We start from the raw sequence: 144,179 nt of genomic DNA on the forward strand, positions 1-144,179 counted from the left end.
TGCAAATATGTATCAAAACATATAATATGATGTGAAAGATGAGTGAAGAAAGATTAAGGCGTGCCTTTGAGTATTTTACGCATGAAAAACAACCCTTGACGTGAGGGGCGTTGGCGGAGAGACGAGGGGAGAATCCTTGCTGAAATTTCCTTCAAATCCACGTGAAGGTGCTGTTGTGTGGCCATGTGTAGTGCTCGTGGAGAGAGTCCTAGTGTTAGGTGTGAGTTTATGTGTTGTTTTAGGATTTGGAAACTCTAATTTTGATATAAAATACATGGTACAAGTTTTACGCTCATTAAAAAGTAATTAAAATAATTCGAGTCTACCAATACTTTATTTTACTCCATAAATAATAAAAATCAATTAATTTTTTATGTCAAAAATATAGTTTGAAGTTAATATTAAGTGGTCTTTGATGATGATATTTGTGAAGTAAAAATGTGATACATTGAGCCTATAAATACTTGATTTTATCCTTTAAAAACTCAAATTTGATTATTTGATGATGAAAAAAATATAGTTTGAAGTTAATATTTTCTATGGTGTCATTCGTGAAGTAAAAATGTGATATATAAATTGGTTCAAGAAAAACCTAATTCGAGTTACAAATAGTTGATTTTACCCCATAAATACCCATATCCGATTATTTGGGGATGTCAAATTAAAAAATTTTAATGTCACATTTTTTAGGTATCACATTTATAATTCACAGATGTCATTATCAAATAAATAGTATGTCATATTTTTAGGTATCACATTTTGACTTCAGAATATAAAAAGAATATAGTTTGAAGTTAATAGTTTTTGTTGGTACCATTATCAAATGTCACTCGATAATATCCATGGAGTCGAATTAAGTACTATTATTATTAAATTATGTATCACATTTTTACTTCATGAATATCATTATCAAATGTCAATCAATAATAACTTCAAACTATATATTTTGACATCCCCAAATAATTGGATATGATTATTTAGGGGGTAAAATCAACTATTTGTAACTCGAATTAAATTTTCTTTGTACCAATTCAGATATCACATTTTTACTTCATGAATGACACAATAAAAAATATTAACTTCAAACTATATTTTTTGACATCATCAAATAATCAAATTTGAGTCTTTAAAGGGTAAAATCAAGTATTTTTAGACTCAAATTATGTATTATTTATTTAAATTTAGATATCATGTTTTTACTTCAAGAATGCTATCATCAAAAGCCACTCAATAGTACCTTCAAATTATATATTTTGACATAAAAAATCAATTGAATTTTAGTATTTAGGGAATAAAATCAATTATTTATAGATTCGAATTAGATACTTTTTATATCAATTAAGATATCACATTTTAACTTCACAAATGACGCATCAAAATTCAATCAGTATTACTTGAAACTATATTTTTTATATCACAAAATAATCAAAATTGTGTCGTAAAAGGGTAAAATCAAGTATATATGAGATCAAATTAAGTACTATTTGTGTCAATTTAGGTACCATATTTTTCATTCACAAATCTCATCATCAAATTTCACTCATTATTAACTTCAAATTATATATTTTTACATCCTCAAATAACCGAATTTGAATATTTAAAGGGTAAAAGCAAGTATTTGTGGACTCGAATTACGTATTATTTGTATTAATTTATGTATGACATTTTTACTTCACGAAGGTCATCGTCAGTGTCACTCAATGTTCTTCAAGTTATATTTTGGCATCCCCAAATAATTGGATATAAGTATTTAGAGGATAAAATCATGTATTTGTAGACTTTAATTAGATACTCTTTGTACCAATTTAGGTAACACATTTTAACTTCATAAATGACACCATCAAAAGTCACTTAATATTACTTGAAACTCAAGTATTTTATTACACATTTGGTGTATTCAAATAGCCTAAATCAAAAATTTAAAACCGTAAAATAGGTACTTTATCGGTCAAAATAAGAACTTTTACTAATTCTATGATGAATGAAAAACTGTGTTTTTTTTCAAAATTTAGATGACATGAATAAGTTATCTGAACATATTTTCAATGAAAATACCAATAGTTATTGAATTTATGGTGATAGCTCGAAGATCCAGTATTTTCTTACATATTTGGAGTGTTCAAATAGCCAAATCAAGCATCTGGAACTTCAAAATAGGTACTTTGTAGGTAAAAATAAATAGTTAATATTATTTTATGATGAGTGATGGTTGACCAATGTTTTTTTCAATAAAATGACATGAATAAGTCATCCAAATGCATTTTTCATGAAAAGATCAACAATGACTAAATTTATGGTGATTGATTGAAAATATAGTATTTCTTATTTGGAGGATTCAAATAGCGAAATCAAGTATCTGAAACCCCATAATAGGCATTTTGTATGTCAAAATAAGTATTTACTCTTATTCCATGATAATTGAGAAACGATATTTTTTTTAAAATTATATTTTAGATGGAGAATGCACATGTAATTTTTGTGGATAAAATAATATGTTTATTTAAATAACAAAATGGCAAAAATGTAAATTTGGGTTTGTAGCAAGTTAAAACTAAAAGCAGCATTGTCAGATACTGATTCCTAAAAAATTGTGGTTAGGTACTGAATCTTAATTCAAACATTAACAGAGACATTTTTCTCAAATGTACCGTTAATTTATCAATCCATGAAATCTAAATATGATAACTACCAATTCTGGAACTTTTCCACACTATTTTAATAGTCGTAATATTCATAATGTTTTAGAAGTCGTACACTTTTATCTCTATGTTTTTCAAATTGATATGTTCATAAACTATTTTAAAAGTTTAAACGTTTGATTATGACAAAACTCCTATTATCAAATTTAACTAATTGAATTTTAATTTCTCAACGAGAATCGAGAAACGAATACTTGTGTTCCACTAAATAATTTAGGGAGACCACTAATTATAGGTTCACAACTCATTGTGATTCTGAATAATATTTGTTCTTTATGCGGGCTTATCTTATGAGCTCCATTCTATTCATCAATTCTTTGATCACAATAATGTCCAAAATACTCCTGATTGGACTTATCGAATAATGGTAAGAGCGTCTAGTAGCATTACACTATGATTATATAGGTATCACTGATAGTCTTTGCAAGAACCAATCAATTATTGTTTGCGTACAATAAGATCATTCATCACATATATCCCGATCGAATCTACAATCATTTGTACATCGAGAGTTGTATATGAATTTGATAATCATGTGAAACATATTTGAGTATTCATAGTTGCCTCGCATGATGAACTATGAAATCTTTTTTTTCCTAAATACACATTTCTATTATGGCCAAAGATTTCATACACTCTTATCTCATTATAAAACATATGATACCCACGTTCATGTGCGAGCAATGAATCTGCAATGCGTTGGCTGATAGATGTGTCGCACTACGCTCATTCTCGTCACTTGACTTCCATGGAGTCCGTAAATGAGTCAAAATATAACACTAACATGTAAAAGTTTCGGTGTTGTCTCGGGTCATATGAGTTAATAAATAATGTACAATCATAACCTCTATCTTATCAACTCGATAAATGGTAATCACTTGTAAAGTCCGAAAGAGGTAGTTCGATGAACTCATCGTGTGAACACCAGTCTGTATATTTTAACTTCTCTATGTCATTACTAATGAAACATGATATACATCATCAAGATATTAGTCTCAAGCTCGAACTACTCTTATTATTCTTTTGGACTGCTCAGTTAACTAAGAACATGTTTAGAATATACAATAATTAAATTACATGTTTAATTATAATCATCATATGTACAATATCATCTTTCGTTTATTGTGATATATTCAATATCTTTATCTATGTTACATGAATGAGTATTCGTAGACAAAAATTTTTTTTGCCAAAATAATCTAAATTATATTAAAATAAATGATATTTTACAAGAAGTCTATAAAAATCTCAGCCGATTGTTGGCTTGCAAGCGTACATTCTCTAAAAAACTAGCCAATTTCAACCCATGACATCTCAACCCACCTGTTTTATATATTAGACATAACTTATTTTGATATTTCTGCATGACATATATAAAACTAAAATTGACATATCCCAATAAATACATGACTAGATATGATATTTTTTCTTTAATTCGATTTATTCTTAATTATTTATAGAACAATTTTAGATATCCAAACTCATTGATTTTATTTCAATACAAAAAATATATAAATTTATGGTAAATAACTGTTATATATTTATAAAGTTTGCATTCATTCAGTCGTTGAAATATTTATAATCAGCAAGTTTTTGTTGACATAAAATTAAATTTTCAATCTAAGAATCTGGATCAAATTTTAATTGAAGCCACACATGTAGGAAGTCGACACGAGTCAATCAAGGTCAAAAGATACGAGGACCAATGGATCAATTTAAATCTACAACAAATCAAGTACGTAAATCAATTTTATGAGACATATATTTTATTTGGGTCATCTATTAAAAAAATTAATTTTTATGTCAAAAGTATTATTGTAAATATTAGCAAGATTGATACGTCTTATGAATAAAGATTCGTAAGATCGTCTCATAACAGACCTACTCATTACATATATCTTAAATCATTTACCAATTTAGATAGAACTGTTAGTGTATCATTTTCTCGCACCCAAACCGCATCATAAATTCAAAAATTTAAGTTTTGACGTTTATATGATCGTCTAATCAGGTCCACGATTGAAGACATTGATTAATGCTAATAAATTAATCAATTCTAGACCCTCTAGAATATTCAATGAGCATCATGTATGTATAGTAGTCATCATCACTGACATTATTATTTAATTATTAGATTTTTAATTTATTAAATAAATAATTGTGAACTCATTATAACCACGATCGACGATTAGACAGTGTCGACGTACAAATGATATAAATCTTGTTCATATAATGAAAAATGAAAATTTCGAAAATCAAAATTTTCAGTGATTTATTTTTGGTAGCTGTCATTATTGTAAACTCCTTCAGAAAAACAGGCAGTTCCACTCTCATCGCTTAATTAGCAGGTAAACTTACACAACTTCCAATCCATGGAATCCACTTATAAATTCATTCATAGGCAATCTGTTTGATCTCAATGCTTGTGTGACCCTCAATGGTTTAAGGATACAACTAGTCGTGGGTTCACAAGTTCATCTGATTCAAAACAACTTTTATTCTTATTCGGGTTTACACTAATTATTCTCATTCTTTTCATCAACACCTTGATCAAGAATAGTCATAACTGAAGTTTGATTGCACAAAGCCGGATCGTAGTAAGAGTGTCTAGTAGCATTACCCTATTATCCCCTAGGTATCACTGATAGTGCATGCAAGAATATTAAGTTATGGTTAGCATACAATACAACCTCTTTAACTCATATATCCAATCGAATCTGCAACCATTGGCATATCGAGAATTCCAAATTAATTTGATAACGATGTGATATATATATTTGGGTAATAATAGTGACATCATATGAGCAACTAGGAAAACACATTTATCTAAATTACATGTCTTGATCTGGCCAAAGACTCTTTGTAATATTAACTCATCAGATCACATAAGATATCTTCACTCGTAAGCAAACAATAAATATCCAACTACAATGCATTTGCTCTTATGTATTTCGAAACTACACTCAATGTCACGCCCCGAAACTCGGGATTTGACACCGGCGTCGTTTAACAATCACACAATTGAAACAACCAGCCTCGTAGCATAGTATAAACCGAAATACCAGTTTATTAATCATAATCTCAAAAACCAAAGTCTTTACAACTGAAATAACTAATGAAATAAATGCGGAAACGTTTTTACATAAAACTTGAGTACCAAAATTCAGAAACCTCTTTACTAGCAACTCTCGAGATTAAAACAATTCACCAGCCCCAAAATTGTTCCGATTCTTCTTCTTCAATCTGCTCTTCGGATTTATCTGGGAAGATTGTAAGGGGTGAGTATTTTGGGAAATACTCAGCAAGTGGGGGCAGTTCGAGTACAACAAAACAACATGCAATTTCGAAATATGCATACCGTGCAAAAATAATTCTTATCACGTGCGCATCATTAACCCGACACTGAGATTCATCTACTTTCAATGGTTTACTGATATCAGTCCCTAATTTTTACTCCTCTAAGGGGACGCGGCCGTATAGCGGTTATCTCCCCCAACGCGTAAGGGTACGTATGGTTGGGATTCCCACCCATATCAAGTTGAATTCTCACAGTGTCAAAACATTTATTCATGCAAAATATCGTAACCAGAAGGGTGTAGAAGAAGAATTGTACTCGCCCGAATTTTTATAAAACCGAAAATATATGCATCGAAATTCAATAATTTAAAACAAGCCCACTTACCTTAAATTCTTGATGAAAAACGTAAAAAGGCTAGGGTTCTTCGAAATTCCTACTTCACTGGTTGGACGGCGGCAGGGCTTCGCTGCGCTCGAAAATTCCTAAGGAGACTAGAGCACAAATTTTCGAAAATTTGTTGTGATATGTGGTGTGATTTTCGAGTCTACAGGGCCCTCCTATTTATAGGGGTTGACTGCTATCGTGATCGAGTGATATCGCGTTTGAATCTGAATCAAATCTTTATCGAGAATCGTGATCTATCCGTGATATAAATTCGAACTCTAAATCTTTTATCTCTCAATTTTCGAAATTCTCAAATATATACACTGTAAATTTCGAATTCTAGGGATTTTATTATCCTTTGCCTGATTTTTATCCCGGTATCTCCATATCAACTCAAATCTTAGGCATTTATCTGCGAAATTTCAAATAATAATATACACGATATTATTATTCACTCAATCTTGGTAAAATCTTACAAATCTCACGTCCTCAAATGAGATAAATTCTGGTATCCAAAATATACTATCGTGATAAAACTTAAATGATAAAACTTAAAATTCTTGGATTTTACACTCAACCTCGCCACCTGATGACCCTCAATGGAGTGGATAAACGGATCAAAATACATGCTAGTACGTAGAGTCTTTATGTTGTCTCGGGTAGAAGGACTAATGTTATACAATCATAACCACAGACTATCATACAAGATAAGTGATAACTACTTGAACAATCCAAAGGAGGGTTGTTTGGTGCATTATCAAATGATCACATATCTGCATGAATTGACATCTACATGTTCTTACTAATGAAACATGCCGTTTATTTAACAGATGTCAGTCTCAAGCTCAAGTGACTTTTATCCCGATCATATGCAATTGACTCGACTAGAAACTTGTTTAGAATATACGATACACTTTCTAATGATTTTCAAGATCTTACGTTGAGAGTCAGAACTCATAGTACCTTTTGCATATTCAAAGATTTACCTATACAATTTGCATATGTATAAATATAAAATACATGTCATAATTGAATAAAATCATAAAATATTATTAAAATAAAAATTATTTTTACATAGAAATCAATAAAGTCCAAGCTACAAATTGGATAGTGTGACAACTACTCTGATAAAAATTATTTACAAATATTTATATATAATGCAAAGTTCAATGGATTTGACAAAGAAAAATGCTCATAATCAATAATCTAGAGGCCACAAAGATGCAACCACCGCCCCTTCTATAACAGGGAGAGTGGATAATGGCGTGTTAAATAAAATTGTAGAGACAAATCAAGAAATCTTTTTGATCTTTTGTTGTATCCTTATGTTTTTAAAACTGTCGCTGTTTCTCATCAGCCAAAACCTTTCGATCTCCTCTGGTTTCCGGTCCGGTACTCTTCCGGCGATCAAATCCCACCTGAAATTTTTTCAAGTTAAAGTCTCCACTCGTAGGACTCAAGATTACGAAGAAAAGTGCCAAAAAAAAAAAAATAGAGAAAAGGTAAAACAATTAACAAGTAGCCGCGGAGTCAAAGAACTCCCGTGATAAACGGACAAAGTTTCTTTCTTGGATTTTTCATGTTTGCTTCCTGCTGATGAACAATGAAAATCACCTCAGATGATAAGAACAGTTGCAGCGCAAGTTCAAAAACAACGAAAGATTAAGAAAATATGGAATACTTATTTCAGACCAAACAGCTGATCGATCTCCCATTATGAGTTCATAAATCCCGGGAATAAGTCGGACTTCCACTGTTCTTACCTCTCTCCCACGAGCCGATACATTCTTGAAATGATGTCTTCTTCTTGCTCAGTCATGTCTATGAATTCCCACTCAATACTGCTCACCTCTGTGTACACACACACACACACACACACGCGCACACATATGCCAATCAGCATCGTGTATAAATAGAGAATTACATTACAAAAAAGAAGAAAAAAAGAGTTGGAAATTTTTGAAAAGTGTGTGAAGAAGAACCTTCAGAAGATTTGAGCCTACAATTTTGAATCTTGGGTTGCTTTTGTTTATACTTATCCATGATAGTCAGGATATTATAGAAAAATGGGAATTCTTGGAGCTGGGATCTTTTAAGGTAAATTTTCTGCATATGGCAAGAATTACTAACTATATAATGAAATGGATATGTATAATTCATCAGATAAAATTATTATTATTTTAAAAAAAATATTGGATTAGGGAACGTAACGGATGGTCCTACCAAACAAATTGCATGCTATGTTTGACTTATAATTATATGTTGTCCACTCAAATGGATATGATATTTATTACAATACAATCATGTCGATTACAAACGTTGTGTGCGTTTCTAGTCGATATCTTTATATATAATTGTTTTACAAATAAGTACATCAAGATAAAGTTGTCTGTATAACTCAAATATAAATATATTTATTTCTTTACTACATTATAAATTTTTAATAGCTCAACACTTTATAATATAATCTTTGAGATCGTGATATAATTTAAAATTGCATAAAATACCCTTTAATATAGTATATGATCAGGTGTCCCGTTAATTTCTTAAATGACAAATGTTTTTTCATTCATGAAATTAATATTTTGATTTTAAAATGAAAATATTTCGATATAAATAAAATTTAACATTGATACTCACGGAGAATTTAGGGTCCGATCTCAGCAAGTGTCACTAGTCCAGACGCAGGTTTCGAAATTACACTGAGCCTGAAATCACGAATAAGACCGTTAGAAGGGGGTCAGGAGGGTGTCCTGGCGTAGTCCCCTCCGACGCTTAAGTCAGAGACTGAGGATATATGAGGGAGCAGCTAAGAGCGATGCTGAAAATAATATAGTGAATGAATTAACCGTACGCTCAAACATGATATTTATAGGAGAATACACCACCCAAATGTGGTCTGGACCTCTAAATGTAATCCGGGCCCCTGGGCCCATGGGGTATCAAACATTAAAGTGAAAATGCAAAAACGTTATACTTGTACAATTTTGTTACAAAACATACGTGTGTCTCGATGACTAGTATAATATATAAAATATACATACGCGTTATATTCATTTTGATTTGATGATCATATTTATCTCCAAATTGTTACAAATTATTTGATCTATTTCATTATCATTTATATTATTAATTCAATATATCAGTGTAGGATTTTTTTTTTGTTAATAGATCAAATTAATTTTATTAGATTTGAAAAATATTGTATATCGAAACAGATCCAAATTCTATGTTTGTCTATAAGTAATCAAAAGAAGCGACACCAAGGATATTTTCGATGATATTGCGACACAACAGATTTGGATCCATTTGTTGTAGGGATTACACACAGTACCATGTGTCGTTTATATTTTACCCAAGATCATCGATTAATTATCTCAAGTGTTCCGTAAGATCGTCTGTAAAATATGCACAAACACTATGTTTTATAATTAAGTCCACGACAGATCATCCAAATCTCAACTCGACATCGGCATCAAAATCTTGATTGGTGAACCAAAATGTTCGCCATGACCAATGTATTGATTGATCAACAAATTCTCGACTTCTTATTAGTAGACGAAAATAATTAAAATCGGATTTTTTTCATCGATGATAATACCCAAAAGTTGTTGAATTGAATTTCTGAGCTTGACAGAGCAGAGTAAATTAAGTGGCATGAAACGGAGTTTGTCCGCTTGATGAACGTACTACGCGACTACTTAAATTATGAAATGGAAAATTCGATCGAGGATTAATAATTTTAAGATGAAAATATTTAGATCGAACATGACGAACACAACATCCAAATACAATGATTCAAAATGTGTCGATAGATAATTGGTTCTTGAACAGATAAGCGAGGAAAGAACAAGTGATTGCGAGAACGTAATGTTTCGGACTCCTGGAGCCAACGGGATTTTAAAGATTATCATGAATTTTCTAGCAGAAAACGACGTTGATGATGGAGTTTCTCATTTAAAATATCTGAAACTTTAATCCCATCACATCTCATCAATTATCCATGACCACAAAGGTGTGATGTATGGATGAGATTGGATAAAAAGACTCCAGAATAAACAATAATTTACCTGCATTGCGCCCCAACAGGAAGTAGTCAATCAGTACGATAAATCTCATCTATATTTATTTGTAATAAAAAATAATATTTTGACATAAAAATTAATATATTTTTATGTGTCGGATCATATCCGAGTTCTGTCTAACAAAATCAACTCATGAGACGATCCAATAAAAATTTTGTTGATTAGCTAATCACCATGTTATCTAATCCGAGTGATTATATGGTATCGTATGTGAAGGATCGATTTTGACACCCTTGAAGGTGCTTCAAACAAAATATTTTCCATAAGCTGCAATAGCTTGTGTTATAAGAATGAATACACCGATAAATTAAATCGGGTTTGATTTTTAAACCAAGCGGAAGACACTCGAAATAATCATTCGTTAAGAAAATTGAACAGTTTAAAGCTTTTAACTTGTGTAAACTGAATAACTGAAATAAAAGGATCAGTTATGGCTTGTATCAGTCCAGTTATGAGAAGAACTGAATTGATCAAATCAGTTTTAAGACGATAGTTAAACAATTAAAGATACAATATATGTTAATGGATGTTCGGAGACTTTAACTGCTCTTACATTACTCTTCTACTACCTTGGGTAGGATCCACTAGAAGACTTTGATTTATACAGCACCTTGTACAAACACACTCCAGAAGGGTAGCATCCAACTAAAACTCCTAGTACTCAAGATTGCAGGCAGCACCTGATAATCCGCATAATGTTTAACGTCTCTTATGCCAAGACTACAAACATAATTTTTAATGTATTTGTATGAAGACTCACTTAGCTAAACAATAAGCTCAACTCTCTGTATATACGAGTGATTGTGCGTGAATGTATGAAAATTGATCTAATCAATACAACATGTGCGTGAATGTATGAGAATTGATCTAATCAATACAACACGAGGGTGTTTCCACACAATTGGGCTAACTGCTTCTAATAAGCTGATATGAAATGAGCGTGCCCTCTGTTTTTTTCACACACTAGTATTTTGTTGTAGTTCCGCTTGCTTTTCAATGGTCTTGATCTGGTATTTATAGTCGCTTAGCTGACCATACATGAAGACTCGATAACAATGTCCGTTGTATTTGCATGTGCTTCCTTATGATATGTCTCTGCATTTTGACAACTGTTCTGGAAGCTTTTCTCTTTTAGTTCTGCTACAACGTCCATTATTGTACATTCTTCTATGAAGTAGCTTGTAGCTTGTACCTTGTATATTCGTGCTTAGCTGGATTCCATTTGATAGTCCTGTCGTGATATGTGAATTGATCAGTTACAACTGATGCTTTGAACTGGTCTGTGGTAAACTCAGTTTGGACTGGTTCAGTTTTGGAAATCAGTTGGTGTCTTTGATAGCTTCAGTTTTGGCTCGAGAAATGATCAGTTCGACACACTACATAAGCTTGTTAGAAACAAAATAACAAATTTTGTTAACATCAAAATTAAGATTATAAACATAAAATGTTCCAACATTATGATTGATATATAGGTTTTTCTGACTAGCTAGCTAGGGAAATTCTCATCCAATTACTTGGGCGAAGAACACATATCTTGAATCAGTATGGATTTGGTGGGGAAAAGTAGAAAGGTGTCAGTAGGGTGTGATTTCTTTATCTTTATAATTTCTCTTTTAAATCAAAAAACTATTCTAAACTAAAAATAATTTCGTGTTAACTGTTTAATATTATTTGATCAAATTGAAAATAATAATACCACATATAATATATCTGGATATTTTACTAGCTTTAATCCTGCAAATCCGATCCACCAAACAAGTGTGAGGCGAGGAGCAATGGTTTTTTGCAGTTGGTTAGGGCACCCACCCTTCAACGACACAGAGCCAACTACTTCTGTCTGAACAACAATAATTGAACGGTGGGGAAAAAAGAAAAGTGTCAGATATTTGGCTAAGGATAAATTCGCTAGAGAACAATAATTGGACGTGGCAAAGTGTTGGAAATTTGGATAAGGAAAGAAGGTTGGTGTACCCCACTTTAATAGAGATTCCCCCATATTTCGACTAAAATAATCTCTGTTACCAATAAGTTAGTGTAGTGCTACAAACCCGTGTGAAAGGGGACGAGAAATTAGTGTAAAAAAATAAGGTGTTTTTAACAGAAAAGACAGATGGGAAAGGACACATGACGTCGGAAAATAAGGTAAAACTAGCCGATCTTAATTTATAATCTATTATTTAAACTAATTATTTAGTTTTAAAAACCATTGAGTCAAAAAATGTCATATGACAAAATTGACTGAATAATACATCACGAATGAAGTGGAATCTGCCAGACATCGAAGTGGCGACCGGTCCGTATCCAAGCAAGAGCCTACTTTCATCGGTGAACTCCGAATCAACTTTTTTATTTTGATTTAGTTTCTTTGCGATTTCTCGTAAATGTCATGAACACACAATCCTATTCTCAGACAGTGCTTGCCTATGCTCAAAAGAAAAAGTTATCAGTTACAAAGTTTTGTAAATTTGTGAATGAAAAGTCCATGATAATTCTTTTTTAATCATTTACAAATACTTTCTTTGTACATGCATGTTGCTTAGGACTCAGGAGTCTGTTCATCCTTTTTATTTTTTTGAAAAATGCATTAATAAAAGTAAAGGATTGGTGAAAAATATAATATTTTCCCAGAAAAATACTTGTGTACGACAGAGACAATACTCTGTCCGCAGTCCCCACATTAGGTGAATGTATCTTAAATAATAGCCGTGCCAACAGACCAGCACTCGGTCCCCACACACATGCCTAACAAACAAAACATATATTCCAAATATGTGATGAATTACAGAAGGATATAACACAAATAATTTGTGTCAAATATTTAAGATGTATGTGTCAAAAAAAGAATTCAAGTTATATACATTTTAATTTAAAAAAATTTCAAGGTTCAGTGTATAATTGTTCACGATCAAAGTGCAGAAAGGAATCGAATGAACAAGAATCACAGAATCAGAACCACACGAGTTTTACGTGGTTAAATCCAAGTGCATAACCAGAAATTTAGAAACTGGCTGGCAAACTGTCTCAAAGGACATATGTAAACATAGAAAAGCAATATGAAACATATTCCAGAACCAAAATACACAATTCAAGTATATATAAACATAGAAAACTATGTTTGGAACTTCAAATGTATAAACTTATAATTCAATTAATCCCTTGTAAAAGGAAGAAAAAACTTTTGGTAATAATCATCACATCATTATAAAATACCAGTCTTCTCCAATAATAAAATTTTACCGCAAACGAAAATGTTGGGCTGGAGGCATAGTAGGATATGCCCCTGGTTCGATCGATTGATCTTCATCCACAGGCTGACCGATGTTATTTAATAGGAAAGTTTTCAATACAACACAATACAATCAGATTCACTCTTGTTTTTCTGATCTAGTGTACAGGAGTGTGGAGTGGACATATGCTATTGTATAGTTGCATCCTGATTGCAACAATACTTTTTATAGCTTCCATACAATTCATGGACTTTTTCGATTCAGACGTGGATGCACAAACACAGTTAGCGACGTAAACTAACCAAATTGCTTGCGAGCTATTCGGAGCATGACTCAGTAAAAAACTCGTTGATATTGTTTGTTAATCTTATCGAGTCGTCTCGAGCTCGACAATTTTATCGAGCCGAGCTCCAACTTAAAGAAATTCGACTTGTGAGCATGCGAACATGCTCGTTTATAGACTCGGGGACATGTTGCGAGCTCTGCTCGTTTACTGTTTGTGAACATGTTCATTTATATGGCTCGTTTATGTTTTCTTAATTGTTAGATTTGTCGTTTTTTATAATTTATGAATGAATTTACGCTTTTTTTGTCTTAGTTTAGCATTTTTTTTATACATATATAAATACATTTTATTGTATGTTCGAGCTCGCTTCTATCTTTAACAAACTCGAATTCGAGCTCTGTTGTATGCTTAACGAGCTAAAAACGAGCTCGAAATTGAGTATGCATAACAAGTCGAACAGAGCCAGACTCGTTAAAAATGATATACGAACACTATTAACGAATCGAGTTTGAGCTATTCACGAGTTTAATAATTTTAAAACGAGACGAGCTTGAATTGTGCTCGAGTCGAGCTTGTATATATCTTAAACGAATTAAGCTCGAGCCTCTTAATGTTCTGCTCGGTTTGGTTCGTTTACATCCCTAGACACATTGACTCCTATGATTCTGCTTGCTCCTAGACTTCGCTGATAATATTTTGGCATCCTACACGACGGCCGATGAATTTGCTCAATCTTCAGTGTTGGCGTAAATTTTTTTTTACCATCTAGAAATTTCAGTGTTAGCTTTCTGCTGCTACTCTAGTTTTTATGGTTTTATGTTACTATTTGTATAATCTTTAGAGGAGATTTTGATATAGTCTCACTTATCCTTCAGGTGTTATGTCCATATGCACTTATTTATATGTATACATGTAGAAATATGTCAAACCCCCTTCCACAATTTGGCGGTGTTTCTTAAAAAAAAAAAAGAAAAAGAAAAAGCAATACATACTCTTGAATCTTTTTGTCTATTGCCTTCAAAAGTGGAGATCAATGAACTTCCCAAATCATCTCCCATTCTTGTGTACTGTGTCTCTTACGAGCTGTGCTAACTCTCTTTTATACCAGGTAACCTTGAGAACCAACTGCTAGCTCCCTTGACCACCAGTGAGGAATCCAACAAACCGACCGTTGATCCACTACATCGACCCTACATGAGTTGAGTGACCTTATTAACAAAATATTTTATTGACAGTCAATTTGTAACGTAAACATGCAAACCGTGGATTCGAAAAGACGTGGCCTAGACTACTAGGTCACCTGTTTGCTGGAAAAAAGGCAGAACCAGCAGAGGCACTCAATCTCTCCATTCCTGATCACGTGATCATTCATTTGTGATAATTCGAGCGCTTGAACTTGCTGCCTCTACATTCTTTACCAGTAAACTTCAGACAAATGATCTTTACGCAAACTAGAATTTTGTAAAAGAGATGAATTTATGAAAAAATTGCAGCGACTTGGGAGATGTGTCATATAACAAATTATAAATATTACCAATCTATTGCTGGGATTAGACTCATTGGCCTCCTGGCAGCCAAATCTCAGCTTTGTATCTAATCCTGGGATGACATTCTCCAAAACCCATAAAAGAAGAACTCAAATTATGTGCTAGTTCATAGAGAAAATATGAAGCCATGAAATGAATGTATTACAAGCTCAAGATAAAACAGCATCTAAACCATACATAAGATAAAGAAAAGTTTTGATCGCGAGCCACTTATTAGGGGATAGTGTACTAGTGTTGCTTCAGCAATCCACTTGATTCTGCTACAAGAAAGAAACTTAAGTCATCTGCACTTCTTCCAGTGGTCGCCTTCGGATCATCATTATCTTCTGTAGCCGACAAAATCCTCGACGAACTATGTGTAAAATCCAAGAATTTTAAGTTTTATCATTTAAGGTTTTATCACGATAGTATATTTTGGATACCAGGATTTATCTCATTTGAGGACGTGAGATTTGTAAGATTTTACCTAGATTGAGTGAATAATAATATCGTGTATATTATTATTTGAAATTTCGCAGATAAATGCCTAAGATTTGAGTTGATATGGAGATACCGGGATAAAAATCAGGCAAAGGATAATAAAATCCCTAGAATTCGAAATCTACAGTGTATATATTTGAGAATTTCGAAAATTGAGAGATAAAAGATTTAGAGTTCGAATTTATATCACGGATAGATCACGATTCTCGATAAAGATTTGATTCAGATTCAAACGCGATATCACTCGATCACGATAGCAGCCAACCCCTATAAATAGGAGGGCCCCCTGTAGACTCGAAAATCACACCACATATCACACCAAATTTTCGAAAATTTGTGCTCTAGTCTCCTTAGGAGTTTTCGAGCGCAGCGAAGCTCTGCCGCCGTCCAACCAGTGAAGTAGGAATTTCGAAGAACCCTAGCCTTTTTACGTTTTTCATCAAGAATTTAAGGTAAGTGGGCTTGTTTTAAATTATTGAATTTCGATGCATATATTTTCGGTTTTATAAAAATTCGGGCGAGTACAATTCTTCTTCTACACCCTTCTGGTTACGATATTTTGCATGAATAAATGTTTTGACACTGTGAGAATTCAACTTGATATGGGTGGGAATCCCAACCATACGTACCCTTACGCGGTGGGGGAGATAACCGCTATACGGCTTCGTCCCCTTAGAGGAGTAAAAATTAGGGACTGATATCAGTAAACCATTGAAAGTAGATGAATCTCAGTGTCGGGTTAATGATGCGCACGTGATAAGAATTATGTTTGCATGGTATGTATATTTCGAAAATTGCATGTTGTTTTGTTGTACTCGAACAGCCCCCACTTGCTGAGTATTTCCCAAAATACTCACCCCTTACAACCTTCCCAGATAAATCCGAAGAGCAGATTGAAGAAGAAGAATCGGAATAATTTTGGGGCTGATGAATTGTTTTAATCTCGAGAGTTGCTGGTAAAGAGGTTTCTGAATTTTGGTACTCAAGTTTTATGTAAAAACGTTTCCGCATTTATTTCATTAGTTATTTCAGTTGTAAAGACTTTGGTTTTTGAGATTATGATTAATAAACTGGTATTTCGGTTTATACTATGCTACGAGGTTGGTTGTTTCAATTGTGTGATTGTTAAACGACGCCGGTGTCAAATCTCGAGTTTCGGGGCGTGGCATTTTAGTGGTATCAGAGCCACCAGGTTCATAATCCGAGTGGGAAAAATCGAGTTTCAAAAAAAAAAAAATCAAATTTCGAAAAAAAAAAAATTCGGCCAAACAGCCCCTACGTGCGCCGCCGCGTTTTTCGCCGATTCCGGCCGCTTCCGGTAGTGTTTCTTTGATCAGAGACCAGATATAGAACTGTCTCTATGAGACGAACAAAAGCCCTCAAACAATTTCATATTTTGCGTTCGGATGAAACGGGAATTTCAGATCTACGAATTTGGCGTATGAACCCTAACCCGAAAATTATTTTGTCCAATTACCCTACCAATCCTACTCCGATTTTCAATTCCTTATAACCAACCAATCTATGATCCATGGGTAACTTTTACCAACAATCAATTTTGAGTTCGGATCACCCAATCGGAAACGCCCAATTTCATTGAGTTAACCGAGTTGCGCGAGTTCCCCGCCAAATTAGGTAGTTTTCCTACCGATTCCTGCCGTGCCACCACCGGTTCTGTGATCCTGACCCCTTCGCCGTCATAAGCAGTTGCTCCGACCATACTCCGGCGAGTCAACCCGGCGAGTCAACCCGGCCGAGTCAGCGAGTCAACCCGCCAGCATACGTCCTTCGATTTTTTTTGTAGGAAACTCCGAATTCGGTTCTGTCAACTGTTCTGAAACCCTCTCGACGAATTCTTTCAATCCATATGTTTATCTCTAGACTTTCCATTTTTGGAAAATATCTCGAAAAATCTCGTTAAACGCGTTTCTTGTCGTGTTTATCTGATTTTTATGGAATTTTATTAAGGAAACAATTAATATTGACCTATATTGTTGGGATTGTACTTATCTGAGATAAGTTGACTTAAGCTTATGATTTAAGGTGAAATATTTGATTTGGGGACAATAAATTATTTATGGGAAGAGAAAAAAAAAACTAGTATGTGAAAATATGATATAAGAGTTATAATAAGTTTTGGATATTCAATATGGAAGTTGATTTTGGGCAATAGTTAAATGTGTAAACATTAATTTGGGTTCTTAAAGAATGCTAAGCGTTAACTTTAAATATGTATAATTTTGGGTTACCTTGTCTAAAAGGAAGTTGGCAAACAATATCTTAAGGTTTAAGTAATTTATATTATTTTGGGATAACTCGTAGATTACGATCTTATATGAATAAAATAAGTTATGAGATTATTGCTGGATATTGAGGAAAGTAAGGTTTAGTGCAAGTAAGATTTAACAAAAGCATTAATTGATGATTAATTTCATTTATACAAGGTTGAATAAGATTTTATTTTCTGACGACTGAGTTATAATTTTTGGGATTTAAATCAATAGGGTATAGATTGATATTGAATTAAGTTCCAAGATTTTATATAGGTTTTTAGTTTTGAGATAGTAATCGTGATAATTTCAAGATAGAATAAAATCATCATCTATTTGTATATATTCAGTGCCGACTTGATTCAAAGCACTTTGGTAAGATTTCGACGTCATCATATGGATGGATTGATTATCTAAGGGCAGTGCAATAGCAGATTGCCGGAGTAAAAAAAAAAAAAAAATTCAAACTCCGAAACGCGAACCAAGAAGAAATAAGATATCCTGGCAATGCCAAGAGACAGAAATACATTTTTTCTGCTTCCCAGACTTGGAAAGCCATTAAATCAGGCAAAAAAAAAAAAGTTTACCTAGCAATGGTGAACGAAGTGCAGGAAAAAATTGAGCTCAAGCTGGAAGATACCCTAATAATGCGAGAATTTCCGAATGTTTTTCTAGAAGAACTCCCAGGGATAGTCCCGGACCGCGAAGTTGAGTTCGAAATTAATCTGGTCCCTGGTGCAGCACCAATTTCGGAAGCACCTTACCGAATGACGCCAACTGAACTCCAAGAGCCAAAGGAACAACTCCAAGAATTGCCAGACAAGAAGCAATTTCAACTAGGTACGTCTCCATAAGGAACTCCAGTACTGATTGTGAATAAGGAAGACAGAAGTATGAGATTGTGTATAGATTATAGAGAACTCAATAAGATCACAATCGAGAATAAATATCTTCTTTCAATGATAGACGATTCTTTTCGATCAACTTAAAGAAGTTACAACATTTTCCAAGCTTGACCTGAGAAGATGCTACTACCAATGGAAGGTCAGGGCTGAAGATATTCTCAAAACAGCTTTTCGGACAAGATATGGGCATTATGAGTTCATAGTGATGCCTTTTGGACTGACCAACGCGCCTCCAGCCTTCATGGACCTAATAAACAGAGTTTTCAAGCCATTCCTGGATCAGTTCATAGTAGTATTTATTGACGACATCCTCGTCTATTCTTCCAACGAACATGATCACGAAGAGCATCTCCGCATTGCACTTCAGACCTTGAGAGAGAAGGAACTCTACGCTAAGTTTAAGAAATGTGAGTTCTGGTTAAAGAGTGTATCCTTTTTAGGACACGTAATCTCTGAAGCAGGAGTATCAGTGGATCCCAAGAAAGTCGAGGCAATTACAGAGTGGCCAAAACCTAAGAACGCCACAGACATCAGGAGCTTTCTTGGACTGGCAGGTTATTACAGAAAGTTTGTCGAAGGTTTTTCCTCAATCGCCATACCACTGACTAAACTCATTCAGAAGAATTCCAAGTTCGTCTGGGACGAAGGTTGCTAGAAAAGTTTTCAGACGTTAAAAGAAAAGCTCGCATCCACGCCAGTACTAATCTTACCCACTGAAGATAAGGAATTCACCATCTACAGCGACACATCTAAGGAAGGTTTGGGATGCGTACTCATGCAAGAGGGAAGAGTAATAGCCTACGCATCAAGGCAGTTGAAACCGCACGAGCAGAACTACCCTACGCATGATCTGGAGCTAGCAGTAGTTGTATTTGCCTTAAAAATTTGGAGGCACTATCTCTATGGCGCCAAGTGCGAAATTTTCACAGATCACCAGAGCCTCAAATACCTGTTCACCCAAAAGGAACTTAATATGAGGCAAAGACGGTGGATCGAACTCCTGAAGGATTACGACCTGACAATCAGTTACCACCCGGGTAAAGCGAACAAGGTGGCCGATGCTCTGAGTCGGAAAAATGAGAGCAAAATTACTCTGGCTTCACTCTCCGCGAGACCATGTCTGCAAGAGACCGTCAAGTTAAACCAGGATCGAGACCCTGAGCTAAAGAAACTTAGGGGACAAGTCGAAAGCGTGAAGTCTCAAGATCTACAAACTGATGACAAAGGAGTCATGTGGATGAAAGGGCGACTATTTGTACCAGAATGCGATAACCTTCGCCAAGAAATACTGTCAGAAGCACACAAATCCAAGTTTTCAGTCCATCCAGGGTGTACGAAGATGTACAGAGATCTTAAAAGAAATTTTTGGTGGAATGGAATGAAAAGAGACGTGGCAGAATTTGTCTCTAAATGCCAAGTGTGTCAACAGGTCAAAGCAGAGCAACAACAACCTGGAGGATTATTGCAACCGTTGGAGATACTTGAGTGGAAGTGGGAACACATCTCCATGGACTTTGTGGTGGGGTTACCAAAGTCGAGGCAAGGTCAAGACGGAATATGGGTAATTGTAGATAGACTTACAAAATCTGCACACTTCCTACCCGTCCGTATGAACTATAATCTGGACAAGTTGGCTACACTGTATATGGATAATATTGTGCGAATTCATGGAGTACCAGTGAGCATCCTGTCTGACAGAGACCCAAGATTCGTCTCACGTTTTTGGAAGAGCTTTCAGGGGGCCATGGGAACTAAAGTGACTCTTAGTACGGCCTATCACCCACAAACCGATGGCCAAACCGAGAGAACAATTCAAACCCTGGAAGACATGCTGCGAGCCTGCGCTCTAGAATTCAGTAGCAATTGGAGCAATCATCTACCATTGATCGAGTTTGCTTATAATAACAGCTATCACAGCAGTATTGGGATGGCTCCATACGAAGCCCTGTATGGGAGAAAATGCCGATCACCCTTATATTGGGATGAAGTGGGAGAAAAAGCTATAGTAGGACCCGAACTCGTACAGATAACAATAGGCAAGGTTACAGTAGTCCGAGAGAAACTCAAGGCAGCTCAAGATCGACAAAAGAGTTGGGCAGATCTGAAAAGAAGGCCAGTGGAATTCAATATCGGCGAGAAGGCCTACGTAAAAGTCTTGCCTATGAAAGGAGTGGTCCGATTCAGTAAAGCCGGGAAGCTGAACCCTCGTTATGTGGGACCCTTTGAGATTTTTGAAAAAGTGGGCACATTAGCATACAGATTGGCGCTGCCACCAAACATGCCTAGAATTCACAACGTTTTCCACGTGTCCCAACTACGGAAATACATCTCGGACCCAAGCCACGTGTTGGAAGCAGAACCGCTCATGATCGAAAGTAACTTGGGAGAAGAGCTGAAGTACGAAGAAGTTCCCATCAGAATTGTGGACACCAAGGACCAAGTACTAAGGCGACGTATCATTCCCTACGTCAAGGTACAATGGTCTAACCACACGAAAAGAGAAGCCACGTAGGAGCTAGAAGAAAGGATGAGGGACCAATACCCGTATCTCTTCGGAGACCAAGCCAACCCAAGTTTCGAGGACGAAACTTTCCATAAGAAGGGAGGGATGTAAAATCCAAGAATTTTAAGTTTTATCATTTATGTTTTTATCACGATAGTATATTTTGGATACCAGGATTTATCTCATTTGAGGATGTGAGATTTGTAAGATTTTACCAAGACTGAGTGAATAATAATATCGTGTATATTATCATTTGAAATTTCGCAGATAAATGCCTAAAATTTGAGTTGATATGGAGATACCGGGATAAAAATCAGGCAAAAGGATAATAAAATCCCTAGAATTCGAAATTTACAGTGTATATATTTGAGAATTTCGAAAATTGAGAGATAAAAGATTTAGAGTTCGAATTTATATCACGGATAGATCACGATTCTCGATAAAGATTTGATTCAGATTCAAACGCGATATCACTCGATCACGATAGCAGCCAACCCCTATAAATAGGAGGGCCCTGTAGACTCGAAAATCACACCACATATCACACCAAATTTTCGAAAATTTGTGCTCTAGTCTCCTTAGGAGTTTTCGAGCGCAGCGAAGCTCTGTCGCCGTCCAACCAGTGAAGTAGGAATTTCGAAGAACCCTAGCCTTTTTACGTTTTTTATCAAGAATTTAAGGTAAGTGGGCTTGTTTTAAATTATTGAATTTCGATGCATATATTTTCGGTTTTATAAAAATTCGGGCGAGTACAATTCTTCTTCTACACCCTTCTGGTTACGATATTTTGCATGAATAAATGTTTTGACACTGTGAGAATTCAACTTGATATGGGTGAGAATCCCAACCATACGTACTCTTACGCGGTGGGGGAGATAACCGCTATACGGCCGCGTCCCCTTAGAGGAGTAAAAATTAGGGACTGATATCAGTAAATCATTGAAAGTAGATGAATCTCAGTGTCGAGTTAATGATGCGCACGTGATAAGAATTATGTTTGCATGGTATGTATATTTCGAAAATTGCATGTTGTTTTGTTGTACTCGAACAGCCCCCACTTGCTGAGTATTTCCCAAAATACTCACCCTTACAACCTTCCCAGATAAATCCGAAGAGCAGATTGAAGAAGAAGAATCGGAATAATTTTGGGGCTGATGAATTGTTTTAATCTCGAGAGTTGCTGGTAAAGAGGTTTCTGAATTTTGGTACTCAAGTTTTATGTAAAAACGTTTCCGCATTTATTTCATTAGTTATTTCAGTTGTAAAGACTTTGGTTTTTGAGATTATGATTAATAAACTGGTATTTCGGTTTATACCATGCTACGAGACTGGTTGTTTCAATTGTGTGATTGTTAAACGACGCCGGTGTCAAATCTCGAGTTTCGGGGCGTGACATTATGTCTGAATGAGAACCACGGGCATTGACAGAGACTTTCTCATGCAATTCTCCCAGACTTATTTTTACAACTATTCAATCTTTTAAGGAACGGAACGAAGTTAAAAGACAACAACCACAGCTGGTAGTCCAGAAAGCAAGAAAGGTACCAACCATGGCTGCCTGACCTAAAAATAATCACAAGTATGGAGTTGTATATGTTATACGGGTGACAGACCATAAGTTACTAAAAGGAAATGACGATCATTTGAGGGTCTTTATAGTTGATTGCATATGTATAGGCTCTGATGGTGATATGGAAAATTCATTTTTTCATCTTGTAAATAAAATCAAACATTCTACAGCAAAAAAATGTACAACTGTTAACAACAGCAATGCCGATTAATTTTCATCACAAGTCATGATAATATACTTGATTTGTTTAAAACAAGCACCACATTCATAATGAATATACTAACAATGAACATAACACCCGTCCATAAAAGCAACAAAGATAAATGATAGATTAATTTCCAACCAATAGATAACATAAAAATGATAAGCTCCTGTTTCGACCATAGTTTCTGAACTAAACTGGTTCTACACATCATCCCAACAGATTTACCTCCAAAACAGACTCCACATCCCCATTCATTTCTACTACTGCATTCATTCTTACAGGATAGTTTACTAAATGGGTTAGAAACTGAGAACATATTAATGTGCGTATTAGAACTGGGAACGTGTTATAGAAAGAGATTCTCCCAAACATAATATGTGCATTAGCAATACGTAATACAAGCCCTCTCTCATGAAATGAGATTTTATGATTCAGATTAGACCATCATTTCTTCTCAGCGGACATTCTTTTGAGTATCTCAAAGGCGGTATTGAATATGCCATTTGTTGGCTGGGTTGCACACGAAGCATTTCTTATTTCTTGCATGATGCTGTGAATCAAAGAAAAAACATCTTAATTAGAAAGATCCATATTCAATATGCTAGCGCCTAGCAGATTGTATTATCTAAGTCAACCACCCATCCACCTGGGTACACCAGAGGGGTTGTTAAAGGGAAGAAATGGCATAATAGATTGAACTAGGTGAACACACATTCTGAAGGGTCCAAGATCAGTTGTGAACAAGGTGAATAGAAATTTCTAAAGGGTTCAAGATCAGTGACACATTGCACCAAGGAGAAAAGTCACATGCTGATTTGGGTTTTAGGAAGTACGAAAATCACAGATGCAAATGGAAATCGAAAATTGCAGACAGTTAATATCAACCAATTGACATAAGCAGAGATTTAGTGGCATGGATGCTACCCCACAACGATGCATAATTTTCAACTCCATAAAAATTTCAGGAAATTAGCAAAAATAGCGCAAGTGAAATAACAGTACCTTCAAAGCACAATGCTCGCAAAAATAATGCTTGCACTTTGTCATAACAGGATCTACAAAAGGTTCTCTGCAAATGAAACATGCAAAAGGTAGCGAATTTTCATCTTCTTCATCACTTATCTCTGGACCCCTCTCATCATCTTCATCATCCTTCAGTCCCATGGTCATTTTTTTGGCCCTTGCCTTCTCCTTTTCATCCCACTCCTTCTCAAGCTGCCAACCTGACTTGTAATCACCTCGATCATGCATAAACTTACATGGATCCCCATACCCACAAAAACCAGTCTCTCTTTACGATCCTTGCAAATGTCCGGTTGGTAGTCAAACCTCGCAGAAACTCTTATGTGGGCGGACGCTCTCAGAGGTCCATGAGATCCACCAGCTTTCTCACTGGCTACCGTTTGCTCCCTCCGGAACCCAGCCTTATAATCTGTGTACCCATGTGTGCCTTTATATAACTTTTCACCACTATCACTCTTGTTATTCCCTTTCAAAGCCTCTGCAGCTTGCTTCAAAACCCTCTTTCTGATTGCCCGAGCATCTCTCGAGAATTCGGTCTCTGTTTCCAAGGTGGATGTTGCTCTACTATCATTATGAATCTGTATTTCATTCGAGGACTCAAATTCAAAAACTGTTGTTTTTTTCTTTTCAACCTCATCCTCTGAGGTTAAAGATCGCTTGGTGGGTCCACTGGAGAAGTGTAGCTTGTTGTCGGACACAATTTGCTTCTTCTTATTGAAAAGCACCGACTTGTCGATTCTAGAATCTTCATCTCCCTCCTCTCCCTCTTCCACAGTAGTTCTTTTCCTACTGTTCTTCCCCTTTGATGTCTTCCTAACGAAATTGCAGACTGCAGAATGTGTTCCAAATTTAACTAATGGAATAACAAAGGTGCATGGATAAATATTAGAAACCTCAAATCATGACAAAAATACATTGAAGAGTATTAGCAACAAATGATATGGAATGCATAAGCCCAAATTCAGAAACTCAAATCAAGGAAACCACAAAACTTGCAAACATGACGAAAGGTTAAGTAAAAGGGGGAAAACGGATCGTCACGTTAGCAAAAGAATGACAAATTTAAGCTGAAAATTGCTGATTACTCAACAGTGGACAGAATTCTTAAAAAACTCAGACGGAAGCTCTGTAGAAAATAAGTTACACCAGCACAAAAACTAATTATAGTTTCCATCAAAAAACTAATCATAGCAAATGAATTCATCATAGACAGACCAAGAATCAAGTACACAAACGAAACGTATTTGCGTACACTAACAGTCTTTTAGATCATCATCATCATCCTCGCTAGTTAGCGAGGTCAGCTATATAGATATTAGTTCTCCAAACTAACAGATTTTTTTACATGTCATAATTTAAACCAAGATATAAGATATACTTCTTAACGACATTTATCTAAGTTTTCAATGATATGCTCCTCTTACTACTCCTTCCATCAACCTGTCAATCTAAGATATGTCAGATTGAGGTCGTGTTTGGTTTCATCTTCACATGACCAAATCATGTTAGATATCTCTGTCTAATCTTATCATCTATAGATGCTACAACTAAATAGCTCATAATCCTTTCAATCCTAATTTTATCCTTGCGCGTTTTGCTATATACATCTTAACAACGCATCTTTGCTACCCCATGTTATGCATATGTAGTCCTGTAGTGACCCAACACGCCGAATAGTCTTATAATATTTTCCTTCTAATCTCGCATGCATCCTTCTATCGCATAAGATTCCTGATATCATCCTTCACCCATCATGCTTTAACACCCATCATGCTTTAATCCTCTGGTCTATATTATCTCTAATGTCCCCAGTCTTTTGGATAATATGTCAAAAAATAACGAAAAGCTTCACACTATGGGACTTCTCGACTTTCAATCTCAATTGGGCTATCCATTCGTCTAGATTCAGGACCAAAGTTATAAGCTAAATTCCACTTTTGAGCGACTAATTCTAAAACTTTTATTCTCAAGAGCTTAACTCCATCAATCTAATTTTTTATTTACACCTTATTTAGTTTCGTCTCTCAAAACAATATCATCTAGAAACAACATACATCAAGATAACTCATCCTTAATATGTCCCGTCAGCTCATCCATAACCAGAGCAAATTGGAGTTTTGCCAACTGGACCCTAATCAGTTTTTACGTTAATTGGATTGGATTTCTTAAGATCTAAATATCACCTATTAGAACCTCTCAATTTTAAATAAATTTATTAATAATTAATTCATATAAAAATATTATAAAATAATTAATCGATTTATTCCTTATTAATATTCATAATTTAATCGATTTGTTCATAATCCGTATAAATTAATAATATTGTTTTAAAATAATAAAGGTTCATATATTTTGTTAATAATAATTAAAAAATTATAATTTAAGATTTTTTTAAAAATAAAAACATTAAAAGGACCCGGCCCCTTTGGCTTGATCGATCCGATATTTGACATACTCAAGTCGCGCTTGTTCGCTTGCATCCAAGTCAAGCATTTTTCAGTGCACAATTGGTATCTGATTTGTCATTCGACGCATTCAGGTCGCGCTCGTACCGCTTGCATACAAGACAAGCCTTTTCCAATGGCAAATCAGGACATTGATTTGCATCACTGTGTATACGCACGAGAGAACTTTTTGACCAATCATTTTACATCTTTACAAATTGTAACTCAATATAAACTCACACATGAGATTATTTTTTAATGTGAGACATTCTTCATTCCACGTTGATCATCATCTTATCAAAAACATAATATGCTTATAAAATTTCCATTCATATTGGAAAATGCTCAATAGACAAAGTACGAATTCCGATATTATATCATCTACTTAAATAAGAAAATATATTTGTACACCATTTTTCTGAAAAGAAGAATAGAAACGTATCCGCAACAGAGTTCTTGAATCCCCAGTCAAGTAAAGCAAGCTTAAGATAACCTGAACCAGGCGCGAAAAGGCCGGCTTTAGACTATATAAAGCCTTATGAACATGATGCACATAGGTTGGCTTGCTAGGATCTTCAAATCTTGGAGGTTGTTGCATAAACACCCTTTCAGAAATACGACCATTTAAAAAAGCATTGTGCACATCAAGTTGATGAATGAGCCTCTTGTTTGTCATAACAAGAGCTGAGCATAATTTTGATTGTAGCTGGCTTGATTACTAGACTAAATGTGTCAGTGAAATCAATGTCGGGTATTTGAGAATATCCTTTCGCCACAAGGCGTGCCTTGCACCTTTGAAATGTCCCATTATATTGGCATTATATGTAAGTCGAAAAACCCATTTACAGCCAATTATTTTCATGTTTGATGATGCAGGAACCAATGATCAAGTTCTATTTTGGCCGGTGACGTGTATGTAATTCTTCTTGCATAACATGTTTCCAAAGCAGATTTGTCACTGCGTCAGTTAAGGAGTTTGCCTCAATAGAGGGAGGTCCAGTGGCAGTGAAGGTGAAAATATTTGGTTAAAAACCCCGAGCTTGGATCTAGTGGCCACCATTTGGTGTCGTGAGGCTTGAGGAGGAGAAAGAGCGGAAGCAAGTAAAGGTGATGGTGCTGAAGGAGAGGCAACAAAACCAGATTGTGATGGTGAAGTGGGTGTTTCAATGGGTTGATCCTGTGAGATGGTGAACGAAGGCAAAAAATGAGTGAGAAGAGCTTACAGGAGAAGCATGTAAAACAGGTTGAACCATAGCTGATGTGCAAGGAGAATAATTCAGTACCTGCAAAGGAATTGAAGTAGGAAAAGAATATACAAAATCGACATATTCACATGAACAAAATGTTGATCAGATTTGAAAGGAAATTCAGTTTCATTGAAAACAACTTTACGAGAAACATATATTCGTCCTGAAGTAGAGAGACATTTGTAACCTTTTATGATGAAGACTGTAACCAAGAAAAATGCATTTTTTTAGTATGAAAATCAAACTTGTGACGTTGAAAATAATGGAGGTTAGGAAAACATGCACAATCAAACACTCTTAAGAAGGAGTAATCAAGCAGGATATTGAATGATTTGAAAAATGGGGATTGATTTTGAAGAACAGGAGATCAGATACACACCAGTTTGAAAGGCTTCCCACAAAAACTTTAGAAGCAAATTTGCTTGAGCAAGTAAAGTAAGGCCAGTTTCGACGATATGCCTATATTTCCATTCGGCTCCACCATTTTGTTCAGGAATGGTTGAACAAGGATGCCGAAAATGTATAAAACGATGAGATAAAGACGAGCGAAATCGCGAAATTCTCCTCCCCCGTGATGAGATAAAAATGAGATCATGAGTTATGTGGTTTGTGGCACCTATTTCGATCAAGACGAGTTTCTGAATAAGTGCAAGATATGGTGGGGAACAAGAGTGCTGAATTTTATGTGAAGGAGCACGCCATCATTTAAATTTTAAAATTTTTAGTCTTCGATTCTTAATGTATTGCATTGGTGATTTATTTTCAGAAATGATCTAAATCAGTTTAAAGATAGATCTTATTTTGTATTTGACAAATGTTTTTCGCGCTTAGGCTTGTGTTGTTACTTCTAAGTGCTCATGCGTCGATTATGATGATTTTACTGATAAGATCATGTATCCAGCGAGTCAAATTGTGGTTTGAACTTTATGTACTCTAATTAAAAAACAATTTTTATTTTTACTAATATTTTCCTATGATCCTATAGCAGATCCTCCCCTGCTTTGATGTAGGGTTTGGTTGTGCTACGATGATGGGTAATGGTTTTTTATGAAGAAAAAGAAAAACATAATTTACGGAAAGGATAATTTTCCAATTATCTCATCAAATTCCAAATATTACTTAATATATATGTTTCTAAAAACATCTCGGGACGAATCAAATTATTTATCATAGCAATTTTTTTATTTTTTATTTTGTGTGTTGGTATGATATCATACCATGTGTGGGAGTAGTTTGCACATGGATTCAAAATGATCAAATTTGTAATCATTAAAATCTCCAATCATTGAAAGTAGAAAGAGACCAAACACCAAAAGAAAAAAAAGAGAGTAATCTAACATACATATAAATATACCACTTTCATTTGTGAATTTCCTTATATGTCCTTGTTCATTTATTTAATTTAAGTTAGCAAATAAATTAATAGGTTATCTTAAATGTTTTTTTTAATTCATTGTCCATCTTAAATGAACTTGGACATTAATACATATTCCTATTTCTTTCCTAACTTTTATGCCAAAAAATTATTTATCTAAATTTTCTTGTTAATTTAAGTTAGCAAATTAAATTAATAGGTTTTTTAAGAGTTTTTTGTAATTCATTGTCCATCTTGAATTGATTTGGACATTAATATACATTTATATTTTTTTTAAAATTTTATGTCAGAAAAATTATTTATTTACATTTCTTAGTAAATTTTTTAACAAGTTTAATTTTAAATATGAACTAATAAAATCATATATTATATAGATATTGAAATATGACAAAGATTAGAAATTTTTAGTCTAACATCTTACATACATATATGTCACTTTCAATTGTGTTTTCCCCTATGTACTCTTATATTTCTAGATTTTGCAATTTGGCTTCATGGAGGATTAATTTTTTCGCTGCTTACTACCATTTGATAGATATATAAGCCCATTTATTTCCTTCTCATTTATTTTCTTCCTACGTTTCTTTCTTTCCTATTACTACTTCACCATGGTCATTACTGTTGATGGGTTATTTCATCCACCTTCTAGTGAACTCACCGATTTCTATCGCCTGCAATTTGTTTATGTCGCTGTGATCCTCAATTTCTCTATGTTATTTTGGTTTTACTTCTTCCACTTTTCATGGCGCAGGGTAAACGACCGGCTGCCATCTCGGGATTTGTCTCAGGGTATGTAGTTTCGCTCTCTTCATTTCTCTCCTGCTTGCTTTGTTGCGGCCCCTTTGCATCTTCCGAGTTCCTGTATTTTCTATGTGTTCTCCTAACGTTATTTTCCCTCTTAGCTATGTGTGTTATCTTAAAGAGTTTCATGTAATCATTTTAATTTGGCAGTGGCGCTGCTCAATCTCTGCGTGTTGGTGGCGCCGGTTTATCTACTTCCAACGTTAGCTGCTCTGTTATTTTCACCATGTTTATTTGCATCTATTGGATTATTTTTCCCCCTTTGATCTGTTTATATTTTTTTATCGCATGTGCTGCTGTCGTTCAATGATATAATTCCATCATACAACACATATTGTGTCCGTTCCTCTGGCGTGTTCTCCTATTTGTAAGTAATCTGTTGTTGTTTTCATCGTGCCTTTATTTTACTTGGATTTTTTTGCTCGGTTTTCCTATGTTCATTTTTTCGCACCTGAAATATGTGGGTTTTTTCCCCAATTGCATTTCTTTTTAAAATTCAGACAATGAAGGAGATATTGCTGGTATCAGTGTCTTGCCAATGGTTCCTTCATGTCAATTTTGTGGCCACATAGATTCCCTTGTGAAGCTCCATCTTTTTGTTGCGCCTGTGGTAAGATTAGATTGGCATCTCCTATTACTCAGATTGCCTTGCTGGAATTATTCAAGGACCCATCATCTCCCTTAGCTATTTTATTCCGCCGTCAAGTACGATTGTACAACAATGTTTTCTCTTTCACTTCATTTGGGGTTAGGCTTGACAAGAAATTGGCTTATCTTCAACGTGGAGTATACACATTTCGTGCGCCTGGCCAGATTTTCCATTCATTGCCACCACTTATACCTAATTCGGATGGTCCAAGGTATTTCCAACTTTATTTTTGGGACAACGATAATGAGTTGGAAAATAGGATGTCCGTTTTCCCGGACGCTTATGTTGACATAGAACTCATGGTTTTGCTGATGGATATAATGAAAGTAAACCCTTATGCACAACTTCTAAAGAGGATAAATCAGTATTCTTCAATCAGAAACTTAAGATTGCATATTTCCAAAAATGTTTATGTTGACCAGAAATGTTATAACAGCCCATCCGCTGATCAAGTTGCGGCTATTTGGGTCGAAGGCAATGATGATGCTAACATTCCACATAACAGGGACATAGTTGCTTGTGATCGTGATGGTCAAACCCATCAAATACAACATTATTATGGTTATTATGATTCCTTGCAATATCCGTTTTTTTTCCCATATGGTTACAATGGGTGGCAGCAGAATATTCTGAAGGTAAAAAATGGGTATGCCCATGTTGACGTGCATGAGAGTGTGCTACCACTTGCAGATGTTAATTCCTTCGATCGTATTATTGCTGGTGAAAGTCGTGGTGCGTTTTTAATCTTTTACCCCATACTCAATTTTAGTAATTATTTCTTGCATTTTCCCCCAAACAAACAAGATACTGGTCGGCTGCATATATTTATATATTTGTCTTGCAACTAATTTGTGTGTATTTTATTTGTTTCATGCAGTTGTTCGTGGACAAAATGATAGGATGGTTTCTTGTAGGGAGTACTATTGTTACAGGTTGCAAATTCATGGCAGCAACACTTCGTTAATATTGTATGGTGGTCTATTATTGCAGCAATTTGTTGTCGATATGTCCATTAAACTAGAAACAACGAGATTAGATTACTACAGAAAGCACCAAAGTGAGAGAAGGTCGGAATTGTACTAGGGTGTGGTTGACAGTGTAGCCAATGGTGAATCACGTGGGAGTGAGGTCGGGCAACATGTTGTTTTACCAGCATCTTTCATAGGAGGTCCAAGAGATATGCGACATCGATATTGGTTCAGAAATTTGGAAAACATGACTTGTTTATTATGATGACTTGCAATCCGGATTGGAAAGAGATTCGAGAAAATTTATTTGAAGGTCAGCTTGCTCATGATAGTCCAGATTTGGTCTCTCGAGTGTTTCGTGCAAAATTACTTGATCTTAAGGACCAGATTCTTAAAAAGTCTATATTTGGCCCTGTTGTTGCTTATGTTTATGTTATCGAGTTCCAGAAACGAGGTCTACCTTATTGTCATATGATTATTATCCTGCAATCTAATTATAAGATTAACTCGCCTGAAAGGTTCGACTCTTACGTTGTTGCTGAGCTTCCAGATAAAGATGTTTTCCTCGATTGTTTGGTTTGGTCTCACGACATATGATGCATGGACCTTGTGGCACGTTAAATTTATAATGCCCATGTATGGTTAATGAAAAATGCAAAAACCATTATCCTCGCCCTTTTTTAGAACATTCTGTTCACGATCTAATGGTTACCCTATATATGTACAGGAGGAGAAACGATGGTCGCTCTGTTGAGGTTCGGAATTGTACATTGAATTCTCAATGGGTTGTTCCTTATAATCCTTATCTACTCTATCGCTATGATTGTCATATCAATGTTGAAATTTGTTCTGGGCTAACGGCTGTAAAATATTTAACAAATATATTTACAAGGGCCATGACAAAATAAGTGCTCATTTATCACCTCATAGTTCTAACTCATTTGTAGATGAAATACAAGCATTTCATGATGCTCGCTGGGTGTTTGCTCCAGAATCAGTGTGGCTCATTTTTGAATTTGATCTGAATGAAATCTCTCATGCAGTTATCAATTTGCCTCTACATTTACTGGACAAGCACATGATCACCTTCTCAAATTACCAGAACTTGGGCAATGTGTTGGCATCCGAATGTGTCTCCAAAACTATGTTGACTGAATTTTTTAAGACTTGTTCGCACATTGTGGAAGCAACAAAGTTCTTATATTCTGAATTCCCAGAGCATTTTGTTTGGGATCGACCAACTAGAACTTGGAAACCAAGGAAACAAAGACAAGTTATCGGACGTGTTAACTCGGCAAATCCGGTAGAAGGTGAGAGGTATTATCATCGTTTATTACTTCTTCATGTTCGAGGCCCTAAGTCCTACTCTGATTTGCTCACTGTTCGTGGAATATTTTGTTTCACTTTCAAGGAAGCAGTACAACGTAGGGAGCTATTAGAAAGTGATAAGAGTAATTTTGAGTGTTTAAATGAGGCAGCAAGTTTTCACATGCCTATTGCTTTGCGTAGGTTGTTTGCTACGATCTTAGTACATTGTGTAATCCTTTGTTTTGTTGTTTGCAACCTTGATTGAAAATTATTATCGTACTATATCTTATATAGACACGAAGTCTTATTATTATATATATTTATCTCTCTATTGCTTAGTTTGAAAACTTTTGTCAATGAATTGTTTACTTTATTGCACAATTATTGAAACATATATCTCCACGTGCACCTACCTAGTATATACATATATTCAAATCCATCCGCCTATTTGCATCTCATGATTCCACTGCCAAACAAGGCATGATCAAGAAAATATAATGGAGGTCTCAGCTGGAAACTATCTCAGGGCACAAATTATTTACATTGTATATATTTTATGCACAAATCTTGATCAATTTTTACATCTAGTTTTTATGAAATATCAATTTGGAGCAAAAAAATATACCAACTCATTATACCATATCAAGTTTTAGCACTCAAATTGATCAATAACAGGTTGGACTGATGAATCGGTTCGGACCGGTTCACATTTTTTTAAAAAAATTAGTCTTTTTTAGAATTTTAATTTTTTTAAAAGAACAATATTTTATATATACAATTTTTGTAATTTATGTTTATTTGAATTTTAAACTTTATTAAAAATATTATTTTATTAATATTTGAACTTATTTTGATTTATTTGTTTATTTTAAAATATATATAATTATATTTGATATTTTAGTTATATAAAATTTGCATTTCCAATTTTACCCCTTTTTAACATCTCCTAGCTTTGGTGGTGACAGCTCAATCATTTATTTGGGCGTAGCCTATATTAATTATTCTTTTTCCCCCAACCTTTTCTCTCCTTTATGTTCAAATCTGAAAAAGAAAAAAAAAAGTGCTGAAAACTTTTTATTATTACTAAACGAAAGCTTACATATTCTTGGAATTTTGCATTTCGTGTAAGAATAGTTTATATAGATACATCTGTCTTTTTCCACACATATTAAGAAATTTATTTAAAATATCAATTATACTAACAATTTTCTGATTTTACTTTTATTTAATGAATGTTTATATAATGGAAAAAAAATATTGTTAAAAATGAATATATGTTTTTATATTTGAGTGATCTATATAATCAAGGATAATAATTTTACATGAAATCATATTTTTTGGGTAAAAACTTGTGTGAGACGGTCTCACGGGTCGTATTTTGTGAGACAGATATCTTATTTGGATCATCCATGAAAAAATATTACTTTTTATATTAAGAGTATTAATTTTTATTGTGAATATCTGCAGAGTTGACCCGTCTCACAGATAAAGATTCGTAAAACCGTCACATAAGATATCTACTCATTTTTTTCTTATGCAAAATGAAAAATGATTGTGTAAACTCTATAATTCCATAAAATATAGCTCACAAAATCAACAAGAATCTATTTAGTTGTACTAAATATAAAAGATAAGAGTCATTAATTTGAATTTATGGAAGAAACATTTAGCTTCATTTTCACTTTGAAAGTGACGATGAAAACAAAAACATCAGCGGCCGTTGGGTCGTAGTACAGATTTTTTCTTTTTCTCCACTTCCATTTTCTTCTTTCCAGACTTATCAACACACAAACACAACTCCCTTTTGACAAAGGAAACAACAGAACCAGAAGAAAAGACATAAGCACCATTCTTGAATCTTCCACGATTCTGTATCTATCAATCTTAACTTTTGAAAAAATCCCGTTTCTTCTCCCGAAGATTATTCTCGACGCTTCTAATTTTTTAATCGTTATTAATCAGCATGAGTTTTGTTGATCTTCGAGAAGCTAGCTATAAGCTAAACTCAAGAAGAAAGAGTTCTTGAACTCTTACTTCTAACCTATCTCCAATATTCCTCCTTTCTGTTAATCTTGAGTATTCTGCGGACAATCTTGATGAAATAGCTGGACTTTTATAATTTGTCGACATAACCTTGAAGATTCTAACTTTTTGAGCATTTGCAAATCTATTTGAGAAAGGTATTTTTCATCTGTTTTTTTGTTGCAAAATAGTTATCCATGTGATAATTGATATATAAACTTTAGAATACTCTAAATAAGTTCGAGAGTCCATATATAAGTTTGAGTTAAGACCAAAAGATGGTGCGAGATTTTGAAGACGATGATGAGTATCTGTGCTGGAGATTGAGGATTTGGTGTTGTGTTAATATAATATTAAGGAATCATAAATTGTTGCTTTTATTTATTTATTTTAAACGTAAGTCGGTTTATATGTTCCAAGCCAAGTGTTGTTTGAGTGATGGGTTTTTCCCTTTTGATAGAAGTGCATCGGTGATGCTTAATATTGGTTTTTCGTGGATTAAGATGTAAAATGATTCTTGTAACAGTAATTTAATTGATTTCATTGTAGGACATAACATCATGTAACATGGGATTAATGAGCATTATCATTTTGCAATGAATTAGTTATCATGATACTTGTGGATTTGGTTATGTCAAGAACTATGAATAAAGGATTATGTAGAAAAAGAACATGATTAGGAGGGGACGTGCAATTTTTAAAGAAGAAATGGGCTTCACTGAATTTGGTTAGAAACATATATATTGGAGACTCCTGAACTTAAGGATTGAATAAGCTTAAGCTATCTATAACATTTTGAGCTAGAAGAACCTGCTAGGACTTAAAGATGATTAGCTTGCATCCATATAAAAGAATCTGAAGTGGGTAGCTAGCACTGAGAAAAAAATAGTTTTTCGAATCCTAAACATGCAAGTAGCAGTATCACAGTCATGTTTTACTAAATCAGTGGATTATGCATCGTGATGCTGCAAGTTTAAAACATTTTAATTAGATTCCGTGTCCAAGAAATTTGATAATTCCCTCATCGATTGATTATATTTGTATTTGGGGTCAACATCCCTTCTGCAGCCTGAGTTACACATTGTTACGAAAATTCTTAGTCGTGCTATTAAGTGAACATGAAGTCAACTTCTTGTAACACAGTGCACCATTTAAGCTCAATTGTTGCTGCTTATGATCATGAAATCGTTTCTGATATCGGCCAATTAAAATATCTTTTTGTCGCTTGATCTAAATTATATCATCCTTGTTCAAGCTGTTTTTTCATCAAAAGAGTATTGTTGAGATGCGTATTCATTAGTTGTAGCATATTCCTGTTCATTTGGCATGTGACAATGGATGGTGAAAAACATGTAACATCAAGTTCTCTTTCCCAGGTTGAGTGCTTCCAATTCTTGATTTAATTAATAAGTTGAGACCTTATCGAGCTACAAACGACTGTAAGTTACAAGAGCTTCATGGAGAACCACTATCTGCTTGCCCTTGGCTAAAATGAAGAGCACTAAGGTTGAATTCTTATATGTTGAAGCTCATGTGTTCTTATACAAAATTTTCTGTTTATCTATTTGATTGTTGGGTTAATGAACTGTATTTGGCGGCTTATCATTTGGCTGCAAATTCAAGAATGAAGGAGAAGACTAATAGATAATAGAGTAACACGAATTCATCATTGTTTTAACATCTATCAAAATGAAAATAATTATGGAAGAAGAGGAATGGAATGGCTGATGCCCCGTCTATTTTGATTATGGCATTTTCCCCTGATGTTGTCCTTATCAATTGATCATGAATTTTATCATCAATTAGTTTTCTTGATCCAGTCCTTGGAACATTAAGATCTTTGTATTTATTTTTTTTTACGGTGAAAGCTCTTGTAATTTATTGAATAAGATAAAGATCCTTAATTACAATATTAATCATCCAAAAAAGAAAATCTCCACGCTTCCAAACAAAAGGGGAAGGGGAGGAACAAGCAAAAGAGGCAATGAAATGAGCAACATTATTTGCAGTCCACCGCACATGCCTTAAGGATGGGCTTCCCATAAGAGACAGAAGATCTCGGATATTCGAAGCTAGGGCCCCGACGTAACTGCGATTCTCTTCTCCACCTGTGGCTGCTTGCACAGCGAGGAGAGAGTCTAAGGTGATAAGATGAATCCCAATGTTGTGTTCCCTAAAGATGTTGATAGCAAGAAGTTCAGCAAACGTAACCAATGTGGGTTTCTCAATCTTTTTTCCAAAAGCAAGAATTGGTTGTCCCTCGTGATTTCGGATTATTCCACCAAGTGCGTAGCTATTAGTACCTTCATTATAAGATACGTCAACGTCCAGGCGTAGAGCATTCACAAGTGGAGCAATCCAGGATTCCGGAGAGCATAATGGTTCATGGTCTGGAGCTAGTCACAGAGCCTGGCGTGCCGCTTGGAAGTCTTCCAGTAGGCTAGCGCACCACTCCACATTGATCTCAAGAGGGTGGTCATTTCGGAGGTGAGTAAATCGAAGTCTCTCACTCCAAATAACCCACGAGCGCATCACAAAGACTTCATAATCTTTCTTACTCAGCTTTTCTTTCATCCAGAGTGATATGTCCGTAGAATCCAAATGTCGGGATTGTTTTAAGATCTGCCAAAAACTAGTTCCTTTCCAGCAATGCTTTATGGCCGAGTAGGTGAACAAAGCGTGGGCAGTGGAGTCGCAAGCATGATGACAAAAGGGACACGATCCAATGACTGGAACACGGTGAACCAATAAATTATGCTTTGTGGGAATATTATTCTGGAGAACCCTCCACCAAAACACTCGGACCTTCGGAAGGATGTTAAGAGACCATAGGAACCGCCACCCATCTATAGAATGGTGGCCCGAGCTCGAGGGAGAAGAAGCAAAAATCCGATCTCTGCCTTATAGCCATTCCGAACTGAATATTTACCTTTCGGATCAAGAGCCCAAAAACAAAGATATTCTTTTTGAGTTGGAAAGAGAGGAATCGATAATATGTCCTTGACTAGATGTGGAGAGAAGAGGTTGTGGATGATGTCCTCTTTCCAAGTCTCTCCGTCGATGAGAGAGATAACTGTAGAGAAATTCTCAGAGTTAGGAGGGAGGGGCACCCGGCTCGACGTCCTTGGAATCCAACTGCTCCCCAAAGATAGCAATTTTCGAACCATCTCCCACTTTCCAACATAAACCTTTTCCCAGCAGCTGCCTGCTCCATAGCAACGATCGCCAAATGTAAGGAAGGGTTGCTGCCAAGAGGTGCTTCCATAATATCATGGTGCCGAAAATACCGAGCTTTCAATACTCGTGCAAGCATGGAACTCGGATCAGTAATAATACACCAAACGTGTTTGGCCAATAAAGCTTTATTGAAAGTCTCAAGGTGACGGAAGCCCAAGCCGCCCATGCACTTTGGCCTACAAAGAGCTCTCCAGCTTTTCCAATGTAAGCGCCTCCTCCCTTGTTCCATTCGCCACCAGAAGTTAGCGCATTCTCATTCAATCTCCTCACAAGTAGATTTTGGGATACGAAAACACGACATGCATAAGTAGGTATAGCTTGGAGATCAGATTTGATCAAGGTCTCCTTATCTCCCACCGAAAAATACTTATTTCCCTACCCTTGAATTATATTCACAACCCTTTCCACCAGGTACCGGAATTGCAGCTTTTTACTACGACTAGAAGCAACAGGTAAGCCTAAATACACCTCGTGTCCCTGTACCACGGGTATCGCCAGTGCCGATTTTATTTGATCTCCCACTTGGTCAGTAGTGTTAGGACTGAATGATAAAGATGATTTCTCAAAATTGATAAGTTGCCCCGAAGCCCTTTCATATAATGCAATTCGCAATTGTCGCTCTGAAGAACAAGATACTGTCATCAGCAAAAAACAAGTGGGAGATAGTCGGGCAAGAGGGAGCAAGACGCACCCCATGTAAAACTCTCATGGATTCAAGAGATAAAAGAACTGAGGACAGACCATGAGCACATAACACAAACAGGTAGGGGGAAAGCGGGTCTCTTTGTCGCAACCCTCTATTCGGAGTGATATTGCCAATCAGATCGCCACTTAGTAAGACAGAGTATCTAACAGATCTCACACACCATATGATCTTCTACACCCAAGGTGGCGCAAAACCCAGTCGTATCATCATATCCTCGAGAAAACACCACTCAACTCGGTCGTACACTTTGCTCATATCAAGTTTCAGCGCAAGATATCCTTTATGGCCCGGTTTTCTACTTCTGATCCAGTGCAGTGTCTCAAAACTTAGAATAATATTATCTGAAATGAGGCGTCCGGGAATGAATGCACTCTGAAACTCATTAACAGTCTGCCTGAGTACTGGACCGAGTCTGTTCGTCAGAGCTCTAGCAACTATTTTATAGCAAACGTTACATAAACTGATCGGCCTGTAGTCCTTCATTGTCATAGGGCTCTTAATTTTCGGAATAAGGGTAATAATAGTTGCATTCCATTCATCAATGTTTCCCCCATCGTTATTTGTCGAGAACAAATTCACAAAATAGTGTTCTATAATATCAGACATGCTGTTATGCTCTGTGCACCAGTCTCCATGAGAAGAAACCAAAGCCCTTATATGGTTCTTTGCTCGGCGAGTCGAGGCACGAGCATGGAAGAATTTGGAGTTACGGTCTCCATGACCTAGCCAAGAAACTATACTCCTCTGTCGCCTATATCATTCTTCTTTGTACGCTAGCTTCTCAACCTCGCGCTCTAGATCACCAATTTGAATAGCCGAGTGTTGCCAGTGACCATGCGATTTCAAAATATTCAGATTGTGTCGTTTTCTTTTAATCTGGCAAGGAAGGTTATGAAAGCGATCTCCAGCCCAATCCCGCAGCGATTCCTTACAACTCAAGAGACGGTTAGGTAATGAGATAGAACTATCAGATTTGCACCATCTCCGTTCCACTACATCTCGACAGTCAGATTCAGTAAGCCAATGGGGTTCAAATCGGAACACATTGTGCTTTCTAGACGGTTGTTGCTGCGATCCTTGGAGCTCAATGAAAATAGGTCTGTGATCGAATGGAAGAATTCCAGTGAATGAGCTTGAGAGGCTGGGAGGAGAAGCCTCCATTCAAAAGTAGCCACATACCGATCAAGGCAAGCAAAAATAAGAGCGTCCGATGAACGATGGTTAACCTATGTAAAGAACTCGCCCTCTCCATGGAGATCCTGGATAGAACAATCATCCAGAACATCCCGAAACGCTCTAGTCTGAGAGAGTGGCCGAGGGTTCCCCCAAATTTTTCTCGGTCAAAGCAGATCTCATTAAAATCACCCCCTAACAGCCACGGAAGATTGCGTAGTTCTGGCACGGACCAAAGACGCCGAAGCAGATCCCAGGAGAAATGCCGACGACTATAATCTGGGTTCCCGTAAAAACCTGTGAATCTCCATAGATTCTCCTCATGCTGAATAGAGCAGTCAATATGTCCATAAGAGTAGGAGTGAATAATAACTTCAAAAGAAGTTCTCCACAACAACATTAATCCCCCACTTCTTCCTTTGCAATCTACTACAAAAAACCGTCAAACCCGAGAACATGCTTCCGCCATTGACATTTAAAACCCATCATTTTTGGCTCACAAATGAAAAGAAGGGTTGGGTTCTTTTCTGCCTTGGGTTGGGTTCTTTTCTGCCTTGGTTCACGGAATGCTCGTTGGTTCCCAAGCCCTCGAGCATTCCAAGAGATACAACTCATTGGTATCGGCGGGGTTGCTTGGGAACCGCCGCCGCCGCATTAGCATCGATCTGATCCGAAGATTCTTCAAGCACTCGTTTCTTAGGGGTGATAGGACTGACACCGGGAGATACAATATCTGGAGCAGTATGCACACTGTTGATGTTATTAATAATAGCTCCATGATCTTGAGCACCACGTTTTCACTTTTTCTGTCCATGAGTCATCTAGGTGGTGACAATATCGATAGGGTGCATGCTAGGCAGATCACCTAGGACCATTTTATTACTGGTGCTACCATCAGTGAGAATAAATCTCGTGGGATTGACCGGGAGAAGAGCCTGAGGAATTGCAATTGGAATTAAAGCCCGACTCTCAGTGGGAGAAAAATAATGTCCCTCGGGGAGAGGGACTTGCAAGCCAGCATGACCTTTGTTCTTGGCAACTAGGGCAGTGCTCTCAGCAGTCTCCGAGTAACGATCCGAATCGCCACTCCGAGTATCTTCATTGAGCTTATTATTTTATTCTTTATTATTTTGAATTTCAAGGACTTCTTATTTCTTCGATTTCTTTTTAATTTGATTGATGTGTAGAAGGAGGATACACAAAACTCTCACGACAGAAAGCCTACTAATCTTGTTTCCCATGGCTGCAAAAGTGAATTGCCTAATAATGTTGCCGAGACTCCTGTACCAGACTCAGTTTCCGTTTCTGTATCAAGCAATGATAAAAAGAAAGTTTCCCGTGAGGACATCGAACTTGTAAGAGAGTTATCTTTTTTTTTTCTCCGTTCTGTATCTACCGTTTTATAAGTTGCAATTTTCTGCATCACATGATCTATTAATCTGTTGTAGGTTCAGAATTTGATAGAACGATGTCTACAATTGTATATGAATAAAGACGTGGTGGTAAAGACCCTACTGAACCGCGCCAGGATAGATCCTAGGTTCACAAATTTAGGTATGCTTTTTCAAGTGATCAAAGCAAGTGCAAATCTGAGTCTAAGCAATGTCTTTAGGATAACAATTAGTTAATGGTTCTGTAGATCAGATATTGATGCTACACATAAAATTGCTTAAATTTTAATTTTTCATGTTGTTTACAATTCAGTGTGGCAGAAACTGGAAGAAGAAAATCCCGATTTTTTCCGGGCATACTACATAAGGTTGAAACTGACGAAGCAAATTATCTCATTCAACAACCTGCTTCAGCACCAGTATGATATGATGAAGTATCCAATGTCTCCAAAAGTTCCGTTGGCGCCCATGCAAAACGGAATCCATCCAATTCCTGGTACACTTCTTGAGAATGTACCTTCATTCCCTTTTTGTCTTGAATTGAGGAAAGGGGGATACAAGAAACAAGTCACAGAAAAATATTGAAATAATGTTCTCTGATTTGTGTATAGAGATGCATTTTTTCCCACGTTATATCATTCATCAATACTCAATGTCACGTTTTACAGTGCAGCCAACAACTTACCTATGGGATACCCAGTCATGCAGCAGCCTTCACTTACTGCTACAGGGCAACCTCATATTGATCCTATGGGCTATTCCACGACTAGCTGTCACATTGTCCATGGAATTCCCGCTCCAGGAAATTATCTTCCTATGCCCATGAATCCTGGAAACGAGTGAGAATTCCCTTTGAAAAAGAACATTGAAACCCACTCGCTGAAAATAACTATGAAAAAATGATTCTTTAGATTCATGTAACTGCCACCTCATTTAAAAACCTGTTATATACTTTTTATCTTCTCTGCAGTATGGCGATCGACCCATCTGGGGCTGATTTATTACCCATTATGCTACCAAGCAACGGTATTCCATCCATGTCGGAAACGCCTCTGAGCCCAACTTCAGTGGCATCCAGTAGCCATTTTCCCTTTACTGCATCAGATATATCTGGCATGGAAGTTGATACTTCAGCCCTTGACACTGCATTTACATCAGACGTGGCTAGTTCAGTCGAACTACATCTTCCACCAGAAAATAGAGCTGAGAATTCTAGAGATTCCCTAACATCCTTGGACCATATTCCGTGGAATTTTAGCCTTTCAGACCTGACAGCAGATTTATCAAACTTGGAAGGTAATTCAAACCTAATTTTTGTTCCTTTTCATAAAAAATGATTTCTTGTAACATCTGGAGCAAGACCATACACTATTATGTGGTGTTAACGAAAGGGAACTAGGCCATATGGGGATATTCGAATCTTTATATGTAGAGAACTGTATATTTTCTTGAAATTTTCTAGCTCATGGTGTCTGTTGTTCTTTTGTGGCAGATCTAGGAGCTCTTGGAAATTATCCCGGCTCGCCTTTTTTGGCTTCTGATTCAGATCTTCTACTTGATTCGGCAGAGCAAGATGATTTAGGTAACATATTATCCTGGTTCACTCGATATCGTAGCTCCCTTTCACTTTTAGTGATTAAGAAATGTAACATGAGGAGAAATACTTACACGGACGGCGGACCAAGTCCTAGTGTACACGGACCAAGTCTAGTGTCCTACATTGGACCAAACTGTTTATCTGCGAGCGAAACTGTAATATACAAGATTTTTTTATGGTATTTTTTTTCAACATTCACCTGAAATTATGGCACTGTTTCCCTCACTCTTGGTCAATGGCTTCATTTCAGTGGAAGAGTTCTTTGTTGATTCTGATAGAGTTCCAGGGCAGTGCCAACTGTCGGATGAAGAGAAACATACATCACCATGAAGCTCGTTTCAAGTTCAGTTCTAGATTTAGTTCATGTCCAATGAAAGATGGCTATCTATCTGTTTTAGGATTCATCTGGTATAGGTGGTTCCATCTGTTGTGTTACAATGCGCCACTTCCCTTTTTTGAAAACTTAAATCACATATAATGGTCGACATTATTAAATCTTTAAACTCTGGATTTTATCATGTTGTCTCGTATTTTCTTCTTGTTTATTTGGCATGTCAATTTAAATATGTTAAAGTAAATGTGAGATAACAAACAAGATTTATAGACGTTCAAATACGATATAATTCTTCTATTACTCTCCATTTTCAACGTAGAAGGTATTCAATAATGATTTTCGATCTACACCTACTTGTGAAGTCTGGCCAATTTTTATTATCACACTTAAGAATGATCAAACATTAATAACTCTTTATCTTCTGGGCAACTCTGGTATAGACATTCGTCTTAAGCTCTCTTCCTTCTATGATGGTTGCATATCATCGTAAATTATGCGTAAAGATTTTCACTCAACTATTATCTCGAACCAATCTCTTATATTTGTCCCTTCAAACAATCTTTCCTACTGCTTCACCAACAAATATTCTCTAAACATGTTCGAGCGTAAACATATAGCTGCGGTATCCAAGAAAATTGCTATTGGAAAATTTTATATGCTGTTACTTACCTTCAAATGGTCATATTTGCAATACTAGTTTCTTTTTTTTTTGGTCTTCACCTTCAGTTTCTACTGCTCTTTTGGTTGGTCATCTTTCCATGCCGAATAGAAGAGTATTAATGTTGTATGAGTTGTCAATGTGATTTTGCTATTTATTGTTGTGCTTCAACTATGTTAAAGAAAACTTAATTGCATTTTCCATCGCATTTTCTCGTTAAACCACACCTCATTTCATGATATGGTACGGTCCAAGTTATTAAAACTTCGCATTTAATTGATTACCGGAAGATCGTCATGACAATACAAAGTGATTTCACTAAACCCGAACCAAACTCGAGTTTTTCTTTAGATTTTGTTGTGTTGCCAGTATTTACAAATAGCCTGTATCGTGGGATTGTAACTTAGAATCAGAAGGATGTTTACTGTACAGAGAACCTACGCCTGATACTTCAGAAGCAGAAGCAGAAGCAGAAGCAGTCAGAGGCTGGAAATTTGTATTGCCAACAAACCAGTAGAGAGCCCATTTCAGATTGCAAAGAGTGTATTTCAAAGCTTTGGTCCAATTCTCTGGTTTGTTGAAGCTCTGCGTAATGGAGTAGTTTTCCACTTTATCATTTTCAATCCTGCAAAAACATGCCGAATGCTTAAGATATTCGGAGTTCTAATTCATTTTAGCATACATCAATATGGTTACTTCAAGTTCGAAGCTTGTGGTTTGACAGGGACAGATGATAAATTAAGATGGTAATGTGCATGTTCCAAAATTGAAAATTATTCCTCAGCATTATACGTGTTTCATGAATATTTCAATGGTAAATTTCATAAATGTTTAAATAATTTAGATAACGATGAATGGATATTATCTTTACCAAATGAAATAAAAAATACATGATGCCAGTCAATCGCAGGAAAAATCTAAACTTACTTATATGGAAGCTTAAAACATTTCTCGGAAGGAATATTTTTTTCTTTATCCTTCGAATTTGCGAACTCTGCAAACTCCTTTAGGCAGGCTAGGAACAATGTCATGGCTTTGTCATAACGAGTGCTCCAGAATACATTCACAGGCCCAAATCTGGGAGATGCAGACAATGGATATGAGTTTAAAATGCAAAATAGAGTTATTGAAGTATAACATGGTGATGGCTGCACATGCAAAAATAAATACGAAAAAAAAGAACTTTGAGTTGTTTCTCAATACATACGATTACATCAAAGCAGGTAATCCCAAAGAATATAATTGAATAATTTGCTAACGATTACATCAAAGCACAGTGAACAAATTTCAAACAAGTAGCATTCACAAAGAGGCAGACCCTTTTATGGTTTACAGATCAAAGAGCAAACAACCCTTTTTGAGTAATACATTTTTTATTTACCGATAAAAGTTAAAACAAAACGGAAAACCACCATTCAAAACATTATTTTCAACTTACAGTTCATAAGTATTGTTACTGCTGTCCATTATGCGAGGATAACTCCCCATAGGAAGAATCTTAATTCGGTATCTGGAAAGCATAAATTAAGAAATGGCAATTCAAAAAGGATTGTCATGGAGTTTATCGGCTACATTTTAGTATAAACTAGAACCACCACCAATCAGGTAAACCAAGTCGCATATACTGTTGGCTGTTGCTACTGGGAGGCCTTAGAATTGGAACTGACATCGATTTGGTAGATTCTATTCCCTTAGAATCAATTTTGCTGTAAATCTGGATCTGATGAACTGTAAATGGAATGTTACCTTAAAAAAACACACAACCAACTGGAAGTCAAGCAACATTGTAAATATTCTTTTGTAAAGGATACTGAAACTTTGGCCGGAAGTACTGAGCCATTGTATGAAGGAGAAGGCAAGCTTGTCCCCATGCAGCATTTATCTCATCCCACTCAACCTAAGTATTACATAGGAAGTAAACAATGCAATCAGAGAGATTTTTAGAGACTGATATCAATGTAACTGCCATAAGTTCTTCACCATCTAACCTACAGACCTGAACTTTGGGAAGTCTTCCCAGCCTGAAGGTATTGATGGTTCCAAACTCTCCATCATGCCAAATAGGAAAGGCATCATTTAGCACGTTGGTACGCTTTAACAACTCTAAATGAGCTTGCGAAACTTCAATTTTAGCCAGAATAGCGTCCCGCTCTTCCTGTTGACCATAAATTGAAGTTAAAATGTTCCGAGATAAGTAAATACCATAAATAGAAGCAAGACTACTAAGTGTTCTTCTGCATCATCGTGATAATTGTTCAACATTAATCACTAATGGCCTCCAGGAAGTAAGTGTATCGTCGAGTTTGAATTCCATACCATTCAAAACCCCAACTCAAATTTGTTCTTTGCCCTCTTGGTGGTAATTCAGAGATATGAACAAGAATCCAAGAGAAAGGAATAAGAGGAGGGAAGCCATCACGTCATCATCAACTAATCAACTGAAAATTACATATATTTGCATAAATTTCACAAATCATATAGAAGGTGAACCGAACAAACCTGATGTGAGATCAACTGAAACTGAAAGTTATTGAACTCCAGCCAGTATCTGTAAAATTTTAAAATAAGTTCCAACAGGATATGTTATAGAATTGATCCAAGAACCAGAAGAATCAATCCAAAACATCATATTACCGTCATAAAACTTTATCTGGATAACTCAAAAACAATTATGATTTGAAGTTCATTAGGGCATTACCGCTCTTCCAGCTCCTTAAAACGGGCAGACTTCAACTCCAGTTCTTTTAGTTCGCTGGTCACTTCCCTGCATTGTTTTTCTGTTTCTGCAATTGCCGCTTCAAGTTTTCTTTCTTCTTCTTCTATCTTATATAAGATCCAAATATGATAAAATCACTCATTAAATTCCTAATTAGATGTTCAACTCGTACTAATAAATAAAGAGAAAAATGCCGAAGTTCTTTCACAGCTGAGATTTTTACTTCTATTTTAGAATTCTAAAAAAATACACATGCAGAATATCAGATAATTCAAGTCCTCGTTAAAGGAATTTGGCATCTAGTTCTGCTCAACCAAACCAATCGGTCGGATATCTCGGAATATCAAAGAGTGGAGTTCAAATAGACATGTACATTCCTCCACTCAAAATTCAAAAGAAAAATGTAAACGAAAAAATATAATAGTGAAAGAAAAATTATAATAAATTATGAATATGCTTTACCCATAACCTAAACCAATTAGGGAAAACCATCTTAACATTTAGGCCCAAAAAAAAAAAGACAAACCTATTGATGTATTATATGTTATTTTGTTTCAAAAGTTATTCCAAACATGAATACAACAGACCTTCAGTTTCTCCTTGAGAAACTCAGCATCACTAAGAACGGTTTTTGCTTCCCCTTCCAAACGTTGAAGACATGCTTCATATGCTAGTATGTCCCTATTCACATCTTCCACCTCCTTATCAAGTTTATCAGACAATATTCGCATGCATTCAAGACATAAAGGTTGCTCAACCTGGAGAAAATATGGGAATGATAAGAAAAATGCGAAAATAAATCATTATGGTTTATATAAGCATATTGCGTACCTGTGTTTGTGTTGTGGCAATATCAAATGCACGATTTAGGATTGTTATAGTGGAGTGGAAACCTGAATTATTCTGTTGCATATGAGTATTAGTGGGATCACCCCGTGGTAATGTCGAATTGGTCCCATTTCCATCAGTTCCAGGTTCACATTTATACACAGAAGCAGCTGGTGGAGGTAATACAACAAATGACTCATCTATTGCTTTCCCAGACTGGCTAGCATCAGGAAGCACAGCTCCTCCTCGAGGACGAGGAGGGACGCCGGGAACCTGATTCCTTTGCTTTGGCAACACGACATATGAATTGTCCATTCTCGTTGAACCTATAATACTACTAGAGCCATGAATTGAAGAACCTTGTCCTGCACATGAAAAAGCACACATGCAAAAGAATCACACAGCTAATTGACACTACACCAAAATTGAGCACTTATTTTGTTCTAAAAGTAATTCAAAGTAATTTGATATCAACTATCAATGTCATCATGCCATCCCTTTCAGGTAAAACTACGGAGCTTTACAATGCGGGGATCTACATGTTGAAGGTATTGCATGAAACGAACACAATGAGGCACTTTTCTAATACAACATTTATATTTTCATAAATAAGACCAGAACATTTAAAACTCATACTTCTAGTCCTCACTAAATCACTGAAAACATGTTTGTAGCCTCAACAGTTCAAAAACCGTATTGAGTGGCAGTAAAGTTATATCAATCCCATATTACGCTATTCCAGGAGCTAAAATGAAATGATTGAAGTCGGACTCAACCAAATCAACAACTAACCAACATCGGGGATACGACAAAGCAGCCACAAAAGGTACCTCCAGCTTAAAAAAAAGAATTAGGAAAGCTAAACGACTATTGCACCACATCAATAGCATGCTCTAAAGTGTCTCATATATCATATGCAAACATGCTCAATAACTTAAGAGTATCACGTTCTCAATCAAACTCCCAAAATTTGGCCGTGACAACTACATCAGCAAAGTTTTAATATTTTTTCCCACAAAAAAATAGGTTCCAATATTTTATTAAAGATAATTTGACACCACTGATACGAATACAGAATTCATGTGCTTAAAATTATGATAAATTACGAAATGAGTAGTTTCAGGGGAAAGACCAAACCGGGGGCGAGGAATTTATCGGCGTAAGAATCGACTCCGACGAAGCATAGGTTTTGGTGGCAGTTCTGGCAGAGGAATCGCGGTAGATTCGGGTCCGCCGGCAAGATCCGACCCTTGTCCACCATATTGCTCCCGCTTCCACTTTTCTTCATGCTCGATCAAATATTTGTTTCGATCGACTGAAATAAAGAATCAAGAATCCTCCAAACGCCATTCCCTTCCCCTCTTATCATGAAGTTTATCGGGCTTTTAAATCTTACAGTCCAATGGGTCACTTGAAAGAAGGCCTAACCATATGGGCCAGCAGCCCATTGGGTGCTTAAAAAATGTGTTTCGAGCTTTTTCCCCTAAAATATTACACGAAAGGTTTAAATTACGACTTTTGGACTTGTTCACTTGTGCTTCAATTTAATAACTTTTTTTTAAAAAAAAAGGGTGCTCTTAATATTTTATTCAAACACAAATAGCTTTATTCCCGAATCTGTTTTTGAATAAAATACTTTTATGAGAAAATTGCATTTTTGATCTGGTTTGTTTGAATCTTTGTGATTTTGGTTTTTTATGTTATCAAATTTCAATTTTAGTCATGTAACTTTTAATTTTTGACAATTTTAATATTTTTTGAATCAAGAGCTCTTATATTATATTGCACAATTTAACACAGTGTCGGAAAAAAAGATTAAAATTCTAAAAAAAAATTAGCATATTAAAACTGAAACTTAATAACATATATTACAAATATCAGAAAGAGACGAACATACGAGACTAAAAATAATGCAATCTTCTATGTTTTTACATCTAAACCTTCCCGATGTTAATTAATTTTGAATGATATTCACAGTGAGAACTAATGATGTGCAATTGTCTGAAATAAGAGTATTTGTTAATTAGAAATCTTTTGATCGTTACATGCACATGGATTGATGATTTATCCGTGAAAATTTCTACTATGCTTACATGTCAAATTATTTGGAATTTAATCGGAGCAAATCAAATGATCACGTGGAAACCAATTTCCGTACAAAGTTACAAATCAATTTTCCTACATGTCAAGAGAAATTACCATTTTGATAATGCAATTTTGAAAATTCCAGTTATAATCATGTACCTTTATTTTTAAGTAATTTTAGTAGACGGGAGTGCTGATGTGACACGGTGCACGTCAACATCAAGTTAGGACCACGTCACCTTTGTATATCGATGCCACGGCAAAAAAGAATTAAAATTGTAAAAAAAAAACTGAATAAAATTGATTTTATAACATAAATCATATCCTATTAATATATTGCAAAATGTTTTTTTTTGGCAGAAATTATATCAGTATTTTAATCTTTTAAAATTTAAATAAACTATATATAAAATTGAATTTTATCTCATAAAGTTTTTTAAAAGTTTAAATAAACTAATATATCAACTCTCAATACTCAAGAATCCAGTTGCACATTGAAAATGCAAAATGGTTACATAACAAAATCCATTAGCTATTCCAAAAAAACAATCATAAATCTCGGCTCTAACTATTGTGGGGAAAATTAAAAAAAAAAAAAACAAAACCCAATGGTTGAACTTGTTTGATATCAAGAGAAATGGTGGCATATTTTGTTCGCAGAACAACTCCCTGTCATGCTCAACACAACTACAAAAGAATACAGTAACCATTGGATGCGATTCGGAATCGGAACTTCATGCTAATCTATTCCAACCACCTCCTCACTAGCAACGGCATGAGCAAGCAAAGGAAATGGTCGATTAACCCCAACCACCTCCTCACTAGGAACTCTCTATTATATTATTGAGAGACGTTCTTTAGTGAACTTCTCCGGTTAGCTCAAACTCAATCGAAGATAAAATGAACAGGTTGAATCTCGGCTCCTCTAAAGGGTCTATTGTTCGTCCTGTATTCTGAAAAGAAAGCGGAGAATAGGATTTCACTGATGCGACATCTAACAACGACCTGTCTCATTTGTTTCAGGATTCTGAAATGGTAGGAGGTCATATAGGACTGTTGTTGCACTCCATTTTGTATTCTCACGTCGAACTATCAAGATTATCTGTTGTATATGTATGTTGACATTAACTAAGATGCCGCATTTCTACAAATGGGACATGAATTATGAGTCCTCAGCCACAGGTCTATACAGCTTTCATGGAAGCAGTGATCACAATCAGTAATACTTTTAACTCTCTCTTTGGGTTTGAATTCATCCAAACATATTGGACAACACATGCTATTAGGCCCGGGGATTCGTCTGCTTTCTCCAACAACAATTATGCTCAGCTTATTAATGGCAGAAGAATTACTGGCAGATCCTGCAGCTGCCACATTTGAAGGCTGTGTTGTTGGTCTTACTGCTGGTGCAACTTGACCTCGGCGGATATCAAGGTAGGCCGAGAGTCGACTTACTAGTAACGATATTGCTTGTGTAGCCTTCTTTATCAGTCTTATGATATATATTATTATCGCCAACAGTGCATATAAACCAAGACATGACAGAAAAGGTCCTAACAAGGTCGCAAAAACTATCAGCACGGTATAGCCTGTCAGCAAAAAAAGGCACATGATAATTAGCTAAAACCTTGTGATGAATTAACATATACATTAAGCCCTGTGGAGAAGTCTTTTTTTAGAATTGTAGAAAGTTTTTAAATGCATCATGGTCCAGTTACACACACACACATTAACACATATATCCTATGCTTTATATAAATCTATTTCTTCATTTATCTCTGGTATTCTGGTGTGTTCATGGTTTTTCTCAATCTTCCCTGACGGTCATATACTCCAATATGACAGTAAAATTAAATAATAATCTCATCTTAAGAAATTCCCAACACGATTAAACAAGGAAAACTTATATGCAGCAAGAATATTGAAAAGAATTGACATAAGGTTTAGCCTATGCTAAACATGGATGATATACGCACAGTTCATTAAATGAATAAGTTTTCATATATTAGCCTATCTTTGATGAAGACATTTAAGTACCTGCCCCAAGTCCTTGCTTCTTTTCACATGCCTTGCAAGTCGTTGCATTCCATGTCAACACGAGATCATCATTAAATCCGTTATACTCATACTGAAGTGGGTATAAAACCGGGATAGACACAGTTTCAATAACACTGCATCCTAGAGAATTGATCTCTTGTGCACGTGATATCGATGAAGTTGCTAATACAGAGAACGTGGAGTTACTTAGGCAACTGATGACGGGGAAACTCAAACTTAAATTCCCTTTGGCACAGCTAAAAAAGGTGTAGTTCTGGTAACTCAGGGCAATCAGAGGAGAACTTGAGGCCTTGGCATTAATGAATCGACTAGGGAGGCAATCATTTGTATCGTGAAGTTGTATCGTGTTAGCTGAATAGTTGATGTTTCTTACGTAGAAATCTCCGAAATCGGGAAGATTCAGGAGGGGAACATCTTGAATGCTGCTGCACGTTAGATTTAAGGCAAGATAGTCACAACCCTTCTGATTTTGGCCCTGTAACTGGAAGGGGTATCGAATAGGCAAGTTCTTGTTACCGCAAACCGAAGTTGAGCAACCCTTTTTTGAATGGACAGTGGGAATGAAAAGGAAAATGATAAAAGAGATTTCTAAAATCATATTTGTTTTGGATCACGATAAAGGCGAGACATAAATAAAAGGTAGATCAAGCAATGGCGGTAAGGAAATATTTAATGTATGTATGTGTATATATATATATATATATATATATATATATGCGTGTATGTATTTTTAAAGTCAATGAATTGCTAAGATATAACGTTGACTTACGCGGCACGTTCTTGGAAATTGGTAGGGAATAAGAGCCTCTGCCTTGAATTTGGTACATCTCCTAAACATACATTGTGTTTCGTATGATGTTTTTCATATCAAACCGATAATTAAATCAATCAATTTTATAAAAATGATTCAAATGATTGGACCTTTTAATCGGACGATTGAATCTATAAATATTTTAAATTTTAAAAATAAATAAATATATATATAATAAAATATATTTATCGAAGTTTAAAATATATACTATATACATATAATCAAATAAAATTATTTTGTATTTTTAAACAAAAAAATAATCAAAATAAACTCGATCTAATACTATTAAAATAATATCTTTACAAAAGTTTAAAATCTAGATAATTATATATAATAAAAATAAAATTTTAAATATAAAAAAAAATTTAAAAAAATATTTTTTATATTTAAAATTTAAAAGTGGTAAACCAGTCGGATCGATTTTTAACTGGTTGATTGGCTCTGACCAGTTTGACCATAAAAAAGATTTTAGACTGAGTACAAATCGGAGCTATAACCAGTTCCTAGTCGAATCGGCAGATCCTACTTTACGAACAATGGTTTCATGTTTGAGAATTTAAAGAAAAATTGTATTTTGGCTATGTTAACCTATTTACAATTTTGATCATATATATTTTCAGATTCCAATCTCAGCATGTCATCTTTGTTTGTTTTATTTTTTTTATAACAATTTTTTCTTTTTTGACGTGGCCATGATATTAAACAGATGCAATACTAAATCAGTACTCTCGATGAAAAAAATCAAAAGATATATGACTAAAACTGAAACTTTATTACGTAGATGACCAAAATCGTAAAAAAACTAACATACATAACCAAAAATACAATTTTAACTAAATAAATTGTAAAACTTGATATGTAATTATTATCGATTTTTATATATGAAACGAGCTAAGAGATAACAGAAATCTAAAGCAAGCAACGGATAATAGATATACCATTTCTCAAATTTTTCAATTTTACGACTGTACTCGTATGTTTAAAATACGTGTCTGTTAATTTATATACATATAAAAGCGACTGTTCGGATTTTTTACAATATATTATTATGTGGTTTTCATTTTCGATTCAAAGCATTACTTTCATTAAATAAGTCGTCGTTTAAAGTCAACCACTCTCCAGGGTCATTTTTAATTGGATTTTTATGAAGGAAATCCAAATAATGCAGGCGGAGAAATCAAGTAACCTGAGTTTAATTTGATTATTAAATCACTCAACCTGTACCACGAAAGTCCAAGTCGTAGATAATTTTCTGAATTTTTTAGTATGCGTACAAAAATAATAGCTAATAAACCAAAAAAATATTTTCTCTATATTTTATGTAGAACTCAGAAATATTTTACCACACACGTTATAATACATCCAATATACCACAAAATGTTTATTCGGGAAAATTATATTTGTGTTCATATAATTTACATGTTTTTCGTTTTTAATCTAGTCCCCAGTCGATAATTCTTAATCCATTAATTTACAAAATTTCGATTTTAATTTTTTTGTAGCATGTGTATCGATGGTGAAATAAAACCTCTTGTGCAAGACATAAATAACGTGTAGTTACCCATGCAACTGATGGAGGCGAAACTCGAACTGAAATTCCCCAAGCACAACCAAAAAAAAAAGTATAGTTCCAATCATTCTAAGAAGTCAAATATAAATTTGACAAGTTTGGGTTTCTTGTATTAAAAAAATTTTAGAATTATTGTTTAAAATCTCTATGATACCTTACCAAAAGGAGACTGATAAAAAAAAAGGGCTTTCTCGTCGTTGTTCAAATAAGGATGAATCTTCTCGGCAATCTCTTTATATCTAGATTGAAGTGTCAATTTGCATCGAAAAATTGCATCCATACCTAGTTTTCTCGGCAAATAGACCTGTTACATATACAAATAAATACGTTTGGAAAATAAATGGAGAATTTGGGTGGATCGACCGAAGCTTGAGTCGAGTCGACCCAAGCGTGGGTGACCCAATGTTCCACGCTTGGGTCGACCAAGCTTGTGTCGATTAGGTCGACCTTTTCTTTTTCAATACGCCGTTATACGGAGAAGCAATGAATCGAAATAAACATGAAAATTATTAGATTTTGGTTAGCTATTCTTTCGATTGAGTTTGCGTCACGTCGAGGGAAGGAAATTTTCGGGAATAAAAATCGATGTGCGTCGACAGAAGGGAAGGAAAAAGGATTTGCGTAGAGAAAGGTTTCTCGGTCGACTGATAGCTGAGAAGGGTTTTAATCAAATTTGCGTATAGAAAGGTTTTAATCAAATTTAAGCGTGTATTTAAACTTAAAACACAGTGACATTTATGTAAATTGACTTATGAATCTTTTTTTTTAAAATAAGTCACACCAGAGTCCCTTTTCCCTAAATTTCCCCTTGTATTATTGTCATGGAGCTATTTTATGGTTCTCCTAAAGGATCCCGGTTCAGTTCCTGCTAACTGGAAAATTTCGCCTCAGCAGAATGTGGAGGATGGCAGTTCTGTAATATCTTCAATTTCTGTGGTGTTCCCAAACTCAGCAACCATGACTTCTTCCCAGGGGTCTGAAAGAAAACCAACAGGCTAATGTGATCGATGCCAAAATGGTTGTCTGAAAGAAAACCAACAGGCTACTGTGATCGATGCCAAAATGGCAAGCCACCGCGCTGCCATCATTGCTCAGTTTGTAAGATGGTTTAATTTTTCAATATTAAAAAACGAACCATTATAAATTTTTACTAGTAGCCAGGTTACTCTCCAGGCCAAAGTTCTCATCTTCTATACTGTTGGTCTACTAACAGTTCGTGGTTCATTATGTTACCCACTTGGATGCTCTTTAGATGCTGCACTATATTATTTGTCACCTTGACTTTTAAATATGGTACTGTCGGGTTTGCAGGGCAACGATGCGTTCTTAAGATGGATCATCATTGCTCATGGGTTATATTAGACCGCTTCCATTTAGTGAATTCAGAAGCGGTTGTTTGGATGCGGTTTACGAACCGCAGCAAAATAGGAAGGGTTTAGAAGCGGTTACATAATATCCGCTTTAACAGAATTTCATTCGAAGCAGTTTACTTAACCATTTCTATTTAGTGCATTCAGAATCGGTTATTTCAATCGGTTTATTAACCGCACCTAATGGGTATGGTTTTAGAAGTGGTTATTTATTATCCTCTTCAATAGAATTTCATACGAAGCAGTTAATTAAGTTATACCGTCTTTATTTAGTGAATTCAGAAGCGGTTTGTAATTAACGTTTGTAAAGTTTTATTTTGAAGCGGTTGCAACCGCTCCTAAAACTAATACATAAGCAGAATTTCATGCTAATTTAAACGAAACATAAGCAGAATTTATTTTAAACAAAACGTAATCAGAGTTTTATTTTGAAGCGGTTGAGAAGCGATCAAATCATTTTAAAAAACATAAGCAAAATTTCATGCTAATTTAAACATTTACCTCACATATTTCATTGATTCGATCGGCGGCCACCAAGTCCACATTGGAATTGTGCTTGTCATTTTTAGGTAATTTTCAACTTATTTAGAAAAATTAATCAATTTTTTTTTCTTGAAATCCTGATTTTTTAGATTATATTGTGTTCCATTGCTAGATTAATCAAGAGTGAAGTTGATAGATATATTGTCAGTTTTGGCCCATATTTTAATTTTTGATGTTTTAGATTATTAAATTTTTTATATAAATGATTTTTGAATACATTCAAAACAAGTTTAAACATATGTATCTAACATGTTTGTTGAAATGACTTAAAGAAAAGGTGTTCGAAATTTTATTTCCTCACATACCTATATGTTGAACTATTTTAGTGTGTTAGGATTGTACAATAGTGAAATTGATTATGTTTGAGTTATATTATAGGTTCAAACAATGAAGGCATGGATGGATTATCCTCGTGGCAGTCTTGAGTATCAGGTGGGAATCCGAAATTTTTTACGTTATGCATTTGCTAACACGACTGATGAAGTCACGAAACCGTGTCCTTGTCGTAAATGCATCAACTCATTGAATCATGATCGTGAGACAGTATATGAACATTTGATGATAAACGGCATTTTACAAGATTATGACAAGTTATGGCAAGCCAGAGCAACGTGAATTAGATTTGAAACCATTGTCAGGATCTGATTTTATACAAATGACCCAAAATCGGAATGTGGTATTTGGTAAGAGTAACATATCGAAACCATCTGTGTGAGCAAAAACAGGTTCCACTGAACAAATGTGGAGGAAACGAAGCATTTTTTTCACTTTGCCTTATTGGGAGTTTAATTTGATAAGACATAATTTAGATCCTATGCATATTGAGAAAAATGTTTGTGACAATATCCTTGGAACACTTTTAGATGATTCTAGCAAGAGTAAAGATAACGTTGCCGCACGCAGAGATTTGAAAATATTGGGTATTATGAAACAATTATGGCCACAACCACAACCAGATGGCACCGAATATTTACCCCCTGCATGTTATTGTATGTGCAAAGCTGAAAAAAAGTTGTTTTGTTCAGTGTTGAAAGATATTCGCGTCCCTGATGGTATGTCATCCGATATTTCAAAATGTGTTGATGTTGGACGTTGTAAGATTATGGGTCTAAAAAGCCATGATTGTCATGTCATAATGGAACAATTTCTTCCAATAGCTCTTCGTCGTGTGTTATCAAAAAAGGTAACTGCACCATTAATTGTTTTGTGTGAGTATTTCAGAGCAGTGTGTGCAAAGTCCTTACGAGAAGATGAGTTAAAAAAGGCTGAAGAAGGGGTTGTATTGGTTTTATGTCAGTTAGAAAGAATTTTTCCACCTTCATTTTTCACAATAATGGTGCATTTGGTGGTGCATTTGGCATATGAAGCAAGAGTAGCTGGGCCTGTACATTATCGGTGGATGTATCCAATAGAAAGATATCTTGGAAAACTAAAAAATTTTGTTAGAAACAAAGCACGACCCAAGGCCAATATTGCAGAGGCATACTTAGCAGATGAATGTGTTGTGTTTTGTTCTCGTTATTTAGAGTGTACAGACTCGTTTGGCAATAAATCCGCAAGACACCAGGAGACCCCCGATAATGAGTATCCTTTACTACCATTGTTTCCACAAATAGGACGACCTACAAAAAAGCGTCAAATAGTTACTTTGGAAAGCAAAACTCTGAGCCAAGCTCACAGATATATCCTTTCTAATTGCACAGCTCTACAATCATATCGTGAGTAAGTATTATTTTGTTAATGTAATTTCAATTTTATTTTTTTGTTAGTACTACATGTTTCTAACCATCAATGTTGTGGTGGAATAGAGAATTAAGAGACGAATTGAAGAGAAAACATAGATATGGTCATCGTCCAACTAACTTTCAGTTGGATTATATGGTTCGAATGCAATTTCCAGAATGGTTTGCTAAAAGAGTAAGTAACATATCGATTGATTTATTGGTAAATAGAGTGATTATTATTTTAAAAATATTAATATCAAAATTGTGTTTGTGTATGTATTATAGGTTGATCGGGCAAATGAACGAATTGATGACTTAACTCTAAGGGCACTTGCACGTGGTCCGAATCCTGTAGCATTTAGTTATCATGGGTTCAATGTGAATGGTTTTGCATTTCGCACAGTAGAATCCGAAAGAAACAAAAAAATGCAGAATAGTGGAGTCATGGTGCCGTCGATGCATGATAATGACGATAATGAGTCAACCTATTATGGACGGTTAATTGATGTTATCTCACTAGATTACAGTGGTCATGGACGAATAGTTTTGTTCCGATGCGATTGGGTTAATACTACTGTTGGAATGAAAATTGATCCTTTAGGATTTACGATGCTGAATTTTTCGCGTTTGATACATACAGGAGAACGAGAAGAGCATGAACCTTTTATTTTGGCTTCGCAAGCTCAAATGATTTATTATGTTCGTGATCCAAAAGAAGAAGATTGGCATTCTGTTATTCGCTACACACCAAGAGACACATACAACATGGGCAATGAAGATGATACTGATACAATGCAATTCATTCCTAACAATTTTTCAGATGTCGAATTTTTGTTGGATGACGTAAACACTATAGACATTGAGTTAACAAGAAATGATGTAGATGGCTCAATCGTTGATGGCATGCCTATTGTGAACCATGAAACTGATGAAGAATAAGGGGAGGTTAGTTTACATGTCTTCTGGTAAATTGTCCTCTGTTTTATTTATTATTTTAATATTCTTTAATTATAACTCCCTGACCTTATCTGTTTGAGTTTCATATAAGCTTGATTCCAGATAAAGAGACAACTTAAAGCCAGGGGTTATGCTTTTATTGAGTATATATTTTTGGTTATCGATAAGGAATGTGATTATTCAACCACTTAAGGCTGATTTATGTTTTTTTCTTTAATAATTTGGTTTGTTTCCCTTTATTTTGTGATCACTTCTTTCTAGTTGTTATGCTTTATCTTTCAAGTCTCTTAATTGAACTGCATATTCGTATTTGCTACATAGATACTGTATTCATAACAGGACCACATTTCTCTTTTTGGAGTATCGGAATTGTTTTTCTCCCCTGGAATCTGACACTTAACAATACATGTGTTTATCATGCAACTGGTGAAGAGTTTGGTGGTGGACTTGGAACAACTCGTGGTAAAACTGTTCCAAATTTGTAGTGGACAGTTGATTAGTGACGTGCATCCATTTTTATCTTTTGATTTTTTTATTTCGTTTCATGGTTATTGAATGTTAAATTAAATGTATATTCAAATTAAATGTAGAAATTTTAAATAAATAAATGTTGGGATCATGTATATGAAATATGCTTTTATATTATCAATCCACGAGGCATACCATAAGTTTTCTATTAATTACTTCTCCAAATCACATTATTTGTTTATTATATATAATTGTTCTTATATATTATCAATCCACGAGGGCATATACAACAAGCTTTCTGTTATTCACTTCTTCAAACAATATTTGTTGTCTTTTATATTTAGTTTTTTAAAAATAATTACTATTAATTAATAATGTAGTAGACTTAATTTTAAAATACAAAAGATAAATGTACGAGAAAATCCTATTGTGTAGGACTACATTCTATCAATTTTAGTATGAAAAATTATTGAACTATTATTAATTATTTTAAAAAAAAATCTGAATTTTACATATTTTTTCTTAAAATAAGATAGTTTTACATTATAAATTAATTAAATTATCATATAACTTCGTTTAGACTATAAATAATAAGTGAAAATAGATGGGAATTTGGTTAAGGGTCACTGTTGTCGTTTATCTGGAAAGACCCGAAGGAAATCTTAGACAAAAACACGTATTACTGGTTTAATTAGAAATAAAATTAGGAGGCTTAATTAAAAATAAAACAAAGCGTACGAACCGAGCTTGTTTCAGAATCCCGCATTTTTTTCATTCCCGCCCTCACAATCGATTTTTCCCCATCTTGTGACCCGACGATCGATTTTTTCCCATCTTGTGTCGAAGAAAATCTATGCCCTATACCGAGTTGCAATCGTTTAGAAAATCTTGTTCTGGAGGTAAATTCTCTTCCCATTGCCGTAAAATTTCTTTTATTTTGCTAAGGATTTTGATGGTGGTTATTTTAATATTTTTTTTGTTCTTTGTTTTGATTATTTAATGGAAACGTTCTTAAGACCGAGCATACGGGAAGAATTTTATGAATTTCAGTTGTGCAATTCTTGGTTTAGGGTCACCGAGTAAAAAAGATGGATTTATTTGCGTTTACCATTCTCTTATTTGTTTGTTTGCACTGTAGTTTTCTTTTAAGCATTTCAAACCTATAGAAGACCCGAAATAATTCAGACATGATAACTGGTATTTTGGGGATTGTAGCAGAAAGCTAAGCTCTAAAGAGGGAAATATTTTGGATTTATGTTTCCAAACTAAGCTTAAACCTGAAACATGTAGTTGTACTCTGTAGTTGTAGGAACAGAGAATCTTAAGGTGAGGGCAGAAATTACAATGGTTGTGAACATAGGAAATTGTTCGGTGATTATTAACTTGCTCGATTTAAGTGATAAGTCATCATGAACTTGCAAAGTTTAAACTCTATATCGTCTCTTTGATTTCAGCATTGTAAAAGACAAATTTGTAAGCACTAACCTGTATTTTTCTTTGCAAAAAGTCTCATATTACCTATTTGTTGTTTGAACTTTGATGTTATAGATAACTAGTGTTATATGCTTTTATGGTGTTGTAAATATAGATTAATAATTATATATGATGTAGTTAAAATTTAAAGATATGTTGTTAATGATCGATTCTAGTTTTTCTTATCATTTATTTTGTTGTTTGTGAATGTGTGAATTAAGAGTATAAGTTTTGTTGTTTGTAAAATTTCAGCAGTCATATTTTTTGTATATATGATATTGTTCTTCTATTAGTTGAAAGAGAATGGTAGGAAGCCGACTCGCATCGAAATAATGCATTTGAGTCGGAGAAGTAAAAAGAAAGGAGGTGCTCCAGTTGATGCTGAAGTCATACGCTATGAGTTGCTGATTGGTTACAATTTTATATAATGACTTTTGAATAAATTTTTCATTTACTTGACGTTTTGTTTGTTAGAATTTGTTGGATGAGGCTGTTCAAACTCGCTTACAAGACATGCCTGAGGGGACACAAGCAATAGAAGCGCATGAGGATGCATTTCGGTTATATTTTCTTTAAAATTTCATATTATTTTTGTTAATGTTATTACAAAATATATATGTATTAATTACAAGTTTTATGCAGTGATGTATTTGGAACCGAGCATTCTGGCCGAGTTCGATGTCTGGGAGCAGGAGCACTGCCTAGCCAAGTCTTCCCTGAACAATGCAGGCGAAGCTCATTCTACAATAGGCAAAACTATCATTCTACTTTGGAGATGACAAATAAATTCAAAGAAATGCAAGAACAAATGAAGAAAGATATGGAGATGCGTGAATCGCAGTTGCGAGCAGAAATGGAGGTGCAAAAAGCACAACTCCAGACAGAAATGGAGAAAATGAGACAAATGCAAGATCAATTCGAAAGTTTTACACGTGTTATGCAGAGTATGATACCTGGAGGGTCTAGTGGGCATGAATTGTTACCAACACAGGTATTTACATGTTATAAAATATCAAATGAAAAAATTGTTTGCTTGTTCTATTCTATGATAATTTCGATTTATTTTTACAGATGACAACTGTAATGACAAACATCATTCAGAAACCCATTTATGTCACATCCAATGAAAGAGAAAATGATGGCAGAACTCCTCCAGAAGAATCATCTGGTGATTAGATATTTAAGAAAAAACATATTTTAGTTTTGGCCTTCGTTTGCAATCATCAGTATGTTTTTTTTTTAGAATTTCATGTTTCTGCAAACTTAGATATTCATTTGTGGATTTTGTTTGGTTTCCCAGTAAATGACAAATGTTTTTGTTGATTTCGAGTTATTTATTTTATATGTATCATGTTTTTTTTTCCATTTTCTTGTGTAGAAGGAAATGAATATAATAATTTGGAATTGTTTTTTTAAAAGATTTATGAATTGGTTTACAACCGCTCCTATAAATAATACAAGCGTTACTTAACCGCTCCTATATCGCCTCGAGAGCAAAGTAACCAAAGCGGGTCTTTTCATTCGGTTCCCAACCGCTGCAAAAGAAATGGAGCACCAGCGGTTAAAACCCGCTTGTGTTGCTACTTATAGGAGCGTTTGTAAACCGCTTCAAAATAAATGGACCACAAACGGTTACTAGCCACTTGTGTTGCCACTTGTAAGAGCGGTTTCATACCGCTTCAAAAAATTTCCGCACCAGCGGTTACACACCGCCGCTTGTGTTGCTACTTACCGGAGCGGTTTGTACCCGTTTCAATAATATTCGTTAGAATCGGTTTCAATTGCTTCACCACCGGCTGTGGTTACGGTGCAATAGATGCTAAGAGCGGAGGAAATGGAGTCAGTTCAATAACCGCTTCGAATTAATTCGAAGCGGTTAAAAACCGCTGCACATAGTCCCAAAAACCGGTTCTAAAACACATTTTTTTTTGTAGTGAAGTCATTACCCCTCTTCTAGTCGCACTCCACTCTTCAAAATTCCCGGTTTCATGCTTGGCCATTATGCCTCTGAAATTGAAATGCACTTTCTTTCTGAAACGTTGTGTATTTTGTGGTTTTTTTTTTTAATATGATTCTCGTATCGGCTTCTTCTATCAGTCACCGTAGAGATGCTTGGTTTTTTTATTGGCATTAGATACCGAAATCACACTTCCTTGTCATTGAACCTTTTTCTTTGTGTGAGTTTTTGTTTCATCTGCTCTTTTTCTTGAATTGGCATTAAGCTCTCAGTTGCATTCGACTACCCAATTGTTTATCTGATGTTTTAGGTCCGTGAGAAGCAAAAAGGTGTACGGTGAAAATATGACCCGGGATGGAGGAAAAACATTGAACAGGTCAAAAGCACATAATATTTAGCTCTCGTACATTTTGAGCTTGCCATTTTTATTTTTTATTCGCAACAATGATTGCCCCAACGAACACCACCCCTCAAAAGCACTCTGAAATTCTAGTAACATGTCATTTGTTCAAGGTGAGGAATGATGGGAGACTTTTTTCCCTAACGTGTATTCTTCCGTATGTATACCATGACATTTTTAGTGGTTATTAGCTACCCGTTAAAAATATCGTCACTGGATGTTCGTCATATAGACCTTGTGGATATCTGTTATTCCACGGAAACGAAATATCCAAGTAACATAGGAAAGTAACATGTAGGTCTTTGGCACTAGAAAGTTGTTTTGGTCGTTTCTTCTCTTCTCGAAAGAAAGTTGTAGATCTTCAGATTCACACAACATGATATCTTGCATTCGAGAATCAGATGTTCATCACGTCGCAAATTTAACTTACATATCGAGTTTATAAAGAGACATTTGATAAACAACTAATGAATTCAAGGTGATATGTTATTGCATACTCGGTGGATCTCTCAAACTAATAAAAAAGATACGTAATTTAGATCAAAGTAAATATTTTTATGCATATAATTTTTTTATTTTGTTACAATCTCCGAGATTCGAGCTAACGATCGCGGGGAGGGAAGATTATGCCACTGGTCCGAGATGTTCAAGACCCCATGCTTGCGATTTTACCATGCGATCCAAAGTGTCCGGGTTCGGCCGGTGCAATGTAGCGCCATCCCGTGAAATAAGCTAATTTTTTTGTTTTATATATAGGTACGATTCAGTGATGATAATTGTTACTATTTGTAATTAAATTTGTATTTGGATCAGATGAATTTTTCAAATGTATATTTTGGTAGTTTTCAAATCCACTGGTTGCATGTTTTTATAATGTTTTATGCAAATGATTATGAATTTCAAGTTTACTCAATAACGAAAGGATTTAAAATTTATTTTATTTTGTGTAACTAAGTATAAATAAGAAAGATAAATTATCTATTATTTTATTAATAACAATAAAATTATAACCCAATTTGATGAATTTCAAATTTATTAGTTCAAATTAACCTATTTATTTAATCACGGCCGCCTGTTAACAGCAAGTTGGCGTGTCCTAATGATATACTGTTTCAGCGGATCCTACTAGCCTAGAGCGTGGGAAAAAAAAATCAAGGATGGCAAAAATATTAACGGGTGAAGTTGGATGAATTTGGCTACCAGACCCTTTGCATTTGAAGTCTTAGCTTAATTATGATCAATTTAAATAATTATTTTATTTCCCCTCACCAAGACTTGTCGGTTTTCAGACAAATTATAACTCACATATTTGTATAAGTGCATCATTCATGTGAAATCAAAAAATTATTATTTATCAATAACATATAATATATAATTCTTGAACAATGTTAGAAAAAGAATCCTCCCTGGTTTCTTAAAAGAAAGATTGTATTTTTTTAATCATATATGTTTTTCTTGTTGCGATTTTGATACTTCATATTGTCAAATTTTAGTTTTAATCATGTATTTTTCGATTTTTTGTTTTTTTATCAAAAGTATTGATATAACACTATATATTTAATGTTTCATTCATGTCATGTCGAAAAATGATTAAAATTATTCGAGAATACAAATACAACGGATCAACCCCGTGAAATCATCTCCACACAAGCACATAACACTGAACTTCATGATTGATAAAAGGATGATAATTGATTTTATTTACTCAGATTAAACAAAATCACATGCAGAAAATCATCTTTAATCGATATATATCCCCGTACAGGAATTAAGCACCGAAAAGGGTAAAGATATTCCTTCATATGTATTATCCAGTACTAGCTAGTTAGCACTGATTTCGATGGCTTCTCCATCTTAACGAGTTGGCCGGCGCCGGTACAAAACTGGGGCTCCTTCGAGTTGCAGAACTCCGAGATGATCAAGGCGGACCAAACCATGAGAGGCGTGATGAAAAGGATCAAACCCAACGGCACCATCCACAGCTGATGGTTACCGGAATGGTAATTGGTATCCCACCAAGCCAAGATCATGCCTCCTGTAGCACTCAACATGAAGGAACCAACGCAACCGAGCCATGTCCTCAGCATCCTTTGAACTGAAGAGCTCCGGAGGGTGATTACTCCTCCGTGCGCTGATTCGTGATCGGTAGAGCTGCGCGCTGCCATCACGCCTATCGATTGGAGTCGGCGAGATATTCAAGAAGCTAGCATGGGTGGAGTGGAGGAATCTGTTTGAAAGGAAAAGAAAAATGGTTTGAATTTATTATGATTTATGGTGGGTAAGGGGGAGGATTATGTGGGAAAGGTAATTATCAAGCCATTATTTACGTACAACTATAAATCAACAAGGTATTTATTTTCACTTTTCGTCTTTTCTTACCGAGTGATGATACGACGTTAGACACGTCAGCAATATCCGACATTATGTCATCGATCTTCGGTGTCACTCTATCAAATTCCGATGACATTCAAGTGAAAAATGATTAAAAAAATAAATAAATAACAACTTTTATGATCAAATTGAAAAATAATATCTTTTGTACTCTATCGCTTCCTTTCTTTTCAATCGGTATGCGCATTTTTGACTTCTTCTATTTCATTTCCATGGCGATTCACTCAACCTAGAAAAGCAACTAGAGCAAAGCTAGTATCCGGCCTAAAGCCCTTGAACTAGAGGAAGGGTCTAGCATACTGAAATATAAATGTAGCTATAAAGCCTTTCTGAGCATTTTCCTTGCGATCTCCTTATCCTATATAAATAAATAAGAACTTTTTACTTTTTTTTTTGCTATCGATAAATTGCCATAGATCGAAAGTATTACAAGACTAAAATTATAATATTTCGTATTTGTTTGTTCTTTCATGAGTAATTTATTGAAATAATCTTATATTTAATATAAAATTATTATGTATTCCACCAAAGTTTTTAGATTTAATGAATGCAATTTTTTTATTCCTTTATTATTTGCTAAAATTCTCTTTTTCCGAATAAAATTAATATAATGCAAGAAATTTGGATTAAAAAATATATATACTAAAATTGCTAGTGATATTTGAATTATGAAATTGGATTAATTAAGTTAACGCCTTCCTCAATTTGACACAAGGGTTTTTGCTATACCTAGAGTTCTGCTTGGGGTTCCATCAGACGTGCCTTTTCTTCAAAGAATTTTCAGTGAAAGCAACTCCTCAATATATATAAATATAAATAAATATATATACATATTGTTACAAATAATTTCGTATATATAATCTTCCTATAATTGATATTTTTTTTATTAGGCAATAAGTATTTCCAGTCCCAATTTGACTAAAAAATTAGATTAATAATTCGATGAATTAATAATGTAATAATTTTTTTCCCATATAAAATTTTATGATACGAATTTGCATGATAAACTAATATTTTACTTATATATAGTTATGATATAATAATCCAGTTGTAATGTGGCTTTCATTGTTTCTTATGACAACTAGTTTGTTTTTTACACATCTACAGATATATCAGTGCAGTCATTCTTTGTTTGTAGGAACTATGCATATGTACACAATAATAATTGTAGATAGTAAAATTATCCAAGGAAGACAACAACATTTACAAGCTAATAAAATTATTCACGGGTCGTTAGTGTGTATATCCGACATTTCACATTTATTCATATGTACGAAGTCCATGATTTATTTATTTATTTTTACGTAAAATCAACACGCGAGAATAAAAAAAGACTATTAGGCCCCGTTTGGTTGAGGTGATTAGGTGGGTTTATTTTTTTTAATCCACCTAATCACATATTTGGTACGTTTTTTATTTAACCAAGTCAACTCCTCATATGAATGATTAGGTTATATTAAGTGTGATAAAATTTATTCACACTCTTAATCCATCATATTTTTTCAATTTTACTCTTTTTCTAAATCTAAACTCACCACAACTTCCCTCCACCGACCGCCGGACGACCACCCCCGCAGCCGGGCGACAACCGCCGACCGCTGATGACAACGACCACCGCCGACCGTCGACGCACGCCGACGCCGACCACCGCCGTCGACCTCCACCGCCGCCACCGCCGACCACCCCTCCTCCTGTCAGCCGACTGCCGGCCGATAGCCAGACCGCCGCGGCCACAAAACTGGAAGTGCAATTTTGTCAATTCATCAAAAGATTATTATTTATCTCATTCTTAACAATTATACCAAACATAATATTATTTTATCATTATATACTTCAATCAATCTTTTTATCATTTCTCTCTTAATCATTTCATTATTTTATCATCCGACCAAACGTAGCCTTAGATAAATATGTGTGATAAATAGGGATAAGACAGCATACTCATCATGTGGATGGGACTCACGTTTAGTGTCGTTACGGACCAATTGATGAAATTGTGATAAATAAAAAATGAGACAAACACGATGTCAAGAAAAAAATCATGTCTCATCTCATCTTCATCAAGTGCATCAAATGGCAAGGTTAGCCGTTCGTTAACCAAAAAATCAATATCAAACATTTAAAAAAACAATTTTTTGGAATTAAAACTCATTTGTGTTCTTATATGTTTAGCTTTGAATTTAGAAAAATAACATAAAAAATAAAATTAAATTAAAATTTAGCTAGTTCCATGTACGTATGTATCCTTTTGGTAATGGTCGTGCTTGGAATCTCAGGTGATGTCACGTGATCCTTTTCTTAGAAGAAGGACGATGACAAATATATTCTTTGGATCCTAGAGTCGTCGTGATAAATTAATGGTATACTAGTACATCAATTTTTAAGTTGTAATTTAAATAATTTTTTTAATATAAAACTCTTATCAGATCGTCTCACAGAATAATTTTGTGAAACATATCTCTTACCCGACCCGATCCATGAAAATTATTAGTTTTCATTTCAAATATGGGTCGGGTCGATCGTCTCACAAATACTGATCCTTACGAATACTGATCCGTGAAACCGTATCACATTATACCAACTTTTTTTTAATGATTTTAAATTATGTAATATGAAAATAAGGTTTGAAAATCTAATATTGTATTTTCTTGAAATAACTAATAGATTAGTCATAAAATTTAGAAGTTTGATGATACAAAATTAAGTGTTAACACAATTGAAAGGTGATATTTATAAATATAATTGTATATTATTCTCTTTTCTTTTATTTTTTTTATTCACGTGGACTTCTTGTAATATATGGTCAATCGGTTTGTTTATATATATATATATATTCAAAGACTTACTTTACTTGACAGGGACTCGAAGTCCTCTTGTCAGTAATAAAATCGTAATATTTGTTATTTTTTAAAAGAAATATTTTATTTTATGATATTACAAGAAGTAGATACTTTGAAAAACAAATTCAAATATATAACATTTTCCCGGGCTAATTGTAACAAGCGTATATGTGAAAATTTTAAAAATACATAAAACCAAACAAATATATTAACCAAAAAAATTATTAATAGATTAATATATCATTAGTTTTTTTAAAAAAAATAAAAAATATTTAATTCTTTTGTAAGAAAAAATCAAACGTATTTTCTCTAGTTGTAAGGAGTTTTTATACCTTATTATTAAAAATATAAGGTTTTAAATATAATTAATTTTATATATTATATTCAATTGAGTTCAAGTTGAATATTCATAACCAAAATTGAGTTTGTGACACCCACGACTCGAACAAGTGCAGTTTATATATATATATATATATTTTAAGATGGAACTCGACTTATTATCGTTCGATATTCATTGAGTAAATCTGTAGGCTAACGCAATAAATAGGACTGATTTTAACGATTTTTGGTTTGACTAGATATTACTTTAAAAAAAAGACATCTAAATCACAATATACACTCTTATTCTTTCAGTTCCATAACATCTTTTTCTAACTTAAGCAAAATAAATAAATAAACAAAGTACCTAGTGATATCTCCAAATTGACATTGAATATTTCATCAATCTTTAGTTTTTTTAGACCCAGGGATGTACTCAGGAGATATGGTTAATCTGAGAACTCAACAAAAAATTTAATAAATAAATCACAAAGAAATTAAGCATATTTTGTGTTAGGATTATGATTCCTTAATTTTGATGATAACAAATAATGTCTAACTGTTATAGGATTCAACTCTCATTTTATGTATTTACAAGTGTTGAGCCGAAGTTCAAGAAGCCTAGCTGCATTGCTATCTCGCACATGATTCTTCGAGGGGGATCAGATGAGTGCCTAACCGGACATTTAATAGCTCAATCGAACACTGAAAAGTTTTAGTGCAAATGCTCTTCAAGCTGGATGGCACAAAGTTCAAAGTAATCATATCTACCAGCTCATTATTCTCAAAAAAAATCTTTTTGACCAATAATGCACATGAAACAAGACTATCACAATATCAAAAAGTCTGTCAATAAGATAAATAATTTTTGCAGTCTTCTCTCTATTCAAATCAAATTTCAGAGCCGTTAGTTTCCATTTTTGGCAAGTCGCCAATAATTATTTAATGCAATGTACGACAAAACAAGAAAGGACATTAACAAAATTGTTTTTGGGTGAGGAAAAAAACAAAAGACGAACTTTGTTATGGATTTGAATGTTGAAGAAAAATGCAACTGTAAAACGGAGTGTCTTCAAGTCACTTGGAGTTGACGACTACAAATCTTAAAAAAGCTTATAAGATTCATCGTATCATTCAAGCACTCTAAACTTACAAGATTCTGAGCACTCTTACTTCACATAATCTCAAGCCGCTCATTTGCCTCAAGTTTACTTTAGACCTTTATGATCAATCAAAGCTTCTTGCAACTTCTAAGTTGTTCCTTGAAGGCTAATTTCAGAGAGTTGCTAAACCGTTGAATCAAGAAAATTCACATTTTTAGAATTTGGATTGTTTGTTTGAGTTGTACTAGGTGTCTCAATTTAGGCAAGTGATAATTCCTAAATTTAAGTGAGTTTGTTAAAATTATTATAAAACGAAAGCCTTTGAACTTCTATCAAATACTCGTGTCATTTAAATTTCCGCATTTTACTCCTTCTGGTTTGACTTGTTATTTCTCGAAATACTTGAATATATTTGTCACTAGATCCACTCTGACTATTTCACACTTTGAAATGCTTTCAAAAGTTGTCTAACTGTATCAAGACGGTAAAAAAAAATGATTTATAAAGTTAAAAAAAATGATTTACAAAGATAATTTCGAGTTTAGAAAAAAATTAAAAGAGTTTATTAACTCCTTCTAAAATCTAATCTGATCCTAATAAGTGGCATCAGAACAAGTATTCTCCACATTTTATATTAATCTATTCAAATATCTTCTTTTAACAAGATTCACATGTTTTCAAAATAAGATTATAATGATTGTAAAAAAAATGTGGGCAAACACCTCTCTCTTCTCAAGATGATGCATGTGGTATGTTGTCGCTTATGATCCCGTAAAGATCTTCAAACCAAACATTGTTATTTCAATAATTGAAGTTGGAACTCTGATGGTGGAGAAGAACTTGTCTGAGTGGACTACCGAGGATAAGAAGAAGGTCAATCTAGACAATGTGACTAAGATAATCTTTACAAGACGCTGTACAAAAAATGTTCATTAAAATCAAGACGTGCTACATGTCCAAAGAAATCTTGGAGAAATTGACCAGTTGTGCTAAAAAATATAAATATTTAGAATTCACCGACTTAAAATCATTATAAACAATAGAAATATTTCAAAATACATAAACTAGCCAAATAAAACTACGCTGAATACATTCTGCATGACAGTTTCATTCGAAAAATCTATTGATTAAACAAACTCAAAATACGACCACTGAGAAAACGCTAAGCTACTCTATTAACTATTACATCCCTTTGTTGCAATTTTTGAATTTTATCTTTGTCCATACGTGTGAGGCTCATTTACTTTAATGACAAGTAATGATCAAATAATAATAATTTGATTTAGCGGAAAAAAGGTTTAAAATATTTTAAAATGGACCTCAGGGCCTAGAAAAATTTCGGCATGATCTCCCCGCAAATAGGACATCCGAAAAACTCAAACAACAGTTTATATCAAAATATACTCCGAATATAGTCATTTAAAACAAAAACCGAAATCAAACAACCTATAGCCGCACTGGCAAGGACTAAGCAGAAATTAGAACTTACAAAGTACTCACCAGATCATAAGAACCATAGAGTCGACTCAGAATATCACAAAAACAACCAAATATCACTATAGATACACGGGACATCTCCCGGGCAAATAGACTACAACACAAGACTGAAACAAACTTCAAAACATACATATAAACTAACTGGGAGACTCAACTGAACAGAACCAAGCAATACAACCTCAATCCCGAGCTCCACTGGCGGAACCTCGTCCTGATGCTACAAAACGACTCGAGAGATCACCACGGTGTCCAATAGCAACCATAGCCCCCTCCCCTCGAAACAACTGAGGTTAAGATTCTGGTATGAAACAATTAAACAATAACAACAATAAACATAAATCATGCATAATCATATAATAAAATATAATATGCAATGTATGAAAAGCTCAACGAATAATTGGGATAACATGAGCCAATAAATGATACGATAACAACTGGAATAATGCTCGAGCGACAACACACAGGAGAGCTACATCATCATGCAGCTAAACCGCCCTGCCAAGTATGCGAGGTATTCAAGGCTGTGCTGAATAACACCTCTGAATTGCCCTCCATACAGCTGATACGATACAACAGAATGACACAAAAAAACGAACTAGATGACACAATCCCAGCGCTCACCTCAAAAGGCTACACTAACCATGTGATTGTTCAATCACATCTACGGTCTCATGTGTATAGGCCTATCAGCCACACCGTAATCTCGAGATAAACAACAATGCCAGATGACAATAATGGATATCAACAACGGGCTAACAAGAACGACGGTGTGCTGTCGTTGTGCCACCAAACTTAAATTCCTACTCTCTATATAAAATTAGTGTAATGGTGAGCAGGGTCGAATCCACAGGGAGCGGGGGATGATTTCTTGCGAGTAAAAGTGCAAATAAAAGGGGAGATTTTTGGATATGAATTTAATAAAATACTAAACTAAATTTAACATGCAAGAAGAAATAACTAATCAAGATGAACAACTAATGAAATGTAAATTAATATTACCAAGCTCGATTCAAGGGATTTCTATTATTCAATTGTATCATTGTTCATCGACTAATATATTATTTATTCATGCAGTTACAAGTAATTAACCTTAGAATTATAGGGATAGCTGTTAAAATCCTTGCGTTTTTCTAATTTAATTGATCAAACCCAGCATCCAGTCAAAACTTATCAATAATTAATTGGGCACGATAGCGTTTCATATTAATTAAAAATAGCATTTTCGTTTTGTGAAAACAGTTAATCCTAAAATCTAACAACCGAGATAGCTGCAATTGATAGATCGAGTTTCATTAATTTATTTAGATTAAATATGTTATGATAGCACAACACACCTAATCTATCGCTACTCATATACCAATCGTTCATGACAATTACGGATCACTGAATTCATGGATAGCAGTAGAAAATTATATATCGAATTAAATTGTCAGATGAACCGACATACAACTTTCATATAAATAAATCATAAATCAACAAATACTTTAACAAAACACGAATATTAAATTAAAGTGCAAAAAGCCTCACAGCGATAAATCGAAATAGTAAAAATATCCCTTGAATCAAAAATAAAACTTAGCCTAAAGGTGTGGAGAGAGTTGGAGAGAAAATCCTTGAGCATTTTTTTCATTTCTTCACTTGAGTTGTAGAGGAAGGGTTTGGAGAGTTCTTTTTTGTGTAATCAGCCGCCTCCCTTCTTTTTTGTGATGGTAAGTTGGGCCTAAAATTAAGCTAAAAAGCCCACTAATTTCTTAATTAACGCTAAATCTTAAAATATAAAATAATAGATAATATCTTATATAGAGTTTTCCTCCAAGAATTTCCACTAAACCAGACACCATAATTAATTCTTTCAAATCTTGCATAATCTTCACAAAATCAGATTTTTCACTTCTTGCAATTTTAGGCAGCTGAAACATAATCACAAGGCGTGGCCACGCCTTGTTCCAGGACCTCTTCTGGTTTGGTCATTCTCTTTCAAAACTCTATCTTGGAAACTTTAAATATGATAAACATCACCTTTTTAACTCAAATTTGCTCCAAAACCGTAAAAGTTCCTCCTACAGTAAAATTACACAAAAATGTATCAATTAAACATATCGGAGGTTGGAATAATTGGAAATATGAAAATAAAAATACTAACTATTACGAGCCTATCAAACGATAAGGCTCAACAAGAATGTCATAACAGTATGACCTATGCTAAATGCCAGTAATATGTCACAATAATAAACATATATCACAACGAATGCATTTAAAAACTTACAACAGTCAACAAGTCATAAATACGATCAGTACAACACAGAATGACAATTAAAATATAATTTATGTTTTACCGTCATATGTTACAGCTCGGTAACATACATATACCAACTTAACAACTCCAAATATCAACTTTACTTCAAGATCATCGGCCTAAACAAAACAACAATAAGCCGATCATGAAAACTACATTCTATTCCAATATCCATTTTGGTACTAAAGAGCATAAAAATTATATCTCGCTCAATATTAAGTCAAATAAATATCCGCCAATTGGAAATGAAAGAAAACTCAATTAGCTTTCCAGTTGAAACTATATTCAAATTCCTAATCATTTGAACCCAACATTACATTAAACTCAAGATATCAAATCTGTTCTCGTACAAAATTTCAACCACTGAACAGTTTCAGTAAAACGAGCATAACTCTCTCCATTCTTAATAAACTTTAACGATTCTGGTACCATTTTGAAAATAACTTGTAGATCTACAACTTTTATTTGAACAAAAATTCCAAATGCACAGAGGTCATATTCTCGACTTACAGAAGCATTTCTACATAGCTCAAATGCAGCATTGGGTTTTGACACATTTTAGTAAAAAATCATATCAAATCAATGAAATCCCATTTTCCAATGGCATAAACAGCTAACTTAAAGCACAACAAAGTTTGTTTAGGTCAATTTTACAAATTCAAGCTGTAAAAACTACTCACCCAAATCCGGGAGAATTCGCGTATAAAACAGATCACCGGAAACAGCAGCTTCGATATACCTGAATTCCTTGCTCAAAATTCGCGATTCTTGGCTTGAATTGAAGCTTAGAATGTTAGGAAGACAACCTTTCAAGAAATTTTTGAGTTCAAGTTGAGACAGAGGAGATATAGTGATTTCATAGCAGCTGCTACAAAAGTTGCGGGAAGAAGGTTTTAGGGAAATGAGTTTTCTTTCCTTTCTATTCCTTCCTTCGCTCGTTTCTTCTTTTTAGAATGAGGTGTGTGTGTATATATATGTATAAATACAATAATTTGTCACCAAAAATAGTAACTCAAGTCCATTTATCTCGATTTGTATTATATTTGTTCTCGTGTGTTATTTAAACTATATATGTATTTTATATCGTTAAATTATCCGACATTCTAAAATACATATTTTAAAAACACCTTCAAAAATTATTTGGCATAAACAATTATTTTAATCTACAACTCAATAATTATTCTAATTATGTCAAATTATCGGATAATTAATTACAAGAGTTTACAATACGTCTCACCATATATAATTCTATCTGATCTATTTTGTTATCTTACCGAAAAAAATACTAACCGATTCATTTCTTCACATAGTATAAGTTAGTTTCGGAATCTAACTATTAAAAGTTACGGGTTGAGATTGCCCTTTATATACCATATGATCTATTGCCCCAATTTGAAAGTAATGTCAATTTAATTTAAGTCAATGCAAAATTTCGTATAAAATATAAAAAAAAAATTGATGTCATTGAAATACGCGGTGATCCATTTTTAAAAATAAATTGTGTATTTATTTTGCACTTAAAATGTTCTTTTTATTTGTAAATAAATTTATATATTTTCATCACATGGACTTCTTGAACTTTAATTTTTCATCAAATAATCTCAACCCATACCTACACGTAGAACCGAAAGCAAAAAATAAAATAAAATAAAATATAGGGATATATGCACACACAAATTCATTAAATGTGATTTTTTTATATGATATAATTAAAATTTCACAAAAAATGCAAGTCTTGAAGGTTGGAATTGCAAAAGAAAATGGCTCCGAAATGGGCTCGATTAGACATTGACCAGCCCATGTATCCTATTAATCTATCCCAAGGCCCAAGCTGTTCTCAATCAAGCCCAGGCCTACATAATTCATCCCTGATCAAACAACAATGCTAGAACATAAAATAACTCTGGTTTGGGCAAAAATATGGAAAAAGATTAACCTAAGGTTGAGCATATTGAACGTAAAAAAGCATGGTTAAGGGCGATTAAGCTTGAATTTATTTATTTTAACAATTTTAGTACTTTTTGTTGACATCAATGCAACGTTGAAGTATATAGCGTATTAGATAATTTTTCTTATCGGATTACATAATAAAAAAGGAGTAGGTCTCTTGTGAAACGGTCTCACGAATATTTGGGACAAGCCTACCGATATTCACAATAAAAAGTAATACTCTCAGCATAAAAAAGTTATACTTTTTCATGGATGAGCCAAATAAGATATCTGTTTCACAAAATACGACCCGTGACACCGTCTCACACAAGTTTTGCATAAAAAAAAGTTATTTTAATGTGTTATTCTGATTTTTGAAATTTAAAAATAGTACAATGAGACGGAGGTGGTCCAATTATCTATGTTTTCTAGATCTTCTAGATTTAATAATATCTATCCACAGATTAGATTTTCTAGTGGCCCATGGGTCGCCGCCAGTGCAAATAAATAAATACCAACTTTCCCTACAGAAAAGTCGGTATCATCCATTGGTATTCACCGGAAGTATTCTTTTTGCTCCAACTTTCCAAAATTATATGATTTTGACAGACGATCTGCATCAGTTTAGGGATACACAAGAAGGAATATGTGCTCAGTCTGTTGCCAAATTTGTCCTTTTCGATTGTACAGATGTTGAATTTTCGTAACAAGATCAGTGTAAAGTGTGGACCAGCTAATAATTCAATCAATTGTTCGAAGGGATAGCCCATCGCTAGATTTAGTTGTAGGTGACAGTTCAGTTTGATCGATTCATTTGCGTGACTGAGATTTTGTCTTAAATACGGATTAATTGTAGGTTTCTCCATCCCTGCTGGTTGTAATAACCAAGATTAATCAGCAATTTTAATAATATATATTTATTTTCAAATCTAATGACTCGTGTTTTGTCACGCTAGCACGCGTATATATATGGACGATTGAAGTACTGTGAAATTTGGTTGAAGGGAATCGGGTGATTTCTGTTTTTCATCGACAAGGTTGGATGGATTTCTGGGTTTCTATGTTTGGCTAATGGTTCTGGGTTTCTATGTTTGGCTAATGGGCTGGCATTCGGACTTCATTGACCCATTGTTGTGAAAACCGAATAAACCAAACCTATTTAAAATCCGTTAGTCGATTGTTTTTTTTATGCTAAAAATATTACTTTTATTGTGAATATTGGTAATGTTGACCCGTCTCACAGATAAATATTCGTGATGTCGTCTCAAAAGAGATCTACTCCAAATATATATGATGAAATTACTAATAGTATTTAGGCTTTCTTATTTTTCAAAAATATAGGTTAACTGATTTTTTAAAAAATAAAAACTGAAATTCAAACAAATTTAATCGATATTTTTTAAAATTAAACCGAATTTCCAAAGTAAACGAATCGAATTGTCGAATTAGTTCGGGTTGGTTCGAATGAATCCTCACCTCTATCAAAATGTGGGGGAGAGGACCAATATTTGAACTAGGGCGTAAACGAACGAATCGAGTCGAATAAGATTAAAATTTGAAGGTTTGGATTAGTTTTATTCGAGTTCGAGCTTGATTCGAAATTCGAAAATGTAAAACTTAATGCTCCAATTCGGTTCTAAATATTTAAACATGTTCGATACTTATTTGAATTATTGCACGAAAATAAATTTTTGAAAGACTTAAAATTTATTTATTTAATATATAATTATAATTATATTATATTAATAAAATACTAATACTCGTGAGCGGCTTGATAACTATAAAAAAAATAATCCAAGCTCGAGTTCAACTCGAAAAAAGTTCGAATATGTTCGAGTTCGACTCTAATTCGACGAGTATTTTTCGAGTTGACTCAAAAAACTCAAACATGCTCGAGATTGAAATAAAAAATATATATAAATCAAGTTTTGTTTTCACTCTTAAATTTATCGACTCGTCTCTCGTCAACCATGTCTAAAGTCCCCCGAACCGCCCTTGGTCTGATAACACACACATGTGGAAATGGATTTGGGGATGAGTGGCAAATGCTATCCCGGAAAAAATGAGTACGGCCATTTGGTCAACAACCCAACGTTGTTTAACAACAATACCTATAATTTGGTTGGCCTGTTATTCAAGCAATTTCCATTCCTCTCCTTGAGGTCGTTGTTGAGCGATCTCCCTCACATCTACTTTCTTCCTACACGCTTCGAACCCATAAAATGGACATCCTCTCCAGTCTATAGCTATCCTACACTTTGTTCATGTTTTTGCCGATATTTGATCTTTCGTAGAGTTATCTTCATCACTTCTTTCCTCAGTTAGACCAACCTTCTTGACTATTTATATACACTCGACAATGGGGAGAGGTAGAGGAATGAGTAGCATAGAGATGGAAGAAGAGAGGCTAATGGCGGATGTTGAATTCAAGGATTCTTCCATGGTCATCAAAATTCGGCGAAAGCTGCCTGATTTCTTGAAATCCGTGAAGTTGAAGTATGTGAAATTAGGCTATGGCTATTCATGCAACCCCGCGAGTGCACTCCTTTTGGTCTTCGTGATCCTGCCTTTGTTCATGGCCACCACCATACAGCTCACTGGACTAACATTTAGCCTCTTTTCTAACATATGGATGACTCAAACGCTTCTTTTGGACACTGCCCCTGTTCTGATCGGTTCGATTGTATTGATTTTCTTGTTGGGGATCTATTGGGCCAAAAGGCAAAGGCCGATCTATCTGGTCGATTTTGCATGCTACAAGCCAGAGGATGAACGCAAAATGTCTGTGGATTCGTTTTTGAAGATGACAGAAGATAATGGCGCTTTTCAACAAGACTCGATCGACTTCCAGAAGAAAATAGCGCATCGTTCCGGACTTGGCGATGAGACGTATTTCCCGAGAGGAATTACGTCCCGCCCGCCCAATCTGTCGATGAGAGAAGCTCGACTGGAGACCGAAGCTGTCATGTTCGGTGCATTGGATTCTCTGTTCAAGAAGACAGGTATCAAACCCGAGGATATTGGGATTCTTGTGGTGAACTGCAGCTTATTCAATCCAACCCCATCTCTTTCCTCCATGATTGTCAACCATTACAAGCTCAGAGCTGACATCAAAAGCTTCAATCTTGGAGGAATGGGATGCAGCGCTGGGCTTATATCCTTAGACCTTGCCAAACACTTACTCCAGACAAACCCAAACACTTACGCAGTTGTGGTGAGTACAGAAAACATAACCCTCAATTGGTATTTCGGAAACGACCGTTCCATGTTACTCTGCAACTGCATCTTCCGTATGGGCGGGGCTGCCATTCTGTTATCCAACAAAACCCGAGACAGGAAACGGTCGAAGTATGAGCTTGTGCACACTGTTCGAACCCACAAAGGAGCGGACAACAACAGCTACAACTGTGTCTACCAGAGAGAAGATGAAAAGGGGACAGTGGGGGTTTCATTAGACCGGGAGTTGATGGCCGTCGCTGGGGACGCTTTGAAGACAAACATAACCACATTAGGTCCTCTAGTATTACCATTTCCAGAACAAATGATGTTTCTGGTCACTTTACTGAAGAGGAAGCTTGTGGGTGCTCAGGTGAGGCCTTATATTCCCGATTTCAAGCTAGCTTTCGAGCACTTCTGCATCCATGCAGGTGGAAGGGGGGTGCTGGATGCGATCCAGAAGAATCTGCAGCTCACGGAATGGCACATGGAGCCATCCAGGATGACCCTGCACCGGTTCGGGAACACGTCTAGTAGCTCATTGTGGTATGAATTGGCTTATACTGAAGCTAAAGGTAGGGTCTTTAAAGGAAATCGTGTGTGGCAGATCGCATTCGGGTCAGGTTTCAAATGTAACAGCGCGGTTTGGAGAGCTCTGAGGGAAATCCCTGCTCGAGAATGCACGGCTAATCCATGGCGTGATTGTATCGACAATTACCCGGTTCCGGTTGAACTTGGATCTTGATTTGGATGTTAATGCTAAACTTGAATCTATTCTCTATTAAGTATGTGTGAAGTCTCTTATATCTCTAACGTTCCACCCAAAGAACGTTTGCATGATGTCTTGTACACTGGTCTTTATTTTTTACTACATCACAATCAATTACATGGACTTGAATGAAATAAGGTTTTTTTTCCCCCAAAATTATTGAAATGAATTTTGCTTCATTATACATTATTTGTTTTCTTTTAAATACAGTAAAAAAATATTTGATTGACCAAAAAATAGTAAAGTAAACCAAAGATTACTCTTTTATGGCAATCCCTCACTCAAATATTTCAGGTTAGACAAAAACAGCCAACTTTTTCCGTCGTAATTTTGTTAATATCATTAATGTTGTAAAGTGCATGTTTTCCAAGAAAAAATTAATCGGAAAGAAGAAATTTAGCATAAGAATTAAAGCAATGTCGATTTCGGTTTCAAGTTTCGATGATGTTAGCATATATACTCAAGGATGTCACGTCCCGAGACGGGGTTGGTTGACATCGGCGTTGCTCTCAAATTCACATTCGAAAACAACAAGCCTCAAAAGTACAGAATTCAGAAATCAGTCTTTTATTCATAATACTGAATATTCAATGTCTGGTGTAACTCAATTAATAATGTTTTACAGCGGAAATGTAAAACCAGAAATACAATGTCTGAATAGATGCAGCGAATATAAAATATAAATCAGAACTGAAAACAACGATCTTCATCACCAGCCCCAAAATTGAATATGCTCTTCTGCTTTTAACTTTTCTTCATCGTTCTTATCTGAGATGGGTTTGGTGGGTGAGTGATATGGTTGTCACTCAGTAAGCAGGGGCGGGAATAACTCCCAGTTTTCGAAATCGTTTTCAACAGAAACAGTAATACAATAATATACAGAAACTTATATTTTCAGAACAGTAATCAGAATTCAGAGATCACAGGTTTCAGAACAGAAATCACAATCAGTAAGCACTGAGCACGTTAGTGAATTTCATGGCTAAACTGATATCAGTCCCCTATATGTTCTCTCCTCTAAGGGGTGAGGCCAGAATCAGAATTCAGAAGTGTTCAGAATATATATTCCTACCATTAGTTCACTAGTGAGCTTCAGTGCTTCAAAATCATATATCAGAAATCAAACATACAGAACTGAACTTTAAAACAGAATTATCAAACGATTTCAAGATATTTATATATAAGCCCACTTATAGTAATTTGCTAAATATTTCGGTTGCAGTCTTCTGGAATCTGGTTGGCTCGCTACTGGATTTTACAGTTTCGAAATATGCACTCTCTTAGCTCTAATTTCAAGTGATAACACAAGGTTTTGGTAACATCAATTAAGATATTGATGGTGCTATTTATAGGCCAAAATCTGACTGTTAGCCTTCCAATTAATTACCATAATCTGCCATTAACAGTTTTTATTCCATGTTAAATGCTTCAGTTACAAGTCCTGAGCAGAACCAGTAGCTATCTGATTGAATCCCGCTACTGAACTCTTCTACTGCTGGATTCTGTCTGCTGGAAAAATACCATCTTCTGAAATCTAAGTTGCTGCTGGAATTGTTAGCTTCTGATGAAATTTGCTAGCTGCTGCTACTGCTGGAATTTCAGGTTCTCACAAAGGAATTATCAACGCTTGTAATAAACAAGGCAGTAGTTGGCGGATGGTGATGAAGGCAGGCAGTGGAACACGATTGCGATACTCGGCAAGACACCACACTGTGTCCTACCATTTCATTTATTTTACAATTTGTTATGTTTATGAAGCTCTTTAAGTCATTTTTTATAAGTCATTTTTTATGTTAGTTTAATATGATTTACATGGTACATATTTAAAACAATTGCTAATATTACTAACATCTATTTTACTTTTATAAATATATGATTTACGTGTTACATATTTAAAAAAATTGCTAATATTATTAACATCTATTTTACTTTTATAAATATATGGTTTTCATTTGTAAACTTATTATTTTACCATTTTGTTTGTTTTATAAATTGTCATGTTCATGAGGTTCTTTAAATTATTTTCTACGTTAGTTTAATAGAATTATTATTTTACCATTTTGTTTGTTTTATAATTTGTCATGTTCATGAGGTTCTTTAATTACTTTCTATTATAAATATTAAGATCATATAAATTTTTTTTTCTCATTTAAAATATATATATTTTTAGACTACTTATGTATCAACATAGATACATGATTGAGAGAAAATATTTTTATGTAAGTTATTTCAATACAAATATTTAAGCATTTAGTCAATTTCGATATATGATGCTAAAAAAATATCCTTAAATAATATATTACTATTAATAATATCTATTAAATATATGACTTTCAATTGTGAGCTTACTATTTTACTATTTTTTTGTTTTACAATCCGTCATATTCATGATTTTATTTAAGTCATTTTTATGTTAATTTAAAATGATCATTAATAGTGTACTTAACTCAATCAAAATAATAATTATTTTAATTTAATTTTAATTTCTTAAATTTATATATTGCAGTCAAATTCATGAAAATCTCTGCCATATTAACGATAGATAATAATGGGAAGACGAAGGGAGATGAGACAGATTGAATAAAAATAAATTATTAATAAATATTAAGTTCATATAAAACTTCTTTCTCCCATTTAGAATAGAGATATTTTCGGACTCTTTATGTGTCAACTGAGATACGTGATTAAGATAAATGTTTGTATGTAACTGATTTCAAATATTGTTTTTAAGCCATTTGGTCAATTTTTTATATATGCTACTAAATAAATATTATTAAATAATATGTTTCATTTGATCATTTAGTGTTCTTGCAATGAGATGAGTTTTTTACCCTAGTGTTAACATGTTTTATTGTTATATGTCATTTGTGTTGATTATGTTGTATGAATGTCATATAAAATGTCAATATTTCTCAAAGAATAAAATCATTTTTCAAAAACACTACAAGAAAAACGCTAACCGACAACGGATAAAATCTGTTGTCATATATACTGTTACAACTGTTTTAATTGACAGTGTTGTTGAAAGTGTGTTTTACGACAACGGTTAAAAATCATTGTAGTAGCTCAAATTAGCGACGGTTTTTGAAATAATGTTCTATTTTCATTTTTGTGACTATTGTTATTGTGGTGTATATAGGAGTTTTATTTTAGGTAAATGGTAAGTCCTAGATTAAGTAGGTTTGGACACAAGTTGTAAAACCAAAAGCCTTCTAGTAAATTCCTTCTTAAATGGAAGAAGGAGAAACTTATAAAGATTGTCTTCGAACTTCCATAAACTCTAGTGTTGCTTACTTTCGGCTGAACTTTACTTTATCCGGTTTCACATTTAAAAGATTCTTATAATGATATCTAGATCCAGACTGACCATCTCCGCACTTTTAATCTACTTTAAAGTTGTCTAGTCTCATCTGTCTGATTGAAAATATGACTTAAGTAGTTAACAACTGTTGAGTCTAGTTTAATACTTAGTTGTGTTCAACATCTTGAAAAGAATTTTAAAGTGTTTATTCTTCACCCCCTCTAAACACATTTCGATCCTAACACCTTCTATCATACGTATATAATCGGAAGAAAAAAGACTAAAATTATACGCAAACAAAAAAATAATAGACAAAAACTGAAATTTGAAAACATAAACCACAAAAATCGCTACTAGACAAAAAAAATAATTTTCCCTTATTATTATTAACAACGGTGATAATAAACTATTTATATACATCAAGTGAAACATAAGATTAATCCATCTTTTTAACGATTCTAAACTTTTGGAAGACAATACTTTGATAAATAAATGAGACATACGAGGATTGCTATTACGATTAGCAGTGGCCATTGAGAAACAGTACTTGCAACAAACAAAGGAACCAAAAGCTATGCATATTATTTTCCGAATTTTTATGAAGAAAAAAGAAAAGAAATGTATTCTACTACTCTACGTTTGTTCATGATGATGAAGTCAGTGGAACACGATTGCGATATTCAGCAAGCCCCCACAGTGGGTAGATATTTCTGTATGCCGCGTAATGTAACATGCAGTTTTTCATAAAAACACCCGTGATTTCTTGCTGTGGGAAATCACCATTTTCAAGCTGGGAGTTTATCAGAAGCTTTGCTCCGCGGTGGAGAGGTGTTGGATCTCTCTCGGCCTGTTGTTTACACATTGCAAGAGACTCAACTTTTAGTGATACTGGTTTTAATAAATGGGATTTTGTAGCAAGAGGTTGCTAACCTGCCCTGAATGGATCAGACCCATCAAAGCCCAAGCAGTGTGCACCAAGTTCGAGCGGTTGTGTTCCAATGGCACGTACACCTGTCTCTTATATATAAATTAGATGAATCGTACATACACTTCATTATTAGGATAGGATAGGATAAATTGAAAATTACCTTGTTTGGGCATGAAAGGTAGCTTTCTCCCCAACCACCATCGTCCCTCTGTGCTTTCAGTAGAAAATCGACACCTTTCCGAACAGCCAAACAATTATTGTAGGTTTTGCCAGCAGCAGCAAGTCCTCCCAGTGCAAACCAACAGCCATATGTAAAGCAAACGCCCCAGTTTCCATACCTTTGCGACAAACAAATTAAGGAAAGACACCAATTAACATAATATCACAGGAGAGTGTAAAATTGATCTTCTGAAATTATTTTGATTAAAAGGATGAAAATGTATACCATGATCCATCAGGCCTTTGAATATCTTCGAGGTATCCAGCAGCCTTGGTGATGAAGTTCTTTATTTCTTTTTTCCTGTGCTCGGGATACAACTTCTTGAACAGAACAAGAGCTTGGATTGCTGATGAAGTGCACTCAACATACCTACATACATCGAAAATCTCATTAAGATTATTTGAAATCAAACGTCTGTTACTCAAAGAAATTAATAAAAGTTGTAATGGGATTAAAATTATTAGATGAATCTTACTCGTGCTCTACAACAATATCTGCGAAGAACTCGGTAGGGTTGAGCACCTGTTGAATCAAAAAAATAATTTATTTGGATTCTTGGTGCGAGAAATCAATAGAATTTATCGCAAAAGCATGTTTCTTAAAGATGAATTCTTGTTTTGATCAAGAATATATACCTCCAACCAGTCTGAGGCTCCTGCAGGCTCCCATGCTGCTAAACCACCATTTTTGCTCTGCAGAGAGATCAATATGTTTACAGCATTGTACAGTCCTTGAGCTTCCATTTTTTCTCCAACAATTTCCGCAGGCATCAGAGCGAAGAGAAGGCAGCACTAACAAAAAGGAAACAAGAAAAACGTCGAACAAATAAGCACTTATTTTCCAAGAATCTATCGTTTTTCTTTACTGACAAGGATGGATACCTTCAATCCTTCAGCGGTACAATCTGACACTTGCCATCCATGATCCTGATCCGAAAATGTCCATGACCCTTTAGAGATATGGCGGTACATACTTTTAAAGTCACCCGAAGGATCCTCTTTCACCTGCATGTTCAATTTCAGCATCACATTTCAACCAAATCAACACATTAATTAAAAAACTTAACTAGAATTATAAATACCTGAGATTTTTTAATGAAATCATGCCCTTTCTTTAAAGTCTCGCCTATTTCGTCGCTCAAATTACTAGCTAACAACGCTTGAATTGCGAAACCAGTATCCCATTCTTGACTTCCAAAACTCTGCATTTCAAATCCAGTTTGTTTCTTTCTAAATATATATCCATTTAAAATTAGAAAATATCATGTTTGGTGTCTAGAAAACTACTGAATTACCTGCATTTTCATGCCATCTTCAGCAACCCATATATAGTCAGGGATTCTAGCAAGATGTTTCTTGAAATAGTCTCCATTTGGATCCTCAACCCAACAAGCCAACATACACAACACCTTTTCGACGCATCCGATTGTGATATATCTGCTATTTTCATCTTCATAATGGATGTGCTTCATAGTCACTTGGAGAGCCTTTTCTCTTAGCTTGTTTAACGGCCAACGAGTCAAGAAAGGCTCAGTTAATATGTAACAACTGTCCCATATCAAATCTTGTATTAATGGGTGAGGATAATACAGATCCTCCTGCATTCAAGTTTAAAATTTACAAACTTGTTTTTAAGTAACAGAGAAGTTGAAAAAAGAGAATTTGCACGAGTGATCAACGATTTACCTTTGCACAGCGATGTCGTACGCTTCTCCAGTTGATTTGTTCATAGGGCTGATCATATAATTCCTCTCTTAACTGTAAAATGAGGGGAGTGATAGGTCCTACAAATCTCTTGCCGTATAAATAAGACATCGGCATGTATACCATTCGGCAGTAGCACCACATTTTTGCTGCATTTTAGTTGAGAAAAACATAATCACATTATGAGTACTAATGCGCGCGCGCATATATACATATGTATGAATGTTCATACATGTTTATATATGTATATGTACATGTCCGTACCTGGATGCATAGGGAGAAAAGAAGGAAGAAGCCAAAACTCAGGCGGCATTGGGTTGCTTCCAGACCAGTCAAATAACCCTAGTATCTACACGAAAAATTAATAAAAAGTTGTAATCATTTTCCTAATTAAGAATATCTAAGTCGATCCAGAAAGAGATAGAGTTGTAATAGCATAGTGTATGTAACATACAGAAAGCCATGTTTTTCCCCAAGAAGGTATAGCCGTAACAGTTCCATGATCGAGTATCCATTTTCTTGCTCTAGCACACGCGTTGTTTTCCCCAGCATCTGGCCCTTCTCCGAGTATACGCATACAAATGTAACTGAGTGCAGTGCAGAACATAGTGCTGTGGCCTTCTATGTGTAGACCCCAGCCACCGTCTTCATTCTGTGGATTGCAATTAATTATTTTCGAGACCATTATTATATTTAATCATCAATCAAGAACATGAATTTATTTCGTTATATATAATAATTCACACCTGGTGACAATGCATGTAACGGAGAATTTCTTTACGATGTTCTAATGGAAAAATGGTGTTGAGATGGCCTGTAATATAAAGGATCATGACCTGCATATGAACATTTTACCATTTGTTTAAACAAATACATTTCGCAAGAACTATGGCTTTGAGACCAAATATTGTGACAAACGACTCACAAGAGGTTGAAGAAAGAACAAGGGACCGGCATTTTCGGCCGGCCAGTGACCGTCGCTGGCTTGCAACGCTGAGAAGAAGTGGACCGCTCTACGCAGCGTGGCGGTGGTCGCCTCGTAAGTTATGTATTCATCATCACCAACCTTCACTTGGGCGATTTGTTGTTTGAAATTCTTTTCATGCAGGAACTGATCATTAAAATTTGATGATTAAAAATATTATAATAAATCATCATCTTCATCATCAAAATAGATGTGAATAATTTGTGGAATAACCTCATTTTTTTCATTTTCTAAAATATTGACTTTATTAATGACGACATATGAAAATTCAAAATGCCATAATCTAATCAACAAAATTATATATATATATATATATATATATATATATATATATATTGAGCTTGTTGATATAATTTTGTTTATTAGATTATAATGCGGTTAATTTTCATTGAACCTGATTCCTCCACAAGAGATCACTGCTAGGCTTGACCTGGTCCCGGTTGTCCCAAAACTGCCGACGGGCATCCTCCGCTTCTTGACGGAGCTCCGGTGTCCCGTAATTCGGGTCGAACTCCCATGTCTGCCGACCAACGTAATTATTGGTGCTGTAAAGGTAAGGACTGTCAACTCCTTCGGCAATCTTTAGTCTCCACATATTTCAGATTTTTTTCCCTAACCTGCAAGGTTGATCAAGAATAGCTGAAAATTGTATAATGGAAGAAGATGGCGGGGCCTGATTTATTAGTTTTACATGATGTTCGGTTTCTTCTTCTCATCGTTTTAAGCAAATTGGTAGCATAGCATGTATGTTGCATGGATTTTAGTTACTGAAGTTGACGAACGCAAGGAACTAAACAAAAAGTTAGCAACGGCACACACATGATCAAACAAGTTTCATGCATATATCTTACGAAACACTCCAATATTCGCAACTTTTCATGTAATAAAATACGTGACCAGATTAAAAAAATAATAAAAAACCATGCATCAAATTAAACAGCAAATTTCCATTGCAACTTCTGAAGCAAGTTGAACAGTTATTGATATACCTTTCCCTGAAAATCGGCTTGAATATGAAGTTTAAAAAAAAGTTGCCCGGAATTTTGTGGACAATTCAGTTGATTTGGTTCCAATTTGATATCTTCATGTATGATATTGGGGAGTCTTTTGTAGGTAAAGATTTTGGGTGCTTTCACTCCTAAAACCTTTGTGGGTTTGGCAAAGAAAAGTTGTGCTTTTTTTGTTGGAAAATACAGAAGACTGTGTATATATATATATATATATAGAGAGAGAGAGAGAGAGAGAGAGACTGAGGGGTCCTAAACGATGTATTAATTGATAATTATTATTTAATTTAAATTATAAATATGGATATGTTGGTGTTATGCCATTTCTTGTACTTTTTCGAGTGTTCATAGTGGGAGTCAAAAATTGAGGTGGTAATAATAATTAATGCTCAGGTCAATATTGGATACCACTGGTGATAGTCTACATAAATCCCGTGTATGAATTAAGAGAGAATATTAAAATTAAACTATTTAATTTTAATTTTTTTAAAAAAAAATTAAAGGATTTTATTTTGTAAGATTCAAAATTGAAGATTTTTAAGATGAGTAATAATTTCAAGATCAAGAATCTAATTATGCTTTTGTGCGTCGATCGATCAAGGGAGATCCCATCAATTGTCGATAACTAATGATAGTTGCTTAATTTTTGTCCATTTAAGATTCCTAAAACAAACACTATTCGCATTTATGGATTAAATTAAATTCACGTCCAACGTAGGGATGATTTAAACACATAATTGTTTTTTTTTTTTTAAATATTGGACTATTTTTTTAATAATGTGTTATAAAATGACAAGAAAAATGTCTAAATCTTACTTTGTATCTTGAAAAGAAATACAGCACTAGCAACATACTAAGGCAAAAACTTATCTCAGACGGTCTCATAATTCGTATTTTATGAGACAGATATCTCATTTGGGTCATCCGTGGAAAAATATTACTTTTTATGCTAAGAGTATTACTTTTTATTGTGAATATCAGTAGGGTTGACCCGTCTCACAGCTAAAGATTCGTGAGACCGTCTCACAAGAGACCTACTCACATACTAATGGTATGGTATGGTTGATGAGTTTTTTGTTTATTGCTAATTCACACTAATCTCATGCACTCGACGTCAATGGCGGAGCCAGAAATATGGCTCTGCCCGAACTAGAATTTTAAACTCTAAAATCTTTTAATATTTTAAATTAATCTAGCCGAGCTAATATCATATATTTCAAAGTTATACAAAATTTACATATAAATTTTTTTAAAAAAAATTGGACCACTCGGGCTTTATATACCTATGTAGCTCCGCCCCTGCTCGACGTCGTATAATTAATTACACTCCGCAAATTATTCATAACTCGCTTTTTCTATTATTTCATATCACGTGTCAAAACAGTTTATCGCGACGTTATGTGAATGTATGCTTTGTGGTACTTGAATTTGATGCATTAAAGTCCTATGATATGCGGCACCCGCACCACAAAGATGAATCGGTCGTTTTTCAAATTGCGGTCTTCCATCAAATTTAATTTGTGCGTATTTAAGAACCCTTTTATCATTTTTTTTATTTACATTTTGGAAATATTTTAAATTTGATTGCATTAAGCTAATCATACACAAGTCACTAATTCAGAAATAATAATAATATACAACGTTATCATATTTTTTTTATGACGTGAGAACTCGCAGTCACTATATATCTTTCGATATGCAGTGAGTATGCAAACCACACTATGTAAATCTCATTGAACGAGTCATGTGTGACTAATTTTTCCGAAAAAAAGTTGTTGGTGAGAGAAATCGAACTCCTGATCATTGATCAAACGTATACTAATTACTCTATCAACTCGAATTCTTACCTAGACAACTTATCATGTTCTTTTTCTTCTAGCTCAAGTGCTTTATATATTGGAAAAGTTTTACATTCATGTTCTTTTGTTGAGTCAATACAATAATTAATTGAGGTCAACTTAGAAGTGGACTCATAGTGGAAACGTTTCACATTCACTAAGAAATCTGAGTGGAAGTTACATTATGATTATTATTACCAGGATTATGCATCCAACTAGTCGTGAGGTGGCGTAAAACTCATGCGGCTAGATTCTATATACTATTTATTTATTTTTTAATTTATGTCTAAATGGTAAAACTAGATAAATAACATAATATTGATGAAGTGCAAAATTGCATGTGTTGAACTTGTAATATCTCTTTTTTTAAAAAAATTATTCTCTTAGATAAATTCAAACTCAGATTTTTACTCTACTTTTGCGGAATTTCACCTAAAATTTTATATTAAATAGGCATTGTGATATTATTCTCCTATATTTAATAATAATAATAAAAATAAAAATAATACATAAAAATGAGGCTCATGCAATCACTCATTGATGGTATAAGAGGCCAATAAATACCGGTGATTGAGGTATCTAAGCACACACCTCATAAAAACAAAATATGTCATATAAAAAAAGTGTGGGAGTGCTTAGAAGGCTTCAATCGGAGAAAATCAGAAAACTTAAAAATCATTCAATGGCAGAAGGTAACGCTCGATCTGCTTCCGCATATTGTTTACCATGTTCATAGATTTGTATAAACATGATTTTGATAAAAAAAATTCTGACATTTGGTATCAGAGCCGTTATACCTTTGCTTTGAAAATATTTGTTTTTCATTTTCTGAAAATCGGATGTCATAAACTTTTGGAAAAATTTATTTCTGAAAATTTGCGTAAGAAACATGAAATTTGAAGTTTGAACATAATAATATTAAGAAATTTACCTGATAATTTATTCTGGATATAGAAAGTTGCGCTTTGAAGTTCTTGTTTGAAATCTTGAAATTGTAGATTTGTTTATGAAATTTTGATATGAAATAAAAAAAATTAAAAGCATAAATATGAGCAACTTGGTTTATGATATTGATAGGATAAAAAAGAAGACTTCGAAAGTTAGCAATCTGTGATTGTAGCAATTGAATTCAGAAGCTAAATGAAATGCTTGTATTCCATCATTCAGATAAAACATATGGTGTATTGAATTTAAAGTAGACTCACATAAGTCTTCAATTGTCTAATTGTTCAATTGTAGATAAATGCATTATTTTTTAAAATAATAATAATAATAATTAAAAAAATTGTGTTACTAAAGTTATATGTATAATTTGTCATACATATAGTATTTGGTTAAATAATATATACACATTAAGAATAGTTCTAAATTTTTTGTGTACTTTAATTTGTGTATAAAAATATTTATTCTGTTTTTTGTGTGTACAATTTATTGTTTATGTATATATATATATAATATTAAGTGGAATTATATTAATACACTGAGATAAAATCATAAATATTTTTAATGCTTTTAATATGAGATTCAAAACATTAAAATTCACATTATGTTCATATTAAATTATATAAAGTTGTTTATAATTTGAAATGTACATATCAAGTAAAAATGTGAATATAAAGTTATTTAATGAAAAGTTTTGACTTATAAAAATTCACATAAATGTGGACAATTAAATTAAATAATAATTATAAGGTGATGTAAGAAAACATGATCTGAGAGAGTTTTCATAAATCGGTTTAAACTGCTTTGACTAGTCACTGGTCTCCCTGATGAAAGTTGCTCTGTCTAGGAGTTAGATATTTAAAGGGCCTTAGCTCTACCTATCATTCTTGGTGGCATTTTTGGAAAGTATCGTATAATTTTAAATTATTGAAGAACAGTCACATCATCCTTAATTATGAAAAATATACATTAAGTTGATTTGGATCACATAATGAACATCAATTATAATTAATTATATAAACATAATAAATGTTACCTCACAGGAAATTTTTGTTATATTTATGTAACTAATTAGGCTAAAATATAAAATTATATTTTTCTTAATTTACCCACAGAAAAAATATATTTTGATAGTTTTATCATAAATTTTCAGAAAAATCTTATTACATTAAAATTTTAGCCAACAAGCAAATTTTATTTCACTAGATTTTTCAAAACATTATTTACATTAGTAAAACATGATATTACCTCAAAATTTTAAAAATAATAAGAATATTATATTTTATGTAGTTATGCAACCTACAAGTTTTTCTGATATGAAATGTGACATTCTCAAATTCAAGGGCGATCTAATGAACTCTGCGTAATTTTCATAGAGACCAAAATATCTGCTGGTATGCGTGGTTATGTCGATCAGCATAATAATGTCAAAAAATTAATGAAAGCTATTGATGAACAGTTTCAGTCTTCAGATAAGGCACTTGACAACACCCTAATTATGGAATTATCTTCATTAAGGCTCACCAGTGTGAGAGATGAGCGAGAGCATATCATAAAAATACGGGACATAGCGGCTCGACTAAGACACTTGAAGTGGAAATGTCTGAAACTTTTCTTGTACACTACATTTTGTGCACTCTTCCACAACAATATAGACCCTTCAAAATTTCCTACAACACACATAAAGATAAGTGGCCAATGTATAAATTAATAACCATGTATGTTCAAGAGGAAAGAAGGTTGTTAATGAAAACGAGTGATAATTTTTTTATGATACACAAGGAAAGTATAAGAAGCAAGCCAAAGTCAAGGAAAAAAGAAAATGAATAATTCCACCCAACCTAACATCAAGAAAGAATCCAAGTGTTTTTTTATGTGTAAAAAGATAGGACACATGAAGAAGGATTGAAATAAATTTTAAGATTGGCTTGAAAAGAAATGTATTCCTATTTAATTTGTCTGTTATGAATCTAATATAGTTGATATGATTTATAACACATGGTGGATCGATTCTGGTTCTACGATCCATGTTACAAATACCTTGCAGGGTATACAAAGCTTAAGGAAATCTCAAGGAAATGAGCGGAACATCTATTCAAGGAAACAAGATGTCTTCGCATATGGAGGCTATTGAGACTTGCTGCCTTATATTGGATAGTGGTTCTATTTTAAAATTGAAAAGACATTTTATGTTCCTAATTTTTCTAGGAATTTAATTTCGGTTTCAAATCTTGTACTCATCGGTAATTCTTTTCAGTTTTTGGATTAATCAATAAATTTATTTTATAAATCAAATATTATTTGAAATGTTACAATGATTAATGGTCTTTTCTCTATTTCTTTACAAAATAATAACACCATTATGCATGTTTAGAGCGGTATTAAAAGATGTGTTATTGATGAATATTCTTCTATATTGTGGCACATGAGATTGAGACACATCTCCATATAGACAATTAAAAGATTAGCGAATGATGGAGTAATTAGTACTTTATATTTTATTGATTTTGATATTTGTGTGGACTGCATTAAGGGAAAGAAGACCACTAAAAATGGTGTCAAGAGGAGTACAAAAAAATTAGAAATCATACACTCAAGTATTTGTTGTCCAGATATGGACATGCAAAGTCCGAAATACTTCATCTCTTTCCTTGATGATTACTTACGATACATGCACTACAAGAATAAATGCTTATGGTGACATTCATAAATGTCATCATTGGTGTGCTGTCGTTGTGCCACCAAACTTAAATTCCTACTCTTTTAAATAAAAACGAGTGTAATGGTGAGCAGGATAGAATCCACAGGGAACGGGGGATGATTTCTTTCGAGCAAAATGCAATAAAAATGGGGGGATTTTGGGATATCGACAAAATAAAATATTAAAACTAAAATTAGAAAGCAATAAAAAATAATAAATCTAAACGAGAATTAAATTACCAAACTGATTCAAGGGGATTTTCACTATTCAATTGTTTCATTGTTCATCGGCTAACATATTATTTATTCATGCAGTTACAAGTAATTAACCTTAGAATTATAGGGATAGCCGCTAAAATCCTTGTGTTTTCCTTATTTAATTGACCAAACCCAGCATCCAGTCAAAACTTATCAATAATTAACTGGGCACGATAGCATTCCATATTAATTAAAAATAGCATTTAGATTTGTGAAAACAGTTAATCCTAAAATCTAACAACCGAGATAGCTGCAATTGATAGATCGAGTTTCGTAAATTTATTTATATTAAATATATTATGATAGCACAACACATCTAATCTATGCTACTTATTTACCAATCATTCATGACAATTACGGATCACTGAATTCATGGTTAGCAGTAGAAAATCATATATCGAATTAAATTGTCAGATTAACCGAGATACAACTTTCATAGAATTAAATATAAATCAACAAATACTTGAACAAACACGAATATTAAATTAAAGCACAAAAAGTCTCACAATGATAAAATTGAAATAGTAAAAATATCCCCTGAATTAGAAATAAAACTTAGCCTAAAGGTGTGGAGAGGAGATTAAAAATTCTTCCGTCTTCTTCTTGTTCTTCACGTTGAAAGGGTATAACTTTTTTTCTTTTTTTTCTTTGATTGTTTCTTTGGCCTCCTTCACGTGAGTCTCTTTTTTGGATTGGAGGAGAATTCTTCTTGTGCCCCCTCTCTCTTCTTTACGTGGGGTAGGTATGCTTTTTTGGGTCTTTTTTTTTGTATGTTTTTGAGAAAAGCTCATTAATCTAAATTTAAAAACATAATCACTAAAATTAAAAGATACTTAAAAAATATCCTCCAAGAATATAGAGTTTTTTCCATAAAAAACTCTATCCTTTATTTCTTCCTTGATATAAAAATTCATTATTTCTCACTAGGCAGCCAAGGAATCGTCACAATCCAAAAACATCTTCTGAATTTTTCTGCTCCATGTATTCAACTAAGATCATATCGGCAACTTTAATTGTGATATAAAATCACCCTTTTTAGCCCAAATTTATCGCAAGAGCAGAAAACTTCATCCTACAATAAAATCACACAAAAATATGTCAATTAAGCACGTTGAAAGTGGTAACAATGAAAGATATGACAACAAAAAATGACAACTATTATGAGCCTATCAAATCTCCCACACCTAAACCATGTTTGTCCTCAAGAATAAAATAGTTCAATTCATCTGACTACCAACATCATGAACAATTGCTTCCATCCGAATGTGTAGAAATAAGAATGCATAGGGTCCAAACACTCCTCACAGGATTCACTCATTTCACTCGTAAGTGTCTATGTATGTATCAAGGAGCTCTCGTGTCAAAACACTGAAAATTTTTACCACAGGCTTGCAAATATATCACATCCTTCCACTAAATGAATGAATTAAAATACACAAACAAAAAGGGTTATAAATGGATTGTAACGTGGCTAGGAGTAAGGTAGGATAAAAGGTAACAATGAGCTATGGAATTGGAGAAACCATATCAAACTTTTCTCACAAAAATAAAAATATATCCAAAAACTCTTATATCTCATTATAACAATCAAGAGCATTTTTTTTTTAACCGGCTTTTTTTTTTCTTTCTCACTTCGTCTACTTCTCTTCTTTCTCTCTCTCTCTTTTTTTTTGTTTTTTTGTTTTTGTTTTGTTTTTTGTTTTATAGACGGTGACTATAAGGATTCGAGATTGACTAAATCCCAACAATTCACACTATTTTGGATTGAGTGATGCTATTTGTGAAAAGTTTATATGATTCATCAATTCAAGGTTCAAAAAGGGGGATAACCAAGAAAAAAGATTTATCACGGCTTATAATGTGGTTATTTTTATTCAAAGAAAAAGGCTGAGGCTCAAACTTGGTTCACTAGGGGTCTACGAATCAGGGTAGGCTCAAAGAACGGCTCAGATGATGCGAAAGAAAATGGTTTGAGCCTAATGCCCTTATCATTTTGTCTATGAACCTAATCCACCACACAAAGTGTTGACAAAAACATATATAACAATTCAAGTTCTAGAAATATTAACAATGCAATGACAACACACAATCAAAGAAAATGGAGCATGATATCATGATTGCTCATAGGTTCAAAGCTCACCAAAAAAAAATATAGCAATTTTGTTAAATCCCACACACTTGTCATTTCAACACATCATCTAGAGTAACTACCCATACATGTTGCAGTAAGAATGCAAAATCAATTGCACACAAAGAAAACATCAGTTTTTTTTTTCTTCATAAACTCGCATCAGAGGCATTCAAGATTCAAATGAGAGAGATAATGAATAAACACTAAATGCTTTATGGATCAAACAACTTCACTCTGTCGTACTCTCCTTTCCTCTTTTTTTTTTTTTATTTTCATAAACATTTTTTTCGAATAAATATGCAAAAAAATAGAAAAAATAGAAATTGAAACTTGAAATAAAGCTATATACCTCCTCCCACACCTATATGTGGCAATGTCCTCAATGACACAAAAATTAAATGCACAACGCAAACAGTAAAAATGCAAGGGATGTTAGAGAACTCCCCTGAAATTTGTTGGGCATGGTAGAACAAAGCTTTCTATTGTTGTGGTGGGAGAAATTGTTGATCGATGATGGAAAATGCTGAGATAAGATGTGAAAGGGGTGAGAACAAATAGAATTAAATAAAAGAAACATAAATTCTTTTTTTTTTAATTTATTTGACCTTGAGACAACATTCAGAAGATGTTTTCTTATAAGACGTGATCACGCCCTGTTAAAAGACATCTTCTGCGTATAGGGCCAAAATTTTTCAAAATCAGAAGATGTTTTCTCACAAGGCGTGATCACGCCTTGCTAGAAAACATCTACTGCGTGTAAGACAAATTTTTTTTTCAGAAGATGTTTTCGGACAAGGCGTGATCATGCCTTGTCCAGAAGACATCTACTGTGTTGGGCAATTTTATTTTTTTTTGGTGCAGAAGTGATATTCTTGTAATGGCGTGGTCACGCCTTGTTAGAAGACATCTTCTGGACAAAGGTAATAAAAATTGTACTATGTGAAAAAAATAAAAATAATCAGAACAAGAAATTTGGATTGCCTCCCAAAAGCGCTTGATTTTTAGTCGTCAGCTTGACCCTCAAAAGCACTCATTAAAGAGCGGTTGACGTCCAAAGTAGGTGTCATATAACACCACATATAGGTTTTGGATCCATGTGCCCTCAAATTTGGCTTGATGTATGCAATGTAAGCTCGTCTCCTCAATAAAACGTGACTTTAAATAAAAGGCATGAGATGAGAGTATCATCGTTGGCTCTTGAAGAACAAAATATGTTGAAATCGGCAATGGAGAAAGACGAGGATATCCTAGATGTATGTATGATAATATTATCGATGAGCCCAAATCGATAGTCTCAGGAGCTTATTCATCTCTCAACTTCAATGGTGCCTCATCTTCGTGTGATATTTCTTCCAAAACTTCTTCAGACTGAGGCTCAACAGTTTCCTCATTCAATGCCACGCACTTGTTTACCATATTATTCAATCGACTTATGATTATTTCAAGACTATATCCCTCATCTTCTTGATGCTCGAAATGTTGGTATGTAAAATCAGATTGGCTAATCTCTGGAGTATATTGGTGGTTCCAACTCTGCAGCGAAGGATTCCAATACTGATGGTAGTCAAAGTCGGCCATATCATTTAGCAAATATATCACACTGTTTTCATGTCGACTAAATAGTGGACTACCAGTTGTCAGTGCCCCATTAAATACCCATCTTCGTGTAACTGCATTCAAACATTTAAGAAAAAGTCGAAGAAGAACATAGTTAGAAAAACCATGATTACTGAATGTTGTTACTAAATTATTGAATATCTCCCATGCTGCGTTGAATGGCTCTCCGTTTTGTTCGGCAAAACTTGTGAATACATGTCGATGAAACATTTCGAAGTATTTCACAACAAAAAATTCTCAAATTCTTCTTTTCTTGATGAATCACATGTACAAAAAGAATGATACATAAAAATAACAAAACTCGAAAAAAAACTAACCTTGCACCGTTTCCCGGCAACGGCGCCAAAATTTGGTGTGCTGTCGTTGTGCCACCAAACTTAAATTCCTACTCTTTTAAATAAAAACGAGTGTAATGGTGAGCAGGGTCGAATCCACAGGGAACGGGGGATGATTTCTTTCGAGCAAAATGCAATAAAAATGGGGGATTTCGGGATATCAACAAAATAAAATATTAAAACTAAAATTAGAAAACAATAAAAAATAATAAATCTAAACGAGAATTAAATTACCAAACTCTGATTCAAGGGGATTTTCACTATTCAATTGTTTCATTGTTCATCGGCTAACATATTATTTATTCATGCAGTTACAAGTAATTAACCTTAGAATTATAGGGATATCCGCTAAAATCCTTGTGTTTTCCTAATTTAATTGACCAAACCCAACATCCAGTCAAAACTTATCAATAATTAACTGGGCACGATAGCATTCCATATTAATTAAAAATAGCATTTAGATTTGTGAAAACAGTTAATCCTAAAATCTAACAACCGAGATAGCTGCAATTGATAGATCGAGTTTCGTAATTTATTTATATTAAATATATTATGATAGCACAACACATCTAATCTATGCTATTTATGTACCAATCATTCATGACAATTACGGATCACTGAATTCATGGTTAGCAGTAGAAAATCATATATCGAATTAAATTGTCAGATTAACCGAGATACAACTTTCATAGAATTAAATATAAATCAACAAATACTTGAACAAACACGAATATTAAATTAAAGCACAAAAAGTCTCACAATGATAAAATTGAAATAGTAAAAATATCCCCTGAATCAGAAATAAAACTTAGCCTAAAGGTGTGGAGAGGAGATTAAAAATTCTTCCGTCTTCTTCTTGTTCTTCACGTTGAAAGGGTATAACTTTTTTCTTTTTTTTTCTTTGATTGTTTCTTTGGCCTCCTTCACGTGAGTCTCTTTTTTGGATTGGAGGAGAATTCTTCTTGTGCCGCCTCTCTCTTCTTTACGTGGGGTAGGTATGCTTTTTTGGGTCTTTTTTTTTGTATGTTTTTGAGAAAAGCTCATTAATCTAAACTTAAAAACATAATCACTAAAATTAAAAGATACTTAAAAAATATCCTCCAAGAATATAGAGTATTTTTCCATAAAAAACTTTATCCTTTATTTCTTCCTTGATATAAAAATTCTTATTTCTCACTAGGCAGCCAATGGAATCGTCACAAGGCGTGGTCGCGCCTTATCCAAAAACATCTTCTGAATTTTTCTGCTCCACGTCTTCAGCTAAGATCATATCGGCAACTTTAATTGTGATATAAAATCACCCTTTTTAGCCCAAATTTATCGCAAGAGCAGAAAACTTCATCCTACAATAAAATCACACAAAAATATGTCAATTAAGCACGTTGAAAGTGGTAACAACAAAAGATATGACAACAAAAAATGCCAACTATTATGAGCCTATCAATCATATTCAATATTTAGTGACATTTAAGTTTTAGTGACACCTCCAACAAATGCCTTATATTCTAATGTCGTCTTAAACTTCTTGACATTTTTTAACGTCATTATAAGATGTTAATGACAACTTCATACGTGTTACTAATTATTCATATAATGACAATTTTAAATGTCAGGAAAACTCATGTTTTAAAGACATTTATACATGTCTTATTATTATAGTAATAATGACAAATTTATATGTCAGTTAAAATCATTTATAATGACAACTAAAAGTGTCGTGTATGTTATTTATAGTGACAATAAAAAATGTCACTAATGATAGGTTATAAGGTTAATTTAAAATGTCTCATTATGTAATCTGTAATGACACTTACAAATGTCTTCTATACTAGTATATAAAGACATTGAAAATTGTCATTAATAATTGTTTATAATGACTTTTTGATATGTTTCCATATGAGTTTTACAATGACATTTTTTATGTACATGATTTAATGTTATATTGTGACATTAAAAATGTCATATTTTATGAAATGTCATCGATTTTCAATATTTTCATGATATAATTTTCAAGGATATAACAAATTAACATAAATACAAATACAAAATTTTAAAATAGAAATTAAATTGCTAATCAATAATTGTCATTAATTTTGCAATCATTAATGTATAAGACTAACAAATTTGTTACCTCTATACCCCAACAAATGTACCAAATGTACCAAATATATTTAATTTAAGAACTAGCAAACAACTAAGTCTTGCTAAAGCAAAACATAAGCAAACTTGTGATGCATCTTCATTATTCAACCATCTCATCTTAATCAAAATCCAATACTCTTGTCACTTACAATAAAAATTCATATATTTGTATGAATGAAATAAAATTAAAGAAGCACAAAATAAAGAGATTAAAATTTAATTCAAACTAGTGAATATCATACCAAATGATAAACTGGAAAATTATTATTTATCCAAATGTACCTAGTAGAAATCTTCCTCATTAACTGTCGTCAACTGCAAATATAATTGATTTGGTTTAAAAAGATACTAACACGACGGACATAACAATAAATACAAGTTAATTGAAAAGTTGAATATCATACCAAATGACAATGCCAAGCTATCATTCCTCCAAGTGTATCCCCAACCTTTTGTAAAAGATCATATGGCCTAATCAAACTCTCTTCCCGTTCTAGGACAACTAGAACTTGTATTTCACACCAATTTGGTCCCAACGTTTATCTTCCTACTTCGGTATTTGGATCCATGCTACGAACCACTCCTTTTGCCACAATTTTCGTCGAATCAAATAGACTTTTTTTTGAGACAGAACATTCAATCTACGTGAAAGTGCAAAAGAGAAGATTTTGATAAAAAAAATTATAAAGTACAATCATCAACAACCATTATGCTAATGGGTATGTCCAGCTAGCCAGAAAACAAAAAAACATAAAGAAACATCATTCAAATTAGTTAACTCATGACAACAAAATAATCATAATTTATTGCAACACAATTTAATTTAACGGAGTAATTCTTGATAACCACCACACTAATTTAATTAAGCACCTACATAAGAGTAGACGAATTAGCTCCATTCACTTCTGACTTCATCATATTGAGATTGGTTGTAATATTGGTTCTTGATTGATCCTGCAAACTAAAATGTAAAAAGTACAAGATACATTAGATTAATAAGATCATTCATCCAATGATAGTTGGCAAAACCTTCCCACTTATGTTAGATTTTGCCACGTGCACAAAGGGAGTTGGCAAAACCTTCCCACTTAGATACAGAAAAACCTTCCCACTTAGATACAGAAAAAATTATTTTAACATTTGATTAAATGCATTTTCAAGATTTAGGCTCCAGACATATAAAAAATTTAAATATATTAAAGATCAAATGTTACATAATCCATAAATGACCAAAGAAATCAGAAAAAAGAAAGAAAGAAAATGTAACTTCAGAGCTAATAGGCCTATTAGTATTGCTACTGTTAGAGAACTTCAAACACTCTGTAAAGAATCAATGAATCTGTACATTGGTAAAAAGGCTAGCAAGATCATGCTTAACTCGAGAGAAAGCCAAGCAATGGTCTATGCTCGTTTCCACTTTCGCTATCGTTGCTGATGCCAATCCACCATTCTTCATGATCAACCGGAGCAGGCAAGTAGCAAGTTGACATCAAGAAAGTCCCGAGTGTTTGAGGCCGGCATTTGGATCACAACAGACGGATGAGTAGTATTTTTGGGCTGATCTGCTATCAAATGTGATCTCTTGTGCCCACCTAAAGCCTGCCCTGATGGGAAAACCTTAAAGCAAATTGGGCACTCGTGCTCCTTAATTTTCAGGAATTCAACTTCTGATGCAGTTTTGGTGGCAAACACACTAATTTTTGCCATGCTTTTAGTACTTTGAATGGGTGAATTTTCGGTTTCGAGGATGTCGTTTTCACTTCTTGGAGCACAGAAGCATTTGAAATTTTTGTGGCTAGCTCTGTGACCCCCAAGAGCTTGACATGAAGGGAAGGTTTTTTGGCATATCGTGCATAAGAATTTTCTGGTTTTCTCAAAATCATGGGACTCAAAAGGGCTGTATACAAATAGGGATTTGCAGGTTTTAACAGGCACACTCGCTTCAGGTTTTAACATTTTGCTCATTGCATCAAAAAGACAACCGGGCAGTGGGGGCAATTAGTAGCAGCGAACAAAATCAAATCAAGATTAAAACTAGTAGCACTTAAATATGCAAAAAAAAAAAAAAAAAACCCATATTCCAAAACCGCTTTTTCAAGAAAACCAGACACCGAAATGAGATATATTCATTGGTGGTTTTGGAAAAATGGTGGTTGAAGATAACGAAGCTAAAACAGAACCTAACAACGTAATAGGATTTCAAAATGTAATATATGTAGGGAAGTCGAAGATTCATTTCAGAAACGAGCAGCATTCAACATTCTTATCAGAAATTGAAGGAGAAGATATCAAAATGACAGGAAAAAAGGAAGCATACCAACACATATTCTTATTTCTCACCTCAAAAGCTACAAGATATCACTAAAATTGAAAAATAAGAAACCCGAAATCAATGGCAAGCACAAACCAGACAAATCAGAACCAAGCTTCAGCCGATAATCATCCCAAAAGACCACATTTTTCCCCCAATCACCTGAAACTAAAAGGCGGTGTGACAGCAGCCGAAGTGCCAAACCACCAGCGGCGAATGAAGAATAAAGCACAAATCTGAAGGTGGAAGTGATGGATGCAGGAGGAACTAAAGAGCGAGAATGGAGATCGAGAGAAGCCCTAATTACTTAGGCGAGAGAATGAGGATCTGATGGATTAAGAGAAAATGAACCGGCCTCAAAATTACTTAGCCCTAATTTTTTTTTTAGTTTTTTAATGATTTTTTATAATGCGAGAAAAATAGATAAAATAAACAGTTGAAATATTTGGGTTAGATAAATATTGGAGGAGGGAAAATAATTATTTCCCTCCATATAAAAAATGACATCAATTAAAAATGTCAGGATAACTAATCTAATATGTTTTTTTATTTTACACATTATTAATTTTTTACAAGTGTCATTATTAAGTATTTGTAACAACATTTAATTAAAAGTGTCTACAAAAAAGTGTCACAATAGCCATTTATTGTTGTAGTGATTTATATCTACATGCTTCATAACAAAAACGAAGCACTTGAAGCTTTTAAGGTTTTTAAGATTGAAGTAGAGAAGCAATATGAAAAACAGATTAAGATCGTGAGAACCGATAGAGGTGGAGAATATTACGGTAGATACACTGAGAATGGACAGACACTTGGTCCTGTTTGCAAAGTTTCTCTAGGAATATGGTATTGTTTCCCAATATATATGCCTGGTTCTGCAGACCAAAATGGCGAAACTGAGAGGAGAAATCGGACATTATTGGACATGGTGAGGAGCATGTTTAGTAGCTCCAAACTTTCCTAAATCCTTGTGGACTTAAGCTCTTAAGACAGCTGTGTATGTATTAAACCGAGTTTCAACTAAAGTTGTCCTAAGATGCCATTTGAATTATTTAAAGGTTGAAAACCAAGTTTGCAACATATACGCATTTGGGTTGTCCTTCATAAATAAGAGTTTACTACCCACATCAAAGAAACTGGATCTAAGAAATATAAGTGGATATTTCATCACGTATTCCAAAAAATCCAAAGGATAAAGATTATATTGTCCATCTCACAATACTAGAATTGCGAAATCAAGAAATACAAAATTTCTTGAGAATGATTTTATTAGTGGGAGTGATCATTGAAATGACATAGTTCTTCAGAAAGATCACATTAAATTTACAACATTTTTATTCAAATAATAGATTGATCGTTATTCACACCCCTCAATACCAAACAGGTGTTAGACAACCGGTTACTGAAGTTCCACAAATCGCTGATGAAAATCCAGTAGATCAAGTTGTAAATGAATAATAACAAAAAAATTGTTGATCAACCAAACAACCTAAGGAGATTTACTAAAATAAGAAGATTAGCTATATCTAATGATTATGTTGTATATTTAGAGGAATTGGACTTTAACATTGGAGCCGAAAATGACCCTGAAACGTTTTTACAAGCCATGAGTTGTAATGAGTCAAAATTATGGTTTAATGTTATGAAAGAAGAGATGGATTCTATAGCATTTAATGGAGTCTGAGATCTTATTCAGTTGCTTGATGGTGTAAAAAGTCATTACATGTAAATGGGTCTCAAAACAAAGAAAGACTCATTAGACAATATTTGAAAGATATAAAGCAAGACTCGTAGCTAAAAGATTCACTCAGTAGGAAGGAATCGATTATAAGGAGACTTTTTCTCTTGTATCTAAGAAAGATTCTCTCTGTATCATTCTAGCATTAGTTGCACATTTTGACTTAAAGTTACAACAAATGGATGTGAAAACGATTTTTCTCAACTGGAAAATTAGAGGAATAGGTTTATATGAAACAACCCAAATGATTCTTTTCCAGTAATGGTGAGCATTTGACATGTAAGCTTAAAAAATCTATATATAGATTGAAACAAGCTTCCCATCAATAGCACTTGAAATTTCATGAAGTTATCTCTTCATTTGGATTTGTAGAGAACATCGTGGATCTGTGTATATACCAGAAGGTCAGTGGAAGTAAGATTTGTTTCCTTATTCTATATGTGTATGATATATTACTTACAACCAATGACAATGATTTATTATATGAGGTGAAACAATTTCTCTCTAAAAACTTTGATATGAAGGATATATGTGATGCATCTTATGTCATTGACATTAAGATACGTAGAGACCAGATTCGAGGTATTCTAGGTCTGTCTCAAAAAATCTATATCAACAAAGTTTTAGAGAGATATCAGATGAAATATTGTTCCCAAAGTATAGCTCTCATTGTGAAAGGAGATAAATTAGATTTAAGCCAATGCCCAAAAAATGATCTAGAGTGGGAACAAATGAATAACATTACCTATGCTTCTACTGTCGAAAGCTTGATGTATACTCAGGTTTGCACTAGACCGGACATTGTATTTGTTGTTGGGATGTTAGGAAGATATCAGAGTAATCCAGATTTAGACAATTGGAAATTTGCAAAGAAAGTGATGAGGTACCTTCAAGGGACCAAAGATTATATGCTTATGTTCAGACGAACTGAGAATTTGGAAGTAATTGGCTACTCTGATTCAGACTTATGCTGGCTACATTGATTCACGAAAATCCATTTTATGATATATTTTTATGCTAGCTGGTGGAGCTATATCTTGGAGGAGTGCAAAGCAGACATTGACTGCTACTTCTACTATGGAAGCTGAGTTCGTAGCTTGTTTTGAGGCAACCTCACATGTGTATGGTCGAAGAGTTTCATTTCGAGGCTTAGAATTATGGATTCTATATCTAGGCCATTAAAAATATATAGTGACACTTCAGTTACTGTTTTTATGGCTAAAAATAACAAAAGTGGTAGTCGAAATAAGCACATTGATATTAAATATTTACACATATGAGGACGTGTTAAAGATAAGAAATTAATTATCGAGCACATTAGCACTGAATTGATTATTGCAAATCCTTTTACTAAAGGCATGTCTTAGGATCAAGCGCTTATCACTAGGCCAAAAGCAATAGATGTTAGCCAAGACGCAACTTTATTTTCTTATACTTGTGGCAGCGTAGAGTGTACCTACTTGGATGCTAATAGGTCGGGCTCTTAGGCCCATAAGTCCGGGGAAGTGCGTGTCTATCTTCTGGTGCTGTCTCATATCCCTTAGAGATCAGTCTTACCCTTTCACTACCGTCGGTCATGTCCCCAACAGAGACAGTATAACCCGCTAATATATGATGTCACTCTTTTATGGCCCACTTAACTAACCAGATCAACGGCGCAACGTCAGCATCTTGACACATTAGAATTTCCTAGGAGGTCACTCATATCAGTACTACTCTCATTCATGTATACTTAACCCAACATTCCCCCCTCCCCCCAAGACGTATAGCTTGGGATACTTGAACTCATGACCTCGCTCTGATATCAATTGTTAGGATCAAGCGCTTACCACTAGGTCAAAAGCTATAGCTGTTAGCCAATACGCAACTTTATTTCCTTATACTTATGGCAGACAGAGTGTACCTACTTGGGTGCTAATGGGTCGGGCTGTTAGGCCCATGAGTCCGGGAAGATGCATGTCTATTTGCTGGTGTTGTCTCATATCCCTTACAGATCAGTCTTACCCTTTCACTACAATCGATCATGTCCCCAATAGAGACAGTATAACTCGTTAAGATCTGGTGTCACTCTTGTATGGTCCACTTAACTAACTCGATCAAGAGGCGCAACGTCAGTAGCTTGACACATGAGAACTTCCCAGGAAGATCACTCATCTCAGTACTACTCTCATTCATGCACGCTTAACCCAACATTCCCACCCCCTTCCCCCAAAAAAAATAAGTATAGATACTACTCTCATTCATGCAAGTATAACCCAGCATACCCCCCCCCCCCCCCCCCCAAAGAAGTATAGAAATATGCTTCTTGGGATACTTGAACCTATGACATCGCTCTGATATCAATTGTTAGGATCAAGCGCTTACCATCAGGCCAAAAGTTATAGCTATTAGTAGAGATGTAAACTGAACCAAACCATTTGCGAGCTATTCGAAGCTCGGTTCGATAAAAAGCTCGTTTGAGTTTGTTTGTTAATCATATCAAGCCAAGCTCAAGCTCGATTTTGAGCTCGAAAATTTAATAAAACCAAGCTCAAGTCTAAAGATATTCAACTCGTGAGCTCGCAAACATGTTTGATAATCGGTTCTCGAGCTCGGCTCGTTTAGGTGGCTCGTAAGCTTGAAGCTTGAATCATTTGTTGAGTTGACAAATAAAAATATTAGTACTAATGTAAATTGAAGGAACTGAACACAAGACAAATAAAAATATTAGTACTAAAGTTATTATGAACTTTGCAGGATACTTGAATAGTTGTTATTGGAGATGATTTTGTAATTCCTGATTTTAATGGATTCTTTGACATCCTCCCTACTTTCTCACTAGACTTAGTTGAAGTATTAAAGGGATGAAATTAGTTCATTGTTATTTATATGGTGATATCAGTGTATGATGAATATTCTAGATGTATTATTTTGGAATGTTCAATAATATATTGATTTATGTTTTTTTAGCTCTTATTTGTGTCGTTTTGGTTATTTATGAATGAATTTACATTTTTATGTCTGATTTAAAATTAGTTTATAGATATATTTAAGTTTTAACAAGCTCGAATCAAGCTCAAACTCGATCTCAATTCTATGCTTTACGAGCTCGAAAACTAGCCGAGCTCAAGCCAGGCTTGGTAAACATGCTAAACGAGCTATTAATAAATCAAGCTCGAGCTTGGCTTGATTAACATGCTAAACGAGCTTTTAACAAGCCGAGCTCGAGCTTTTCCCGAGCTTGGTAATTTCAAGACAAACCAAGCTCGAGCCTGATAATAAAAGCTCGAATCGAGCTCGAGTTCGAGCATCAAACAATCTTAAACGAGACAAGCTCAAGTCTAATATTGTTTGATTTGGTTTGGATCGTTTACATCACTGCCTATTAGTCAAGGCGCATCTTTATCTCCTTTTACTTGTGGCAGCGCAGAGTGCACATACTTGAGTGCTAATGGGTCGGGCTGTTATGCCCATGAGTCCGAAGAGGTGTGTCTCTATCTACTGGTGCTGTTTCATATCCCTTAAAGATCAGTCTTACTATTTTTCTAACCGACAGCCCTGTCCCCAATAGAGATAGTATTACCCGTTAAGATCTGGTGTCATTCTTTTACGGCCCACTTAGCAAACCAGATCAACCGGTGCAATGTCAGCAGATTGAATCATGAGAACTTCCCAGGAGGTCACCTATCACAGTACTACTCTCATTCGTGTACGCTTAACCCAATAGCATGCCACCATTAAAATTCAAGGATCATACAGAAAGAATGAGACTTGGATCCTTTATGTAATTTTGTTGTAAGAACAAATTAATGAAACTTTGATGTGATATTTTCTCATATTTATTGTGTACACATTAATTGATTCGAGAAATATCAATAAAGTTGAATTTCGAATAAATATAAGGTTTATTCATTAAGTTATACAGAATTGAGATACATAATGCATTTTAGTACATAGAAGATAATACCCGTTTTAAGATAACTTATCGTCATGATTCATGTATTTTTGTTTTTCTTATAGAAAATGAGATATGAACCAAGTGAGAGAATATAAGAAAAAATGACACATATCAATTTTAAAAGAGAAGAATAAATGTGTAGGAAATAGCGATGACCATTACCTACATCTTTTGACAAAATATGTGTACACCGCCTCAACTTTAGAAAATTGAGACGCGTATGCACCTCTTCTTTTGACAATATGGCTCCCGCAATCACTCATTGATGGTGAGAAACCTACAAATACCCGTGATTGAGGTTCCTAAGCATGCACCGTCATAAGAACAAAATACACCATCTACAGAGAGTGTTGGAGTGTTTAGAAGGCTTCAATATGATGAATATGAAAACTTACAAATCATTCGATGGCCGAAGGTAACGCTCGATCTGCTTCCGCATATTGTTTTATCATGTTTATAGATTTGTATAAACATGATTTTGATTAAAAAAAATCTGAAACACAACACTAAGATAATGTAATTCTTATCTCATCTTGCTTCACGGGGAGTTTTTGCAGTCAGAAAATCTTTTAGCCATGAGCTAATCATTGATCCGAGAAAAATTAAAATACTATAAATAAAATATATTAGAAAATTAATTTATAATAAAAAAAACATTAACAAAACTTTTAATGGTAACTACAAATATTATATAGTGACATAAAAAAGATATAAATTACTGAAGATGTCCCATACGATTTTTCATAGAATAAAACTCATCAATTTATGAATCGATGTCAATTTTTACAGTAAACTCTCTTTTAATATATACAATCATATAATATGCCAGAAACTTTTCTTTCATCTTATTCGAAGAGAAGTTACGAGAAGTTTCATAGCTGAGGATGAACGTTCCATTTACTGCAACATGTTGCGTTAAAACAAGAAGAACTAGTCTGCCAATTATGTGATAATGTTATGTCTTTTCAATCTCTACTAATCGACGACATAATTCATAAATTGTAGAAATATTCTGAAACTTTTCATGATAAATTATATCAAGCTTATATAAAACTTTTTCATTTTCTATATCACCTAGTAGCTCGGGTTTCAGTTCCATACAATTCAGTTTTGACGAGTAATGTTACTCATTTTAAATCATATTTAACCATATCTACAACTCCAAACAGAATTTTACCTAAGACAAGTATATATTTCATGAAATAAAAACAGAAAAAACCTCCACAAAAATCAAAAAACAAAATTTCAAATTTTAAGTCGTGGATAAATAAAATAACCATAGTAACTACAAAAGAAAATAAAAAATGAAAGTCATCCACGATACAAGTTTAAAATAATTACCATGTACAATTATCAATGCATCGTCATACAAAATATCAATAGAAAAATAGAACTTTTCATCACAACAAACATTAAAAATTCAAATAAATTTCTGACGCAAATTCCACCACACAAATTGTTGAAAAAAGCTCAATAAAAATTCGACGGCAGTAGTCAAGTTCGCCAGTTTGACAATAGTTTTCGTTGAGAGCTAATTGTGATCCGTCATTTTTCGCCAAGGAAGCTACTATTGTCGAGTTCATTAGCCGATCGTGCATGCAGGCTACGCAGTGGTTTGTCTAATATTTTAGAGGTGCTACCAGCCAAGTAGTTCATAGTCTTGCTTAATTCTTTTAGTTTTGCTCAAGGATACTGTTCGACTCCAAGGAGTTTTGTCCCTTGTTTTTTATTCCTTTTGTACATGATATTGATTTAATTGGTTGATAATGAAATCATATTTTCATCCACACCAAAAAAAAAAAAAAAACTATTTGTAATGTGGCTGGATATATAAAATATTTTGGAGCAATTATGGGCCATAAATATTTAAAATGTACATAAGGTACACGAACAAATTTGAAGGTTCGAACTTGGCTCAAATTTTTATATTCGAGTCCAAACTCAATTTGAAATTCGAAAATTTTAAAAAATTTGGCTCGAATTCGGTTATAATTAAAGCTCGAGCTCGAGTTCGAGTTCAGTTCGAAAGATTCGAATATATTCACGAACTATTTGAATTATTACTCGAAAATAAGTACTCGGAATATTAGAAATTTATTTATTTAATATATAATTATAATATATTAATGAAATACTAAAGCTCGCGAGCAGCTCGTGGACTATCGAAAAAAATAATTTGGGCTCGAGTTCGGCTCGAATTTGATAAGCTCAAAACGAATCCTAACTCGTTCCAAAAAAACAAAATCAATCATACACCTTATTACTACTAGCGATTCTGATGAACGCTTTTGTGCTTATATAATCGTTTTTATGATTAATATTGTTTAACGTTAAATACAACATTGTAATTTTAAATTTTGTGTTATTTTATATTAATTCAAAACAATAAGATTAAATATATAAAAATTAACGAGACAAAGAATAATTAGTAAATTAATTAAAAATGATGATGTTAATTACAATTTGAAGTGGTCATACAAAGTTAGTTAATGTCTCTCTATTAATACTAGCAAATTTTTGCACCCAATCCGTGCACAAAATTGAATTTAAATATAAAACATATGTTTATATAAAATAATATTTTTTTTGAAATATAACGAGGTTAATAATTTTGAAAGTTAATATTTGAGGTTTTATTTTATTGTATAGGACCGAATGCTTACCGCTTTACCAAAAGCTATAGATGGTGGTAATGGTGCAACTCAAATCTTTTAAACCGCACAGCAGCTCAAGCACCACGGTTCGATCGATCTACTAAGCAAGGACAATTATTGCAACTTTGCACATAGTTTGGTGTTAGTTGACCCAAAGATAATGTCATCAACATAAATCTGTACTAATAGAATGTGCTTATTCTTAACTAAAGTGAACAAAGTCTTCTCTACTATGCCGATTGTAAAATCATGATTGACAAGAGATTGTGATAGCATTTCATACCAAGCTCGAGGTGCAGTGTTTTAAACCATACAGGGCTTTGTGTAATTCAAACACATGATGCGGTAATAAATGATCAATAAAACCTGGAGGTTGTTCAACGTAGACCTCTTCTTACAGTATACCATTTAGGAAGGCACTTTTTACGTCCATCTGATAAACTTTAAAGTTTTCGAAAGCAGCAAAGGCTAAGAATATTCTGATAGCTTCAAGCCTTGCTACTGGTGCATAGGTTTCATCATAGTCTATCACTTCTTCTTGTCTGAAACATTGAGCCATCAGTCTTGCTTTATTTCTGACAATAGTACCTTCTTCATTTAGCTTATTTCTAAATACCCACCGGGTTCCAATAACAGCTTGATGAGATGGTCTAGGTACAAGGAACCAAACTTAATTTCTTTTAAATTGATTCAGGAACAATTTGAAATGAGCATGATGGGAGAACTGAATTCTTCCTAGGACTGCAGATTAAGCAACTGGATACCGGAATATTAATAAATCGGGCTAAGTATACTAAGGAACTACTGAAAAAGTTTGGCATGGAAACATGCTCTGCTGCTTCCACTCCAATGAGCTCATCTACTAAACTTGATAAGGATGAAAATGGAATTTCAGTAGAGGTAACTCAGTACCGTGTTCTAATTGGCTCATTATTATATATTACTGCCAATAGACCTGATATTATGTTTGCCGTTTGTATTTGTGCAAGATTTCAATCTAACCCTAAGCAATCACATTATATTGCTGCTAAACGTATTCTGAAATATTTGAAGGGTACTCAAAATGTCGACCTATGATATCCCAATGATTCTTCGTTCAATCTTATTGGATATTCATATGCTGACTATGCAGGTTGCAAACTGGATAGAAAAAGCACAAGTGGTTTTTGTCAATTTGTCGGTGATAGGTTGATCTTCTGGTTCAGTAAGAAGCATACTTCTATAGCTACATCTACTGCAGAAGCAGAATACCTTGCTGCTAGAAGCTGCTGTTCTCAAATACTGTGGATGCAACAACTTAAAGACTATGGAGTTCAAGCCTCTAAATCACCTATATTCTGTGACAATACCAGTGCTATAGCAATCACGCATAATCCAGTACTTCATTCCAGAACAAAGCACATTGATATCAGACATCATTTCATTAGAGATCATGTGAATAAGAAGGACATTCGTCTGCAATACGTATCTACTGATCAACAAGCAGCAGATATCTTTACAAAGCCTCTGCCTGATAATAAGTTTTCTTATTTGCATAATATACTTGGTTTAATTGATTTAACTTGAGTATATCGTTGTCATTACTTTGTTAAATTATTATCAGTTATATATTAATTCAACTAACGTCAGTTTGTTTAGTAAAGAGACAACTTGCTGCAAACTACTGATATCATTGCGAATAAAATCGAAACCATGTTACACGACACATTTCAGTGCCTACAGAATCTTGCCACTTAATAATCCAATTATTCAATTCATGGATTCGAATCCTTGTGAAGGATTCTGCACTGGAAATCTTTTCTAGCTGATTTCTCCACAGCATCACATGTAGCAGTACTTGATCAGAAGCAAGCTCTGTAATATGCTTGACGTCAAACCGATGTTTGTACTTTCTTGTTGTTGCTCTCTGTGTAGCACTAGGCGTCAAACCATTACGATGCATGTTCTGGAGATCTTGCACCTTGCACCATGAAGACATGACCTTAATCCTAGGCATACTCTTCAATAGTTTTCATTAAAGTTTCGAGATGAGGAAGTGTTCTTTCTGTAATTAAATTATGAGTACTGTTGCAGGCATCCGAATTGCTTGAACTAGACATATTGCACTATTGTTATATGATGTTTTTCTTATCTTATTTATAGACAGATTGCATTTAATATTGAAGAAGATGAAGAGACTCAAGTCATTCGAAACGTCTTTGAATTACTCATTGTAGGACCGAGCGCTTGCCGCTTTACCAAAAGATATAGCTGGTGGTAATAGTGCAACTCAAATCTTTTAAACCGCACAGCACCACCACGATTCGATCTCTCTATTAAGCAAGGATAATTATTGCACCCAACAATCTCCCTCCCAATAATTGCACTCCTTGCAATCAATGGTAATCGAACCCGTGACCTTGGCTCTGATACCAATTGTAGGACCGAGCGCTTGCCGCTTTACCAAGAGCTATAGCTGGTGGTAATGGTGCAACTCAAATCTTTTAAACCGCACAGCAGCTCAAGCACCACGGTTCGATCTCTCTACCAAGCAAGGACAATTATTGCACCCAACATATTGAATTGTAATTATTTTCACTCAAAAAATAATGGTAATATGGGGAAAAAATCTAGTGTGGCATGACTGACCAACTAAGGTGTTCTTACATATACTAGTAAAAGATGCACACGTGTTGCAAATATTATTATTAATTTTAATTTGATCAAATAATACTAAACAATTAACACGAAATTATTTTCAATTTAGAAGAGTTGTTCGATTTAAAAGAGAAGTCTTGTTTAGATTTTTTTCTGTATAAAATATGGAGTGACTTGAGTACGTTTTTAGTAGGGTAAGAAGAATAATTATGGAATTAAATATTTTAATGTCCTCTAAAGTAGTTAATCTAAGAGTCTCAAACTTAATTATATATATATATATATATATATATATATATATATTTTTGACCTCAAATCTTAGCATATTTTTTTAATGAAGGATGGTTACACTAAATCGCGAGAGAGTCAACGTTAATCCTAAAAGAATTTTTAGGGATTGGTTTAAATTGTACAATCAGGGCCTTTGCATTTAATCCTAGTATACATTTTTTCTTTAATTAAGACTTGAGTTTGAAAGTGTTAGATTGTAATAATTGTACATGTTTGTTAGAGCAATCGAAACGTGGAGTTTGTGTTGTTGTATAGTTAAAATATTTAACTTGCACCATTGACACTTGTTATAGTTTTTGGTAAAACGACAAGTGTTTGGTCTTACAATTGATATCAGAGCCGAGGTCATGATTTCAAGTCTTTCAAGAAGCATATTTATATACTTATTGGGAAGAATGTTGGGTTAAGTGTGTATGAATGAGAGTATTACTTGGATGAGTGATCTTCTGAGTAGCTGTCGTGCCTCAAACTGCTGACGTTGTGTCGCTTAATCTGATTGGTTAGATGAGTCGTAATACAATGGGCTTTGAATAACATCTACAACTTTTCTCCATGTGATAAGCTTTTGATCCTGATAATTAGTATCAGAGCCAATATCACGAGTTTTGTTCTCACAAAAATACAATTAGTTAGAGATAGATTGTTGGGATATAATAATTATTCATACTTGTTAATTAGAACAGTCGAAAGCAGTACCATTAACAATTGTTTTTTTAATAAAACAACCAGCACTTTTTATTGCAAGTGGAAAACCACTAAGAAGTGGCGAAGCAAGGCCAGCCGACGGATCGTCATTTTGCAGATTTAAAATTTTCGGTAAATATTAGTTGTACTTTATTTTATATTTATTCAGAAATTCAACGACGTGTGATATAAATATAATGCAACTAATAATCACACATTTTACTTATAAAATATTGAAGTATCCATTTTCCCTATATTGATCGAAATGAGTTTATTCGACTAATGATTATAGTTTATTTAAATAAAAAAATAGTAACATTTAAAGTGGATGAAACATATATCATTTATTATTTTTCTAGTTTCTTGTGTGATGCAGTATTATAAATAGGTTTGGCAAAGGGTGTCGAAACATGTCTGATACCTTTGGTAATAGAGTAGGTCTCTTGTGAGACGGTCTCACAAATCTTTATATGTGAAACGGGTCAACCTTACCGATATTCACAATAAAAAATAATACTTTTAGCATAAAAAGTAATATTTTTTCATGAATGACCCAAATAACATATCTGTCTCACAAAATACGACATATAACATCGTCTCACACAAATTTTTGCCTGATTAATGGACACTTAACAAAACACATTATAGTATGACGAATTATAAACGCAAATCTTGGTTAGAACACATAATGGTTCGTATATGTTGGATGTGACACACAATTATTCTTGCTAGAATTATTTAATTTAACTTCGACTTATTATACATTACCTAGCGATGGCTTAATGACAAGATTGATTGATACCTGCAAAATTTGAGACAAAATATAATAACTGATTTGATATTTTAATTTTTATTAGTGTTTTTCTACACGTGTTGAATGTTTATACAATCGATGTTTTGAATAATTGTCCCGATTTAAATCAGATTTTATATAAAATAATAAACGATCATATATATAATAGAAATGAAAAATCACAATTTTCGTTTGATATATATTTTTTTTTATAATTTTCATCCTCTACATAGTCAAAATCGGCTCATAGTCTCGTAGATTTCAATTTTCGACAATTTTATTCTTTTTTTTTTTTTATCACGGATACTGATATGGTACTGCACACATGAATGTTACTTCGATTTCGAGCCAGCGTTACATAAAAAAACCAAAATTACAAAACAATAATAAAAATAGCAAGGTATGATTGAAATTCGATTACATAAATACCAAAATCGTATTGGCAGATATATATGATCAATTTTTTTTTCATGTTTCCTAAACTTGGTTAATGTGTTAATTTGAATAAATAATGATGCAATTTGAGTGGAATTTTTTTTAAACAACTTAGAAATTAACTTAAATATATATGTAATTCATTTTGTGAGATATAGTATTATATATATGGCTATTTGAAGAACATAATATTCTCTATAATATAGTATAAATTCGACGTGAAATAAGAAAAGAGGATTACATGTAAAAAAAACATGTAATAATATATAGTAGTGAATTAAAATTAATTTAGAAATAAACAGGTGGGAGAGAAGTCGTGGATGAAATTAAACAATCTCGTGGGATATATAATTTCGAGTTGGTTCTAGCAAGAAATTAAAGAAGCTACGTAAATGAATTTGTCTTGTTTCATGGAATTCGTTGCTTGCAATTTAGGGTTTATTCATCAATATTTCGAAATTTTGGCACTGTTCAAATATTGGGTGGTGCAGAATTAAGTATCCTCGAGGCATCGTTTTCATTAAAATATGATTAATGTGTCACGCATAATTCATATGACTCCAAGTTGCAGATTAGATCTTCGTATATATCACCAAATCTATAGGTTTTGTGGTTTTTGAAAACCTGCAAAAAAAAATAATAATAATGTGACAGTATGACAAATCTCACGTGTCAATTTCGTGAGATTGAAACCGAAACCCACTGTCGAAAACAAACCCCAAACCCAATATATTTTATTTGAATAACTTAAGAGGAAAGAAAAGATTAGCCCTTTTTTGACAAATTAGCAATAGTTTTGAAAACTGTACATGATAAATTATGGGAAACAATAGCTGTCAGTCGTTGAAATCATTATCTTCCGCCCAAATTCGCAATTTTTCACTCTTTCTCATCTATCTATTTGATAAAAGGTTATTTAAGGTAATCCACATAAAAATACCGAAACGATTTATTAAGTTTTATAATAAAAGATCTATATATGTATATATTGCATTTTTTTAAACTATATAATTTTGGTGCATTGTTTTATGAATCCAATTATATAAATTTAACAAATTATCTTTGATTATACGCAAATTATCTTCGGTATATGAATTTAACGACCGACTAAAGTATATTTGATTTTATAAATGATAATATATAACAAATATATTTTTCTCACATTTCGTTGAAAACCAAATTACTTAAACAAATGATGTTTGAGCCAGATCCACAGTAAATATGTTAGGCAAAAACTTGTATGAGACGATCTCACGGGTCGTATTTTGTGAGACGGATATCTTATTTGGGTCATCCATGAAAAAGTATTACTTTTTATGCTAAGAGTATTAATTTTTATTGTAAATATTGGTAAGGTTGACTCGTCTCACAGACAAAGATTTATAAGACTGTCTCACAAGAGACGTACTCAATATGTCATGGATTGAAAATTTGTTGTAATAAATCTTATGGAGAAATCCTCGAATTTCATATCCTATGAAATATAATTCGAAAAATAGCTTCAAAAAACCAAAGATAGTAGACTTGTCATTAGCAAGAACACTTGTAGCTACATTTTTCTTTTAATTTTTTTCCCGTTTTATTCTTAAAAAAATAAATAAAAAGGAAAGCAATTTCATAATCCTTGATTCGTAAAAGATGATGTTGCTTGTTTTCCGCTCGTAAGCTCGAGGTGTCAAATTCTACTACGTGATGAATAAAATATTGTTATGACGAGGATTATGTTATTCAAAGTTATATCAAGTGGTAATTAAAATAATCTTGAATTTATTTAGAAATTCCAGAATTGTTTCAAGCAATTATATAAAAACAAATTATTATCAAGCACTAGTGAATAATAAGAACTAGTTACTCTGCACACGCTATACGTGTGTGTACAATCTTTTTTATCATTATCGATGGACTAAAGTGAAATTTGACAAATTATGGAGGGACTAAATTGATATTTGAATTGTTGAAATAAAAAAATAAAAATAAAAGTGTGTGTTGAAATTGAAAAAAAAAAACAAAAAATAAAAATGTAATATTAGTATCATATAAGGGTAAAATTGGAAGATTGTGTGTTGAAAATGAAAAAAAAAACAAAAAACAAAAGTGTGATATTAGTATCATATAAGTGTAAAATTGAAAGAAAAAGATGGTATCCTCTCTAGGTAGTTATTATAATGTCCTCACACTTAATAATATAGTATAGATAAGAGAGAAAATCTAAATGTTCGATTTCACTTGGTCTCCATAATATATATTTAATTACTATTGATGTTTATATAACTAATTTCAACTTGTTATTAGCCAAGAACACTAAACTATTTTATCTCATTTCCTCCCAAAGTGATGAATAAAATTGCATCGCCTAATATTTATTTCATTATTCCTATTTAAAATATAACATTAGACTATATATGCAGATGATGTTCTTATATGGACTTCCATGAGGCAATATGACTTTTGAATTATATAAATACCTAAAGATATGCTCCCTAATATCTTAATTTCAATCTCGTCTCTCGAGTGATGTATTTCAATTATTAATTCAGTCAAATAATGATCAGCACATCAAAGCATGAAAAACAAGCAAAACACAAATAAACAAAAAAGCAATTCAAATACATAAATCAATAATTCAAAAACATAGTGTCGACCAAGTTATATCATTATCATATCATAGAATATAAAAGTTAGTTCATGACGAAATAGAAAATAAAATAGTCATGTTCTTCAATTTAAAGAGGAATCAAGTTTGAAGGCAAATACGCGTCTCTGTCCTCGAAATATGTGTTCTTCGTCTTTGTACCAATGTTCTCGTGCATATGATATCTAAAAGATCATGGTATATAGAGTTTCAGCCTTTTTATTGTGTAATGCCTAAAACTAAAAATTATATAATTTATGATGGATCGATCCAACTCGGATTGAACCCATCAAGTGTCGGGACGACGGGTTTAGGTTTGTTCAAACTCGTTCCGGATATCTATTCCCTCCCTCGCCAGAACGAAAAAGGAAAAAATAAAAAAATAATAAAAATAATATTTAAGATACAAGAGTGTCACCTATTGCTTACTATAAATAATCGTAGTGTAATTATAAAACATGCATACGCGAATTAAACAACAAAAAAGTGTGCTGGTCCCGGTTAGGTCCTGCAACCTGCAAAACGGGCATCTGCTGCCTTCTCAGTCATATCACAGTATTGTTGCATTGACATTTTCAAAACTAAATCCTTTTTAATTTCTTGCTTTTTCAATTTTGCATTAAAATAATTATTATTCTATTCATTTACGTGTAATTTTTTATTAAACAATATTCACATATTAATTAGCTTGTCCAGATTCTTTTGGCTCATATATACGTAATACATCATACGTATAATCGAGTACATACCGTTTCAAAAAATAAAATAAAAATCGAGGATGTATCCAAAACGTCTTGGGTGGAGTAGATGAATGCTTGATCAATTGTCAGAAGTTCGATTGTCCTTATCAATATCTTTTCGGACATGGATGTCGCACATGACTCACTCAATATTGTTTAACTGGTCAACGTGTTTTGCAGACTATTGTTATAGTATGTATGTCTATCTAGTGTATATTAAAATATAACGGCCACAAATTCTCACGTAATCGAAAAAATAAACAAATATCCAAAACTTATATCTGTGCATCGATAGTTTTACTCTATATAGGGAACCCTTTTTAATCAACGGTATTTATTAAACATGGAACAAATATTTTAGTTAAAGAAATTACACGTCTTATCACCACACCAAAATCGATTAGAGTGAAGTCTCAAAATATAAAAGTTAATAAAACCGTAAATGACCTAACACGATCAAAATGAAAAACATTCGATTAAGTTTCCATGCAATAACCTTCGAAAAATGTAATAGAAATTTAACCCGATTTAAAAATTATCTTATTCAATCATATATTCAAGAAAATTAGGCAAAACATATAGGGATGTCAAAATCAGGTACGATCCACCAACTCGATACGGTTCAACTCGGAAAAAATCAGGTTTGAGTTTGAGTTTGAGATTTTCGAGTTCGGATCAGATCGGTTGGATTCGATAGGTGACCCGAAAAAAATGCTCGGGTTGGATTGGGTTCGAGTAGGCCCAAAAATTTAAATTTTTTTAAAAAAATATAATTAATAAATATTGTCTATTTTTATATATTGTATGTCTGAAAAAATATTTATTATATATTTATATCATAAATTTTCATAATTTATTATTTATTTTGAACATTTTTTATTTTTTAAATAATTGTTTATTTGATTTAGTAAATATATTTTATTTTTCTACGATTAGATTTTCAAATTTAAATCATATATATGAGATAGTTTTTATTATTATTAAATTAAAATATTAGTATTATTTTTTTAAAATTTTATTTCATTTTCTTTTAAAAAAATTATAAAAAATTCAAAATCAGGTTATACGGGTTGATCGGGTTGATCGGGTTGATTCGGATTCAGGTTCGGGTTAAGAGTTTTCGAGTTTGCTCGGATTCGGGTTGGGTTTGAGTTGGACAATTTTTGAATAATACTGTTGCTCAATCAGATCCAATCCACCTGACTCATCCGAATTGACACACCTAAAAACATATACCATGATATAAATTATAAATATCGAGTATCCAATTGGATGGAAGATCCCATATAATTCTGACCGTTAAATCTCAACCCTTCCTTCCTTATCACACCCACACCCCACCCCACCCCCACCCCACCCAAACCCCAACCCCCCTCACCTACCTATATCTCTTTCATCTTGCCTCTTCCAATATTCTCCCTCCCTCTGTCTCTCTCTCAGGCTTCTCTTTTAATGGTGCACTCCAATATCTTCACATTATCCGAATACTGAACCTAGCTCCACCAGCGTACAACCACCTATTCACCAAGGTACAACCACCTTACTGCATATATATACATACATACATATATATATATATGATTTGTTCATGATTGGTTTCTCAGATGTAAATGAATTCCACATTTAATTAACCTCTGCATATCAGTCATATCCGGGTTAAATACACTTGTCGCAATCTTGAATTGAATTCCGCAATAAATTGGTTAACTCTTACCTTGTAGTAAGCAGTACTGCCGTTTCATAATATATCATTACATACAAAATTTGTGCCAAGTTTAAGGTTTAAATTGCGTGCGTGCGTAATTATGAATTTCACAATTGTTTTCTTGATTTCTTGTTGTTTTTTGTGGGAAGAGTAGTCAGAAACATAAACCTGTAATGTTATTGTAATATTATCAAAATTAACGACATGAATGGCCATTAATCATTCAGGCTGGTTTACCGTTTACAGAAAATAGAGTAGCTGTAATCTTTGTTTTTGCTTTCAAAATATGGGTGGATAATTTTTTCAAGTATATTTTTGAATTCGAATTCAGTGTACCGAAAACAGGTTCAGAAGTTGAAGCTCAAATCAATTAAGGAGCTAGCTCAAGTTTCAGATATGGCACCAAAGAACTCTCGGGGCAAGCCTAAGGGTGACAAGAAGAAGAAAGACGAGAAGGGTATATTCGTATCGTTTTCCGTTTCATTTAAATTCATATATAATGTTTTAATGGATAAATAACTTGTTTTATTTCGTTGGAATTCAATAATATTGTTGGTGTTTTGCTTCAATTTTGCAGTTCTTCCAGTTGTGTTGGATATCAAAGTTATCCTCGCGGATGAAACTCATGTTCTTTTGAAGGTTTGTTACCCTACTATGCCGAATGCTTCTTCTTCTTTTTAATAAATAAATAAATATTCTCTTTTTTTTAAAATATATATATATATATATATATATATGTATGTATATCCAATAGATGAATATCATCTCATTCGTGGGCACGAAGATAGATGCGATGAATAGACATCATATCAAAACTGTATATAAATAAGGTTTGCTATGGTGTTACATGCACTAATTTTCACCACTACTTAGTTACTCGGAATGAGATGTTCAATTTTGAATTAATTTTTTTATATATTTAAGACATACATGTGCAGGGAATATCTACGGACAAGATAATAGACGTTCGTCGCCTGTTGTTAGTGAACACATTAACGTGTCATATCACTAACTTCTCCCTTTGTCATGAGGTAAATTTTTCTCCATTTTTTAACTATGCTATGAAAAAAGGAATTTGCAATTGACGACATATAACATGACAAGAAAGTTTCAAGTATGAGATGATATATTGGATTCGAGACCCAATTATAACAGATCTATCCTTCGACTAAAAATGTAACAAATTTATGTACTTTTAAAAGGGCTTACTATCAACTATTCTATTATGTCTTAAGATGGAGAATTATGTGCTTGATTATGAGGCGTTGAGATGGAGTTACTGTTTTCTATTTATTTATTTTCACTATTATATGTAAATGTTGAACTATATCTATATTTTCAAAAAAAATAAATAAAAACCTTCAAAAATCATTCTAAGATCGAATTTTATCATAGCCATCTAAGTATTATAATATAAATGTAAAAAATAGAAACTAAAAACCGAGACGAATTTTCGGGTCATTTCGTATTCGAACGAGTTTATATCTAATGATGCATTGAATTAACTAATAAAACGATGTAATGCAAAAGAAATACTTCTATTAACACATAGGGTTGATATTACTGATATGTATTAATCTTATGTTTATTTCTGCGAAACTTGATTATTATTATTTTCTTTTTTTTAAAAAAAAATAATATAAAACCTAATGGTATAGCTATGAGAGCCCAATTAGTTTGGATGACCCATTTCCTGCCTGGCCCATTAAATTACAGGTCAGGGGCCCACAACTGAAAGACTCGGTGGACGTGTCCGCACTGAAACCCTGCACCCTCACGCTAGTCGAAGGTAAAAAAGATAAACGACACGTGGGACTAAAACATATGGATTTCCTATTTTATCCCTAACTATTGTATTTATTCTCATCTCAGAGGACTACGACGAAGAGGGCGCCACGGCGCACGTTAGAAGGCTGCTCGACATCGTCTCCAGCACGACGTCGTTTGGGCCATCGAGGAACAAGGATCATTCCTCCTCCTCCTCGGCATCCAGCTTTACGGCTGGTGACGCCGGAAAGAATGTGCGAGGTGTGCAGGATGCCAAGGCCTCAAGGAAATCTAGCAAACCTCTTCGCACAAACAGTTACAAGGACGGCTCTTCCCCTCCGTCGTCACTGGCGGAGGCGAAGTACGCATCCTCGGCTTTAGTTGACGGAGAAGCGGAGATGAATAACACTTCACCTAATCTGGGGAACTTTTATGAGTTCTTCTCTCTCTCACATCTCACGCCTCCGCTTCAATGTAAGTCTCTTTCCTTCTTCTTAATCTAGTCTATCTTGCACTGCATGGGAGTGGACCATGGATTGGTTATGTCGTCCATTTCTCATGCAGCGAGCTTTCTCCTTGAGGTCAGCTTCAGTATTTCATAATTAATAACTAACTTACCCAGTCCGGGCCTACCTCTATTTTATGTGCATGTAAGTAAATTACTGAAGTCCGCCGATGATCTATCGATAACAGTTTACTTGTTCTAAATATATATTTCTTCTGTTCGCAATTTAAATAAAGTTGTAATTATCTTTGAATGAAACTTTCAATCCGTCAAAGGGGACAACAGAAGATGTGTATCAAGTGTTAGTCTTTATCCAAAATTCTGCCGAACCAGTTAGTGTTGGAACTTGGAAGTTGCAAGGGAAAAATTAGTTCCTTGTTTTTTTTTTTTACTTTTCTTGAATTATTTCTGGTCTTTCTGGGGATGTGCACTTATGGATACGTGATGACTCTGTCAGTTATAAGGATGGCCGTGAAGAAAACTGGTGGAGTTTTAGGGACTGATCATCTTTGCACTCTTGAAGTAAGTCCCTTCAAGCTTCGACTTAAATGGAGGCCTAATGATAACATAATATTCTGCAATGTGTTTTTGCAGGTGAAGTTGTGCAGCGGAAAATTGATTCTCATAGAAGCTTCCAGAAAAGGTTTTTGTAGCACTGGAAAGCAGCAGATTCTTTGTCACAGTCTGCTTGACCTGTTGAGACAACTCAGCAGAGCCTTTGATAATGTCAGTCCTACCTTTTTTCATTATTTTTTTATGTCAGCCACACACTTGATTGCTGTTATCCTTGAAATGCTCCACATTGATATTTGCAGTTATTGGTGATTTGCTTATGTTATGAACTTTAAACTTCCATCAAGTGGCTTACTGTGAGCGTGCTAATCCCTTTAGCCATCCTTGTTATGTCCTGCTTTAAGATGTAATGTTGTAATATTTTTAAAAACTGGGCTCTAGCAGCACTTCATAACAGATTATGGTGCATTACTATGGGGAAATTCCTGGAACTTGTGCAATAGTTGCCCTCACTATCTAGTGCTCTCTCATTAGGGTGCATTTCTGAAGGTGGCTCGACATATTTTTACTAACTGTGATGCACTTCTTTGTAAAGAGAAAACTCGCTTCACGTGTCCTCTGTTAGTGCCTGAAACAATTTTTGAGACCTGATAAACCTTCTTATCTCCATTTCAGGCTTACAGTGTACTCATGAAAGCATTTTCAGAAAGGAATAAGGTAAAAGCATCACTACCTTGGATTCTCTGGATCAATAGCCTTTTTGCCACGCTTTCTTTTTGCGCCAAGTTTTACATTATTCACTACTGAATTACCTATTCTTTACTGCAGTATGGGAATCTCCCTTTTGGCTTCAGATCCAACACATGGCTTGTCCCACCTGCTGCTGCACAATCACCATCTACATTTCCTCCTCTGCCTTTAGAGGATGAAAACTGGGGAGGAAATGGAGGTGGTCTAGGCAGAGGTGGAAAAAGTGATCTGCTACCTTATGCCAATGGATTTTTGTCTATTGCATCGCTGCCGTACCAAACAGATGAGGAGAGGCAGATACGAGATAGAAAAGCTTTTCTTCTTCACAGTTTATTTGTAGATGTTGCTATTTTTAAAGCCATTGCGGCTGTGAAACATGTCATGAAAACTAGAGTTTTAACTCATTCTGCTTTGGACAGTCAAATTATCCATACTGCAAAAGTTGGGGATTTATGCATTGCTATAACCAAAGATGCTTCTAATGCTAGCTGCAAAGTTGATACTAAGATTGATGGACAAGCAGCTATTGGGATGGAAACCAAAAAATTGGGTGAAAGAAACCTTCTTAAGGGGATCACCGCTGATGAAAATACTGCTGCTCATGTAAGATTCAAAGAACTCGAGGAAAGAAAGTTGTTTATCCAACATGTTCTTGCTTATGGTTTGTCAAATCTTATAATCGTGAAGTTTGTGCATGTTGGCTGCAGGATATTTCCACCCTAGGGGTTGTGAACATAAAGTTTTGCGGTTATATAGCGAGCGTGAAAGTGCAAGGGATTGACAGTGTAAACGCGAATCCTAACTCACAAAGCCTGGAGTTTCTTGATCAGCCAGAGGGTGGCGCCAATGCCCTCAACATTAACAGGTTTAGTTACTAAATACTCCCATAATTGTGCTAATCAGCACATCAATTCCAAGAAGAGATTCATTTGCTAATTCCTCTTTAGGCAAGGTCACGCCACCTCCACTCTGCTCCCCGTATTAAGTGTTCCTCATTGAATTGGATCAGCTTATATTTATTCTGGGGTTTAGTTCGCGCTATTAGTTTACAAAGTACGGCATCTCTTGATCTCTAATCTTCACTTAGAATTGATTTTGTTACTTTAATGTTGTATATTTGCAGTTTGAGGCTACTTCTTCATGAAAATGAGATACTTAAACAAAATAAGTTACCCCAGAATTCACCATTGTTAAAGTGTGATGATCTCTGTTCTTCCCAAGCTTTTGTTGAGAGAATATTGGAGGACAGCCTTTCAAAGCTTGGGGAAGAAGAAACTCATACAGATGCTTTTGTGAGATGGGAACTTGGAGCCTGCTGGGTACAGCATATACAAGATCAGAAAAAAACAGAAAAAGAGAAGAAGATATCTCATGATGAGGCCAAAAATGAGTTGAAGGTTGAGGGACTAGGAACACCTCTTAAATCCCTTAAAAATAAAAAGAAGACTTCAGATAAAAGTACTGCAGTACTACAACCTGAACATTTCAGGTCAACTGCAGATGAAGTGAACGATGAAGTTGAGAAGACTGTGAAAATTGTGACAGAATCTCAGTTTGATACTGAAACACCTGAAGGTGAACTTATGCTAAAAACCTTGTTGTCTGATGCTGCCTTTTCTCGATTAAAAGAGTCGGAGACTGGACTCCACACTAAGGTATCATGTATTTTTTGCTTTTTAAGTAAATGTCGTGTGCCATTTATTGTTGGAATCAGTTGCTTAATTTTCTTATTGTTGGTAGTCGGTGCAAGATCTAGCTGAGTTATCCCAAAAGTATTATAACGATGTCGCCCTGCCAAAGCTGGTATTTTTTTATACCTTTACTATGGAATTACATATCTTACTGAAAAATAGCATCTCTAGTCAATCTAAGTTATGCAAAACAGGTTGCAGATTTCGGTTCATTGGAACTATCACCAGTGGATGGCCGGACACTAACTGATTTCATGCATACTAGAGGTCTTCGGATGCGTTCGCTTGGACAAGTAGTAAGTTCCTCGTGGTGTTATTAACTCCTCTGTCAATTCTATATGTTTGTCGTTTTAGATATTTGAGTTATTGTTTTATATACCAAAGTAAAATTCATTGCCTTTCAATCCGAAATCAATCGGGGTTACATTTGAATTAAAGGATCTGAAATCCGAGAATTTCAAATCCATGAGATATATGGAATCTCTAGTAGTTTGGAGGATTCTTATATCCATGGGTTTCAATCTTTTTCTATAGTTTGGAGGATTCTTATATCCATGGGTTTCAATCTTTTTCTATATTATCATTGTATTTTTTTATATTTCCAATTTATTTCAAATTCTCCATATTGAAGTAATTCACAATCCAGTCCTCCAAATCAATCATTTAATCGAAATGCAATCTAAAGCTACATTTGGGATGCATGGATTTGGGTTTAACGAGAAAGTTGAAGTGAGGATTTGAAAATAAATGGATTTGAAGTATGACATGCATTAATGGGAATCTCAAGTGCCCAATAGGTGAACTATAAATATATTTGATTTTAAGGGAATTTTAAGTTCTCAATTGTTTTCTCATTGAATTTTAAATTGGTAGGAATACAGTGAAGATAGCACATATTGCAGCGTAGGATTCACTTGACCAGTCGTAAGGACCTGCATAAATGAAATCAGATAATCTTTGTCGAGATGTTGAGTTCAAGAGTAATGTTACATAGGATTTGATTGTTTTATGTTTTCTTATTTAGAAAGCCGACATTATTAATTCCTTTCAAATATTTTGTGATGTCCGAATTCTAGAAATTATCTCACATTTTACATGTAGTATGGTGGGGAATAAAACCACACATTTTACTTAGAATGCTTATTATATTTTAACAGGTTAAGCTTTCAGAGAAGTTATCACATGTGCAGTCTCTATGCATCCACGAGATGATAGTACGGGCTTTCAAGCATATTATGAATGCAGTATTATCTGCTGTCCACAAAACTGAAAACATGGCAGGAAGCATCGCAACAGCATTAAATTTGATGTTTGGATCTCCTGAAAATGGACAGCCAGGTCAGCATGTACATCCCCTTGTGTGGGGATGGCTGCAAGTGTTTCTTAAGAAGAGATATGGATGGGATCTAATCAGCTCAAACTATAATGATGTGAGAAAATTTGCAATTCTTCGTGGTTTGTGCCATAAGGTATGTCGAATTTAAGTAGCCGAAGATTGGCATAATCGATGGCTTTTAGTTTCTGAAGTGAATCCGTAAGATGTCGCTTTCTTTTCCACATGATGATTCGACTCGCCTAAATATATTTTTGGGAAAGATAATTATACATATTGGTGAAAGAACTGTATTTACTGAAAAATGTTGGACGTTCTCCATAGAAGAATCTCAAATGCAGCTCATTTGTTTGACAACTGGGCCAATGTATAATTGAGTACAAAATAAATTCTTCCTAGCGTGATTGTTGTGTACTGCCTGAGATAGTGACTAGCAATTTGGGCTTCTGCTCTCTCTCTCTCTCTCTCTCTCTCTCTCTCTCTCTCTCTCTCTCAATCATTCAACATGTTATAAAGAAAAAAATGTACACCTTTTCACGCTGTCTGGCAAGAAAAAACAAAGATATGGACCTGTTTTGTTTATTTCTTGTCTTTATTGACTGGAGATTAATTATAGAATATTTTAAAGGTTTTATATCCTATGTTTCTAGGTGGGTATTGAACTGGTATCAAGAGACTACAGCATGGAATCTGCACGGCCTTTCCGAATGGAAGACATTGTTAGTCTAGTACCAGTGCATAAGGTTATTTCAGACCTTTTTATTCCTATGATGAGGCACATTATAGATTCTTGGTGTGTTATAGATGCAATAAATTGTCAGTGGTTTCTTACAGCAAGCAGCATGCTCTTCTGCTGATGGACGCCAGCTCTTGGAATCTTCTAAAACAGCTCTGGATAAAGGAAAACTTGAAGAAGCTGTCACCTATGGAACAAAGGTGGATTATAGATAATGTTCAAAATAATTCCATGTCCTTTTAACAATAAGTTTAGTTAGGTTTCTTTCTGACAGCTTTTCTGGGTGATGATAAGGTCAGTAAACTATCTAGAATCTGTGGAGAATTTTATTTTTGATTCATGAATTATTACATTCGTGTTTTCAAATTACAGCTAAAAAAAATTGAGTGGAAATGACCATTATAAACACATTTCTTATGTCTAATCTTGAGGTTAATAATTAACTGAATGACTGCAACATTATTGCAGGCCCTTGCAAAGTTGGTTGCAGTATGTGGACCCTATCATCGAATGACAGCTGGTGCTTACAGCCTTCTTGCTGTTGTTTTATATCACACCGGAGACTTCAACCAGGTACATGTCCTGTCTGCTTTACTTTATCGCAATGGCATCTAAGAAAAAACACTATCAGCATGTTGTTATCCTAAGGCCCAGTAGTGTATGTAAATCACCTACCAGATTGAATATATTCTCTATGTCTCACTGTTTAGAATATCTGCAGTCCACTTTATTTTGTTGATCATACACAGGCAACAATTTATCAGCAAAAAGCCTTGGATATCAACGAAAGAGAGTTAGGGCTTGATCATCCAGATACTATGAAAAGTTACGGGGATCTTGCTGTCTTCTATTATAGACTCCAGCACACAGAACTGGCTCTCAAGTATGCGTTCTTGATTTACAGTCATTGTAACCTTTATATTTTGTCGAGTGTGATTTCATTATGGTAAGTTCATTTTCGAAAAAGGTTTTTATATTTTGAAGAAAAAATCAAACCTTCTGCATGTAAATGATCCCGTCCAGGCTATACAGAAATATACTGTTTGTTTACCCTTAAAAAACAATGGTTTCCGTCGTTTCGTATTGATATATGGAGTATGTAGCCTTTTTATTGATACGAAAATAATCGTATGTTCGCTTGTTTTGGCTTATTAAAACCGTTACTCTTTTTACATGAATTAACTTTGACAACGTATAAGTCCTGTGATCCAGTCTGCGGTATGAAGATAAACAATGGGAACTTGGAGTGAAGAATATGTGCCTAAATTATTATAAACACTGACATCAAGTTTAAGACGTTTCTTCTAGGCTCAGCCTCCACATTTACAACGGCTCAGTTGCATACTGATATGGCTGAATTTATTGGAAAAAAGTGTATCATCTGAATAAAAATCGGCATTTTTAGGGCAAGTTAGACCCTGAGACAATGAGTGCTTGAATCGTTGGCAAGTAAGAATGGAGCTCATTTTATGCATGTGAGATGGCAAAATTATTCCTGACAAGAATAGATAAAATAAATCGTGAGGATTGTTTGAATTCGCCTAGAAGACTTGTATTCCACTGGTGACTGGTCCGGAAACATGATTGAATAAAAAAGTAATTAGGCTGGGAAAAGAAACATGCTAAAATGTTAGATCTGTTTGTGTAACCTTACTGAGTGACATCCATTCAATCTCCTTTAATTGATGTAGAAGAACCATGATAACCATGTAGATGTGAGTGTGTGTGTTTGTTATTGTATTTTAGCTTTCCCCTTGTGGAAACAACATTTTCTCTTGATGTATTTATTAGTTTTACTTATGTGTTTCCTTTTTCATTGTATAGATATGTTAAGCGAGCATTGTATTTGTTGCATCTTACATGTGGCCCATCACACCCAAATACTGCTGCAACATACATAAATGTTGCTATGATGGAGGAAGGGCTTGGTAATGTTCATATTGCTCTAAGATACCTTCATAAAGCTCTGAAATGCAACCAAAGGCTTCTTGGGCCAGATCATATTCAGGTCATTGTATATTTTGCTGAGATTTTTCCCATTTCATTTATAGAGATGCTGGTTGTAATTTTGTAACTTACTACTGAAAGCGTCACTTTAAGAATGATTACCCCCTTATCTCGTTCCAATGCAATATGCTTCGTGGTGCTTATGTGTATGTGTTTAGGGATAATAAGAGTTGGTATTTTCATTCTTCCTTCCAAACATACAAAGAAAATGAAGCACATGCTTACAACTGTTGTTTGTTCTCTTTTATGGATTCTTTCGGATAAGCTGTGTGGGTTTGAATTTTCTATTTTCTCAAATTAGAATTCTTTGGTGTTTTGTCTCTTCATGATGAATTATTCTTGTTCCAGTTGTTATGTAGGATTGTGCTAGCATTGTTTAAAAATGATATGCTAATTCATTTAATATTTTCCAGACTGCTGCTAGTTATCATGCCATCGCAATTGCCCTCTCCTTGATGGAAGCATATCCTTTGAGTGTTCAGCATGAACAAACAACCTTGAAGATACTTCGGGCAAAGCTTGGACCAGATGATCTCCGAACTCAGGTACTTGGGTTTTTTTGAGTCCAGAATTGTATGATCATCACAAATTTTTGTGTTCTAGCCTTTTCATTGCTTGATAGCAGTAGAAATTGTGTAAACTTTTTATGGGTGTTTGAATGTTACAATAAGTGGCGCTGATCAACATAATTTGCTTTACGACCTTGACATTTGTTATCTCTTATCACTGAGTTTTTAGCAATTATTTTGAAGGCTACGAAGGAAAAATTCTCTCTCTGTGTTGATCCCTTGAAGGTTGTTACAATATTTATGGGCCTCGTTGATTTTTCCTGCAGGATGCCGCTGCATGGCTTGAGTATTTTGAATCCAAGGCATTTGAGCAGCAAGAAGCTGCTCGAAATGGGACACGGAAGCCAGATGCTTCTATAGCCAGCAAGGGCCATCTTAGGTAAATCAACATTTTCTGGGCGATTTCTAAAATCGATGCACTTGATCTTGCCGCAGTAGTCATAGCCCCATTTTTAACTCTGAACATAGAGGGAAACCTTTTTATCGTTTAACAAACGTTATCAATAGATAAGTTGACTGGTGGACTCCAGTGCTGGAACGTGTTTTGTTATCAGGATCCATATCCATGTGGAATGTGATATTTCCCATTGTACTCCTTTAGCTTTATTACCTTTGAGTGACTCAGAATCTTGAGATGTGGCTTCGATTCTAATTTTAATGACATGCTACCTGCATATCTGGTCCCTGGAAGTGAGGTTTCTTTGTGAAATTTTGAACGCGTTGCTGATAAGGGATGGGCTCTAAAATCAATGTGCAAATATTAGAGTTTAAATGACATTTTGAAAACCTGATAAACCCTAGTAGAGAATGTGAGAAAGGGTTATACCTTTCTGTTGATTGGAAATAACTGCATTGCATGCTTTACGTTTTCTTGTGGTCTCATAGTTGCAATCTGTCTCTTAAAATAGACCTACCTTCAACAAATTGCATAATGTTACTATGAAATCTCTCTCTTAAAATAGACCTACCTTCAACAAATTGCATAATGTCTTCCTCTTCGGAGAAAGATTATATTTGGGAAGTATGGATGTTCTTTCGTTCTTACTGATGATTTCTCTTTCAGTGTATCAGATTTGCTCGACTACATTAATCCAAATCATGATGCAAAAGGGAAAGATGCTATGGGAGTAAAGAGAAGAAATTATGTTGCAAAGGTTAAATTTTTTGCTTCTTTTGTCGGTAAATTAAAATACGTTGATAACAAAATAGATACAATTACGCTGGACATATCTAGGTGATTGCAAAGTTAAGCTAGCTAGCTACATACTCTGTGTGAACTCCCGTCTCTTTGACATTCATGAGTTCTACCAAAGCTTGTTATCATACTATATAGGGATTAGGGTGCCTTCTCTAAAATGATGTGCACTTTGACTTGATCGACAAATATTCATTTTTCAAAAACACGCCTATTTTTACATTTGTGTTTCATTTCTAGGCAAAAGAAAAATCCCTGCAACTAAATCTCGACTCAGACTCTGAAATGCTCCTGCTCCCAAAAGATGTCCATAAGGAGGAGTCAGATGAAGACAAACAAGTCACTAACTCCGATGTAGAGCCCAACTTGGACAATGTATCTTCTCCTCTGCCAATTTGGTCTGAAGAAAATACACAGGTACATACGCAGGAAAATCCCACTCAGCTTGAACAGCCTTTGCCAGAGAAACCTGCAGAGAAAATGCCAGTGATTTCAAATGATATCTTACCTGAAGCTCATGCTGAAGGGGAAGATGGATGGCAGCCAGTTCAACGACCCAGGTCAGCTGGCCTGCTTGGAAGACGAGTAAGGCAGCGACGTCAGCACACAGTTAAGATGTTTGGTCATCAGAAGAAAGATTTTGTTGCTGAAGTGGATCATAGTAGACTTAAGAATAACAATCGAACTGGTAAATATTATGTGTTAAAAAAACAGGGGACTTCTCCCGAAAGTTTTTCGGAATATTATGCACCGAAGAATCCATCACCTGGAAGTAAGTTTGGTAGGAAAATTGTTAAAACTGTGGCATACAGAGTGAAGTCTGTGTGTTCATCCCACATGGATGCTGCTGTAGAGTCTGTTGATAATGAAGGTAAGACATTTTACTCTACATCTGATGAAGGGTCAACTTTTCTACCAAAAGAGACTGGAACAGTGGCAAAGAGAAGTTCAATAATTAGTGTGGGTGAGTCCCCGTCATACAAGGAAGTAGCCCTGGCACCACCAGGTACCATACCTATGTTGCAGGCGAAACTTCCCCAGAGTGACATCCAATACAATAGGCAAGTTAAAGAACATGGTGAACAACAATATGAAACAAAAGAAAAAAACGAGTCGCTGGAATTAAATAGAGAAAATCAGGAAGAGAAAATTGTGAATATAGTAGTTGATCGCACAGAGCAGTCAAAAGATGATACCGAGGCTTCAAACAAAGAAGAGGAATTTCAGGCAGATGATGCTAAGAATGATGAAAACCTCGTGCTTGTGACTGAGAGTATTGCATCCGTTCAATCCAGTGGGAATGAATGTAATCAAATTGATGAACAATGTTCCTTGACAGATAGCATATCAGAATCTGTACATTCTCCAGAAATCAGTACTTGTAGTGCAGATTCATCAAACACTGTAGGACATAATGATGACACGAAATCTAATTTGCAAGGGTTTGAAGGAACGAATGTAGAACGTCCAGTGATAGGTCCGAATGACTCCAGAGAAGTTTCCAACAGGAAGTTGTCTGCAGCAGCACCACCATTTAATCCATCAATAGGTGCTGCGCGTGTTGCACCTTTGCCTTTGAATATTTTTCTCCCTTCTGGTCCAGGAGCTGTTCCACCTGTTGGGCCTTGGCAGATGAATATGACCCTTCATCCAGGTCCTGTTACTATTTTACCCAATTCAATGTGCTCTCTCCATCACCCTTATCCATCTCCCCCACCAACACCTAACATGATCCACCCATTGCCATTTATGTACCCTCCGTATTCTCAACCCCAAGCTATACCACCCAGCACCTTTCCGGTAACTAGTAGCTCATTTCATCTAAGTCATTTTCCTTGGCAACGGAATATATGTTCCAACGGTTCAGAGGTTATTCCTATCACGGTTTGGCCTGGCTGCCATCCAATAGAATTTCCTTCCTCACCAACTGTGGTGGAATCAATTTCTGAACCCATAGTGGAGACAAAGACACAATCTATCAACTCTGAAAACCTAAATTTGGCGCCTGATTTACCTTTGGATCTTAACCCTGGGAACGAGTATAAGAAAGAATTAGTTCTTTCAGCATCAGAAGCGGGAGACTTGAAAGATATGGACGTAATTAGATCAGGGAATGAGGACAATATTCATTATTCAGTTAGTCCCTTAAACAGCAGTAATGGTTCCAATGAAAATGCTGGCGGACACAACAATCAACACTGTGCAGAGACAGCATCAGAAAGCTGACGATGATAAGACCTTCAACATTTTAGTTACAGGGAGAAGGAACAGAAGGCAGATACTGAGAATGCCATTCAGTTTGCTGAAAAGACAGAATAATTCAGAGTCATTCAAAGTTGTATACAGTAGAGTAGTAAGGGAAACAGAACTTCCTAGATCTACCAGTTTTGACTCTAGTGAAACTAGTACCGCTAATGCGACATGAGGTTATTTTTATCACTAATTATAGTTCAAGCTGATTAAAAGGAAGTGGAGATTATGTTACAAAACACAAAAGTGACAAATGCTAGCTTTGGTATTTGGAGGTTCGTTGGATTCCCGAGTGAGTTGCTGATTATTTGCAGGTTGCTTCCTTTAAGCTTTCTTTTTTTCTAATCTCTCTCTCTCTCTCTGGTGGATGACTGGAACTTGTTTTCCTCAAAAATTTATATAGCACTGGTTTCAGTTTGTTGAGATTCACTGAACTGATGGACAATCCTCTGGCTAAGAGAAGGAAGGTTTATGTTATCTGGCCTGAGTGGCTATTCTTATATCTGCCTGCATGATTAATATCATCCTCACATACTGGTTGTTTGTATGGTTGCATTTTACGAGGAGTTGCTAGCTGATTTTCTTAAATTTTGTAAAGAGAACACTTCATCATGCTCTTAGTAACCAGATTAGTCTTGGGGTTACCATCATTTTCGAATTAGCTTGGCTAAGTAGAGGTTTAATGTAAAAGTTAACCGTAGCATATTGTTATGTTTTTTTTTTTGTTTTTTAATACAATGGGGGTGGGGGGATTCTTATCTACCTAAACAACCCACACAAGTGGGATTCTAACTCAAAACCAATTGGATCTTGGGGCCTCACCCTTGTACCATGTTATGAAACTCAGTTTGTGCACTGCTGGATAAGTTAAAGTTTTATGGCAATCAGATGAAAGGTACTGGATACTGATGAAGAAATTAAGGTTCTACCATAGGTCATCTTCTTGAATCATGTTAAAGAGTTTTTTGGTAATCACCTTGACACGATCGAAGTACTTATTAGTGTGCCCTTGACAGTATGTTATTCTGATTCGTTCTCTGGAATATTTAAGGAATTTAAGTTTTATGAGCATCTTTTCCTTGCCAATTTTTTAAAATATATATTTATATATATATATATATATATATATATATATATATATATATTCACCTTGTTTTTACTCGTCTGATCCATGTCTTCTTTAAATATGTAGGTTTCGTTGGAGATTCATATTTGGATTATCCGTGGTTTTTTTATTAGATCGTTGCATCTTCATTCGGGATCAAATTTCGTCAGTGCATCATACAGAAATTGAAGTCCATGGTATTCATTCGTTTATAGAAGAGGAATTTGCCATCTTTTGTTTCTGCCTCAAATAATGTTGCTTACAAGACAATGGTTATTCACCCTCCACATTGTATTGTGAAAACTCATCTAGTTTCCTGACATGGTGGAAGACAACTAGAAAATGTGGAGCGGGAATAACACTTGTTTTTTGAACCTGCGTTTCTTTTTTCTTTTTTTACAAATTTCAAATGGATTAATAAGTACTAAATCTTCGAATTTTTGGTGATATTTTACGCACGAGTTAGCTTTCATTTGTCTTTATTTACTATCACGTCATTGATCGGTTATTCTTTGGATTACACAAGACTGCTTAATTCTGTGAAGTGTAAACTATCTTTAGAAATTACTCCGTGGAAAGTAAATATCATCTGGAAAGAAGAGATACATGGCATAGATTTTCTCTTCAAATTCATAGCTCGAAAAATGGTCTGAAGCAGTACTTGATTATTGAATGTTGAGGTAAGTCGACAGAGTAAAGCTGACTATATATTCATTGCTATGCTAATCTCTGCTATAGAAGCTGAATTTGCTGATCACACACTTTATTTCACTTACCACAGTTTAACCTTAAACCACGTTGTATTTATCAGTTATGAATTTAGATTCTCCCTTGTAAATGTTTGATGTACGGACAACCCATTCACATCCCATATAATTATATACCCGTAGATTTAATACCATTTCCACTCAACCCCAACCCGCCTGTCCTTCCCTCCAGTCAAGCTTGTACAAGATGTTGAAATTACGGACTGTCGGAGGCGCTCTCTCTCGACGTTGTGCAGTTCCGTACTCGCTAGTCAAAGGAATTGCAGAGTAAAAAACCACATCTTCCCACACGAACCAACTGAAGTAACAAACCTGCAACACATCTATACTGCATAAAAAGTGTCATTGTGATCTTGGCATCCTAAAGATATGCTCTTCTCCACTCTTTTCATCAACTTCAAAAACCCATTTGCTCTTGTCACCCCTTTTCATGATCCTCCTCCTCTCTGTACCTCTTTCCTTGTTCCCAAAGTCATTACTTTTGCCAATCATTGTAATCTCCATACCTCTACCGATAGGATGCTTCATAGACCTCACTTCAGTTTTGTTTTCCACCCCTCTCAAGTGTCCTCCCAACCCTTTTCCTCCTCCCAACAGATTGTTTGCCACCACCACCGATCTCGTAGGATTCACATCAAGCTTTTCGAGTAACCTTCCATAGTTATCCGCCTTACAATCTACTAAAGAGAAGTCTATGTTCTCATAATCGTGCAACACATCTACAGGGTTCCCGGTCTTGAATTCTACCATGTCGTGTAAGCCCGAATCATCAATTGCTTTCTGGGATCTGTCGAGTTTTGGCTCGGGAAGGATGCACACAAGTTTTCCTCCAGTTTGTCGTGCTGCTGCTGCTAAAGCTACTGTGGATGGGGACACATCGGATGTCACCTCCACAATTAGTTTTGCGCTCATTCCGGCCGCCAAAGCAGATATGAATTCGTTGCTTTCAGGTATTTGTGTTTCACATGAACTGCACTCTTTCTTGCATTTGCCACACTGTTTTTGGACAAGAGGAGTTGTGCAAGAAAACTTTGATGAGAATCATGCGGTTGTAAAAGAACAAAACAAGCCAATAAACAGATGGGTGGAATCCTAGTTAACGTTGGATTTATTTTGGAAACAAGGAAAAAAGATTAAATTGCATTGTTCAAAAGCTGCAATTATTTTCTCATCTTAAGCGCAAAGCATGGCAAACTACATAATAATTGGAATCACAAGAGAATGTTAATATCTTGTTTTCTACATCAAAAATAGAATAAGGTCAATCCACAATGAGAATGAATATCCATTTATTATTTTGAAGCACACTGCATGATTCAAGTAATATCTGTTGTATGCATGGAACATAAAAGACCATATATATTTTGATGAGGGATAAAACAAATTAAATACCAGTTTGAGGGCATCAAGATATGCATTTGTAGCACTTTTTGAAGACCATTCCATTCTATTGTATTCGAATTGATGGGAATCGTGCCTGAAAATATGAACTTTTTACCTGGAGAAAAATCAAATATGGTTGGATCGTGGAAAAGGGTTTTTCGACTTTCTTGTATTGTTCCTAGTTTTTTCTTTACTTAATTTGAAGGTTGGTTGTCATGTGGGAGACAATTAAGGAGATTCAGCAATTATTAGAGGGATATGGTTTTTACATTGACAAAAATTGGTCCCAAACTCCGAATTTATTGGAATACTTTGACCAATCAAGTCACGGAATTTTGTAACCTCTGACGCGATGAGAATTCTGGGACCTTCTCTGTTTCAATTGTCATCCCTGTCTAGATCTTGTCGCGAAAGAGATGTTACGACATAACAAATCGGCCTTTTAAGAAAATGTTAAATCAAATAAACGCGATAACATGTAATTTTTATGAGTTTATTCAATCGATTATATCTTAGAAATGATGAGAAGATAAGAGGAGATGTGCTAAAACTCAAATGTTTTTATAATACTTTGAATATTCAATTTTTTTTATGACAGTAAAACTTATCATCATTACTCTTCGATACATGTTAGATAAACTCACAGTGTAATGTAATAATCTGTAAATCCTATTAATTAGATAAACCTTTATTGTTCAATTATTTTATTGATTACACACATATGAGCTCAAGTAACAAGATATTGAAACACATCTATATGATCATATTTCCATTGGATAGTCAAGCCCATCTCCATAATAATATATACATTCGTGAAAATTTGATTTTATACATATCTGCACTAAAAATATTATGGAAAAAATTCTACTAAAACAAACTCAACCAAGTATTTCCTTAAAATACATATAAATAATTACTTTTTAATTGTAAAATCACTTAAATATGATATTGATAGCATGTAGTTCTTCTAACACCAGATTCTCAAGTTTGTAACGAAATCTTGCATACAAGATGTAGTCGTAAAAATCTTCTCCCCGATTTTTTTTTAAAAAAAACTTCAACATGAACGAAATCCTATAGGAAGATATAAAAATAATAACACTCACTTACCAAGTTTTTGTTTCACTCGTAATTTCAAGCCTAAAAATATTGGAAGATGAGTGCTAGTGGTGATCAAATTTTTTTATTAACCACTTAAATCGAATTGCACCGCAACGTTTTTCATAATATTTTATAAAAATCGCGATTAAAAATAGTTATCATAAATTGCACCGCATACGTGGTTCGGTTATTTTTTTTACCAAGAATTGCACCAAACCGCACTGTCTAAATCGTTTGCCATAATATTTGACTTAGCATTATAATAATTTGTAAACAACATATTCAATTAAAGAAGTCGTTATTCGTTATATATCAACATTATTCAAAATTATGACTCATACAAAGAAAACTTGTCTTCTTCTTAATTATTCATCAGATTAGTCTTTTATCAGAGTATTTATTTCTTTTAGCATAATATTTTGTTTGAAGTTTGAAAGTAAAAAAATAATAAAATAATATAAATGTTATTTTTGTTTTGAGTGTGTTGTATTGTTAAATTATTAACTTAGTTTTGAATCTTGATTATCGTTTTATCAAGTTTTATCTTTGTATGATTTGAACTATATTTTATATTTGAAGACACTATAGTGTTGTTGTTTTTAAATAAATGAGAATATATGTTCTAATATTTTTAATTTAAAAAAACCGTGAAACCGCTCAAAACCGTAAGAATAATTCTACATGTCGAATCGTTATTATTTTTTTAAAATACTAACCGATCGTATATAACAATTCGGTTTAAATTTTAAAAAAAAATCGCAAAACTATACAGTGATCACTGATATATAAAGAGGATGGATAATGCCTCGTGAGTGGCGGCAACTTTTGAGCATAAATCATCGGTAAATTTCAGAAAAATACATATTTCAATGTTTCAATTAAGATTCAGTACCTAGCCATAATTTTTTAGGAATCAGTACCTGACAATGATATACTTTTAGTTTTAACTCCTTTCAAACCAAAATTTACATTTTTACCCTTTATTATTTAAATAAATATATTATTTTATCCATAAAAATTACATGTGTCTTCTCCATTTAAAATATAATTTTAAAAAACTATTTTTTCTTAATTATCATGGAATAAAAGTAAATACTTATTTTGACATACAAAGTACCTATTATGGGCTTTCATATACTTGATTTCGCTCATTGAATACTTCAAATAAATAAGAAAATAGTATATTTTCGAGCATTCACCATAAATTCAGCCATTGTTGGTCATTTCATGAAAAATGCATTAGGATGACTTATTCATGTCATTTTAATTATTTTTTAAAAAAAAACATAGGTCATCACTCATCATGAAATAATATTTAAGTATTTATTTTGGAGTTCTAAATGCTTGATTTGACTCTTTGAATACTCTAAATGTGTAAGAAAATACTGGATCTTTGAGCTATCACAATAAATTCAATAATTGTTGGTCTTTTCGTTGAAAATACATTAAGATGAGTTATTCATGTCATCTAATTTTTGAAAAAACACAGTTTCTCAATCATTGTTGAATTAGAAAAAGTACATATTTTGATCGATAACATACCTATTTTGTGGTTCCAAATATTTGATTTGGCTATTTGAATACTTCAAATGTATAAGAAAATACTTAAGTTTCAAGTAATATTAAGTGACTTTTGATGGTGTCATTTGTGAAGTTAAAATGTGATACTTAAATTGGTACAAATAGTAGCTAATTAGAATCTATAAATACATGATTTTACCTCTTAAATACTCGTATCCAATTATTTGAGGATGCAAAAATATAATTTGAAGTTAATATTAAATGACACCGATGATGATATTCGTGAAGTAAAAAATGTGATAGCTAAATTAATGCAAATAATACATAATTTGAGTCCACAAATACTTGATTTTAACTTTTAAATACTCAAATTCGATTGAGTATGTCAAAATATATAGTTTGAAGATAATATTGAGTGTTTTTTGATGATGAAATTTGTGAATAAAAAACATGTTACCTAAATTAGTACAAATAATACCTAATTTGATTTCACATATACTTGATTTTACCCTTTTAAGACTCGATTTTGATTATTTTGGGATATATAAAAATATATAGTTTTCAAGTAATATTAAGTGACTTTTGATGTGTCATTTGTGAAGTTAAAATGTGATACCTAAATTAGTACAAAATGTATCTAATTCGAGTATATCAATACCTAATTTTACTTCCTAAATGAGAAGTACTTAATTTGAGTTTACAAATACTTGATTTCGTAAATGAGATACTCACAATATGTATTAAAATACTATATATTCCAATAAGCAACGTAAGTTCACTAAGTGTTGGTATTTTTATCGAATATATATTTGGATGACATATTCATCTCATTTAATATTTTTTAAAAAACAAAAACAAATTCTCAACTAAGCATGAAAATTTTAAAGTACTTAATTTTCCTTGAGAAGTACATAATTTGAGTTTGCAAATACTTGATTTCGTAAATGAGATACTCATAATATGTATTAAAATACTGGATATTTGAATAAGCAACGTAAGTTCACCAAATATTGGTATTTCCATGTAATAAGCATTTGGATAACATATTCATATCATTTAATATTTTTTTTGTAAAAAAAAACAAAACAAATTCTCGATTAAGCATGTAAATTTTAAAGTACTTATTTTTATTTGAGAAGTATCTAATTTGATATTGCAAATATTTGATTTGGTACATGAAATATTCATATTATGTAATGGAATACTGGATATTCGAATATGCAACGTAAGCTCACCAAGTATTTATATTTCCATGGAAGATGCATTTGGATGACATATTCACCTCATTTAATATTTAAAAAAAAAAACAAATTCCCAGCTAAGTATTGAAATTTTAAAATACTTAGTTTTACTTGAGAAGTATTTAATTTGAGTTTGCAAATACTTAATATCTTAAGTGAGATACTCACAATATGTATTAAAATACTGTATATTCGAATAGGCAACGTAAGTTCACCAAGTGTTAATCTTTCCATGAAAGATGCATGGTACAAAGAGTATCTAAATTGGTGAAGTTAAAATATGATAGCTAAATTGGTACAAAGAGTATCTAATGTGAGTTCGCAAATACTTGATTTTACTCCCTAAATACTTATATCAACCTGTTTGGGGTTGTCAAATTATATAGTTTGAAGTTAATATTGAGTGATCTTTGATGATGACATTCGTGAAGTAAAAATGTGATACCTAAATTGATACAAATAATACATAATACGAGTCCACAAATACTTGATTTTATCATTTAAATACTCAAATTCGATTATTTGATGATGTCTGTTGGGTGCAATAATTGTCCCTGCTTGGTAGAACAACCGAACCGTGGTGCTTGAGCTGATGTGCGGTTTAAAAGATTTGAGTTACACCATTACTACTAGCTATAACTTTTGGTAAAGTGGCAAGCGCTCGGTCCTACAATTGGTATAAAAGCCAAGGTCACAGGTTCGATTCTCATTGATTGCGATCAGTGTAATTATTGGGAGGGAAGATTGTTGAGTGCAATAATTGTCCCTGCTTGGTATAACAATAGAACCGTGGTGCTTGAGTTGCTGTGTGATTTAAAAGATTTGAGTTGTACCATTACTACTAGCTATAACTTTTGGTAAAGTGGTAAGCGCTCGGTCCTACAATGTCAAAATATATAATTTGAAGTCAATATTGAGTGGTCTTTGAAGATGAGATCCGTGAAATAAAAATGTGATACTTAAATTGTTAGAAATATTACATAATTAGATTACACTGATAATTAATTTTACTATTTAAAAACTCAAATTTGATAATAAATATAATGAAAGAATATTGATACATATAATGAATGATTATCAATAAATATTATAAATGAATACTAATGAGGATGATATCAAATGAAGTATTACCTTGTCATTTAATAAATACCAACAAGCATTGTGAATGAATAATGATATTATAAATTAATACTCATAAGTATAAAGAAAAAAATACTAATAAGTATAATGAATAATTACCAATAAGTATTATGTCAAATAAGTATAATTGTCAAATAAGTCATTCAATGAATATCAAAAAGTATTGCAAATTAATATTGATAACTATTTTATAAATCATTAATCCAAGAATCGATAGATATGCTTAAAGTACAAACTTCAAGCTCATTTACGAACTATGTTCATAATGAATCTCTAAATTAGTCCATGATGAATAATGAACTATGTTTATTTATTTAAATGACATGAATAAGTATCCTAATGAATTTTCCATCGAAAGATTGCCTATTTGAATATCCAGTATTTTAATGCATATTGTGAGTATTTCATTTATGAAATCAAGTATTTGCAAACTCAAATTAGGTGCTTCTAAGATAAAATTAAGTACTTCAAAATTTTCATGCTTATTTGAGAAATATTTTTTACCAAAAAATATTAAATAAAATGAATATGTAATCCGAATGCATCTTCCATGGAAAGACCAATACTTGGTGGACTTACAGTTGCATATTCGAATCCAGTAGTCTATTACATATTATGAGTATTTCGTGTACCAAATCAAGTATTTGCAATATGAAAATAGGTAATTCTCGAAATAAAATTAAATACTTTTATATATTCATGCACATTTGGTAATTTGTTTATTTAAAAAAATATATTAAATGAGATGAATATATCATCCAAATAAATATTCCATAGAAAGATCAACTACTTGGTGAACTTACGTTGCATATTCGAATATCCAGTATTCTATGAGTATCTCATGTACCAAATCAAGTATTTACAATATGAAATTATGTACTTTTCAAGTAAAACTAAGTACTTTAAAATTTTCATGCTTATTTGAGAATTTGATTTTGGTTTTTTTCAAAAAATATATTAAATGAGATAAATATGTCATCTAAACGAATCTTACATTAAAAGCCAACACTTGGTAAACTTACTTTGCATATTCGAATATCTAGTATTTTATTACATATTATGAGTATATCATGTACCAAAACAAGTATTTGCAAATTCAAATTAGGTACTTCTCCTCCAAATGCATATTCCATGGAAATATCAACACTCGGAGAATTTATGTTGCCTATTCGAATATCCAGTATTTTAATACATATTGTGAGTATCTCATTTATGAAATCATGTATTTGCCAACTCAAATTAGGTACTTCTCAAGTAAAACTAAGTACTTCAAAATTTTCATACTTATTTGGTTTTTTTTTTTCAAAAAATATATATTAAATGAGATGAATATGTTATCCAAATACATTTTTCATTGAAATACCAATACTTGGTGAATTCACGTTGTCTGTTCGAATATCCAGTATTATAATACATATCGTGAGTATCTTATTTACGAAATCAAGTATTTGCAAACTCAAAATAGGTATTTCTCAAGTAAAAATAAGTACTTTAAAATTTACATGCTTAGTTGAGAATTTGATTTTTTTTACAAAAAAATATTAAATGAGATGAATATGTCATCCAAATACACCTTTCATGAAAAACCCAACAATGACCGAATTTATGGTGATCGTTCGAAGATCCAGTATTTTTTACACATTTGGAGTATTTAAAGAGCCAAATCAAGTATCTGAAACTTCAAATAGATACTTTATATGTCAAAATAAGTACTTAATTTTATTTCATGATGGGTGGGGAACTATATTTTTTAAAAAATAAAATGACATGAATAAGTCATCATAATGTATTTTTAATGAAAAACCAACAATAACTGAATTTTTTATTATTGTTCGAAAATATAGTATTTTTTACACATATGGAGTATTCAAATAACAAAATCAAGTATCTGAAGCCCATAATATGTACTAATATTTTGGTAGATGGAAAACACACAATTTGGTGGATAAAATTATATATTTATTTAAATAATAAAAGTGTAAAAATGTAAATTTATATTTGTATGGAGTTAAAACTATATTTGTAATGTTTGTCAGGTATTGTTTTGTAAAAAAAAAAATCATTTAGACACCGAGTCTTAAATGAAAGATTAAGATGTATTTTTTTCAAATCTTCCCATAAATCATCAGCAAATGGAAATAAAAATGAAATGGAAAATCTTGCTCCACCACAAAAAGTGATACCTAGACTAGTGAGTGTTCTCTGTTCTTCGCATACCTCGGAATTC

General features: G+C 33.9%; 12 protein-coding genes, 1 long non-coding RNA gene and 2 pseudogenes across 18 annotated transcripts; 7 read left to right on the forward strand and 8 right to left on the reverse strand.

Annotated features, from left to right (window-relative positions):
• Positions 1-5,623: 5,623 nt before the first annotated feature.
• On the reverse strand, positions 5,624-8,531 carry LOC142518963 (MYB-like transcription factor ETC3). Of its 2 annotated transcripts, none has more exons than XR_012813680.1 (3): positions 8,364-8,531; positions 6,933-8,232; positions 5,624-5,638 (listed from the first exon to the last, which is right to left on the reverse strand). XR_012813680.1 is itself a non-coding variant. In XM_075621826.1 (3 exons), exons 1-3 carry the CDS (start codon positions 8,491-8,493, stop codon positions 7,673-7,675), a joined length of 345 nt encoding a protein of 114 aa, XP_075477941.1. In that variant the 5' UTR covers positions 8,494-8,531; the 3' UTR covers positions 7,507-7,672. The 2 variants fall into 2 exon arrangements, 1 of the variants encoding a protein (XP_075477941.1); XM_075621826.1 differs by lacking the exon at positions 5,624-5,638 and having other exon boundaries at positions 7,507-7,799; positions 8,145-8,232.
• Positions 8,532-23,540: 15,009 nt separating this feature from the next.
• Positions 23,541-30,478, reverse strand: LOC142519586 (zinc finger CCCH domain-containing protein 1-like; annotated as a pseudogene).
• A 105-nt stretch (positions 30,479-30,583) lies between these two features.
• Positions 30,584-32,176, forward strand: LOC142518929 (uncharacterized). 2 transcript variants are annotated; one of them, XM_075621788.1, is made up of 3 exons: positions 30,584-31,209; positions 31,435-31,730; positions 31,876-32,176. In XM_075621788.1, the coding sequence occupies exons 1-3, from the start codon at positions 30,899-30,901 to the stop codon at positions 32,079-32,081; spliced, it is 813 nt and encodes a 270-aa protein (XP_075477903.1). In that variant the 5' UTR covers positions 30,584-30,898; the 3' UTR covers positions 32,082-32,176. The 2 variants fall into 2 exon arrangements, with proteins under 2 accessions (XP_075477903.1, XP_075477902.1); XM_075621787.1 differs by having other exon boundaries at positions 30,584-31,730.
• Positions 32,177-34,976: 2,800 nt separating this feature from the next.
• LOC142519898 (uncharacterized) lies at positions 34,977-43,940 on the forward strand. The gene is made up of 9 exons (XM_075622912.1): positions 34,977-35,454; positions 36,673-36,802; positions 41,600-41,767; positions 41,861-41,966; positions 42,117-42,299; positions 42,477-42,642; positions 42,774-43,099; positions 43,296-43,385; positions 43,651-43,940. The coding sequence occupies exons 2-9, from the start codon at positions 36,788-36,790 to the stop codon at positions 43,728-43,730; spliced, it is 1,134 nt and encodes a 377-aa protein (XP_075479027.1). The 5' UTR covers positions 34,977-35,454; positions 36,673-36,787; the 3' UTR covers positions 43,731-43,940.
• A 707-nt stretch (positions 43,941-44,647) lies between these two features.
• LOC142517968 (beclin-1-like protein) lies at positions 44,648-49,296 on the reverse strand. Its single transcript, XM_075620509.1, has 10 exons — positions 49,074-49,296; positions 47,940-48,301; positions 47,696-47,866; positions 47,091-47,215; positions 46,892-46,940; positions 46,389-46,547; positions 46,204-46,289; positions 45,831-45,902; positions 45,320-45,469; positions 44,648-45,017 (listed from the first exon to the last, which is right to left on the reverse strand). The coding sequence occupies exons 1-10, from the start codon at positions 49,222-49,224 to the stop codon at positions 44,765-44,767; spliced, it is 1,578 nt and encodes a 525-aa protein (XP_075476624.1). The 5' UTR covers positions 49,225-49,296; the 3' UTR covers positions 44,648-44,764.
• A 1,389-nt stretch (positions 49,297-50,685) lies between these two features.
• LOC142518586 (putative RING-H2 finger protein ATL21A) lies at positions 50,686-52,720 on the reverse strand. Its single transcript, XM_075621379.1, has 2 exons — positions 52,059-52,720; positions 50,686-51,610 (listed from the first exon to the last, which is right to left on the reverse strand). The coding sequence occupies exons 1-2, from the start codon at positions 52,675-52,677 to the stop codon at positions 51,150-51,152; spliced, it is 1,080 nt and encodes a 359-aa protein (XP_075477494.1). The 5' UTR covers positions 52,678-52,720; the 3' UTR covers positions 50,686-51,149.
• Positions 52,721-57,187: 4,467 nt separating this feature from the next.
• LOC142519587 (uncharacterized) lies at positions 57,188-59,036 on the forward strand. The gene is made up of 3 exons (XM_075622628.1): positions 57,188-58,095; positions 58,182-58,290; positions 58,383-59,036. The coding sequence occupies exons 1-3, from the start codon at positions 57,188-57,190 to the stop codon at positions 59,034-59,036; spliced, it is 1,671 nt and encodes a 556-aa protein (XP_075478743.1).
• A 1,962-nt stretch (positions 59,037-60,998) lies between these two features.
• LOC142519007 (uncharacterized) lies at positions 60,999-62,587 on the forward strand. The gene is made up of 3 exons (XM_075621882.1): positions 60,999-61,555; positions 61,638-61,986; positions 62,067-62,587. The coding sequence occupies exons 1-3, from the start codon at positions 61,509-61,511 to the stop codon at positions 62,169-62,171; spliced, it is 501 nt and encodes a 166-aa protein (XP_075477997.1). The 5' UTR covers positions 60,999-61,508; the 3' UTR covers positions 62,172-62,587.
• Positions 62,588-77,888: 15,301 nt separating this feature from the next.
• Positions 77,889-79,867, forward strand: LOC142517967 (3-ketoacyl-CoA synthase 1). Its single transcript, XM_075620508.1, has one exon. The coding sequence runs from the start codon at positions 78,086-78,088 to the stop codon at positions 79,685-79,687; it is 1,602 nt and encodes a 533-aa protein (XP_075476623.1). The 5' UTR covers positions 77,889-78,085; the 3' UTR covers positions 79,688-79,867.
• Positions 79,868-83,366: 3,499 nt separating this feature from the next.
• LOC142517966 (beta-amyrin synthase 1) lies at positions 83,367-88,022 on the reverse strand. 3 transcript variants are annotated; one of them, XM_075620505.1, is made up of 16 exons: positions 87,838-88,022; positions 87,243-87,465; positions 86,789-86,974; positions 86,610-86,699; positions 86,318-86,515; positions 86,128-86,212; positions 85,846-86,012; positions 85,455-85,757; positions 85,242-85,361; positions 85,042-85,164; positions 84,796-84,951; positions 84,636-84,682; positions 84,386-84,529; positions 84,101-84,278; positions 83,943-84,023; positions 83,367-83,859 (listed from the first exon to the last, which is right to left on the reverse strand). In XM_075620505.1, exons 2-16 carry the CDS (start codon positions 87,441-87,443, stop codon positions 83,656-83,658), a joined length of 2,283 nt encoding a protein of 760 aa, XP_075476620.1. In that variant the 5' UTR covers positions 87,444-87,465; positions 87,838-88,022; the 3' UTR covers positions 83,367-83,655. The 3 variants fall into 3 exon arrangements, with proteins under 3 accessions (XP_075476620.1, XP_075476622.1, XP_075476619.1); XM_075620507.1 differs by lacking the exon at positions 87,838-88,022 and having other exon boundaries at positions 83,947-84,023; positions 87,243-87,551; XM_075620504.1 differs by lacking the exon at positions 87,838-88,022 and having other exon boundaries at positions 87,243-87,548.
• An 11,710-nt stretch (positions 88,023-99,732) lies between these two features.
• Positions 99,733-101,267, reverse strand: LOC142519669 (uncharacterized). Of its 2 annotated transcripts, XR_012813797.1 has the most exons (3): positions 100,223-101,267; positions 100,061-100,123; positions 99,733-99,962 (listed from the first exon to the last, which is right to left on the reverse strand). It is a non-coding gene; the product is annotated as an uncharacterized LOC142519669 (long non-coding RNA). The 2 variants fall into 2 exon arrangements; XR_012813796.1 differs by lacking the exon at positions 99,733-99,962 and having other exon boundaries at positions 99,980-100,123.
• A 9-nt stretch (positions 101,268-101,276) lies between these two features.
• Positions 101,277-101,783, reverse strand: LOC142519588 (zinc finger protein AZF2-like). Its single transcript, XM_075622629.1, has one exon. The coding sequence runs from the start codon at positions 101,781-101,783 to the stop codon at positions 101,277-101,279; it is 507 nt and encodes a 168-aa protein (XP_075478744.1).
• Positions 101,784-120,066: 18,283 nt separating this feature from the next.
• On the forward strand, positions 120,067-135,271 carry LOC142517730 (protein REDUCED CHLOROPLAST COVERAGE 1-like). Its single transcript, XM_075620132.1, is given in 26 exon segments — positions 120,067-120,202; positions 120,724-120,835; positions 120,956-121,017; positions 121,317-121,409; positions 122,095-122,167; positions 122,251-122,619; positions 123,108-123,172; positions 123,245-123,376; positions 123,839-123,880; positions 123,992-124,516; positions 124,621-124,778; positions 125,037-125,568; positions 125,654-125,716; positions 125,799-125,900; positions 126,762-127,073; positions 127,588-127,680; positions 127,772-127,873; positions 128,142-128,246; positions 128,423-128,556; positions 129,498-129,681; positions 130,094-130,225; positions 130,516-130,628; positions 131,313-131,403; positions 131,685-133,643; positions 133,645-134,008; positions 134,887-135,271. Coding segments are annotated over 24 exon segments (5,727 nt in total). The 5' UTR covers positions 120,067-120,202; positions 120,724-120,774; the 3' UTR covers positions 133,870-134,008; positions 134,887-135,271.
• Positions 134,815-137,179, reverse strand: LOC142517731 (uncharacterized). Its single transcript, XM_075620133.1, has 2 exons — positions 136,959-137,179; positions 134,815-136,562 (listed from the first exon to the last, which is right to left on the reverse strand). The coding sequence occupies exons 1-2, from the start codon at positions 137,010-137,012 to the stop codon at positions 135,909-135,911; spliced, it is 708 nt and encodes a 235-aa protein (XP_075476248.1). The 5' UTR covers positions 137,013-137,179; the 3' UTR covers positions 134,815-135,908.
• A 6,895-nt stretch (positions 137,180-144,074) lies between these two features.
• The window catches only part of LOC142519233 (uncharacterized), a 2,886-nt pseudogene continuing 2,781 nt past the window's right edge, over positions 144,075-144,179 (forward strand).

This window comes from Primulina tabacum, chromosome 11, assembly GCF_025594145.1.
Source record: "Primulina tabacum isolate GXHZ01 chromosome 11, ASM2559414v2, whole genome shotgun sequence".
Lineage (NCBI taxonomy): Eukaryota > Viridiplantae > Streptophyta > Magnoliopsida > Lamiales > Gesneriaceae > Primulina > Primulina tabacum.

Excerpts from the sequence above, each read along its gene's own strand:
- LOC142519588 (XM_075622629.1), bottom strand. The coding sequence starts at position 101,783 with ATGAGCAAAATGTTAAAACCTGAAGCGAGTGTGCCTGTTAAAACCTGC.
- LOC142517731 (XM_075620133.1), bottom strand. The coding sequence starts at position 137,012 with ATGGAATGGTCTTCAAAAAGTGCTACAAATGCATATCTTGATGCCCTC. Across the intron at positions 136,563-136,958 it reads ATCTTGATGCCCTCAAACTG|TGTGGCAAATGCAAGAAAGA; the intron begins GTATTTAATTTG and ends GTCCAAAAACAG.
- LOC142519898 (XM_075622912.1), top strand. Across the intron at positions 42,300-42,476 it reads CGGAATCCATCCAATTCCTG|CCAACAACTTACCTATGGGA; the intron begins GTACACTTCTTG and ends TTTACAGTGCAG. Across the intron at positions 43,386-43,650 it reads GGCAGAGCAAGATGATTTAG|TGGAAGAGTTCTTTGTTGAT; the intron begins GTAACATATTAT and ends GCTTCATTTCAG.
- LOC142517966 (XM_075620505.1), bottom strand. The coding sequence starts at position 87,443 with ATGTGGAGACTAAAGATTGCCGAAGGAGTTGACAGTCCTTACCTTTAC. Across the intron at positions 86,213-86,317 it reads GGGGAAAAACATGGCTTTCT|ATACTAGGGTTATTTGACTG; the intron begins GTATGTTACATA and ends TTTTTCGTGTAG. Across the intron at positions 84,024-84,100 it reads ACCTTTCATGCCCAAACAAG|GTGTACGTGCCATTGGAACA; the intron begins GTAATTTTCAAT and ends TATAAGAGACAG.
- LOC142518586 (XM_075621379.1), bottom strand. The coding sequence starts at position 52,677 with ATGATTTTAGAAATCTCTTTTATCATTTTCCTTTTCATTCCCACTGTC. Across the intron at positions 51,611-52,058 it reads GAAGCAAGGACTTGGGGCAG|GCTATACCGTGCTGATAGTT; the intron begins GTACTTAAATGT and ends TTTTGCTGACAG.
- LOC142517968 (XM_075620509.1), bottom strand. The coding sequence starts at position 49,224 with ATGAAGAAAAGTGGAAGCGGGAGCAATATGGTGGACAAGGGTCGGATC. Across the intron at positions 46,941-47,090 it reads TTTAAGGAGCTGGAAGAGCG|ATACTGGCTGGAGTTCAATA; the intron begins GTAATGCCCTAA and ends AAAATTTTACAG. Across the intron at positions 45,018-45,319 it reads TGTTTTAAGCTTCCATATAA|GATTGAAAATGATAAAGTGG; the intron begins GTAAGTTTAGAT and ends ATGTTTTTGCAG.
- LOC142519587 (XM_075622628.1), top strand. The coding sequence starts at position 57,188 with ATGCATATTGAGAAAAATGTTTGTGACAATATCCTTGGAACACTTTTA. Across the intron at positions 58,096-58,181 it reads GCTCTACAATCATATCGTGA|AGAATTAAGAGACGAATTGA; the intron begins GTAAGTATTATT and ends GTGGTGGAATAG. Across the intron at positions 58,291-58,382 it reads CAGAATGGTTTGCTAAAAGA|GTTGATCGGGCAAATGAACG; the intron begins GTAAGTAACATA and ends TATGTATTATAG.
- LOC142518963 (XM_075621826.1), bottom strand. The coding sequence starts at position 8,493 with ATGCAGAAAATTTACCTTAAAAGATCCCAGCTCCAAGAATTCCCATTT. Across the intron at positions 8,233-8,363 it reads TAGGCTCAAATCTTCTGAAG|AGGTGAGCAGTATTGAGTGG; the intron begins GTTCTTCTTCAC and ends GTGTGTACACAG. Across the intron at positions 7,800-8,144 it reads TATCGGCTCGTGGGAGAGAG|GTGGGATTTGATCGCCGGAA; the intron begins GTAAGAACAGTG and ends AAAAAATTTCAG.
- LOC142518929 (XM_075621787.1), top strand. The coding sequence starts at position 30,899 with ATGTCAATTTTGTGGCCACATAGATTCCCTTGTGAAGCTCCATCTTTT. Across the intron at positions 31,731-31,875 it reads TATTGCTGGTGAAAGTCGTG|TTGTTCGTGGACAAAATGAT; the intron begins GTGCGTTTTTAA and ends TGTTTCATGCAG.
- LOC142519007 (XM_075621882.1), top strand. The coding sequence starts at position 61,509 with ATGCCTGAGGGGACACAAGCAATAGAAGCGCATGAGGATGCATTTCG. Across the intron at positions 61,556-61,637 it reads GCGCATGAGGATGCATTTCG|TGATGTATTTGGAACCGAGC; the intron begins GTTATATTTTCT and ends AGTTTTATGCAG. Across the intron at positions 61,987-62,066 it reads ATGAATTGTTACCAACACAG|ATGACAACTGTAATGACAAA; the intron begins GTATTTACATGT and ends TTATTTTTACAG.
- LOC142517967 (XM_075620508.1), top strand. The coding sequence starts at position 78,086 with ATGGGGAGAGGTAGAGGAATGAGTAGCATAGAGATGGAAGAAGAGAGG.